General features: G+C 57.0%; 1 protein-coding gene across 2 annotated transcripts; it reads right to left on the reverse strand.

Annotated features, from left to right (window-relative positions):
• Positions 1-4,399: 4,399 nt before the first annotated feature.
• Sh3pxd2b (SH3 and PX domains 2B) lies at positions 4,400-80,407 on the reverse strand. Of its 2 annotated transcripts, XM_058571836.1 has the most exons (14): positions 80,240-80,407; positions 56,680-56,760; positions 48,761-48,836; positions 44,486-44,562; positions 36,393-36,484; positions 32,604-32,629; positions 27,142-27,276; positions 23,804-23,908; positions 20,106-20,223; positions 16,812-17,038; positions 16,116-16,165; positions 14,884-15,009; positions 12,519-12,576; positions 10,421-10,530 (listed from the first exon to the last, which is right to left on the reverse strand). In XM_058571836.1, the coding sequence occupies exons 1-13, from the start codon at positions 80,312-80,314 to the stop codon at positions 12,535-12,537; spliced, it is 1,230 nt and encodes a 409-aa protein (XP_058427819.1). In that variant the 5' UTR covers positions 80,315-80,407; the 3' UTR covers positions 10,421-10,530; positions 12,519-12,534. The 2 variants fall into 2 exon arrangements, with proteins under 2 accessions (XP_046277320.1, XP_058427819.1); XM_046421364.1 differs by lacking the exon at positions 12,519-12,576 and having other exon boundaries at positions 4,400-10,530.
• Positions 80,408-140,772: the final 60,365 nt, after the last annotated feature.

Consider the following 140,772-nt stretch of genomic DNA (forward strand, 5'->3'; position numbering starts at 1 on the left):
GAATTTCACAGAAGCCAAGAGCTCTCAGAGCCAGGATTCAAACCCAGGTCTGACCACCAGTGCCTGTCTATCTGTTCCTCGGTCAGGGTTTATAATGTGGATCCCAGGGGGCATGGAAGACAAGCCCCCCTGCATACTAGCTCACACACACACACACGTATGTGTCATTGATGTGACTGATTTTTGCAGTGCTGGGATGGAACCCAGGCCCTAGAACACGCTGAGCAAGTGCTCTATCACAGAGCCTCACCCCAGCCCCTCATTATATTTGTAATCTCTATTTCATTATTTGGTTTAGGTTTCTTCTTTAGACACATTAACTTTTGAATATTTTATCATACTCTATAATAAATCAGCTACCAATCAGAAGCTGGTGACAGTTTTGAAAGGGCTCTCTCCCTCCTTCTGCCTGGGTTCAAAACAGGGAGATCAGGGAGATGTGAACAAAAGGTCAACTTGATTCTTGAAGGGGTACAGGGAGAATCTGGACCAGGCATGGCCTGCAGCAGCCATGGGGTTCCTGAGCCTGAAATCCAGCATCAGACATGCCCATTGGCCCTCGGGGGCACCCTTTTGAGGCCCTTTTATACTAAGGCTCCTGCCGAGGACAGTGTGTGCTCCCTGGACATCTGACCCCAGACGGGAGAGGGCAAACCTGAGCCGTGCATGCCCAGCTCCCAGCTCTCTAAACATCGACCATCTAGAGAATTCCTCCTCCTCCTCCTCAGGGACACACACTGGGCTGGACAGCTACTCTAATGGAGCCCTGTTCCAGGGAGGAGACCACCGTGCCAGAGGTGCAAGTATCCCACCTAACGATATTCTCCATGTCCGTTGGTTCATGTACTTTATATGCACATTAAATACATAATTGTGCAGAGATCCTGAGATCCTCCAAGAGCTCTTACGACGAGGTCGAAGTGCAGACGTAGAAGACGGCTGCTCATCCTGCACTGCAGATGACTGTGGGAAGCCCCACCAGGGGGACGGGGGTCAGAGGACATAGTAATTGGAGGACCTTCTGGATCACTAGATGATTCATTAGCTTGGAGCACTGGACACTGTCTCTAATTTACAGGTCCCTTAAGGAAAACTGTGTGGGAGGAAGAAAAACTCCCTTCCTGGCAGGAGTGTCCCAGAGCCCCCCGCATGGGGCAGCCTCACTGTGGGAAAGTCCAGGGGCGGCTCCAGGGTAGACCAGCAGCACAAGAAGCCCTGTCCACCAGCACTCCCTGAAGTGCTAATGGTGACACTGGAGCTCACGGGCAGTGAGGGGCGTGACAGCAGGGACTGGGGTGAAGCATCAGGCCAGGCGGGGGTTGGGGTTCAGACTGAACTCAGGGCAGACTCAAGTGTGAACCTGGATACTTCCCAGGGTTTACAATAGGAGGTCTTGCTCACGGTCTTGCTCCCGTGAGAGGCTCTGTGAATGATTTGGGGGCCAGTACATTTGAGAAAGCCAATATAAATAAACCCTGTTAGAGTTTCCATCTGGAATGTTCCCCCAAGGCTCATGTGTTGAAGGCTTGGTCCCCCACGTGGCAATGTTCAGAGGTGGGGCTCCTGGGAAGGGACGGATCATAAAGGCTCCGACCTCATCAGCAGATTAATCCATGGATGGATTCCTGGCTGTGGGCTATTAGGAAGTGGTGGATGCTGTAGGAGACAGAGTGGAAGGGAGTCGGTCCTTGGGGTTGTGCCTTTGGGACTCTATCTTGTCCCTGGCCACTACCCTCTGCTACCCAGCTACTGTGAGGTGAGTAGCTTCCCTTATACCCTTCTGGCCATGATATCCTGTCTCAGTACAGGCCCAGAAAGAACAGAACCAAATGACCATGGACTGAAATCTCCACAGTTATGAGCCAAAATAAGTGTTTCCTCTTTTAAGTTGTTTTTCTCAGGTACTTTGTTACAGTGACGGCAAAGCTAACATGTAAATATAAATCACTGTAAAGAGTAACATTCACACTGCGTTTAATTACATGAGGCTGCTTATGTTTACATAAGATCTGCCATAAAGACACTGTTGAACCTTATTTAATACAGCATTTCTCATCTAATGTGTCCATGAAACGATTATTTCAGAACACTAATTGGCGTTTGTTCTGGACACACTTTGGGAAATGCTGAGTGGAAAGATTATGGATCTGGGAACTGTCAAGGTAATGGCCTTTGGATTTATAGTTCCACGTTCTTCCTCTTAGTAGCTGTGACTGTGGGTAAATTGCTTAATCTCTCAAGATACCAATTTCCTCATTCCTAAAATGGGTATGATAATTCCCAATTGGAAGAAGTGTGGTGATGTTTATAAAAGATCATCTTAAGGTATCCAACTAACATCATGTCCTCAACAAATTTAAATCTTTTTCTTTAATTACAGTTAGGGTTGGGAAGTATTTTTTTTTTTTAGTAAGGTTTTTAAGCCCAGGGAATAATTAGGTCATTCTAATCAGAGGTGTGCTTTGGTCAACAGTCTGGAGGGACTCAGTGCAGGGAGTTGGCTCTAGGATCAGAGACCCCACAGATGGGTTATGTGGATCTGGGGTCCAGTACAGGCCCCTGCTTTCGGGCGTGAGAGGTGTGGCACAACTCCCTCTCCGGGACCTCCTGCGAAGCCCACCTCCTCTCAGCACTGCCCGCTGGGGACCGAGCCTCTAGCATGGTGACCCTGCCAAGGAAGCTTGAGACGAGGTCAGTGCTCGCTCCGTGCCTCACAGGCCCAGAACACGGTGAATGCCCAGACAACAGTGGCGGTGCCAATGGTGACCGTCTTCATCACACACCGGGTCACACCAGGTCGGGGCTGCTCGATGGCTCGTCCTCTCAAGGAGTGGAGCCCTTCTTCAGAACCTGTTCCTCGGGGATGCCAATTCCTGTTGATTCTGACTTTTGGGGGGCTAAGCCTGGGAATCTGCTTTGACAAGCTCCCTGGTAGATCGTGATGGCCATGGATTCTTGGGCCACTGACCGGGCAGCCTGGGTTACGAGAGGCGGAAGAGCCACACAGGGAGAGAAAGAATGGGCATGAAAGAGGCTGTGCTGTAAGAAGAGGGTCCCGTGGCCTAGATCCTGGACCCAGAGACACCCATGGCCCTTGGCAAGGGGGACTGGCAGGTGCGAGGGTGGACGGCTGGGTCAAGAGGCCCTGGCTTTTCTGGAACAGCAGGCCTGGGCATGGTGTGTGTCTGTCCCAGGCGTCACCTGAAGGAAGGTTGGGGGTGGTGCTCACAGCCCCCCGGAGGGGAAGGAGAGCCCTCCCCCCACAGTTCCCGCTCCATTGCTCAAGGGCAGGTGGCCCCCCAGCCACCCCAGCAGTCCACGGCTCTGGCCGTCCTGTTCTTCACTCAGTCTGATCTCAGCCTGCTCCCAGGGGCTGGGCCACACGCTTCCCTCCTCCTTAAGGGAACAGAGATCAGCATTTTAATGGCCATTATTCCTCTCTAAGGTGTCTCTGTTGTTGTATGTGAAGCCCCCCGCCCCATTTTTTTGGTACAGGGGATTGAACCCAGGGGTGCTTAACCACTGAGCAACATCCCCAGCCCTTTTTATATTTTATTTAGAGACAGGGCCTCACTGAGTTGCTTAGGGCCTTGCTAAGTTGCTGAGGCTGGCTTTGAACTTTTGATCCTCCTGCCTCAGCCTTCCAGCTGCTGGGATTACAGGCGTGGGCCACTGTGCCCAGCTGTGAACCCCTTTTGCAGTCCACCATCCGGGGTCTCTGCTGGTTTTCCTCTTTTCCTTAGAAGATGGGTGGTACTGTGACCTGTGACTGGGGAGTTCCACCTTTGGGGTTGACTTTGCCATTGCAAAATTATACACATTAGCTACTACGCCTGCTTGTAATCTTGGTGGGCTTTGGGAGGCCCATGCAAGAGGATCGCGAGTTGAAAGCCAGCCTCAGAAACTGGGCAAGGCCCTGTCTCAAAATAAACAAATAATAAACAAATAAATAAATACATACATACATACATACAAATATCTGGGGTTGTGACTCAGTGGTTAAGCACCCTTGTAAAAAATAAAATAACCCACATCAGCCTGTACCCTCTATTGCTTGGGAGCAGGTGGCTTCCTCAAGCAGTCCCCGAGGCTGGGATCTGGTTACACGCCCCATCTCCCATGGCACGTGGCATTGCCCAGCAGCAGACAAGGCCAGAGAGCGGTCAAGACTCCTCCACAGGGAAGCTGTCATCTTTAGGCAGAGTTGGGAACAGCTGGGAGCCAGCAAATAAGAGGACACTTTCCCCGGGTTTGTGGACACTGTAGCTAAAAGAAGGCACCCTAGGGCCCAGAAAGGAGGCACCCCAAGTCTGGACAACACCCCAGCGCAGCCTGCACAGGGCAAGATGCCGGGGTGGGAAGCCATGCACCCTTCACCCAATAAAACCCAGACACGTCATTCTCACAGCGAGGCTTGAAACCAGTCAAGCACTTTTTATTTATTAAAAACAAAAACCAAAGAACAAGCCTACTGGTCAGGTGACAGTCTCTGCATGCTACAGCTAGGTGCCCCTCACATCAGACACTCAGTGTTTGCTTTTGTGTCAGAAGGAACCTGTCACTTTTCCACAAGGGTATGGGCGGTGTTGAGGTACCCAGGGATCCCCAGCATCGTCCCACGAGACACCAGCTGCGGCAATGCTGCCCAGAGCCCTGGAGGGATGAGAAGTGACCCAGTGACCTGAGGCTTCCTGGAGCAGAAGGCGTGGCTTGTAACTCAAGGTCCTGTCTCAGTGGGGTGCTACTAGTTACCCAGTGGGGTGCTATTAGTTACTGGGCACAAGGCACAGCCAGGCACGCTGGGGTGGACTAGAATCCTCCATTGCATTAGAATTGCTACTGCTATGTTAGCCCCGGGGCCTTTTTTTTTCAATATTGAAAGCAAAGGCCACCGGCTATGGCACGATCTGGTCCTTCCAAGGACCAAAGAGGCTGAGCCCCCTCTCTGGGGCCAAGAAGGCTTCCTTCGCAGGAGAGACAAAATCAGGAAGGCAGAATGTTGAGCCACGGGGGGCTGGAGGCCTTGCAGGCTAGCACCAGAACAGGATGGCCATGCAGCAGGGGGAGGCAGAGGGACACTCGGAGGGTGGTCCGTGGGCAGGTGAGGGGGTGGAGCCTGGCTGGACCTCTGCAGCTCTGCAGGGGACCCTACTCCAGGTGGGAGCAGTTCCTACCAGGGGAAGCAGAGCGCCCTCACCCTCAGGCCTCCCTGCAAACCCATCTCCTGCTCACTTGGGCCAGGTCCCGCTGCTGCTGGGGAATCTTTGGTCTAAGGTATGGACGGCTGTCTGCACTGCACACAAGAGCCCTGAGAGGATGGGACAAAGAGGTCACCCATGGCTAGGCTGCAAGGTGCCCATTAAGAGGTGGGCACAGTGGAAGGAGGGCAGTCAGGTTGTGGGGTTGCTGCTGCAGTGATGGGGTGGGACGCACGTGCCAGGCAGGCACTCCACACCGCGCCACGCCCAGCCCTCTTCTTAACCATGTCAGCTGCCAACTATTTGAGGGCAGGAGTGGTTTCCTCTGTAGCCCACTCAGGGATGGACACTTAGTAATAAGTACTACACTTAGTAATAAGTACTTAGTAATAAGTACTGTCCAATTCTCGGCCCAATATTCTTCCCCAGTCCTGGGCAGTTTGGCGCCTGTCCTTCAGTGTGGCACATCTATTCATTCCTCCACTTTCCACCTGGCACTGAAACCGCTGGGGGCTCAGAAACACTTTAAGGCTAAGAACTTTGCCCTAGAAACGTACTCTATGCAGCACCTTGTGACAGAGGCTCAAATGACCCCTGAAAGCCTGGTGTGGCTCTAGCAGTTTCCTAGGAGGGTGGGGGCATGAAAAGTGGTTCGAGCTGGAGCTCAGCTCTCCCCAAGTCTCAGCCTGGGACAAAGGCCAATGTCACCAAATGGTGAAGACTGATTCTCAGCAGAGAATTGGAGCAAAATCCTGTTTTAACAAGTGGTGGTTCTCAAATTCAGATTTTTCAGACTTGGTGGCACTAGGACAAGCTGCACATCTGCCCCAGCTTGTAAGATAAAGTGGCCGGCACAAGGCAGTGAGCGGAAGTGAGTAGGCAAAAACCCACCAGTGCCCACCCTTGGCTGGCACTTCTCTTGTGACCTATTGAAATGTTTGACCAAGGGGTGGTGACAGCTAACTTCAGAGACTGGCCCCCTGGGAGCCCAGTGCACATTTCACCTCTGAAGGAGCAGGAAGGTCAGGGCACGAGGAAGAGCAAGCCCCCCACCTGAGTCCCAGTGAGGCACTGATTGCATGAGGTGGGGCACGGGACTCCACCCTCCATGCATCGCTGTGCACGAGTGGCTCCTGTTCCCCTTGCAGGATTGTCTCGAGAATAAAGGAGGGGACATGGTGAAGAGCCGGTGAGTTGACCTGTTGGTATGTGGCACAGTGTCGTTGATGGCCCCAGATGTTTTCCCGGCCAAGACTCCAGGGAATTCTGCATAAGCTTCGTCAGTTGCTCCCAGACTAGTGAGCATCGTCCGGGATACCGTAAACCTAAGTCCCCAAGCAAGAACAGCGAGGAGGGTCTCTGCCATAGAGACCCAGGCAGCTTACTTGCCTGGGGGCATGTCTACCACTGCAGCAGTGAGCAGACACAGGAGTCCTCAGGCCACAGAGGTGACCCCAGCAAAGAACAGCCACCATGGAGGAAGGGGCTTCCACGGCCACAGTTCCCATCAGCGCTAGAATAGTCTAAAAGGCAAGTTCTTTGACTTGCAGGAAAATGTCCTACCCACAGGAGGGCAGAGCAGGTCTGGTCCCCCTGGCTGACCCCGGTGGGAGAGGGACGTGAGGCCACTGATAATCCTTCAGTGGACAAAGCGTGGAGCTCTTCACAGCCCGTGTTGGAGCCCCCACACCCTGGTCTACCCAGCGTCTGAGACGCAGTAGGTGCTTACAAAATGCCTGAAAATGTCACTGAAACCAGAGGCGAGTCAGAAAGAAAACCAGTCAGCTGTGTCTTTGGAAAGGTAGTCAGACCCCGTAAAGCAGCTCCACAAACAAGTTGATCAACAGGGTCCAAACCGCAGGAAAACCATGCTGGGCCTCCCACGCGGAGGGCCTCACATAGGGGTGGTCCTCTCCCACCTCCCTTTCTCCGCACTGCCACCTTCCTCCAGGTTGGGGCACAAATCAAGCCCTGCAAGAGAGAGCTCAGGCTGAGCCAAGGACGCAGGGCTGGCGTGCCACCGTGGACTGAGTGGGACGCCTGTGGAAGTGGCCAGAGCCCAGGGTACCGCCCGGGGCTGGGGTGCAGAAGAAGGCTCTCTGCACAGATCTTTGGCACGGCAGGTAGATGCAAGCATTCCCTCTAGCAGAGGGACACTGGGACGTGGCAGCAGGTGAACGCTGTGCACCGGAGGTCTCTGGGGCAGGGCAGGGCAGTGGGCTGGGTTCTAGGGCTCTCGTCACACACCAGCAGCCGGCACACAGAAGAGATCTCTCGGATGGGAGCTGGAAAGCCTGGGTCCCGATTCTTCTTCTGCAGAATGGTGCTTCTTCAGTCAAATTGGTAGAAGGCTGCCCTGGTTCTCCTGGGGTGTACACACAGGAAGATCTCCTCCATGTGCCAGAGAGAGCAGGAAGCCACGGCAGGGAGGGACAGAGAGGGACTGGCGGCCTCTGCCTGGTCCTGGGCGCCTGCCTCCTTCTTGGGCTCCTAATCACCATGCTTCGTTCTGCAGGGACCCAGCTGCTGGCCTGTGAGCCACCAGAGCCCCTCGTGGCTGGCAGGGGAGAGGCCACCTCAGCTCCCTCTGTCCCATCGGCCTCATCCCCTCAGGGGCACCAGCACAGGAGCAGGGAATAGGGTCTGTGCCAGCCAATCAGGACCCCACAGTCCCCCCAAGCTGGGGCAGCAGCTGCTCACCTCCGGGCAGCCTGCTATATATGCTGCAGGGGCCTGAGAGGGACATCAGGTGGGGGAGCAGGCGTCCCCTGCTCACACCACAAGGAAGCCACGGGGCCACCTCTCCTGGCGGCCCCCTCCATCTTACTGGTTTGCCTTTCCCTGTGGGGGAACTCAGGCAGCCTGGTCAGAAATCCTCTTTCCTCTCTTCCTGGCTAGCACGTCCTTGGCTGAATTGAGTTTCCTCATCTATGAATGGGCTTGGTGACGGAGGTCTCTGTGAGCACTAAACCATGAGTGCTAAGTGCCACCTCATATTTGGCACCTGTTGGCTACTGGGGGAGGGGGCGGTGCTCACAAGGGGTGTGGCTTGTGAATGGACCCTTACCCAGACAAACTCGAGCCTCTGGTCCTAGGAAGACAAACATGAAATGTCCCAAGCAGGGGACAGGAGTTCTCCTTGAAGAGCCCCAGGTGGCGCAGAGCCTGCAGCAGGAAGTGAAGCGTGCTGGGGCCAGGGCCAGCCTGTGGCGCTGCTCAGGTCCAAGGCAGAAGACAGGAGCAGGGTGGCTGGTGGACCTCCAGGCCCCTCCTGGGAGAGAGGCATCTGCTGGGGCCTCAGAAGCTGGAGGGCCTGGGGCTCGGGGAAGAGGCCACTTTCCTGGGGACTGGCAATGGAGCTGATGCCCACCGGTCACCACTCTTCCTGGCACCAGGCATTTGGGAGACAGTGAGCAAAGCGCCTGGACTTCTAGAAACATGGAGAATCAGAGCAAGTCATGGTGGACCGGGCAAGCTGCCCCGTCCTGTGCCTCTCCAGGCAATGGGGGAGCCAGCGTGGAACTCCTCCTGGTGACAGGAGCTGATCCTGGAGGCTTGGGAGGGTCACCGCCACTGGTCAAGAGGAGTAGGTCTGTTAAGGCAGGGTGCTGGCGAGGACCCCCATGGAGCGGGGGCTGTGGCGTGCACCTTTGGGATGCCACCACAGGGGGAGACCCGGCTCCGGGTCAGCCGCTCACTCTCCAGCCTCCCAGGGGAGGAGCTGAATTGTGGAGTTGGATAAATTAAGAGGCCATTAAATACGTGGGAAGGACGTGGGCAGCAGTGGGCCTCCGGCAGGAGGGCGCTAGGGCTTCTTCCTGAGGTAGTTAGAGGGGATCCAGCCCTCCCAGGAAGGGGCCCCGCTGACGGCCTGGCACAGCCACCAGCCACTGCTGCTCTTCTCCCGGACTTCGAACACCGTCCCTTCCTGGAAGCTGCCCGTGTCTTCGTCTCCTTCAAAGTTGGCCACGGCCACGTACAAAGAGTCCTTCAGGCCGTCGATGTCGGGCAAGGAGGCCGCAGCTGCCCTCTCTCTGTGGTCCTCTGCTTTGCCAGCTGCCCGCGGCCCCAGCCCGCCTTTGCCCCCAGAGGAATTGGAGAGGAAAGGTTTGGCCTTTGGGGGCACGAGGAGGGCACGGCCGGGGGCAGCAGCCGCCCTGCTTTCGCTGGCTTCCTGCTGTGGCCCTCTGATCTCCGGGAGGGGTCTGGAGGAAGACGAGGAGGAGCCTTTCTTGGGGGGCGGTGGTCTCCGGGGTGGGACCACAGGTCTCTGCTGGGTCGCCTCTTGGACAGGGACGGGCACATTCTTGGGCCCAGGATCGGTGGTCTTGGCTGGCCGCAGGGGGGCTCTGCAGGACAGCTCCTTTGGGCTGAGTCCGTCCTGTCTGCCAGGCCTATCCTGGGCACGGCCAGGTCCCTCCCCACCTGGAAGGAAGCTTCGGCTGAAGGCCATGTCTTGGCCCCCAGCAGCCAGGGCACTCTCCCCGTCCAGTGAGGATTTCTCCTGGGACTTGGCAGGCCTGAGCTTACTCCTAAGGTTGCAGATATCCACTTGGTCTCCGCCCTGAGGTGGCTCTGTCTTAGGGCAAGGAGCTGGTTTGGGCCTGACCTGAGGTTTGGACTTCAGGAATGGATTCTGGGGGACGGCTTCTGGCTTCTCCTCGGGCTCAGCCTTGGACTTGGAGACGGGCCGGAGGTTGGGCTTCCTCACTTCCTTGGCCAAGACCTTGTGGCCGCACTCCAGCCCCATGTCATTCTTCAGCTGGAATAACTTGCTTTTCTCAGGTTTGGGCTCTGGCTTCCTGCCGTCCCGGGCCGGGGAGTGCTTGGCCGGAATCATTGGCAGGATCATGCCAGGAGGCTTCGGCGAGGAGCCGCGGAGCTGCTCCAGCCTCTGCCGCTCCCTCTCCAGCAGCTCCCCCTCCGACTTGATCATGGACTCCTTCCGCGGAGGGAGGCTGGGCTTCTCCTCCAGGCCAGGGTCTGAGATCTCCTCGTAGCCTGCCGATGAGGATGCGTCTGTGGACGCCTTCCTCAGGGCCTCCTTCCCACCCTTCCAGTCTTTGCACCAGGACATCCCAGAGTCGAGGGCACCGTGCGGGGTATCAGGCAGGGGCCGGGAGGGGCCCATGGCTTCGCTGCCCACGTTGTTCTCCACTGCCGCTGCGTCCCCCAGCCGGAGCTGGGCCACCTCGTGGGGCAGGGGAGCCAGGAAGTTGGGTCTCGAGGCATTGCTGGTCTTCTTGTACTTGTCGATGAAGGTTGCTGGGGCCCACCCTTCCTTGTCTTCGATCTGAATGTACCACCAGCCGCTCAGATTCTTCTCGATCACCTGTAAGGGGGACAGAGGTTAGCACGGTGGCAGTGTGACATGAGGGCAGGCAGATCAGAATGGTCTGGAAGAACCCACACGCCACCCAGCACTGGCAGCTGTGCCTTTGAACTCTGCAGGTTCTCCTAAAGGCCTATGGATCCATTCCCCTGCCTTAGCACATCTTACAGAGGGCAGGTTCTCATCCAATATGATTTGTGTGTGTGTTTTTGAGACAGGGTCTCGCCTTGTTGCCCAGTCCACCTTGGGACTCTGAGCTCTAGCCGTCCTCCCATCTCAGCCTCCCCAGTAGCCGGGGTTATACTCGTGTGCCACCACACCTAGCGGGTTCTTATACAATTTTGGATTCCTCCAAAAACAGTCACTGAGATCTGGACTTGAGTGCAGGTAGTTAATTTGAGAGGGAAGCCTAGGGCCTTCAAGTAGGGAAGTGGAGCAGGGGAGAGGGGAGGTCAACTGGGGCGTGAGCCACCAAGGACCACCTGAAGGTCCTGCAGACAGTGCTCAGAAGGGTCCCTCGGGGGTGGGGCATTGATCTGTGGCCACCAGCATCTCCCAACAAGGGCATCAACTCCCCTGCCGTCTGGGAGGTGGGACGCTGCCAGCCTGCAGGGACATGTCACAAAGAGCCCAAATTACCCTGATCCCATTTCCTTGGTTGAGCACCGGATGAAGTAGTCACCCAGTGGCTCAAGGACACCCTCACGCTATACCCAGGGTGCCGAGGCTGATGGAGTCAGCAGGCTCCTCCCTGTCCAGCCTCCTTGGCACCCACACACCCACCGACTGCAGCGGTGGCTGGAATCACCCACAGCCTGAAAGATAGTGGGTTTCTTGGTTCTTTTTGGTGCAGGATCAGATGGCTGGATTCACATGGGTGAAGGTGCACAGCCCAGAGACTATGGCTAAACTGTGCTACAATATCCACACGTTGAAGCCTTAACCTACCCAGTATATCCGAACGTCACTGTACTTGGGCGGGGTCTTTAAGGAGGTAACTAAGTGACAACGGGAGGCCCAAGTCCAAAGTGACTGATGTCTTCATAGGGGGAGAGGATTCGGAAACAGAGACTGGGGGCCCACCACACAAGGACACAGGGAGCCATCCAGAGCCCAGCAGGGAGGTCTCAGGAGAAGCCAGACCTGCTGACACCTCGATCCTGGACTTCAGCCTCCAGAACTGTGAGAAGCAAACCACTGCTGTGTAACCCGCCTGCCTGTGGCGCTGTGTCCAGCAACCCCAGCAGACGAACACGCTGCCCTCCCTGGCAGAACGTGACAGGAGGTCTGACTATGCGTTCAGCTCCCTGTGATACGGGGACTGTCGTCCTATTGAGGAGGCAGGCAGGCGGGCTCCAGAGCCAGACCCTGTGGAGGAGCCAGGCCTGGGTGAGAGGCTGCCGGGGGCAGAGGACTGTGGCCATGGTTCTGCTGCTGCGGTGCGGAGGCCTAGCTGGAAAGGGATGGCACCAACAGACGGAGCCAGGAGGCTGGGCCTGCCCGTGGTCCTGAGGTCAGTTTTAGCTCATGGCCTGCTTCCCAAATGGCCTGGGCAAGCCTCGTGCCCCAGATTCCAACCCGAGCCGGGATAATGATGAAAACAGCAACATCCACCTGGGAACTCCACTCACAGCCGTACCAGCACCGCAGGCAGGCGCCCGGCAAGTGCTGGCAGCCAGTGTGGTCCGTCCTTCAGTTGGAGCGGAGGTCCTTGGGAAAAAGCAGGCGGCACTGGACAAGCACAGGATGAGCGCTGTGAGCGCTGACCACGAGGGCAGCGCTGGGCACAGGGTCCTCATCAGCACTCGCGTGAACCCACAGTGCCAAGATCAAGTCCCACACCCGAGGCAGCAGAAACAGGACCACAGACTGTGCACCAAGGAGGATCTGTTACGCTTCTGCTCTGCGCACAGGATTGTGGCACAGAGACCTGGTTCCAACCCAGGCTCCGCCACTTACTAGCTGTGTAACCTTGGGGATCCACTTACCCAGCTCCTCTGAGGCTCATCTGTAAAAGGGGCTGATGATTATGACCTCGCAGGACTTCTGTAAAGGTTCATTATCAAGTCAGTTGACAAGATACATGCACTGAAGAGGCACGTGTATCATCATCACATCGTCACCACCGTCACTGTCATGATCATCATCACTACTGCGGTCATCATCATAACCACCTCTATCACCACCACCACCACCACCACCAACATCGTCATCGCCACCATCATCACCACCACCACCATCACCATCGCCACCACTGTTATCATTGTCACCGTCACTAATATCACCACCACTGTCACCATCACCATCACCAATATCATCATCATCATCACCATCACTGACATCATCCCTACCACCACCACCACCTCATCATTGTCACCACCACCACCATGACCATCATCACTACCACCACATCACCATCACCACCATTGTTATGATCATAACCATCACTAACATCACTAGCACTATCACCACCACCACGACCATCAACATCACCACGACCACTGACATCAACCCCCATCACTGTCACCACCACCATGACCATCATCATCATCACCACCACTGACACCACCCCCCACCTGATCACTGTCACCACCACCGTGGTCACCATCATCACCGTAAACCACGCCCCCGGCAGCCTGGCCGAGGAGCCCAGCTGTTGCGGCAGCCCTACTGCTAGCAAGCTGTGGCTCCGTGAAGACATCTTGAAGACTCTGGTGATTGTGAAGTGAACCAGGAGGCAAAAATGGGAAGGGAGAACAGAGCATGTGGGATTTATCAGAAGGAAAGAGCTCTGCCTAAGCCACCATCTTCAGACCACTCCTTCCCACCACGTCCCTCAGGTCACCTCTGGCGGGGCCTGATGTCATGGGGAGTAGGGCAGAGGCTCGAGGCTGAGTTGGAGGGCGCTTGCTGGGGAGGACGGCTGTGCATGAGGCGTTCGCTGGTCAGCGCCAGTGAAGGTGGGGAGGAGAGCCAGAGGGAACAGGTGTGGTCTGCTCGGAGGCCCAACCAGCCTCAGCGAGGGCAGACGAGACGCCCGGGGCTGGGCCCTCTGTTGCTCTTGTGTGCCTGGAGCTGAGCCTCTTTCTGGGAACAGCAGCCTCGAGTTCCCTGGGCTTCTTGTCCTACCCAAGGTCCAGGAGTGGGAAGGCCAGTGGAATGGCCGGAACCCTGGCCCTAGGGACCCCTGGGCTTGCTGAGTGGGCAGGCTGGAGCTGGGGCGCTGGGGCCATCTTCCCTGCTCCTGGGAATGGTCTGGATGGACTGGGCTTGGAGGACAGTGGCGACAAGCAGAGACAAAGCCCCGCCCACACCAGGCACCTCTGCCAGCCAGGTCTGAAGCAGACCTACAGCTCCTGTGTGGTGATGGTGACCGTGTTGTGGCCATGGTGATGGTGACGGTGAGGACCCCTGCTCGGGCTGCCTGAGCACACTGGCACCTCAAAGCAGAATTCCTCCCAGTATGCTGAAAACCGAGCTTTCAGAAGCCAGTGTCAACTTGCTCACGTCCTGCCTCTGTCCCCGACTTCTCCTGCCTTTCTCCACAGCCGAGCTCCTAGAGCGTCCTGCGACCAGTGTCCCCATTCCTTCGCCTCCCGGTGCTTCCCACCCCTGTGATCAGGCTGATGCTCCCACCTCTCCACTGGGTACTTCCTTCCTGTGTCACAAACACACTGTCAATCACCTGCTCCTTCAAGTGGAAGCCACAGCTTCCGTTTGCCATCATAGGTCACTTTCCTCTTCAAACACGATGTCCAACCCCCCTGGACAGCTCCACGGGGTACCCTCAGGCTGCTCGGCTTCCTCACGCTCAGCTCCAGCCACATAATGTTCCCTCCCAGCCCCATCTCCACCGAGTCCCACGGACATGACATCTTGATGTCCCTTACATTTCACATGGAGGCACTAGGTACACATGTGCATAATTAATGATGATATCGGGGCAGATTTTCTGTTAAAACAGAACTCAGGATTCCTCCAAATTCAATCCCTCTATCTCTTGACTCAAATAAGAGCAAAGTGAAATCACAGAAGGGATCAAGAATCTTTACTTTAGCCAGGTGCGGTGGCCCACGTCTGTAATCCCAGAGGCTCGGGAGGCTGAGACAGGAGGATCTCAAGTTCAAAGCCAGCCTCAGCAACAGTGAGGCGCTAAGCAACTCAGTAAGACCCTGTCTCTAACTAAAATATGAAATAGGCTGAGGATGTGGCTCAGTGGTCCTCTGAGAGCATGTGGCACACGCATCCACCTGTGTGAAGTGTCCAGGCAGGCCACCCGCAGACGGCAGGCCAGGGCTGCAGGTGGGGGTGCCGGGTGTTCTGCAGTGACTCTGACTCTAGTGGCTGACTCACCTCGACCTTTAGGCCGGCCTGGAAGCTGATGCCGTCGGGGATGGTGGTCTGGAACTCGGCGATGGTGTAGTACTCCTCCTCCACGTGGGGCGGGACGGGCGGCTTGGGCAGGTTGAGACCCCGAGGCTGGGAGGACACACACAGGGCTCATTTCAGGGGGAACAAGCACCACAACATTACTGGGGTGAGAAGAGGGGCCTGGAACACGTGGTCACCATGGAAGGTGCTGGTGGACCGACTTAATTCTGACGGACACACGGAGGACACCACTGGCATCTCCCAGTGAGTTCTCACTGACCCTCCAACCTCGGAGATGAGTGGACACACACGGCATCTGGCTGCACCATGAAAGCGTGGGGCAGGACAAGGTCTGAGGTGAAGTGGCCGCAGGGCCCGGGAAGAACAGGCTTGCGGGCCAGGCTATCTGGGTGGGAAAAACTGGTGACAGTGTGGCCCTGGGCAGTGGTCTCCCCTCTGAGCCTCAGTTTGGCCTCAGGCAGAGGGAACATGGAAGGTCTCAGCCTGGTGGCCGGCTGCAAGGGTTACACCGGTCACCACAGTGAGTGGCCAGTGCACTGCATGGTGCTCAGTGAATGGCAGGCCTTCCAAAACAGGACAGCAGCTCACGGCACGGTGGGACAACCCCTATCCAAAACGCGTGGGCCCAGGAGAGCTTTGGGTTAGGATCACCAGCACCACATAACGGGAAGTCTTGGGGACCCAAGTCCAAGCGTGAAATTCTCTCATGCGTGTTTTGCATCCACAGAACCTGACGATGGCGTTAGACTATATTTTTAGTGTGCCTGCGTTTTGAAAGCAGCCTGGCAGGTGAGGTCAGGTGTGGAATTTTCCGTAGTGTGTCATCTTGGTGCTTAAAAAGTTTGATTTTGGATATTCAGAGAAGGGAGGCTCCACCTGTTAACAAGGCAGCTGGAGAACCCCAGACGTGGAGCAGGACATCAGAACGGCACCACAGATGCCATCCCTGAGCCTCCTCAGCCTGGGCCTGGGCAGAGGATCTGGAGAAGTGGGGCGAGAGCAGGACACAGAGGCAGAGGACACTGGGCCGATGGCTTCCCTGCCTGGACCCGTCTTTCCACCTGCAGAGGGGACAGTGATCTGCACTGCCTGCTTCACGAGGCTGTTGCGTGGACAGGAAGAGAGCTCTGGACAGGGCAAGGGCCTGGGAGACCTGCGGCATCCCTGATGACCACAGACCAGGGTCCACTTACGATGGTCATGTCCCGGCGAGGAGGGGGTCTCTGCCTCATCTTTGGTGATCCTGTGGAGAAGAGACATATTTCCATCATGGCAGAGCTCCGTGTGTGAAGTTCCTGACGTGGACACCAGGAGGGGCCAGCTGTCCTGCAGAGGGTGGGGCGCAAGCTCCGTACCAGTCAGCTTGCTGCCGAGACCCTCCCGGGAGAGAAGGGCTGTCTGCGCTCTTCCCTGGGTGGCTCAGGACCCTGTCAGTGTGGCACTGCCTGGATCTTTTCCACTCAGGAACCAAAGGAGACAGAGTATGTCCTCAAGCAACAGAGAGCTTTCCAGCAAGGGCAAGAAGTGCAGGCTTCAGAGCCACGTGGAGAAGGGTCCCGGCCTGGCTCCAAGGCTCGAGGGCCTCCAGCACAGGACAAATGGGTGACTGGACTCTCTGGACCACGAGGCTGTGTCCTGTGGAACAGGCACAGCATGCACCTCCTGGGCAGGGGACGTAAACATCGCCAAGGCTCTTGGCCAGCGGTGGGCACGCAACAGGTGTTGCTGGGCTTGACTCGTGGCCAGGGGAAGCCCAGACTGAGCGATGCCCCAGGTGAGCACAGCTGAACACACCTGCGCTTGGGGGCCTCACCCTGGAGCCAGGCTGCCCAGCTCTGGGACTCGGGGTCCACAAGAAGACCACTCTGGTCAGGGGGAAAGTCACTCACTCTGCCGGACATCGCCATCGGGCGCCATGCGGCCTTCGGTGCGGCCGTCCCTCTGGTTGTTGAGCAGTTCCTTCTCCCTGGCCACTGCGCTCTGCTGCCGGGAGACGCCGTCCAGGTCGAGGGTGCCCGAGGGGGCAGACGAGCCGGGGCCCAGCTTCGGGGGCAAGGGCTCCCCGCTGGTCTTCTTCAGGTAGGAGGCGGGGGCCCAGCCCTCTTTGCCTTGGTACCTAGGAGGAGGAGGAAGGGAATGTGGTCAGGCCCATGGGAGGTCACCAGGCTCCTGCTGAGAGTCACTCTCAGGCCCCAGTGGGTAGGAACAACAGGCCGGGCTGCCCGGGGCCAGGCCTTCCGATGACACTGAGCCCTCTGCCAGGCACTGCAGACCCTTCCAACGGGGCCTCTGATGGCCTCACACAGCAGCCTCCAGGCCACTGCTCTGCCCAGCTGCAGTCTCCTAAACGCCCCGAGCCTCTGACCCCGGTGCATACTGCCCTTGGTGATCCTTGACTGTCCCTTTCCTTCCTGGCTCTGCTCGATTCCATTCCTCACGAGAGCCTCTCCCACCCTCCTGGGGAGGAGGCCCACCTCCACGCTGCCCTCATGTCTCCGGCAGGCTCTGCCATCCCAGCGCCATGACACGCCGTGGCACCACCAGTTGGAATGAAGTGCTGGGGAGGGCACGGTAAGTTAAGTCCACACTGGTGCCTGGGTGTGTGAGCTGAGGGGGAACAGGAGGACGGCAGACATGCCAGTGGGCATGGTGCTGAGGGAACCGCCACAGACCTGTCACCACCACTGTGACGGCTTCACAGTGGTCCCCACGCAACCCTGCAGTGAGGACGACAGCGTGGCAAGGAGGCTGGCCTCGTGGGCACTCTCCTGGCAGCCTCGCCCTCGCACCACCCGGGGGCAGGGAGGCAGGCTGAGCGCACCCCCCCCCCCCCCCCCCCCCCCCGTGACATGCTCCAGAGTCTGAAGCCTAAATGTCTACACCTGCCCTCAGGTGATGGAGGAGTGCAGTGGAGATGCAGGTGCACCCAAAATACCGGACGAAATCTCACGGCTCTGTGAACAGGTGCCTCTGAGATGAGAACGAGTTCTGTGCTCAGACTCGGGTGTGTCCCTGAGTCACCTCAGTCCGCACGTGCCACTATTCCAAAACTCAAACCTCTGAAATCCTCCACACGCCCGGCGCCGAGCACTAGGATGGGGTCTGTTTACAGACGGAGGCCGAGTGCCGAGGGGAGAAGCACCCAGCCGACGTCGCGGGCAAGCCTGGCAGGTGGGCATCCAGACCCCTTAGCTGCTGCCTCTTCCCGACAGCCCTGTGCTGCTGCAGAGCTCGGCCCCACCCAGGCTGCTTCACCTTGGGTGAGATGCCTGTCCAGGGGGTGAGGAGCCGGCCTGGGACAGCTGCCACTCAACTATGGGCTGCTCGGGTCCCGGACGGAGCAGCTCACGGCCCCCAGACAGAACGCACCAAGTACAGTGGCCACTCAGTCCTCTGCGCGGCAGGGCTGAGATCAACAGCCATGACCGGAGGGGGCCTCCTGGACAGAGGTGTGCCGGGGCAGCCGCTGGGTGCACACTCCTTCTGGACTCCATGTTTAGTGACTTCACGCCGTTAGCTTGAAATTGGCCAGAGTGGAAGTAGCCACACTGTGGAAACTGTCCAGCATCACAGCTCGGAGCACGTGGGCTCGGCGTTGGCCAGCACCCACAGAGGGGGCAGCCAGCCATGCCTCTGAGAAAGCAGAACAGACCCGACAGACCAGACGGCCAGTGGGAGGCCGCCCTCCTGTCAAGAGCCACTTAGAGGGTCACAGCCCTGGGTTCAATGAGAACAGGCCTCCACGACCACAGGCCACCAGGAGGTGGCAGGCCACTGCTCAGCGTCCCTCAGCCTTTGAGTATTCTGAGAAGGAATAAAACTTGACCTAATTGGTCCACATCAGGCTGCACATGATCCACGTCCTCAGCTGCAGACAGGTCGTCACGCAGGGACAAAAGCTACGGGGAGGAAGCACGCAATCGGAAGCGGGTGGCCAAGGCCCAGGCTTACCCAGGGTCCTTTGAGCCTCAGTCACGGGCTCGGCTGCCCTGTCGGCCATCCTACCATAACCTCCTGGGAGACCAGGTGCAACCCAGTGGCTCTTGAGTGCCAGCCCCCTGGCTCCAGGATGACTGGCTTCCCAGCACGGTGACAGGAACCGGGGATGTGCCCAGCGGCCCCAGTGCTGTGCGAAGCCCACCAGGAGGTGCAGCCGCCACGCACCATGCAGCCCCCTGCTCCCAGGGCCACCAGCAAGAGAAAACGGGGACTCCAGAGATGGTGCAAACAGAGGTGCCCGGGGCTCAGCGAGCCTGGCGTGGAGGCACTGAGAGCAGCGAGCACAGGGACACGGTGGCCAGCACAACAGGTGTCTGTGACCTTTGCCAAGTACCGTGGAGGCCCACGGCCATGCTGCACTTTTACAGGAATGGCCAAGGCACAGCGCATCACTACCATGTCAGGGTCACAGCGCCACCAGGCGGCCATCAGGGTCACAGCACCACCAGAGGATGGGACCTCCACTGAAAGCTGCAGGGTGCTCCTCCTGGTGTCCCTGTGGTCTCCACTGTCCTTGCAACCCTGCTGTGTGGCTTGTGACCACACATCCTGACACTGTCCTCCTCACTCCCTCATGTCTCAGCTCTGAGGTCCCCTCCCTCAGGAAGCCCCTGAGCGGGGGAGCACCCCCTCTCTGCACCCCAGCGCCCCCCACGTCCCTCCAGCACTCTGGCAGCCTCGCCGCCCTGCTCTGTGGTGACTGTCCCCACTCGCTCTTGCTGGGGAAACAGTGGGGCTTGTTCGGCTCCACCGCAGGCTAAGGAAGTGCCCGGGTGCAGCCTCCCGCCCTGCAGCTGGATCTGGGGATAAATGAAACCAGAGGCCTGAGGAGGGTGACCATGGTGCGGGGTTTGCACCACATGGTCTCAGTGGGGCTGCAGCAGGCGACTACTCACATGGGCAGCCTCAGCTTCCGGTCACTCATCACAGAACATCTGGAGATGGAAACCAGTCTTGCTTAACAGGGCTCCCGCTGACTGGCTCCATGTGTTTGGAGAAGGCAATTTTGCTTATTAAGGGTTTTTAGGGAAGGACGTGGGTAGGGAAGGAGGCCAACGGCACCGAGAAGCGTCCTTCCACAGCCCAGGCAGAAACTTCCCTCATCTGCAATCCCTTACAGACCTGGAGGCTGGAGCCTGCATGACCCTGAAACCGCCCACGACAGCGGGAGCCAGCGGCGGTACCTGATCTTCCACCAGCCCTCCAGGTTTTTCTGGATGACTTCCACCATGGCCCCTCTCTCCAGGTTCATCTCATCCTGGTCGCGGGCTGTGTATGGGTAGATGACCGTGTACTTCTCCTCTGCAGGGAGAAAGGACATCGGGTGAGAAACAGACTAAGTGTCCCAGGACTCTGATCCCTGGGGTGACGCGGAGGCAGACTTGGCCTCACCTGCTGTGGTTCCCAAGGTGCCAGCAGCATCAGGACCCAGGACCCAGGACCCAGGGCAGGTCCAGTCCCTTGAAAGCACCAGCAGCACTTCCCCCCTCCTTTCCCAGGCCTGTCCTTCAAGGTCAGTGTCCTCAACCACCTCATGCAATATTCCAGCTCGTGGCATCCGCGTCCCCGTCCTCAGGCTGATGGCCCGTCCAGGGACGGCTTTCTAACGCGCACACACTGCGCATCCTGTCCTGCGTCTGTGAGCTCCGCTGGACTGTGAACCCAGGAGCCGAGCTGTGTCCGCCCCGGCCAGTCCCTCCCCTAGCACTGGGCATGAGCCTGGGATATCGCTGCTCAAGGGTAAAGTAGCCAGCACTCAGTAACTGGACAAGTCCCCAGGCCAGCTGGAGCCACTTTGCTCACACAAGGCTAGTTACACCCTCAGGGCTCCTCGCCTGGGAGAGGGGAGAATTCAGAGATGAGCTGGACTTGGGCAGCAGAAGTTTCAGACTGAAATACCCCCGAGGTGGGGACGGCCAGCCACGTCCATTCCCTAGCTGGCAGCAGGTCTTGACCTTTCACTAACGATGCTCGAGGCCCTGGGTCCCCAGCAGCGGGCAGCCCGGGGCCAGGCTTCAGGGCGCTGCTCACTGCTGCCCAGGCAGGGGCTCCAGAGAGCAAGGCCAGCCCTGGGGCTGAAGTGGAGAGATGTGGATGCCATCCTGGGGCCTGGCAAGGAGAGGGGAGGCTGCCTGCTCCGGTTACAGTTCAGTCACCAGGTGACGGAGCCAGGTGCCAAGGCTGTATGCTGGCGTGGCCTCGGTGACTCTGAGAAACGCTACAAGCCATCGGGGCCACCCCCTGCTGCAGAGGGAGGTGGGAGCACTGGGGTCTGTGTGAGGACCTGGCAGGTGACCTGCTTTGCGGGGGTGCACGGTTCCTCAGCAGTTAGCAGCTCCCAGGCCCACGGAAGCCGAGGCTGGGCGCTGGCCGTGGTCAGCGGAAGGGGGTGCTCAAGGCCGCACAGAGGCTCTGCCTGGTCTGGACTGCAGGGCTGCTGTGTGGGCCCGAGTGTGGGTGCAGTCAGCCCTTTGACCCTGGCCTCCCGGGTCCCCTCACCCTGTGGCTGCATGGCACGGGATTCCCCAGCACCCACGAGGCTCTCTCTGGGACCACGGAGGCCGAGCAATTCCAGACAGGTGCAGTGAAGTCCCTGAAGGAGTGTCATGGGTGCTGAAGTGGCCTGTCTGGCACCCATAGGCCCTCCCCTGGTGGTCTGCTAGCCTCTGCCCATGGGAGGCTGGGGAGGCTGGGGAGGCTGGGGAGGCCAGGCTTCCCACCTCCTGGGTCAGGGAATGGCTAGGTGAGCCCGGCCAGCCTCAGTGCTGCACCCTCCCGCCTCTGTGACTGGTTCAGGGATGCCATGGGACCCAGGTGGGTCAGCAGGACCCAATCCTGGGGCTTGAGTTGAAGGAGAAGCCCTATTTTTGGTGGATGTCCCTGAAGGTGCCTAGAACTACTGTCACCACAGAGAATGGGGCCAACAAGGCAGAGAACAGGGCAGAGAGGTGGCAAGAGTTGCAGGTCCTGAGGACATTCTCAAGCCCCTGGATAAAGCCATGCCTGAAGCTAGCCCTCCGCTGGGCTTTCCAGGGACATGCGTGAATAGACCTTGCTTCTGCCCACCCAACTCAAAAGGCCTGATGGCAGGAGCAGGCTGCGGGGTCAGTGTTACGGTTTTTAAGCTGGGAAAGTTCCGGGCCCGGGGCTGACAGGGCTCGGGCTCCCCCTCCCTGACCCCCATGCCGACACACACACAGGAGGACAGACCAGCGCTTCTCACATGCAACAGGCACGGGCAGTGCCGGGCAGAGGCTCATGCAGATGTCCAGGCACCCAACGGGCAGACAACTCCGCGGTAGGCACCTTGGCGCCAGCTGGAGGAGTACAAGTCCCCCAGCGTCCGGCGGCGGCCCACGGGCCGGGGCAAAGACCAGTACCTCCAGGAGACTGGACGGGCAGCATGTGGAGGGGAGGGCAGAGACAGAGGTGAGAAGAAGGTACCCAAGTGTCCGGGGGCCAAGGGGGCACAAGCCCCTGTTCCCCGAGAGGAATCCTGAGTCAGTGCTGAGGCCCTGGAGTCTCAGGGAGGCCGAGCACCTGCTTATCACCTTGAACTTGAGTGGAGAGGGGACCAGTGGACACGATTCTATCCCTAGCACAAGTGGAGATGGCACCAAGGGAAACCCTTGTGGGAGAGGAGGGAGAACATGGCCTCTCTGCCTCCCTCCCGCTGTGTGACCTGGGGCAAGTGCTCTACCTCCCTGAACCCTTTCCCCGTCTGTTAGGTGGGAGCAGTACTCAGTCCCTCACAGAGGCACGCACACGCTGTATCATGGACTCTCTGAGGGGTTCCAGGTCCCATGTAGTGGACCGCCTTCCTCAGCCTGAGCTGGCTGGCACCTACCACTCGGTGGGCCCCTGAGACACAGAGCAAAGCAACTCTGAGGTGTGCTGGCTGCGGTCTGACTACGTGAAAGCCACGTGCAACCCCTCTTGCTGACCTCTGAGCTGGAGGGCACCACTCCTTTTTCTTACCCTGTTTTTGGCAATACTGAGGACAGAACCCAGGGGCAGTGACCACTGAGCTATAGTCCAGTCTTTTCTATTTTGAGACATGGCCTCGCTAAGTTGCCCAGGCTGGTCTCAAACTTGTGATCCTCCTGTCGCAGGGGTCACAGGTGTGCACTGTCCCTGCCCTGCCCCCTCTTCTGATACATATAGACTTAAGATGGCTCTGTGCTTCCTCCCCGGGGTCCAGGACCAGCTGAGGCACAGGGCATCTGGTCCAGTGCCTGCCCGTGATTACTGTTCCTGCTGCTCTGCATTTAGCATTTCTTTTAATTTTTAAAAACCTCCATGTTATAGATATCACTCTGCCACTATCAGATGAGGAGGCTGAGGCTTAGAGAGGTCAAATGTCCATCTCAAGACCACTCAGTGAGCGTGTGGCACAGCTGAGATTCAGGTCCAGTCTGCCCGGCTCCATGGCACCTGTCTATTGATGCAGGTAAAGGGGGGCTTTGGCTTTAGGAAGCTACTGGGGGAGAGGGAGCCTTAGCCTTGCAGTGTGACAGGTGTCAGGACCCCCGTAGGGAAGGGTGCCGGGGAGACGGAGCATGGGCACTGCCAGGGCCATTTACACCTGCAGAGAGCTGACATCTTTAAGCAGGCGGGGTCAAAGATCTCGAATCCGAGTGTCCTGCCACCAGAACTCCAGAGGCACAGTGAAGGGTGGACCTGGATCAGGCTGGGGCCCTCCTGAGGGTCCATGAAGACGTCAGGCCCAGCTCGGCCACGCTCACCCCAGGGGCTCTCAAAGGCCCCTAGAAAGGATGGACAGCCTCCCGCCCACCCCACAGCGGGCTTCATCCACAGGCTGTCCTTGGGCCGAGCCCGTGGCCTCCTGTGATCCGGGGCAGCAGCTGCCCAGGCTCCCTACCTTCTTCAGGCTGCAGGGAAAACTCATCCTGCCCAGCGTCCTGCCCTTCCAGGCAGGTGGCGGGGACCCAGCCTTGCTCCTCAGCGGTGCTGACGAACCACCAACCTGGGGACGGAGAGCAGAGATGTCAGTGGGCTCAGAATGGGATCGTAGGCGTCCCCCAGCACCTGGGCACTGGCCACAGCACCCCAAGGGTCCAGAGGATGTCCAGTCCTATATACAAGACGGGGCAGTAACAACATGACCAATCACACCTCCTGGTCCCCTTGAGATCACCTCTGCAGGACCTACAAGACCTCTCGTGACCCAAATGCTATGTGAATAGTGGCTCCAGGAACTGTTTAGGGATAGTGACAGGAAGCGGTGTGGACGTGGTCAGTTTCGATGCCTTTTTGCCCTGAACATTGGCTGAATCTGAGGATGGGGGCCAGGGACACGGAGGCCACTGAGCCTCAGCCGCTGCGTTAGTTAAGGCTCAGGGAGGCTGAAGAGCCAGAAATCCTGGAAGGACACGACGGCCCAGATCAGCAGCTCACCGCCAAAAACAGGCCAGAGAGAAGCTTGTTCCTGAGCCTGGGACAGGGAGTGAAGGGGCAGCTCAGGGAGAATGGAGAAGGCTCACCGTGGCCGGGCCCTCACCCCACCGTCTCAGAGCCAGCACCCACCAGCCCAGCACACAGAGGGGGCGAACCCAGGTCCACATCCACAGGCGGTGGCAGGGCAGGGCTGTGTGCCGGGACGTCTGTCACTGGGGCACGGCCTAATGGCTTCTCCAGGACTTGGATTCTGCATTTGTGCATGTCAAGGGATGTCCAGCTGCCAGGGCCACTGCTGGAGAGGCCTCACACCAGAACACAGTCAGCCTCTGCACCTGCCAACTCTGCATCCACAGATTCAACCAACCACCGAACCAAAACTACACGCCTGCGTCTGTGCTGAGCCTGTAGGTGGTGTCCCCCGGCACCTGGACACTGGACCCCTAGGTCCATAAGGACCACGCCCTTCACCGTTGTTCCCTGAACAACTCAAGAGTAAGACATGCCCAGGTGACATGCCAGTCCGCACTATTCTGTCCAAGGGCCTTGGGCACCCATGGAGTGTGGAACCTGTGGGGTGCTGAACCAGTCCCCTGCCATGCTGAGGGGTGACCGTCTGCAGCCCGCTGTCTGCTTGAGGACTGAACATCCACCCCTGTGGATACACCAACCCCCCATCCCGACCCTGCTCCTGTTCCCGGCAGGCCGTCCTTCCTGACTTGACTTGAGCAGGTGGCCCAGGGCTCATGTCATGCTGAACTCCCGAGGGCGTGTCCTGGCCACCCATGTGTTCTGTGCATGTCCAGCCTCAGGAATCAGAGTCACAGGCCTGAGGGCAGCTGGAAGGGTCTGGGACCCCGGCCGGGCTGCCCGGCATCAGGCCGAGGTGAGTGACTGGTCACTTGGAGCCGTGGCTTCTTCAGCTACGATGCAGGGATGACAGGGGGTGACAGGTCCTGGTCCTCACTGTGGCTCCTGACCTGTTGCTTTGCAGGCCTTGGTACTTCCAGTGTTCAGTCCAGAAGGATGCTGGGCCGTCGGGCCCCAGGTGACCCAGAGGCCTCTCTCCACCCTCTTGCCTCCTACCACCCATGGACTGTCCACTGACCAGTCCCTCCTACTGGCCATGTGCTCTGTGACCTACGCTAATGGTAGGTGAGGACAGCTCCACTTTGGAAGGGTCCTGCCCTGTGCCAGGAGTGGGGAAGGCTACACAGGGCGGCCACGGAGACTCTGACCTGGGAGCCTGCGGGGTCCCCACAGGTCAATCAGACCCCTCCACACAGTCCCGTCCTGACAGGGCCAACCGTGTTTCATTCATGCCTGCAGTGAAGTTTCCCCAAGGCCCCAGGGGACAGGGGAGCTCCCTTAGTGAACCCCTGGAGGTTCCTGGAAGGCGGTGCCCTGGAGAGGACCTGCGAGCTCTGCCCTGCCACTGCCTCGCCTGGCCAGTCCCCTCTTCCCATTGTGGGGTCTTTATAATAGACTGGTGAAGCGGGTCCCTGAGTCTGTGAGCCACTTGAGCAGAACAGTCCAACCCCAGGAGGAGGTCTCGGGGACCCCGACTGTAGCTGTCAGTTGGATGCACAGTCGAGACAACCTGGCCCTAGACGTGGTGGGCAGTCACGGTGATGGAGCCCGCAGCCTGCGGGATCTGACACCGTCTCTGGGTGGACAGAATGAACTGGGTCAGAGGACACCCAGTGGGTGTCCACTGCAGGACCGCCTGCTTGCTTGCTGGTGGGAGAAATCCCCACACCTTCTGAGGTCACAGAAGTGACGTGCACTGTGAGCAAGTCACAGGAGAAATCGAGATGAGCTGGGAGCAGCACGTTCCTGGGTCCTGCATTCATGGCCACTTCCTGGGTTGCGTAATTCAGGAGGTCTGGCCAGCAAACGCGGTCCCATGGCTAGCGGTAACGTGATCCAGGGGATGCCAGGAACATCGCCATCCCCTGTTCTTTGGAGCAGGGACAATTCCTAGATTGAGTAGCTGAGGTCTCACACCCAACATGACTAAGGGTAACGTGACCCAGACGCTGGCCACATATGTCTTCCCTTTGCTCCTTGGACCTCAGCTGTCCACGGGGGCATCACAGAGTCTGGCCCCTGATTACATTATCAGCCCTGCCACCATCTGCCACAGCCCCCAGGGAGGACACAGGCCTCTCTGGCCCCTTCCTTCTTCCCGCTCTTTGCCGTCATGATGCAAGGCTGCCCTGAGGCCACAGACACTTTGGGAGCACCTACTGTGGGCCAGGCGCAGGCTCAGGCCCTCTGTCTGCATATCCCCTGAATCCTCACAGAGGTTCTCTGGGGGAGTTTTCTGTATTTTGCAGATGAGGAACCTGATGGCCTGATGAATGAGGCAGGCCGGATAACTGTGAGACGTGGCAGTCAGGAGGAATCATAAGCCAAGTGTCCTGCAGCCCCCTGAGGGCAGCGATGCTGAGGGACACTGAGCCCAGAGCTGTTGGACCCTTCCTGGACTCCCATGGAGGAATCAATGAGCAGATCTCCAGTGTAAGCCCAGCTGTGTCTCCCGGTGCCTGAGGACCAGGAGTGTGCAAGGAACGTGAACCTTAGGACAAATCACTGACACCTGACCCAGTGGGATGCTAGCAAGTGGTGGCCAAGTGGTTACTTGAGCCTTATGATCAATCCTAGGCCTGGGAGGCCTCAGTTGGACCTGGGGAGATGCACCAGCCTGCACTGGTGATTTGTCCCTGAGTTTCCAGGCACTTTCAGGCCAAGGGGCTCACTGACAGTGCAGGGTGGGAGGGAGCTGGCCTATGTCCCTACCTGACTCGTTCTTCTCGATGATGTCCACCACCTGCCCCACACTGAGGCTGATCTCTGAACTCTCCTGCTTCTGGTAGTTGGCCACCACCACATACTGCTCCAGGACCATGGGGTCCACCGAGGTCAGGTCTCCCCCTGTGGACAGGAAATGCAATCAGATGTCACTTCTGGCCACCACCCAAGTGTGAAGGAGCAGGAGCCAGGGGAGTCGGTGGGTCAGCAGGACATTCCAAACGGAGAAGGGAGTTGTCACAGGACTCCTCTCCAGGGCCACCCATCCACGCATCCCTTTATCCATCTGCTCACTCAGCCACCAAAGCTCACCAAGTGCCCATTCTGAACAAGCCCTGGAGGTCCCAAGGTGACTGACACATGGTACCTGCCCCCAAGAAGCTGACGGCCCAGCAGGAGCTCACTGCTAGTGGTTCAAATGTCCTCTCCAAAAGTCAAGTGGAAATGTAACGGCCACTATGACAGTGTCGGGAGGTGGATCCTTAGCAGATAATTAGAATGAACGGAGGTATTTGTCATGGCACCAGGTGAATGACGGGGGACCGGCCAACTCTCTTTTTGCCATGCGATGCCTCTGCCATGTTATGCTGCGGCGAGGCCCCCACCAGGTGCCAGACTGTGATATTGGGCTCCAGAACTTGGGAAATATATTTTCTCTATAAATTACCCAGTCTATGGTTTTGTTATAGCATCTGAACATGGACTAGGACACATTCATTCTTATCCATCCATCCATCCACCATGCCTTCAACCGCCTAGCCGCCCACTGCCATCAAGCCAACATCCGTTCATCATCACCCAACACCTGATTGCCCCAAATTATTCATCTGTTATTAGCTCGTGAAGTCCCCGTGATGTTCCAGATACTCCACTGGGCACCATGGGTACCAAAGTGGATGAGGTAGGTGTGAGTCCAGCCTCTAACCCTCAGGCTGGTTGGAGAGACAGACACACGCAGGACCCAAGGGAGAGGAATTGCTGGAAACCGCCAGGACCCAGGCAGGGGACAACTGGGAAAGGTGATGCTGTACCAAAGGTGGTCAGAGGAGCATCTGAAGGAGGTGACAGAGCGGAGGCCTGGGGAGGACCAGCCACGAGGAGAGGGAGGAGCAGCGCGGGCGAGTCTGCACCAAGTGGGTGAGCGCCAGGGGCTGGGGCCCGCGGCAGTGCTGAGGTCAGCAGGCAGCTTGGACAGGGCCTTGGAGGGCCAAGCTAAGAGGGTTTTGTTTTTTTCACTTTGAAGGAGAAAGGAGATCGAGGGTCGTAAGAAGAGAAGGACAGAAAGCACCCGCTGGCTGCCTCGTGGAGGGCGGAGCCCAGTCTGGCAAGAAAGACAGCAGGAGATTCAATGGAGACCAGGCAGAGGTCAGGCAGGAGGTGACAGTGGCTTTGGACCAGGGCAGTGGCAGTGGGAAGGGAATGGTGTGGAGGGGCCCCAGTGCCCCTGGAGTGGGCAGCCCTGCTCCACGCCAGGACAGAGCCGATAAACACAGGAAAGACACCATAGGATACAGGCGATTTAAACTGAAGGGACACCTGAGTTCAGGGACTCCAAAGAGAGGGGACAGTGGTGTGACTTAGAGCAGCAGGCTCAGCTCTGGGGGAGGACAGCAGGACATTCATGGCCACAGTTCAGATTTAAAATATTCCTATGGTGGGGGAGGGGGACTGTGGCAGTGGCTCAGCACTTGCCTCACACGTGTGAGGCGCTGGGTTCCATCCTCAGCACCACGTAAACATAAATCAACAAAATAAATCTCCACAAATCATGTAGATATCCAGGATCCCTGTTTCCTGTCCAAATGCACCCAGCAGTGGAGTGCCGTGGGAGTCGTGCACCCTGAGCTGATTTTGTGCGTCTCTTTCCAACTCTGGGGGGGGTGGGGCGACATCTTGTTGGCAGCTTGAAATTGGCTATGGCGGCAACTGGCGGAGGCTGCAGAGCTGCGGCGGGGTGTTTGCCAGCACACCACTGGCACCCAGAAGGAGCATGGAAGCCCCCTGTCAGCCCTGTGTGGTGTGAAGTCTGGTGTGGGCCTCCTCTGGCAAAGGGTGCTGCTTCTTGGATATGTGACTGTGTTCCAGCCACTGTCCCCACTGCCTGGGAAATGGAGGCAGAGAGAACCCTGCTACCTGCACCCTGGGTGGAGAAAGCAGGAGGACAGAGGAAGGAGGACAGGGAGCAGATGCAAGATGGAGGGTTAGAAGATGGGATCGGGGCAGCCCCAGAGAAGTCTCTCCCAGCTGCACCCTGCACACCGATGTCCCGACACTGCTGCTCTGGAAGATGGTGCCACCAGCCCTGTGTTTCACTCAAGAAAACAGAGGCTCAGCGTTATGATGTGACTTAGTTGGGTCATGTAGCTGGCTACTGTCAAAGCCAGACTGTGCACCTGGCTCCAAGGCTCTCCAGTGTGGGAGGGCATGGCTAAGAGGTGGGCGAGGAAAGAAAAGATGACAGGGAAGGAAGGATGGCCTGAGGCCTGCTGGCTGTCCTTCCCTGTGAGTTCCCAGGGTCCAGTCAAGCCAAGCCTTAGTTCTTTATGGCTCTCAAAGGTCATCTTCATTACTGGCAGCCCTCTCCTCATCTGCCACCTCCCCAGAGGTCAGGCTAAGGGCTGACTTCTTCTAGCCTCCAGGACAACAGTACTCCCAAGCCAACTGTGCCCCTTGCATAGGGTCCTGAGATCAGGAGTCTTACGGTCTCCACTGACCTCCAGAAGCCACTCAGGTGTTGCATGGAGACACCTCCTTGTGGAGTGTGGCATTGCAGCCAAGCTCTACAATGAATGATAATTGCAGTATCTTGAAGCTGGGATAAGCAGCTAAGTTCCAGGACATGCCAAGTGTGAAATCAGAGGATTCTCAGGTGAGAAATGTCACGTAGTCCAGCAGGAAACAGAACAGAGGGAAGAAGTCAAGAGGAAGAAGATTTGACAGTAGAAGGATGATTTTTATCATTAAGTGCTAAAAATCTTTCTCAAATGGTATAGTGCCTATTTTTTTCCTTTGTGATGACATGTGTTGAGTTTTTAAAATGACAAGTAAAGGCAAAGTGAGATTTTCCTTCCAGAAATTCGCTGTTTTGCTAGGCTTGCTGGAAAAATCCATAAACAAGAGAATACTTAATAAGTAAAGGATAGAACAATCAAGCAGAAAGACACCCCTTAAGCAATCAGAGGATCTTTTAAATGGTGGTGAGAAGATGTTTTTCCTACAGGATGAGCAGAATCCGAAACCACATTAGCCAAAGTCTGCAAGAGCCAGCCAGCCAGTCATGACTGGGAAATGCTGAGAAGATAATCCTCCTCCAATTCAGGGTGCTGGCTCAGAAATCTCAGGGAGTTAAGTCTGCTCATCTTAAATCCTTTAAAATTCAGTCAAGAAAGCAGGTTCTAAAATAAGGGCAGTGTTCAAAGGTCAGATAAAACAAAAGGCTGAGCCCAGCGTGGGCTCTTGGTGTGAATGAAGAAAGGTGCCATTTTCCACCCAGCTGGACTATAAATAAATCCACCCCCCCCCATTGCAGGTGACTGATGTCAACAGAGGTTACCACAAATTAGAGCCGTCTCTCTTTTTTCCAGACAATTCCCTTCATCAAGCCTGTTCCAACCTGCACTTTGGTTTTCACAAACCAGAGCTGTCTCTTTCCTCTCTTTCCTCCCTCCCACCAGCTCCTTCCAAGGAAAGTCTCTGCATAGTCAAAGCCAGGAACTCTGTGACCAGCCCAGGAGTGGCAGCCCCTCTTTGCCCTTTTCTAAGAAACAGGTAATTATCCCTGGGGCTCGGGAGCTATTTGCAGCTTTAGCAGGATGCCACAGCCCTGGCCAGTGCCTATTAAACCAGGAAGAAAGTGGGACACTGGTTGAGCAGATGCCAGGGTTCACTCCAGAGGCGAGGCTCCCAAACCTTCCTCCAGTGACGGCCTGGAGCCCTTGAAGCTGACCACAGGCCCCAGACCCAGGAGGAAACTGACCAGTGCCACGGAATCTGGAGCCGCTGCTGATGCTGGGTAGGGGCATCCACACGCTTTCAGTTAGAGCAGGAGTAATACAAATCCACTGGACATGATCCTACTCTAAGTACTGTATGCATATTGTAAATTTTATAAGAATCCCAGAAAACAGTATTATTATGTCCCGTAATAATACATGTGGAAACCGAGGCCCAGGAGAGAAGTCCTCCGTTTCACGCCTGAGATCTCTGCTTGTGCCAAGCCCCACCACCATCCCCACCAACCCCCTCTACCTCCCTGGAGTCCTAGGAAATTAAAGAGGTTAGAATTGTGGACGCGTTGGAGATGCACTGGCTCCAGGTCTGGCATGGGTCAGCCTCTGCAGAGGCAGGGGTGATCTTGGGCGGTGGGAAGACAAAATAGGGCTGCTGCTGATGTCGACTCTGACTCAGCCCAGGCCCGTGGGAACTCAGCGCCTGCCCTGGGCCCCTGCCTTCTCCTTTCCCATGGTTGATTCTGGTGGAAGAATTGTGTTGTCCAAGAAACGGGAAGATTGTTATGCAAGGGCAGAGGTCACTGCAGGGAAAGGGAAGTGAGCACGGGGACCACTGGATACGCGTGAGCCACAGTCCAGACGTGGCTGACTGGAGCAGAGCAGAGGCTGGGCTGGTGCTGCGGTGTCAGAGGGACCAGGTCCAGATTCGCGGCTCACTCCTGCCTGCCAGCTGGGGGCTCGCTGTCCCCTCCGACCAGAATGCCCTTTGCTGGGTGGATGCTTCTGCTCATTCCTTATAATCTAGCGTTCCTCTTTTCTGACCTTCCAGCACCTGAAGAACACTCTGAGCTTACCAAGTTGTTATATAATGGCCTCTAACCCCTGATAGTGTGGCCAGGAAGACGCCTACCCTGTACTCCATAGAGGGATCTCAGGAAAAGACATCATCCCCTTTATAATTTTTTGTAGGGTGAAATGACCCCAAATCTTTCTTTTAGGAAACATGCTGGAGTATCAACCAATCAATCAAGCATCAACCCAGCCATCCAGCCAGCCAGCCAGTCCCCTTCCATTCATATGCATACCCAGTTATTTATCCAACTATTCATCCATCCATCTACCCAGATATCCATCCATCCATCCACCCAGCTACCCCTCCATCCATCCTTCCATCCACATGGCTACATCCCCAGTGTGGAACACAGCCCTTGCACCTGGCAGGTACTTAGTAGGAGTATGCTAAACACTGATTGAAGAGAAGAAAATGAGCAGGGTACGATGGCACATGCCTGTAATCCCAGCTATTCCAGGGGGCTGAGGCAGGAAAATCACAAGTTCGAGGCCACCCTGGGAAACTTAGTGAGACTCTGTCTCAAAAGAAAATAAAAAGGGCTGGGATATAGCTCAGTAGCAGAGTGCCCTTGGTTTCAATTAAAAAGAGAGAGAGAGAGAGAGAGAGAGAGAGAGAGGAGGGGGGAGGAAAATGGAAAATATTCTTACCAGATTTCTTTTTTCCAATGTGCTCCCTGTACAGGAAAGAATGGGGGCAAGAAAGAATAATGAATAATAGTTAGTATTTGTCATGTACTGACAGGAAAATTCTGTTAGAAAATGAATTCTCCATCCCACAACACCGTCAGTGAGTGAATGAAATCCAAGCCAACCCCAGGGACCTACGATTTCTTAAAAACAGAAAGAATCCTCTTAATTATCTCCCTTTACCTGGTAAGTGCTCTGGTGCCCTGAGGACCAGTGTCCCCAAGCATTCGCAGAGTGGAGGGGCCCAGGCAGAGTTGGAGGGCCACACAGTCTGCAACAGCCCTGACACCCCACAGTGCACAGGGCCTGGCACCTGCCTCGCTGGAGGAGCAGAGGCTCTGCCCCTTAGTGGGGAGAGCAGCGCTCACAGTGCATCTCCCTGAAGGTGACCTGGGATGCTGCTGAGGCTGGAATCCACAGGGAATGAGGCTGACGGCTCTTACGTTTGTACATACAGGTCGGAGTTTGTAGGTACAACTGTACTGCAAATACTAAAAATCAGGGTTCACATATCACTTAATATCTCATTAGTGACAATGAGCAGGTTCCAGTGGCTGGGCTGGGCTGGGCGTTGTGGCACCGGTGCCATCATTCAATGATCATGAAATGCAGCCCTCTGCCAGGCCCTGAGTGGCTCGGGCCATTCATTCACTTAAAACTCAGGACAACCCTGGGAAATAAGTGTTACTTTGTCTCTATTTTACAGATCAGGAAAATGGGATCAGGAAAAGTCAGGTAACTGCCCTGAGTCACACAGCTGGTAAGGTAAGCCAGGTCTACCTAAATGTTTTAAAAATTGAGGGACAGCTGGGTGTGGTGGTGCATGCCTGTCATCCCGGCTACCTGGGAAGCTGGAACAGGAGGAGGGCAAGTTCAAGGCCAGCTGGGCAACTTAGTGAGACCCTGTTTCAAAATAAAATCCAAAAAGGGCTGGGACATAGCTCTGTGCATGAGGTCCTGGGTTCAACCTTCAGCACCAAAAATAGGATAAAATCAATATATTAAAAATAAAAAAATTTTGAGGGATAATTAACAAACCATGAAACTCAACCTTGGAAAGTACACAATTGATTTGTTTTTCATGGAGTCAGAGGGTTTTGCAACCATCACTACTATCTCATTCCAAAACACTTTCATCGCCCAAAAAGGAACCCAGACCCAGGTAGCAGTCACCTCCCGTCCCCCTCCTCCCAGCGGTGGCCACCACAGGTCTTCCTGCTGTCTCTGCGGACCTGCCTACTTAGACACTTATTTACACAGAGTCCCGTAACGGTGGCTGTTGTGTCTGGATTCATCTGCTCAGCGTGTCTGCAAGGCTCCCCCATGTCACAGTGTGAAGCAGTTTTCTCGTCCTTCTTATGGCCGGGACATCCCACGTGTGATGGGCCATGTTTGGTCCATCTGTGCTCCGGCTGTGGGCAGCTGGGCTGCTCCCACTCTTTGGCTATCATGAGTCATGCTTCTGTGAGCTTCCATGTTGGGGGAATCCCGAGGGGTGGAAATGCTGGGTCGTGTCATAAATGTAGGGCTAGTTTTTTTGGGTGCCTTCAGACTGTTTCCCATGGCACCCATTTCACCTTCGAACCAGCGACGTGTGAGAGCCCCGATTTCTCTGCATCCTTGACAACAGTGGCCTGGAGAGCAGGGGAACCTTGAGGAGGCTTGGACTGCATCCCCTCCTAACGATCTCATGTATCTTGATACGCTTACTGGCCCTTCGGGGTCTTCTTGGGGGAACGTCCACTCGAGGTCTGACTTGAAAGTCTGGTTTTTAACCACCATGGAATGAAGCTTTGAGGCATCCTCAGGAGGGCAGGGGGCTAAACCGACCCCAGGACCCTGGGCTATGTTCTTAGCATCTGGGAGCAGCCACTGGGCAGGGCCTGGAGGATGCTCTCCGTGAGGAGTAACTCCACAGCTGCGGTGCAGGGAGGGCCAGCTGACCCTCAGGTCCCCGGGTCCTGGTCAGGAAGCTGTGCTGCACTGCTCACTGAAACCTCATGATTTACACACCCATCTGGCAGGAGGAGACGCTGAGGCCCAGGGAGCTAGAGCGCGGCCTGGCCAGTCCCCTGGACGTCCTTGTGGGTAGAGTCCCCCTCGGTGGCTGCTGCAGGATGCACCACGAGGTCCTCCCTGGCTGCTTCTGCATATGCTGCCCCCAGAGCGGTGTTGGGTCCTGTGACCAGGGCCACTCCTACCCTGCTTGTGCCTCCGCTGTCCCAGCTGGAGCAGGCAGTGCGGGTAGCAGGGCCCATGGATCCATGTAGTAGCGGCAGCAGGGCCCTTGAACAGGCACATGGCCTGCTCTGTGGCCTGCCTGGGGGCTCCTGGGGGCTCCCGCGTGCTCATCCCGGCAGCAAAACCCTCCTGTAACAGCACCTTTGTGGCCCTGGTCTCCCCGCCAGACACTGCCAGAGAAGACCCCGTTTCAAGCCCAACTTGGGTCTGAGCTTCCAGCTCCTGACCAGGAGACCAAGCCCGTGTAGTCACCCGGCCACTCGTCACACCCGGAACCAGCAACCGGATCAGCGGAGATGGCCTGTGGGGCCCCAGAGCTGCCCACAACTGCGTTGCCACCTTCCTTCCGTCCCCCAGAGCCTGGCTCAGCCAGTAAGGTGCAACCAGGGTGCTGCACCGTCCTTCCCGGGGGAGGCTGCTGCACCTCACAGCTGGCCACGGGCAGGGGAGCTGCACCCTCTCAGGAGCCCAGTCACCTGCCCAAGGTCGCACAGGTGGAAGGGGTGCCAGACTCTGAATCCTTCTCTCCAGGAAGCCTCCTGGGACCAGGTGACACTCCTTCGGGAAGCCGTTGGCTGCTCTGCCGTCTTCCTCTAGCCCAGTGCTTTGTGTTTTATGTGGGTGTCTCAATGGGTTCCCCTTCCTGAGACCACTCTGAGGTCAAGCTAACCCTTTCTTCCTTCCAGCAGCGCCCACCAGACCTCAGCACAACCCGAGGCTGCGCGGCAGCTGTGGGCAACTTTGGGTAATGAACGCATCTGAATGAGCAGACGCTGTCCACGGTGGCCTCTGTCCACGCTGGTCTCTGCTCAGAGACTTGGGGGAAGGGGTCCTGTCTGGAAGGCCCAGTCAATGAGAGTCCCCTCCTTAGCCTTCCTGGAAGGGCTCCTGTGTGAGATTAGCTTCTCGGGGACCCAACTCCGCCCGGAGACTTGGAGCAAACCAGCAGATCAATCCCTTCCCCATTATGGCTCCGCAGAAGATCCCAGCACCATGGCTGACTCCAGGAGGAAGAGCCGGGGAAGCTGCACTCCTGAGCCAGGCAGTGCTGAGCCGCAGGGACCCAGCCAGCCTCCCTCCTGGCAAAGTCAGCATGGCTGCCCGCCCTGGGAAGAGGTGACGTCGCAGGATCTGAGGAAACCTGAAATCCCAACACTCCTGGTCCCAAGCACTTTGGGGAAGGGCCAGGCCTGCAGTTCCTGAGCACACCTGGCTCTTCGGTGAGGTGAGGGGACCCGACCAGAGTCACTGCCATACAGGGCCACCACCCACTGGGTCCCAACACACTTTGGCAAGTGCTGCAGAGCATTATGGGATTACAGGAACCCTGCCAGCTTCTTTCACCTGCCAAAGGGGACCAGTATGACCCTCACAGTGACTTCGAGGCCCCCTGAGGCCAGGCTTGCAGGGAAGAATCAGTGAAATCTGGCTGGACATTACTTTCCCCCAGGCTGGCTGGACCAGCAGGGCAGGCGGGGCAGGATGCAGGGGGCTCACAGACCAACTTACTCTTTGGGGGGATTCAGGTCCTCGGGTCTTGTCTCAAAGAACTGCAGCACCTCATCACACTGAGAGATGTAGGGGGGCAGCTGGATCAGGGCCTGCAGAGGAGAGAGGGGGGTCTGAAGGAAGCAGGTGTGACGGGTTGCACACCAGGGTCTTGGGATCACTTGGTGGCCCCAGCCCCAAGGTCCTGACTCAGCAGGTCGGGGGCAGGGCCTGTGCATTTTGTCAAGTGGTGATGCTGGTATTTTGGGTTAAGAAACACACACAGTGTATGTGCATATGTGCCCAGAGGTATAGTGGGAACATCTAGACAAACTGTATGGGCACATTCACACAGTATCCGACCACACCCTGCGTACCAGATTGTAAGAGATGCTGTCACTAACAGTAAGTGGTGACCTCACCACAACCGGCATCTAGACCGCGGGCACTGGATACTGGGTATTCGCTGTGCAGACACCGGGTTGCCTACAGGTGGACATCATGCAGCTTCCAATATGCGTGTGCGTGTGCTGGAACTGCCCGACTGGAGCATTACACAAGGGGCTGCTTCAGAATGTGGACAGAGGCTAGATGGAGGTGTCTAGGCCGACGGGGGGCTGCCTCATCCCGGGTCCCCCACTGGCTACCTCATGTCACTCTGCCACATGAGGACAGGAAGAAGCCTCAAGGACACCTGCCAGGGGGCTGCACGAGGAGGGCACAGCGTGGGACTGGGCATCATCATCCTGTTGTTTTCACCAACAGGTTCCATTCAGTGTGTCACCAGGCATGTCCTGTGGGCCCGGCACTGTGCAAGGTTCTCCGCCACATGGGAGAAAAGTGCAGCGTATGTCCCGTCCATGAAGGATCTGAAACTAAGACCTCCTGATAAGCTGCTCAGTCTAACCGGCACTGACTGAAGCCCCTCTGGCCCAGGTCCTGGATCGGGAAGACGGGGACACAGGTCTGTGTGCAGTGGAGCTGGGGCGTGCACATCTTATCACAGCCCGTGGGGGGGATTGCACACGCATACATGTGATTTAAATTGCACAGATAGCCGCAGGTAGCTTGGGGGTGAGGGTCTCCCAGCATGTGTGAGGCCCTGGGCCCAATTCCCAGTGCCCCTTCCCTCACACATCACAGGTGACCCAGCCAGCCCTGTCACCCTGCAAGTGGTGGCTCTGCAGTGAGGTGGCTGTCTGCTCTGCCCTAGAAGGCCTTGCTCCTTGGTTCCTTTCGTACACCCTGGCCATGATGACAGTCTGGGGTGGGGATGTGTCACTCTGCTGTCTGGGGTGGAGATGTGTCACTCTGCTGTCTGGGGTGGAGACGTGCCAGTGTTTTCTAACATCCCTTAAAAGCCCACCGTCCCACACCCAAGTGCACTACCTGCAGGGGGCCTGGGCGCAGAGGGGCCACTCGGAGAGGGGCTGGAGGTCTCCAACAGGCACCTCACACAGGGCTCGGGGATACTTTGACCCTATGTGATTTTCTCCTCCAATCAGAAATGTTTAGTTGTGCAAGACACAGGGTTGGAACCTGCCATCTTCCCCACTGTGCATTCAGGGACATTAGCACATTCTTATTGTCACACTGCCACCACCTCCTGTCCCCAGAACTCTTCTCATCTTGCAAAACAAAAACTCCAGCCATGGAACAGCAGCATCCCCTACCCCCGCCCTCTGCACCTGCTGTGAATTCCCTGAGGCCCCTCCCTGGAGGGATGCACAGAACCCGTCCTTCTCTGTCCAGTTGATTTCCTTCAGCACATCCACCATCCGGGGTCACCCCTGCTGCAGCATGTGAGATCCTGTCTCCTGGGGCTGCCGCTGCCCCGCTGTCTGTGGATGCCCCGTGCTGCTTCTCACCCATTGATGGACGCTGGGCTGCTGACCCTATGTGGTCAGAGTCACAGGCTCTAATTTTGCCAAATTCCCTTCGTGTGACCTGCCCCAGGTTTAGAGTGGAAAGATGTGAAGTGACAGTGGGCATCTGGCCTGTCACTATCCACTCTTCGTACTTCTCAAGTAGAGGACAATGACTTAAAGGGCTCGCTGATATTTTTATTGGCCATTAAGTAGCTACTCTCTGCAGCCTGTCCCCAGGGCTAACCTGTCCCAGGCTGGAGGCAGAGTCCCAGGACAGGCCCCTCCTACTTCTGAGCCTCCTCCTTGTCCTGGTGCCGGAGACCAGTGTCATTCTCCTGCCCAGGACGAGCTGCTGCCTGTGCCCCGCCCCTTGGGTCTCCCCTTCCTCTGCAGGCCCATGACGAAGGAGCTGATGACATGCTGGAGTGTGGTGTGGCCTCCACGCGCTGAGATCCCTGCTCTCCTGAGGGTGGCTCAGCACCGCTGGCTCCTGAACGCACGGTCTCCCTATGTCACCCTGGGCGGCCGGGGAAGCGGAGACTCTGAGGAGGTGATCTGGACAAGAAGGACGAGGCCTGGCCGATTCCAGCCTCTACCTCAAACCCACAGAGGGCAGACGTGGAGGCTGCATGCCTTCCCTGCGTTCCTCCATAGTGCTGGGCACACCATGACACCAGGCTGGATGAGCAGCATGAGGGGGAGGCCTGGCCCTGGCACGGGGCCTGCTGGAGGGCGGCAGGTGGGTGTGGGGTGTGAGCTCCGAGGTGGGTGTCTGGGCTTGGAGGGTCCCGGGTGCTCTTGTTGGAGAAGGCAGAAGCGCAGGGGGACCAGCGAGGGGTGGGACAGGGAGGCCCATGGAGACTTCCAGACAGCGCTGAGTCTCCTCTGGTCTTGGGCTGTCCTTGGGACGAACAGCCAAACCCAATCTGCACCAGGAAACACACCAAGGCACCAGTGAAAGACAGCGCCACATGTGCAAGGACACCCTCTGGTGTCGTGGGCTGGCTGATCCTCAGACGTGACCTCTGCGCACCGCGAGGCGTCCTGGGCTTGACAGAGCTCCGAGGTTCCAGCCAAAGTGTGCTTGCTTCCAGAAGGAACCCTGTTCCCCACGAATGCGGGGATGAGAGAGAGTCCTGTTTGCTGAGGTCACTGTGGGCAGCCCATGTCACACACATATCCTTCAGAACCGGGCCCTGGGCCTAGGACCCTGAACTGGCCTCTTATCAGCCCGGGATTAGGATTAGCTGGTCCTGTGTCTGCCTCCAGGAACCGTTCATGCCAAGTGGCATCACACAGACGGTGGGTATTTCAACGCTCCCAGGACAGCCCGAGCGGCCAGTGCGCAGGGCAGCCCGCAGCAGAGTCAGATTCTCGTTGTGACTTTTGATGAGCAGAAGTTCTTAAATGTAACGGGGTCAAATAAACCAGTCTTTAGCGGTTGGTACATTTTGCATCTTTGGAAATCCCCCTGTCCCTAGAGATGATGAAGATACTGTCCTGTGTATAAATCCTTTATGGCACTGCCTCTCACTGTCAGGACTTTATAAATGACACCACGTGGGACGCGAGGGAGGTCAGTCCTTGTCACTGCCTTTTCCCACCTGGGTGCCCCTCTACCGAGGAATCCCGTCTTTCCTCGGTGACCCAGAAAGTGGCCTTTGCTGTGTCAGAAGGTGCGTGAGGCCTGTTGCTGGTCCTCAGCTCCAGGCCAGTGTCTCCTCTGCCGGGTGCCAATGTCCTGCCGGGGGAGTGCCTGCCTGGTGGAGCAGGAAGCGCGCTGTGTGCACAAGCAGGGCGAGTTTGGGACACGTAGCCCCATCCACCTGTACCTTTGGGCGCGCCCACGTCTACCGCTGTGAAGTGAGCCCTGGGACCAGACTGGCTTCAGTTGGCTCACAGCGAGTCGCCAGCAGACACCCGAATGCCAGGACCATCCTGCGGAGCCTGGGAAGGACGGCAGATCTGGTGACAAAAGGCATATTTCCACTCCCTCTAGGCGGCCAGCTCCAATCCCTGGATATCTGCTCTCTCTTGCGATTCCTACTGGCAGGGCTGCATATTTCCATGTGGCTCCCGCGACACAAGCCGTCTCTTCTGTGGCTAATCCCCATGATCTCTGGTTCTTCCAGGTACCAGACAGCTGCACACAGCTGTTGCTTCCCCTTATTGCTTAAGGATCTCTCCAGGATGAGGGCTCAAATTTCCCTTCCAACATCCAATCCCCGGAGGCTTGGGCCCCCTGGGTAGGAAGGGAGCCTGACTCTGGAGAGACTGGGCCGGGGAAGCTAGGCTGAGGGGCGACTGCTGCTTCCTAGCTGGGCGAGGCAACCCCACAGGGCCTGAGCAAGGAGGGCTTCTCCAGAGTGGGAACTTCAGGCTTTAGAGGTTTGGAAAAGGACAAAGTGAAGACGTGAATTTTCCTCTGAAAGTTGGAAGGCAGCAAAGACATCCTTGAGGTGGATGACTGTCCCTGTCCCCACCCCCACCCCTTTTTAAGGATACACATGAGAGAGATGAATCTGAATCATCTGTGTCAGTCTTTTTCGTAGTACTATAGCAAAATACCTGAGGCTGGGTACTTTATAAGGTGAAGAGGTTCATTTGGCTCACAATTTTGGTGGCTGGAGGGTCCAAACAGCATGGTGCCAGCATCTTGGCGAGAGCCTGTTGCTGCATCAGGATGTGATAGAGAAGTGGAAAGGAGCCAGCTGTGTGCAGAAGGGGCCCAGCGGGTGGGGTAGCCTCGCTTTGTAACAAGCTGCTCTCAGAGAACTCACCTCCCTTTGAGACCAGCACTCACCCCTTCCTGGGGTCCCCAGGACCTGGTTATCTTGCACCAGGCCCCCTTCTCAAAGGCTTACCCCCTGCACACCAACACACCGGGGACCACCCTTCCAACTCTGGAGTCTCTGGGGGACACACGAACCACCCACGGCCCGACTCTGCTCCCAGCACATGCTGAACATCCCCGCCCCTGCACTTCCTCAGCCACGTGGAAGGTGACCAGCAGGATGTAGGAGTGGCTGTGACCTTCAATGACCTTTCTGATCTCCATCTCCTCTTCTGCACAGTAGTAAAATCTCATCAGCGTTGGTGGAGGGACAAGGTGAGGTCAGGCCCCGCCAAGACAGACCCTCAGGAGTGGTTGTCTGTCCTTCCTCGATGTCCCCTGCTGGGTGGAGGGGCGGTCATTGGTCCCTACCAGGCCCCTTGTTAAATGTTTAAAAAGATTTATTGCAGTATGATTTATAGACCATAAAACATACCCATTATAAATGCACAATCAACTTGGTGACATCTGGTGATGGCAGAGTTGTGCGGTCATCACCTCCACCCAGCCTTAGGGCCTCCTGTTGCCCCAGCCTCTCCTCCAGCCTAATCTGCCCTCCATCTTTACCCTGCCGCCCGGGGCCAGGAGGCCAGGTCTGTTCTGTCCTGCGGATCTGCCTTTGCTGCACATTTCACACCCATGGAACCACACGGTCCGAGTCTCGCCTCCGGCTTCTGCTCAGCCTGGTGCTTGGGTGATCCGTCGGGTTGGGGCGCCCATCACTGCTCTTTGCTGTTTGACACGCGAGCGAGCACATTCTGCGGCACGGACCCCACACTCTTCTGTCCACTCTCCTGCTGACGGGCGTGCAGGCTGCTCCCAGGGTCTGGCTACCACAAGCCGCGGTCGCTACGAGCATTCGCACCTAAGCTTTGCCATTAGGTCTTCATGCTCTGGAGCACATGCCCAGGAGGGGTGGAGGGGCTGCCAAGGGTTTTCCAAAGCGGCTTTTCCTCTCCAGGATGAGGGCTCCAGGGTCTGCGTCCCCACCCACGCCCGCTGCCCTGCTGCTGTGGCCACTGCCCAGGCTGCCCGGCACGGCCTGCTGTTGTCCGCATTGCCCTGATGACTGACCAGACTGGGCTGCGTGGTCTTACAGTCACCCCGATGTCTCTTAGGTAAGAGGAAAGTCTTCTCCCCATTTTAAAACTGGGTTGCCCTTTGCCCTTGAGTTCTTGGTGCATTCTCAGTGTCTCTTACCAGACACTGAGGGCAAGCCTTTCCATTGTCTTGTGGCATCTTTTGAAGCAAAAAAAAAGTTTTAAGTGGATTTGGTGAAGTTCAATTTGATCAATTTTTCTTTTAGGCCTGATACTCTTGCTGTCATATCAAAAAATTCTTTCCCTATCCATGGTCATGGAGGGTTCCTCCTGGGAGCTCTTAGATTTATCTGAGTTGATTTCTGCACGTGGTGGGGGCAGGGTCCAGTTTCCTTATTTCTGACCCTCTCCCCCCCAATCCCCATGGCCTGGGAGGTGACTCACCTGGAGATGGACAGGGCCTCTAAATAGGTGATCTTAGTCATTGAGGATGGCCTGCAGCCCAATGTAACTGGCATCTTTACAAGAAGAAAGATCAGGGCGTGGACAGGTGCAGAGAAAGGTTCCCTGAAGTCACAAGGAGGAGACTAGGCTGTCTGCAGGCCAAAGGGAGCAGCCCTGGGAAGCCCTGCTGCTCCGAATTCCGGCCTCCAGATCCGCGAGGACACGCATTTCTATTGTTCAAGCCACACTGTCTGGGACGCTTTGTTACGCATCCCTAGGAAACTAATGTAAACACAGCTGTCCTAACTGTGTATAAAAAGACTACCGATCCCTTCCCACCAAATCGTCTTGGCATCTTCACTGAATACGGACAGCATACTATTTTGCGTGAGCTCATTTCTGATCCTCAGTGCTGTTGCCCTGATCTATGTGCCACCCCAGTGTCAGTACCAGGCATCTCCAATACTGCAGTGTGTAGGAGCTCTGGAAATGGCCAGCACGGTTCCTCTAACTGCCCTTAAGCATCAGCTTGTCAATGCTAAAAAGAAAAAAAAAAAAAAGCAACACAAAACAAAAACAAACAAACCCTCCTAGGATTTCAAGAGGAATCACACTCGACACAGAGATGCTGAGTCTCCCAATCTATGAATATGGGATGCCTGTCCACTAGTTTGGACCTTCTTTGACTTCTCTTGGCAATGCTTTGTAGTTTCAGTGTAAAATCCTGCACTTCTTTTTGTTAAATGTTATTCCTGAGTATTTTTTTAAACTTTTATTACTTTTTTTTAGTTGTAGGTGAGCACAATACCTTTATTTTACTTCTATGTGTGTGCTGAGGATCGAACCCAGTGCCCCGGCATGCCAGGTGAGTGTTCCACCTCTGAGCCCCAGCCCCAGCCCTGTATTTTATTCTTTCATGAGGCTATTATGAGTGGAATTGTTTTCTTAATTCCATTTCTGGATTGTTCATTTGTAGATCATATAAATGCAAGCGAGTTCTATATGTTCATCTTGTATCCTGATGTCTTACCAGGCTCATTTCCTAGTTGTGTGTTTTGTGCATGGATCTCTTGATTATCTACATAGAGACTCGCACCACCTGTGGGTCATGGCAATTGTACTCCTTTCTTCCAATCCGGTTGCCTTTCCTTCCTTTCTTGTGTGCTTACACTGGCCTTCCCCTCCAGTAGGAGGTGGGGGTGGTGAGGGTGAACATACTCACTTTGTTACCCATCTAAGGTAGAAATCATTCAGCCCTCCATTTTTAAGGCATCTCTTGCTTATGTCTACTCTTAAAGCTATTTAACCTGAAGAAGTGAAAACTCAGAGAAACTACACACATGAAATATAAATATATATTATCCATTAATACATATTATCCATGTTTCATATTATATATACATACATATATATTATATGTATGTATATATATTATATGTATGTGTGTGTGTGTGTACAATATTTCTTTCCTGACCATAGCCTCTAATTAAATGAAATACAACCTAAGGCAGGCACTTGTTTCAAATACTCAAGGGACAGGAAAGCAGTTGTACTACCTGACAGCAGGGCTGGTTGAACAACTTCTCAAACATTCACACACAGTAGAATACTATGCAGTCATTAAAAGTAGGCTGAAGGGGATTTCTATTATATGAGGAAATTCTTATGTCACAAAGTAAACAGATGAAGAGCAGAAAAAAGTATACACACAGGATGGTCTCAACACCACAAAGAGTCACTCACACAAAGGAAAAATGGCACAGACGCATATAAAACCCTTGATAGATTCTTCTGGGCTGAGGGATCATGGGTGATTTTTCCCTCTAGTTACTTTACATTTTCTTCCAATTGTACAAAAATTTTCATAACAAGTATCTTGTAGCCAGAAAAGAAAAACAAACTAAACAGGCCGTGTGCTCTCAGCCTTACCTTGCAGTACTCGTCAATTGGTACCAGGCGCTTGACGGCCACATCCCGGACGTGGCTTCTCCGGAACAGGATCTTGCCTGCAGGAGGGGAGAGTGCGCTGAGCATCAGGCAGCCGTGAGGTGCCACGCAGCCTGGAGGGTGTCCTGGGTGGGCTGTGGGGGCTGCCTGCCTGTGCTGGACCCGGCTTGGTAACCCTGTCAGTGTCCCCAACGCCCCATTGGCAGCTCTGGTACGGGACTGGGGAACGGGTTAACAGGAAGTTTTGAGGAAGTTTTATAAACACATTTTTATCGACACGTGGTAACTATACATGTTTATGGGGGACGGTGTGACATTTCCACACATGCAGACTAGCTGGGGACAGAGCAGGTCCCTGGCCCACTCACCACCCCAGACACCTGCCCTAGGAGTGTGCAAGGTCCTCTCCAACAGTGTTTTTGAGACGTGCAGGTCCTTCTGTACCACAGAACGTGGGGGAAGTCATCTTTGCGGTCCCTGGCTCCCCTAGCCTCTCCCCTCTGCCTCACGGTCTTTGGCCATCTTCCTACTCTGTCCTGCGGACCAGCCTCTCAGCCTCCCTGTCCCTGAGGACACGCAGCACCTGTCTCTCGGGGCCTCACCTCAGCGAGTTTTGATGGAGGGAGGCGGGGGCAGCTGTGAAGGAGGCCCCCACCTGCGCTGACCGAGGACCGTGACCTGTGGGCGGGTTCTGGGCAAGCGGCCCAGGGGACAGCCCAGGGGACGGCCCAGGGCTGCACAACCTGACAGTCCAGCCCCTCCCCACCATCCCCCTCTGTCCTGCCTGCTGGTCCCCAAACTTCACACTCTTTCATGCTCCTGTGCCTCCCTGGCACACCCGTGCCTCCTGGTAAGAATTCAGGAGGAAATGCGTGGAAGGATCCTGAGGGCCAGCCTCCTAGGGACGGGGGGCACGGAGTTGTGGTGGCTTCCTCAGGCCCCCACCCTGCAGAATGTCCAGTACCCTAGGCTCAGACCCAGGCCCAGCCGGGGCCCTCACTGTGACCACCGAGGACCCACTCCCCATCTCACTGGTCCCCGTGGGTGGGACTCTTGCCATCCAGAACCCCTAGGAGTGTCCCCACCTTTGGGAGAAACCAGGATCGTGTGGGGAACCTGCGTGCCAAGTGCCCTCCCGTGTATCTCCAGGCAGGGGGGATACCCCGCCCCAAAGAGTGTGGCTCCATTTTGGCCCACACTGAGGCCCCAGGAGACGGAGAGGGCGGTGACCAGGCCTCTTGCTGACAGCTTGTGCACAGGCTCAGACCCTGACAACCAGCATGGGGCCACTGCTGGCCCCTGGAGAAAAACAAGCTCGTCCCCAGGTCACTGACCACTTAGGAACTCAAGGTGGGGCTGGGGCGGGGGCTCAGCGGCAGAGCGCTTGGCTCGCATGTGTGAGGCCCTGGGCTGGACCCTCAGCACCACATAAAAATGAATGAATAAAATGAAGGTACTGTGTCCATCACAGCTACAAAAAAGAAAAAAAAAAAACAATAAAAAAAACTCAGGGCTGAGGATCTACCCACGGCTCAGGACAGAAACCCCAGGCACCTCCAGGGTTCCCTGGGCGTGTGACACAGGACAAAAGCTCCACTCCAGTCCCAGCAAGGGCATGGGACAGGGCCTTCTGGGGAGGCCACAGGCCCATCCCAGCCTCTGCTGCTGAGGCCTTGAGGAGTGTGGTCCTCTCAGAGCCTCTGTCTCCTCTGTAAGATGGGAAAGCAGCCCTTGTTCTTGGAAGGACAATTGGTCTAGGACACTCCCGGCACAGGGCTGGCCCTTAGTAGGTGCACACAAAGGACTCATGACTGGTTTTTCTTTCTTTGAAGCAATCTGGAGGACGCTGCGTGGCACTTTGCAATTAAGAGCATGTGATCTTCCTCTGCCCCCGACTGCTTGAGCCCAGCCTCTGGCAGGCCAAGGGCCCTTCCCCACAGCAGAGTGGTGTGCAGGACAGGGGCAGGGCCCTGCGGCCAGAGCCTCCTGGGCCAGCACCTCCCTGGTAGAGGGCCTGAGGGGCAGCGGCCCCTGCTGCGTCCGTGTAGCTCTGGGAGGAGGGGCGCCTGCTGCCTCGCTGGCGTGGAAAGGGTGTTCTGGGGCGAGGACTCCGCTCGCTCACTTGGTGGAGGAAGCCAAACTGTACTTCTTATTTTTCAAGCGGCCTCCTCTGCCAAGTTGGCTCTGGGCTCCTGCTGGGATGGAAACCGGGGCTGGCCCCTCCCCCGGACTTTGTGCTCACATGAGACTTGCCTTTGTCCTGCTGACACGGCAGTCTGCACAGAAAGTGACCCCAAGGAGAGGGGACTGTGCTCCCCTGCCCTGGGCCCGGGCCTCTGAGAGGAGCAGGAGATGGGCTCAGAAGGGACGTGCCAGGGTTCTGGGGCCCAAGGGGACCTCTGCAAGCTACAAGGGGTGCCTTGAGCGGGGACAAAGGGGCCAAGTCGTGGAGAGCAGTGTCTTGGCTAATTCTTGGGTGGGACAGGCTTACGTAACCACCAAAGCTCTAGAGCTGGGAGAGGGCCAGCTGGGGGCCAGGCCAGTCCTCTTCTTGGGGAGCTTTTCCAGAGCTGCTTTTGCTTTTCATGCAGGAAAAAAGCGCTGACTCTTTCCTTTCCTTTCCTTTCTTGAAGAAATCCCTGTATTCAGAGCCCAGTTTAACTTGAAAGTCACTTATCCCTCAAGGTCTTGGTCACTTAAGGATAGCCCCAACACAGGCTGCCATAGAACCCCTAAGGAACGTCCCAGGACCCTGTCTACGGGGAACCTACCCCAGCCACGAGTTGAGCCTCGTGAAGCCAAGGCTCAGCCTTAAAGCAGTGGAAACTGAGGCCCAGCGGGCCTGGCCCTGCTCTAAGCCACAGGCTGGAGGCCTGTCTGTCAGATGCGCCTGCTCCGTGGGCTTCCCCAGGGTGGGGTGGGACTAGACGGTGTGAGCTTCAGGCAACGCCGCTCCCAGTAGGGGGCCGGGCAAACCGTCCAGCCCTGTCTCTACACCTGCCCAGGCTGCTGGCCTCTGAAGACCACTGGCTCCCTGGACGGAGGGTCGGGAGGACGGATGCTCATGTGACCCAGTGGCAGTTTCCTCGTCTGAAATAAGAAGGAGACCTATGCAGCCCTTTAGCTGTAACCCCTGTGACTGGGGGGTGACCGCTGCTGACCATCTGTGTGTAGAAACAATCATGAGAGTCAATGACCCCTGGCCAATGTCCCCTGGCCACCTCCATGCATTTACACCTCCTGTCCCATCACTGAAGTCCCTTTATCAGCTCTAACTTGTGAATGAAGAGATAAAACTCAACAGCTGTCACTCAGAGGAGGTGAGGCCCCACGGTGGCCTGTAGCCCTAGCCACTGGGAGGCTGAACACGGAGGAAGGTCTCCTGAGCCCAGGATTTGAGAGCAGCCTGGACAAAACAGGGAAACCTCGTGCCCTTCAAAAAAAAGAGGTAGTGAGTAGGGGGTCCTGGGAGTGGGGCCAGGTGGCCCAAGTGCAGGTGTGACCTCCGTGGCCAGCCAGGCCCACCTGCGTCTGAACCCCAGCTCTGCCCTCTTCTGAGCCTCAGTTTCCTAATCTGTGCTCTGGGCTCAGGAATGCCTGCCCTGCAGGGTGGCTGGGGACTGAAGGTGTCCAGCAACTGGCCCGTCCTGGACAGTCAATAAATGGCGCAAGCCCTCTAGGCGGACAGCGTTCTCCAACTGGCAGACGGGGACGTCGAAGGGATCTGAAGCACAGCAAAGACTTGCTGCCCTGTGGTGGGCCCAACGAGGACAGAGAGACACCGAGGGTCAGCAGACAGCCCACAGGCAAGTGGGATGTGCCACAAGGTGACCGAGGTGGGCCGTGTGTTCCCCAGACCCCAGGTCATGCCTCAGCCCAGCCGACACCTGGACGTTGGCCTCCTAAGGCCCTAAACAGAGAACCCAGGAGCCAGCCTGGACGCCACCTGCTGAGCTGTGAGGGGTGAATGGGGTCGCTCAGGGCTGCTGAGCTGCGTCTGAGATGCGGAGCAGAAAAGAGCCCGGCAGCCAAGCAGGGAGCCGCGCTCCAGGGCAGCGCCATCGGCCATTCCCGTTTGGAGGTGGACGTGAGGCCCAGTCGTGGGTCTAGGAAACGGTGTGTGGGGCCCATGTCCCAGGCACTCTGGTCAGTGGGACAGTGTTCCCTGATGACGGAGGAGGAGCTTGCGAGCCGCCCTGAGAGGCCTGGAGCTGCTCTGTGGCCCCGGCGTCCCCTCCGATGGTGCAGGTGGCCTACCTGGCAGAAAGGGGATGATGCGCTGCTTGGGGTCCTTCTGCCCTCCTTCCATGGGAAACTTGTCCAACATCTGCATCTGAGGGTAGAGAACACCAAACCTCAGACCTCTCGGAGCACAATCCGTGAGCCTCTGACCTTTCAAAGGAATTACGTGAGACCCAGAGTTTGCTCTGTCCAGCTTTTCAGACCCCACGGAGAAGGCCACTCCAGCTGGTCTGGGGCCCCCAAACCATTCTTTACATCCAAGCTGCAGAATGTGAAGGCTCGGGGCTGCAGGACCTTTCTTGGTTTCCCTGGGGCTTCCTGCCCTGGGATTTGAAGGACATGCAAACAGCACCCTCAGAGGCCCCAGAATTTTCAGGGACGGGAATCATCCCGCTTCCTAGAGCGGCCAGGTTGTGTTGAAGAACAAACCACAACAGGACTGGTTAGGTCTATGATCATGTCCGCCGGACCCAAGAGCTGCCCAGTGGCTCAGCAGACAGCATCGGGCCTGGCCGGGCTGGACGTGTGGGCACTGCAGTGAAGACACAGGGTCTGGGGGAGACTGAGCTGTACACTGGTAACTGCAGGTAGTGTTGGAGGCACCATGGGATGGGTGGGGAGAAGCAGGAATGGGGACAGACTGTGACACATGGAAGCCTTTCAGTGCCCTGAGGCGTGAATGTGGATCACCTCACCCAGTATCCCAAACCCAAGGGTCTGCCACTGATTCCCTCTGTGCAAAGGTGGAGATTAATAACTGGTACCTATTTACCATTTTCTGTTTCCCTCTGCCAGGGGGACTGGCCACACTCCTGAGAATGACTTCTCTGCCAGCTGGGGTCCTGAAGGGAGGGTCCAGAGTCCCCAACACCTCTGATGGCCATGTTGCTGGAGTAAGATCCAACAATACGCCCAGTTGTCTCGTGAGGTCACTTGTTGTAGCAGCATATCCTGAGCTATCCTGACTAGTACATGGGTCAAGAAGTCAAAGCAGACGGTGAGGGAGTCCTAAGCCTCCCAAAGTAATGTTTGGCAGGTGAAAAATGTGCCTGTCCTTGCATTTCAAGGAAAAGGTCACTCTGTCTCTCCAGATCTGTCTCTCTCTGATAGAATCAAAGAAGCTTGGAAAAGTCGGGGAGAAATGAGGTTAGTTAATTGCAGGCCTTTTGGAAGGAACAGCAGTTCCCCAGGTGGAACAGAAGGCTCCACTGAGCATTAGCCCTAGCCAGGCATGCACTAGGTCTTCAGGCCCTGGCTGGCCACATGGCTCAGTGGTAGCGTGCTTGCCTAGCATTCGTGAGGTCCTGGGTACGATCCCCAGCACCACACACACTCACACCCACCCACCCACACATACACTCACACACACACGCCCTCATGAAGTCCTCAGGGCACACCCTGAGCATGGACATTAATATCCAGGAAGAAATCTGCCCAGGCAGTGGCCAACAAGGCAGAAGGGCCAGAGATTGACACTCATGTGCCACGGTCACCGCCCCACTCTTGGTGCTATGAGACAGTTATGAAGAAGCTGGTTGGTTTTCTCAGGCTGGGTCCCTGCCCTTCTGAGCTGTTTAACTCCTGGCCCCGGAGAGGTGGCCAGCCTCGGCCTGGCAGGGCATCACAGGGCTGCCGGGAGGTACGGGCTTGGCCAGCAGCCTGGCTCGACACCTCAGCTGTGGGTTTTTCCCTGTGCCAAGGGCGGCATGCAGGGCCTCAGGGGTGCTGGGCAAACCCTCCCAGCCCTGTAGCCTGTGGTTTTACTTGTAGCTTTCAATCACTGGCCCTATTCTGTCCTGCGTGGTGACAGGTAATACTTGGTCCACTGTCCTTCAGAGACTGGTGAGGCCACTCAGGGCCCTGTCTGGAAGAGGCAGGCTTCCTCTCTGGAGTTCAAGAGCTCTTCAACACCAGCACATAGTAGGAACTCAATAAAAATTGGGAGAACCAGATACTGATAGTGGGGGCACTGTAAGGGGGCAGGGATACGGGAATGCTCTGCACTTTCCAGTGGACTTTGCTATGAACCTAAAGCAACTCTAAAACATAAAGTTGATTAATTTTTTAAAAAGGCTAATGAATGATTGCAACAGAGACAAGTTTTGGGGCAGCAGCTTCAAGAGATGTTGCCAAGTAACCCTGATGAATGATATTCAGATCACTCACACAGAATGGTGCTCAGTGACCACTGCTACACTGGGCAGCCATCGACGAGCAACTCACACACGAGTTCATCTGACCTTTGCAGCAAGCCCAGGAAACGGACCCTAGGTCCCAAGTCGCAGGTGAGGGCGAGGGGAGCAGAGAGGGCAGTGGCCTTCCCAGGGTCATGGGGTGCAGCAGGGGTGCAACCGGCCCAGCACCTCTGCCTGAGGCCCATTCACCTTCCCCGAGGTCACTCTGAGGAGGCCTCAGAGGGTCATATGACCACGAAACCCAGCGGAACTGAGGTCAGTTCCAGGCCCTAGCCTGTGGGCAGGGCACGGGGATCCGCTGGCCTCGGGGGCAGGGCCTGCAGACTGTGGGTCCTGCTGCTCTAAGTGCTTCTCCCTCCGCGGATCTGTTTGTGGAGATAGTGCGGAGACACCATCAGGGGAAACGTGTTTTTAAAGAATGCACGGCTCCCTACCCATGCATCCAGATGACCACTCCCAGATTGGGGCTCCCCTGAGTGCCCATCCAGAGTCCCCCCAGGGACTGGTCTTGGGAAGCCACCCTCGGCCTGTTCTGACTCGCTCTGGCCCAGGTGAGTGTGGCTAGGGAGCCAAGGGCTGGCCTCGTCTGCACCCTCCAGCACGTGGCCACTGGCCCCCAGAGCTTCCGAGCACTCGAAAAGCAGCTCTTGCAACAGAAGAGCAGATTTCAAAACGTGCTTCGCTGGCTTGGTCAGCCGCCGCCCAGGAGAAGAGAAGCTGCCAGGGAGCCACACCAAGGCCTGGCTGTGCGTCCAGACGCCACTGCCCAAGGCCATCAGGTCTCTTGCTGTTTCAGAAAGAAGGAATCGCACAGAGGGTGGAAAAAGACGACCATGTGTTGGCTTAGCTCTGCGCCCTCACTAAGGCAGGGACTTCCAGGGGACGAAGACTTCCCTCCAGGGAGCACCGAGGGCTGGTGGCACCTCCCATCTCAGAAGGGCTGTCTGGGAGGAGAGCGCATCTGACTCAAGGAAAGGCGGTTTGGGGACAGATGTGGCCCCAGCGCCTCAGGCTGGTGTTGGCCGGGTCTCTGGGACTCGCCCAGCAGGGCCAAGCTGCCTGCTGAGGAAGAACGGGTCCTGCCAGCCCCATGCCCGCCCCCAGAGCAACAGAAGAAAACCCTCCAAAAGGTGCACTGGGGACTGTCACACTCTTGAGAGCTTGGGACAACTAGGCTCTCAGTCCTGTTCCCAGTGAGACAGGACATGACGCTGGCTGAATGACTGGGGACAGGCCTCTCTGTGCCCAATGGGAGGAAGGCACAGACCAAGAGGCAGCTGCGCCGTGTGATGGATCTGATGCCCTCCAGACAGCTGCACCTGTGCCCTGGCCTGCCCGCTGCCCTGCGGCGTGGCATGGGGGCAGCAGGGGGCTGCAGGGCCTCTCTGGACCCCATGCAGGGACTTCCCCTAGGTGTGCTCCTGCTACAGATGCAGCTGGCGCTCTGCCCCAGAGAGCGCTCCCTGGCAAACAGAGTGACGCAGTGGCTGTGTCCCACCCGCTCTGCAGAAGCCCAGCTCAGACTCCAGCCGCCCTGCTGGGAGTGTCCTACCCACTAGGTGGAGGCCAACTCCCTATCCACTGTCAAGACTGGTTCAGGTTGCACCTCCACCAGGAGGCCAGTCCTCTAAGAAGGCCGCTGATGAGAGGTGTCAAGAGATCACCTGGGAGCACCCTGACCTGGTGAAGGTGGTCAGAGGCCCCCTGGGAGCACCCTGACCTGGCTCTACTGGGGTAATACTTCCCCACTGCACAGAGAGCTTCAGAAAGTAGAAGCTCATCAGGTCCCCGTGCCAGTCCAGGGTCTAGGTCAGCAAATTTTTAGCTGCCTTGTGTGAGGGAGGCCCTGGCTTCACCGATGGTCATGACCTGGGGGTACAACAGACCTCTGACCAACAGAGGTCAAAGGTTACATGGCAAAGGGCAAAGTGGTCCTCACATGTCTAAGGCTTGTTTGCAAAGACTCATGGTCTGGGCAGAAGCACCCTCTGCAGAGTAGACGCTGCCCGTCCTGTAGGGAGAGAGGACAATTTATGGTTTTCTGTCACCTACCGCCTATTTCCCTGATGTCCACTGGGGAATCCCTGATGTCCACCCTTGGGTCTAGGCACATCGGCAAGGCAGGAAGCTGACTCTGTTTCAGTCCCTGGCTGACCCTGATGACCTGATCATGTGACCCAAGATGAGCCAATAAGATTTGCTCCAGTTGCTGGGGAGGGGCTTCTTTGTTCCCTGACATCATTGTGCTGGTCTGTTAGCTAGAGCCCAGAGCTGTGGCTGCCACCATGCTGTCCCTCCTGGCCTGGGCATGAGAAAATCAACAGTGGAGGAAGACAAGCCCTCCTAGACATGCTGGTCCTCACCTGAAGCCAAGGACCCTTGGGTTGGGCCACACCTGAAGCCAAGGGCCCCAGGATTTCTCAGTCCACTGGGTAATGAAGGTGCTGTCTGAATAACCCACCTCGACTGGGCTCTCGTCATCTGCCCCGGGATGGTTCTGACTAAATCAGGACCTCGAGGCAGCTAGGAAGGGAGGGTCTGGATCAAAGCCTAGTCCTCCTCGTTCCAATGCCCAGGATCTTAACAACCTGCACCACCACCCACTCTGCCTGCAGCTAACTCCCAGCAGCCACCGCGCCCACCACCAGTCCCAACAGCGGACACCGCTGGTGGGAGAGCGGGAGAGCCTGTGTGTACACCGTCACCGCACAGAGAATGGGGACACTGCGTACCCTAAAGTCACCTCTAGAAGCGAGCAGTGGTCTTTAGTATATCCACATGTCCACACATGAACATTTCATTACCCCCAAGGTCCCGTAAGCAGGGTCTCCCTGTCCCCCTCATAGCCCCTGGTGACTCCTGGCTATCTGCTGTGTCTGGTCTCGGCCTCTCCTGGACACAACTGTCAATTTTAACTCATCAGAACCTTGGGATGCAGCAGTGGGGACCAACGTGGCCAAGAGGGTGGACTCTGGGGTCACCCATCCAGCCCCAAGTCTGAGTAGTTCCGACGCTCACCAGCTGCGTGACCTTGGGCAAATGAGGGCACCTTTCCGGGCTGCAGACGGAGGGGCTGCCAGGCTGTTTAGATCCCCGTCTGTGTAATGTGACAAGCTTGTCACGAGGATTAAATGAGTAGCTACATCTAGATATCGAGCAGAATGGGTCCCTCATCCAGTGCTCTGGAAATGCCAGCTGCTTCTGCTGCCATCAGGCACACAGGGGTTAAGGGGGTGCCCAAGGCCACACAGCTAGTGGGCGGCTGGGCCCGGGCCTCCTGACCGAACCCTCTGCTTTTCCATTACAACACACTGGCCAGGCTGCCCCTCGGCGAGGCCTCGCCCCCCCCCCCCACTCTCTCTGAGCCAAGTTACTTCTGGAAACACCAAGGCGCGGGGCCAGAGGGGAGGAGGGTGGCGGAATCATGAAATCATCTACGGGGCGTCGTGGCCCCTCTGGGCTGCCTCCCGCCCATCATGAGGAACAGCTGCGGCCCTGGCTGACCTCGTCTGCTTCCCTGTGGGTGGGGAAGGCTGTTCCCAGGGTGACGAGGACCCCAGAAATCCCGTGACTCTCCGCCGCGGCTGCCCATCTGGGACTCCTTAAAGCCAGCTCGGCTGGGCGCGGCCTCTGGAGGACAGTGCTGTGGTGGGGCCAGAGGGCTGGGCAGCCATTTACATGACGGCAAACCCCCAACTGCCACCAATTATGCTGAGCTGGGAAGAAACCTAACTTTCAAGTTCTGGTCGGAATAAAGTTGAGTCAGGGCTGGCGGGGAGCCGGGGGCCAGGGTCAGGAAGAGCTGCGGTCAGACCCTGGCTCAGCCCTCCCAGGCACGTCACTGGGCAAGGCGCGTCTGTGCAGGGCTGACCCTGGGCCCGGGCCTCTGGCCTTGGGGTTTGGTCCCGCCACGTCATTTTAGATGGCACCCCAGCATCACGACCACGGGTCCTCTTTGTTGTTATATTTACCTGACGCTTGCAGCAGAACAGAAGAGAATCATGATGTCTGGTCTGGTTGCTTGCTGCTGAACAAAACCGAGTTCACTCCATCTTAAATCGCTAAGCAACTGGCATCTCAACTGCTTTGTGGGATGCTGCACGTCCGGGGTCTTCTGAAGGCGGCAGGATTGCCCAGTGGTACTGGAGAAACCCATGACCAGCACATCCTTCCTCCCCTCCTGGGTAGGACACGGGCTCTGAAAGCTGTCTGTGTGACATTCTCAGGAGCAAGGATGTCTGCCATTAACATCACCTGAGCTGCCAGAGACCCACGAGGAGAAGGGACAAGATGGGGAAGGGCCGGGGCCTGTCCTCTGGTGCCCAGCTACCTAACCTCTGATCATGGCTGTGTCTAGAGCCACCTCTGTCCAGGTCTCAGTCCACACCCTGGGACTCCAGGGACTCAGGGAAGCTGGCTGTCCAACCACTCTCTCATGCTGACTGGGTGGAGATAAGCCTGGGACACATGGCGTGCTTGCTGGGCCTCTGAGATGTGACCTTTACTTCTCCCTCGTACCCAGTGTGTGCTGCAGCTGCGGGAGTCACTTCGCAGCCCCAGGGGTCTGAGCACGAGGCCTACATGGCAGAAGAGGGAGTGTGGAAGGAGGGAGAGGCAGGCGAACGCTGTGGGAGCTCCTGATGCAGCCGTGCCTGAAGCCCAGGAGCCCCGTGCTGCTAGGTCATTCAGCTACACCAGTCTAAAGCCCTCCCGCTCACTCTGGCAAATCTGAGTTGGTTCTGCCACTCAAAACAGAAGTGTCCTGAGTGACACACTGGAGGGAAGACCTCGCCTCTCTGCAGCAGACAGAAAGCTGGGCAAGCTCCCCCGGCCCTCACCCCTGAGGCAGACGCTTCTTAAAGAGCTCTGTCCCAGCCTGACCTGAGGGCCAGCGCTTCTCACACCTGCTCTGAGTTGCCTGCCTTCCTGGCTGAGATGGCGCTGCTGGCCCAGAGGTCAGGACTGCTCTGCCCTCCTGGGATGGGGGACGCTGAGACCACAGGTGCACGTGGTGTTGGTCCACTGACTCATCCGTCCATCCGTCCACCAAACACTGCCTGCTGGGCATTGAGTAGAACATCACAGAGACAGGCTGGGGCAGATGTACCTCTGCCCATGACTGTGCCTCTGCCCATGACTGCTGTCGTCTAGAGGGGAACATCACTGGGGACACTGGGCCCCCAGACAGGCAGTCAACACAGAGAAGCCCGCAGGCCCGTGGGGCGCAGGTGGCTCTTGCTGGCTGGGGAGAGTCAGACAGGCTTTCCAGAGGACGAGTGCCCTGAGGAGCTGCCCAAGTCAAGCTCAGGAGGGGCTGGGAATGTTCCAGGTGAGGCTCTGCAGGTACAAAGGCCCGGCGAGGGCGGGTCAGGGAACACGGGGCATTTCAGGAGCTGAGTGTGGAGGGAGAGGCTGAGGTGGGCCAGAGATGGGGCTGGACTCAGAGCCCAGTGGCCCCAAGAGCCCAGCTGCACCCAACAAGCTGAGCTCACCAGCAAATGAATTGGCATTCAAAACCCAGGTCAAGATGGCGCTGCAGAGCCACATGGGGAGGCCCCGGTCCTCCTGCAACAGACCACAGCGCTGCCTCTCAGAGCACAGAGCATGAGGCACGGTGCCGACGGGGGAAGTGACGCATGTCTAAGTCTAGGAAGCAGAGAGTCCAGACCCTCCAGCCACAGTGCACAGTGACCAAGGAACCCCTGCCCACTCGCAGCCCAGCAGGACCCGAGTCCTCACCTGCAGGTCGAAGAACTTGCTGTAGCGCCGGTAAATGGCCTCGGTGGAGCCGCTGGACCACGTGACGCGGATGATGTAGACCTGCGGGGAGGGACAGACAGTGTCAACACCAGGCGTATTAAGACGGAGTTTGGTGGCTCTCCGACTCTCCTGCCCTCGTCCTCCTGCCAGGGGTGTCCAGACGCCAGCTCCTCCACCTCGGACTCCTGGGATTCCAGAATCTGCCCTGTGACAATGACCCACCCACAAAACGAAGGGAGCCAGGGTCCTTGGTCCTGGGAACCCAGGGAGCTCAAGGCCCAGGGCAGACCCAGGCTCCACGGCAGCCCTGCCGAGGTGGGCTGGAGGCTCCTGGCCCTCTCCGAGCCCAGCTGCCCCCTCAGAAGGAGGGTACCAACTGCAGGGTCAGACTGGTGCCAAGGATGAAGTGGCGTCAAGTGTGGGGGGTGGCAGCCCAGGGGTGGCACCTGGCCGCCTTAGAGTCCCCGCGGGCAGAGCCATGCTGCCCTGCCCATCAGTGAGGACGCGGCCATGTCACTGTCCCCCTCCCGTCCCAGTGTCTTTGTGAACTGGGCTGACAAAACCGGCTTCTTCCCCTTCCGCGGACAGACCCGGGATCTGACAGAATCAAGGATGGGGATCGTGTGTCACCCAAGCTTGTGGCTTCTATGGTGCATGACAAGGGCCTGGGCTTTCTGCCTCATTCCCCTTTTGGTGCATTGAGGGCTTTTGTGCAACTAAGACAATTCTGACCTACGAGGAAAGTTCACCAGGGACACAATGGACTCTCCACCTCAAACGCATCACGGCTGGCCCTGTGTGTCCGCAGGGTCCACCTCTGCAGACGGAAAATACTGTCCTTACTCTCTTGACACAAGATGGCAAGAACTGACACAGCACCGACACTGACCTTAGGGACCACAAGCGGGGGTGGGTCAAAGCATGAAGATTGTGTGTAAATACTACATTCTTTCATCTGAGCATTGAGGACTTTGATAGCTTCGAGGCTCATGGACCCAATCCCAACAGAGACCGAGGAACAGCGGCATATAATTAAACTCACCCTACACAAACATCTAGGCACATGCACACACACACACTCACACCCCTACCTCTCATGATTCCCAGCACCCACTTTCTACAGTGTCACCAAGAATACTGATTGACAGATGCTCCATCATTACCCCTGGAGAGATGCAGGGTCGCGGTCCTACGATTCCTGCTCATTTGCATCATGTGATCCTACGCGGCTTTCTTGCATATGTGTTTCTGTGCAAGGAGCCCTATTTAATACGCACTGTGCATCCTCAAACTCTGAGCTCACAGCCGTGGCTCCAGGACTCATGCCTGAACCAGGCTTCTCTCTCACACACATGTGGGGCCCATCAGGAACCCAGATGGCACCTGAGCACTGTGCAGGGGCCATCGTAAATCACAAACCACCAACAAAAAGCCCAAAAGTGCAAAAAATAATGGCACAGTAGATCTGATAAATTTAGCAAATTAGTATAGCAGACCACAGAATCAACACAGGGAAACCAGTGGCTTTTCTGTACACCAACAATGAACTTCCTAAGAAAGAAATCAGGAACTTAAAAAAACACAGAGGGTTAACCCTGACCAAGGAGGTGGAAGACCTCGACTATGAGAATCACAAAGCTGAAGATGGAACGAGAGCCACCTGGAGGACGGCAGCCCCACCCACCCTGTGGTGGGCTGGCGGGGTGCTGAAAAATGGCATGCTACCGAAAGCAACCTATGGATTCAGTGCGAGCCCCACTGAAGGACCAAGGACACCACTCACAGATCTAGAAAAGTAATCCTGAAATTCACGGGGAAGATCAAAGGCCCTGAGTAGCTAAAGCAATCAATCCCGAGCAAAAAGGGCAATGCTAAGGCCATCACAGGGCCTGACTGCAAAACCCACCATAGAGCAACGGGCACGTGACCTACGGAACAGACACGGAGATAGGCCCACTCAGCCACAGCCATCGACTTGGGGCCAAGGTGCCAGAAACAGGCTGGAGCAAGAGCCTCCCGGCCAAGAGTGCTGCAGCTCCTTAGGCAGAAGGAAGCCAGGTCCCAATCTCTCCAGAGGAGTCAAAGACCTAGAGATTAAGACCTGAAACTCCAAAACTGCTGGAGAACACAGGGAAGCACTTCAGGACACGGGCCAGACAAGGACTTCCTGAAGAGGACTCAACAGCTCGGGACACAACAGCAAGGACTGAGATGGACAAGTGGGGCCGGCCAGCTGAGGAGCGTCTGCCAGCCCAGGAGGCCATCAGCAGAGTGGAGGGACGGCCTGCAGGGGGCCGTCCCTGCTCAGTTCTTCCAGAAGAGGCTCAATGTCCAGAACACGTGAAGAACTCAGGAAACTGAAAACCAAAACACAGACGATTCGATCAGTGGGCAGATGAACTGAACAGGTGATTCCCCAAAGAGGAAGTAGGGACGGCCAACAAATACATGAAAAATGCCCAACCTCTTTCACCATCTGGGAAACACAAATCAAAACTGCACCGAGGCTCTGACTCACTCCAGTCAGAACGGCTGGCAGTCACCAAAAACAGAACAAAACAGAAAACCACCACACGACACTGTTGGGGGGTGTGAACCAGTACAGCGCAAGGGAAGAAGCATGGGAGTCAAACAAACCTGATCCCGATAGACCGGCCTGGGGGTGTGCTTCAGGGAATTACAGCCAGGGCACCCCAGAGACACCTGCACAGCCACGTCCCTCACAGCGCGCTCAATGGCCAGGTTACGGCATGAGCCAAGGCACCATCAGCACATCATGGATAAAGGAAACATGTGCGTGAAGAGCATCATCAGACATAAAGAAGAATGAGCTAGGCTGGGTGCCCTGGCTGTGATCCCAGGAGCTCGGGGGCTGAGGCAGGAGGATTATGACTTCACAGCAGCCTCAGCAACTCAGTGAGACCCTGCCTCAAAATGAAAAATAAAAAGGGCAGGGGATGCGGCTCAGTAGTTGAGCACCCTGGGTTCAATCCCTGGTACCAAGGGAAAAGGAGGAGGAGGAGGAGGAGCTGGCAGAGTCACACTGCAATCTCAGCTACTCGGGGCTGAGGCGGAAGGACTGCAGGTTCAAGGCCAGTCAAGGGAACTCAGCAAGACCCTGCCTCAGATGAGATTCTAACCAGGGCTGCAGAGGGAGCTTGGTGGAGAGAAGAGCACTTGCCCAGCATGTGGGGGCCCTGGGGTCAACCCCAGGCCTGGAAAGAAAATCGGGAAGGCGCATGCAGGAGATAAGACCAGTCATCTGCAGGGAAGTGGGGGAGCCGGAGAGCCCCATGTTGAGCAAAGGAGCCAGACTCAGGAAGAAAAGTGTCGCAAGTGTCTCCTCACGTGCGAATCTAGGAGGACAAAGATGATCTGAGAGTGGCAGGGATGGGGGGAGGGCCGGGCTGTGGTGTAAGCCGTATGCATGTTCCCACGGCTGCCGTGACACCTGCGAGTCTGTGTCATTAGAGTGCACTGGTGACAATGGCCCTGAAGGGACCAGGAGGAGGACACTTGTTTAGAGCCAGTGAGCACTCATGAGAGTGTCACAAGTGCTCACTTGGGGCTATAAATGAACCCGAGCAGATACGTGTCTTCCCACACAGGTCGCCGACCGTGCCGTGTCCGGATGTGTGTGCAGGCCCGAGGTTCATGGCAGGGCGGCAGGCTACGCAGGACCTCGAGAACTCTGACCTCGATGCCTTCTGTACTTCTAGAGTTGTGGCGGGTACAGCTGCTCCTCCACCTGCAATGGGGCCGTGCCCAGGGAACCCACCCCCTTGCCGGATGTCACACTGATAGGAGCACCAGGAATATGACGGGACCAATCAGTGTGCGATGGGTAGAAGGCTGCGAGCAACACAAGGATGTGACTGCAGAGCTCAGGCCTAAGGGAGTGGTGTGCAAGTCCACCCCAGGGCGTCCACCCCGGACCCCACCCAGTTATCAGTTGCAAGCACAATTGAACTCGGACTTGAAAACCCAGACTTCTGGGGGGCGGCAGGGAACCGGACAGAGAGACTGAGACCTCTGCCACTTTTGTCCCTCCCCCCGCCACCCCGCACCAGACTCCCCTGGCCCGGGTGGTATTCCAGGGACCTGGACTTAAGACACGTCACAGGTGAGCGTCTGGGCCCCTTGGGTGTAGACTCAGTTGGGACTTAGAATTAAGATGTGTATCTGGAGTGTGATGGACATTAATAAAATAGGCTTGATTGCATCTAACTGCGCCTCAGAGAGTCAATAATGATCGCTCGTGACACACACTGCGTGACTTTGTCATTCCCCTCATGACTGTGGGGCTGACTGGGCCGTGGCTCTCTGGACCGCCTAGCGTCACGAGGGTGTTGGACGGCACAGCTAGCCTGGGAAAAGGTCCAAATTTGGAATTTTTAGTGTGATTTACAGTCGAATGGCAAGTCAACCCGTCCTAAGTCAGGAACAGTCTATTTCTAACCAGAGAAAAGAACATCACCTCCTAGGACCAGAAGAACCAGTCTGGGGACGATGTCTTAGGAGCCCCAGCCGTGTCTTCACTGGGCCCTGGCTCAGGCCCGGGGCCTGGTTCAGCTGAGGGCAGAGGGCTCTCCAGGGTGGGGTAGGAGGACATTCACAGGCTGGGGACACGGTGGGGTGCAGGAAGACAGGCCCCTGAGCTCATGGAGCTAGGGTGAGACCTCAGCCTCTTCACGCCCCCGTGTTGGACGCCGGTCCTTCCCACCCACAGGCCACCGACAGGACTGAATGAGAACTTTTGTAAAGCTCCAGAAATGGAAGAAATGTTGGTCAGAATCTCTGCTCACACTGGGACTTGAAGGGAAATGCTCTGTGACTCGTCCCGTCCTTCACCCTCACCTCCCGTGGCAGGTCCAACCCCAGGCCAGCGCACCGAGGCCCCACTAAGCACCAGGAATTTGGGCTCCATTTCCAAGCGCCAGTCAGTGGGGTCAGTTCTGCCAGGAGTAAAGACTGAAGCCAGAATCAAGCTGAGCAGCCCCTGAGAGGCAGGAGGGGCCAGGCCTGGGCAAAGCCAAAGGCAGCAAGAGGCCTCAGCAAGATCCCCAAAGCCCCAGGGGGTCAGACAGCCTTGCTCCTGCCACCCACTAACCCAGATCCCGGCTGTGGCTGCAGCTCTTGCAAAGGCCCAGGGCCCCCAGACAGGCCGCCCCTGCCAGGACGATGTGAAACAGCTGTGCCTGGCCCCGGAGCACAGTGACCTCACAGGTTTCCTCCGTGTGGACTCGGAGCATGAGAAGGGGCTTCTGCCCTGCTGATAAAATCCCTGAGGGCAAACCTGTCCGGTGGGTTCCCAGAGTGTCTAGGTCTGGCTGAATCTCCCCACGATGCCAACTAGAAGGCTGCTGAGGGGTGGCGTGATAGGTATCCCACTCGGGGTGCACTGGCAGTGTTTGATTTTGGTGGGGACAGTGCCTCCTACACTCGCTTGGCTCCTTCCGTAAGGGGGAGAGGATCCCTGGGCGGCCGAGCTCCTCAGGAGGAGATCGGCGCGGGCTGTCTCCTGCCTTGGAATGCCACTTCCCTCGGGCCTAGCTGGGGCACTGCTTTGCCATTTATGGTGGACGGCTGGAGCTTCCCTTCAAGAGCAGCTGAGTCGAAAGTGAGTCAGGCTCAAGAACAGTGCTGTGTCAGGTGGAGGGAACCGAGGAGCCCTAAAACCTGTGACAGTGGCCTCAGGGCCAAGAGCACAGGAGGCATGCGCGGCCTTGCTGGCCACCTCCCTCTTCCTGGAGCCTGTGGCCACGGTGCCATGGACACCTCTGTTCGGGCAGAAGCCCCCTGGCTCTACGGAGCTGGTGGGAATGATCTGGGTGGCAGCAGAGAACCCTGAAGAGAGGGCACAGGTGGGCAGGGTGCCTCCCGCAGGGCCGAGGGGACCACGGGCATGGCTCAGTGTCTGCTGTGGGGGGCCAGTGCTAAGTGGCCGTGCGCCCACCACATTCCTGATCTGGTCAACCCCTCGTAGTGACTTGCTTAGGGCTAGGCTCTTAGCTGCGGACACTTTCGACTTTTGCAAGTGTCTGGATTTTCTTGCAAGTTCCCCGTGCCCCTCTGGCCTCCTATGCGAGGACCCACCCAAAGAACACTGAATCTGGACAGCTCTGGAGTTGACTGAGGCCAGCTGGCCTCTGAGAAGCTCCAGAATCCCGCACAGGCTAAGTGGGCAGGCGTTTGGGTGTCCACCCTGGTTTCCACAGCACTTTTAGAGCTCCGCTTTTAGCTCCTCTGCATATGGCAGAGGTGGACCCTGCAGCCGGCAGGCCATCATCGGACACCAGGGGACCATTTAACGGAGACCGAGTCAGGGCCTGGGCTCCACTGCCCACAGGCCTGCCCTGCGTGCCTCAGGCGAGACGGGAATGTGTGAATGTCTGGTCTTTCTTTTATAGTTAGGGATTTGAGGCCAGAGACCTCTGAGCCTCCCAGCCACTAGGGAGGAGGTCAAACCAGAAGCTGAGGCTCCCCTTGGGAGGGGAAGGCTTGTGGCCCTCCCTCGGGTATTGCTGTTCATTCTGGAGACAAGACATGGCCCTTTCCTGATGGAGGGAGGAGGACCCCAGTCTCTAAGTACAGTAGGGGGCTGGCTTCTGTGTGGGCCGAACAGGTCCGTGGTGGTCACTGGCCTGGGCCCCCCAGGGCATCCTGCTTGGCAACTTCAACATCAGCACCCATGGCCACCATGTTCGGTGAAAAGGCCGGGCAGGCAGGAGGCTGGGGCCACCAGAGGCTGGGGTGAGGCAGGAGGCTGGAGAGGGGTGCCATGTCCTTCAGGGAGGAGTTGCTCTGGTGTTGTAGGGCACAGCAGAGGGATGCTGCAGATTTCAAGATAGCCAGGAGGTTCTGAAGGTTCTCACCACAAAGCAGTGGCCAGTGCTAAAGGCCACGGCCAGGCTCATTACCCAATGTGACCCTACACCATGGGCACAGGCGTCACCCAGGACTGAACAGCACGCTGTTCTCCCTGGGCACACACCTTACGTTTGTCAATCAGAAAAGTTATCTAAAAGCAAAAAGATGCAGATGGACCCATTTCCTGCGGAGAGTCTTGGGGAACACATCCAGGGGTGTCCGGGGCCCGACAGACCCCGGCATCAGACACCATCTTTAATAGACGGTTGGGACCCCCACCCTCGAAGCTCCCACCTGGCTGTTTCCGGGCTGGCAGGTCCCAGGCAGAGCCTGCTAATGCAGCAGTGCGCTGACCTGGCCACGGGCCGAGGTGGACGTGCAGGCCCAGGTGGGGGAGAAGCAAGCGAGAAGGGGGAGCAGCGGCCGCAGCCCAGGAGGGAGGAGGGCAAGGCCCTGGCTAACGGGAAGCAGGCGCAGCTCCTCCCGGGCCCGGGCCTGGTCCCCTCGGTCTGCCCAGCATCTGCCTGTGTAGGTCAGACTGCCACCTCTGCTGGAGCTGCAACACCCTGCGATTTGTCTGATTCCCAACAGCCCACAGCAGCCCGGCCACCGGAAGTGCTGAGAATCGCGGATTCCTCTTTTAAATGGAAGCACATTGAATTTCCTCCTGGAGAGACCGCTGCCCAGCTCGGGCCTTTGGGAAGGAACCCGGGATTGGGGAGGTGGCCGGGGGTGGGGGTTGCTACGATGTCCCTGTGCAGTGGCCTTGCCCGCAGCGTGCTGGTCTGTGCTGGGGGCTTTCCCCAACACCCGGCGCCCCTCCAGCTGCAGGAAGGCGGAGGCCTCAGGCGGGGGAGGAGGACATGACGCGAGGAGCAGAGCAGCTGGGGGTGGGCGCCCAAGGCCAGACCCCGGTCCACAGGCCTGGGACACCCCCACCCCCAGCCAGGCTGCAGCTCTCCTGCCCACATCAGCGGCAGGAATCACCAGGCTCAGGCGCGACGGCAAGTGACCCGCTGGGATGGCCGGCTGCCCAGTTCTCTCTTTTTCCAGTTTTTTTTTTTCAATTAAGTGAATGCTTGGATCGGGGCCCAGACTCGAGTGTGTGGTGCTCGGATCAGGCAGGCCCCTGGGAGCCAGGGCTGTGTCCGGCCGTTCTTGGTCCACGTGGCACATGGCAAGGTGGGGCAGGCGGGGCTGGGGATGCTGGTCCACTGTGCACAGGTGCAGTGGGCAGGCCAGGGGGCAGCAGCCAGGAGAGGGGCGAGCTCCCCATGCCACGCTCTCCCGTCATTTGCCCACGTGGCACATGCATCAGGAGACCCACTGCGTACCGGCTCCTTACCATGGGATGGGTGATGCCCATGGCCAAGGAGGACAGCGAGCAGCACGTGGGGCCTGGGGGCCCATCAGGGCCAGCTGCCCTTGCCTAGACCCAGCACGCGCCCTGCCTCTGGTGGGCACCTTCTCTCCCTCCTGCGCTTAGATCCACTCCTCTGTGCTGGTCAGGAGTCCCCTCCCCCTGCCTGCGAGGCCCCTGCGTGTGGGTCTGGTCAGCCCAGAGTCCGTGGCTACTCTGCTGCCACCCACTCTGCTGGTGACCTCCCAGGACAGGGCCAGGTCTGCCTCCTTCACCCCCTGCCCCTCGGTGCCTCCTGACCATGATAGAGGAGATGACTGGGGTGGGCAAACAGACAGGCAGACAGACAGACAGGCAGTCAGACAGGCAAAAAGCCCATACAAATAGACAGGCAAATAGTCCCACATGGTCCACCGTCACAGGACCTGGCTCAAGGGCTCTCTGCCTGGACAGCGACACCACTCCTGAAATGGCCGAATGCAGAGCTCAGCTGCCAAGGGGCCCAGCATCAGAGTTGGCCTGGTCACAGGGAAAGGCAGGCCTGGCCCGACCTGGAGGAGTCCCCGTCCCTCCGGCTGCTCTGAGCCAGCGACGGAGCAGCGGAGAAGACACAGGAGCCGCTCCGCTCCTCCAGGAGGCCCATCCCACCCCAGGGGGGCAGGAGGGCGGGCGTTCCCCTGAGGCGGGCACTGTCCACAGCAGTCCCCATGGAACCTGGCGTCAGGGAACACAACACCAGGAGCAGGGCCACTCTGCTCGGAAGGTAAAGAACCAAACCAGCCCTCACTGCTACAGCCATCGACAGGAACCTGACAGCAGGGCGCTCTGGAGCCCGGACACGGAGGGGCTCTGTGGCCGGACGCGGCGGGGACAGTCCCCCAGGCTCCGACCTTGCTCTCTCCATCTGAGCAACGGGGAGAACAGCAGCAGGGCTGGCAGGGGACCGAGGACACAGGCCTGACAGCTGCCCCGGCACACTGCCCGCCAAAAGCTCCAGAGCCACCAGGAATCGGCTTTGTGGAGATGAGACCCAGGCTCTGCCTGACTCAGCCACTGTCCCCGCGGGCGACTCACACCTCGTGACACGGGGCGAGTTAAGAGGAGTCAGGAGTGTCACCCTGGGACTCCGTGACACGGCCTCGAACACAGGTCTATGCCCACGGCGGCTGGTGGCCGAGCGCCCGCACTCAGATGCAGCCGGGTGGCCACACTGGCGAGCACCGCAGCTGGGCGCCGCGGCCAGCTCACACCTCTCCACACATCTGGCCCGGGCAGCACCGGGAGCTTCCAATGGCAAGCAGAGGTGCTGGCAGCGGCGCCCGGGCCGGCTTTCTAGGAAAGCCTCCAGGGCAGGCACTCGGGCCTCGCTGAGATCCTGGGGGTGCCAGCCTCGGAGGAGCCCGGCAAGGCGGGCAGGAGCCGGGCCAGACCTCAGGTGGCCGCCTCCCCTGTTTAGCCACAGCGACCACAGCCCCGACCGTACCCAGGGCACACGGGTCAAGATGGCCCAGGAGCCCGTACCCAGGGTGCACGGGTCAAGATGGCCCAGGAGCCCGCTCCAGGCAACCAGGAAGGACCAAAATGAGCCCATGTGTCAGTCTTACTGTGCAGGACACTAAGTGCTTCCCTTAGGGTATATTACTGGAGAGTCAGAGAGGGCGACTGGCTTGCCTGAGGTCACACAGCAGCAAGTGACAGGGCCAGGAATTGGACTCAGGCTGGGAGACGTGGGAGGAAAAGCCCAGGAGGGGTCTTGGTTCACACCCAAAGGCCCAGCATGAGCCTGGTATGTGGTAGGCACTGGACAGAGACAGGATTCTGTCACAGGCCGCAGCCCCTCAGCCCTCTGCGGGGCAAGGGGTGGTAAGGGTCCTGTTCCTTGTGTGCGGAGGCTTTCTGCACAAGGAGACAACAGCTCGGTATCTGGAGGGAGGAGCTGTTCCCCAGCTGGGGACCAGCACCTCGTGACCACTGGCTGCATCCCCAGCGCTCTGCTTCTAGGAAACCCTACGGAGCGCAGCCTGTTTTCCACCCCATGTTACCAGCAGATGTTCAGAGAGGTCAGCCCACTTGCCCAAAGTCACACAGCGGTTAGGGAGGGTGGCAGAACTGGAACTCAGGCTTGCCTGAGTCCAGAAGGCCCCTTTCTAACTGAGGGCACCAGGCGAGAAAGGGTCACGTGGACCATCAGCAATTGCACTGGTTTCCTCCCAGACAGCAGAGCAGACCTCAAAACCACAATGGAACAGCATCTCGCTCCAGTTAGAATGGGAATCAAGAAAAAGACAAAAAACAGCACACGCTGGCAAGGCCCAGAGAAAGGGGAGCTGCCACGCGCCGTCAGCCGGACGCAGATTAGTGCAGCCGCCATGGAGAGCCTGGGAGGAGCCCCAGAAACCTAGGAACAGCACCAGCACCTAGGAATAGTACCACCGTGTGACCCAGAGCCACCACCTAGGAACAGCACCACCGTGTGACCCAGCACCAGGACCTAGGAATAGTACCACCGTGTGACCCAGCACCAGGACCTAGGAACAGCACCACCGTGTGACCCAGCACTTGCACCTAGGAACAGCACTGCTGTGTGACCCAGAGCCACCACTTAGGAACAGCACCACCATGTGACCCAGCACCAGGACCTAGGAACAGCACCACCATGTGACCCAGCACCAGGACCTAGGAACAGCACCCTGTGTGACCCAGCGCCAGCACCTCAGGCAGGTATACAGAGGAACTGAAGTCAGCAGGCCGAAGTGGGGCCGGGAGGACCACCGAGGGATGAGTGGACGAAGGACACGAGAGCATTCACAACGTCCGTGGGCTAGCCGTAAGGATGAACCCTGCCACCCAGCAAGGTGGCACCTGGGATGCCCTGGGAGGGGGCGTGGAGGGCCGGGGGACGGTCAGCTGGGCAGGAGGACGAGCTCCTAGTCCTGGCCACACAGTAGGGCAACCCTGGTGGACAACCAGCTGCAGATTCAAACCTCAACTCAAGGGTTCTGAACGTCCCCAACACAAAGCCATGATGAACGCTGAGGTGACGGCATGCGGGTCACGACCTGGTCACGCTGTACTGAAATATCCCAGGGCGCACCCCATACGAACGGACACTCGTCACGTGTCAACTGAGAAACCTCAGAAACAGCCACCACCACCCAGCAGCAGGGGGCCTCGGTGGTGGGAGCAGCCGGCCAGGGCGGGTGGGCAGCAGGGACCCGAGTGAGTGCCCGGGCCAGGGCGGGTGGGCAGCAGGGGCCAAGTGAGTGCCCAGCCATGGTGGGCAGCAGGGTCCGAGTGCCAGGACCAGGGGGGGCAGCAGGGGCTGAGGGCCTGAGCCGGGGGGGGGGGGGCAGCAGGGGCTGAGGGCCTGAGCCAGGGTGGGCGGGCAGCAGGGACCAGAGTGCCCGGGCCACATGGCACCAGCCACGCCAGCGCCCCACCTGCGCTTTCCAACCTGGCTGCTCGGGACGGGGGGGGGGAGCTGACCCCAACCGTGACCTTGCCCTGGACTTCCAGCTGTGAGGGAGGCAAGTCCCACCCAGCCCAACTCCCGCTGTACAAGGGACCAGCTGGCGGGGTGGCAGCCAGGACCAGACCAGGGGACTCTGGATGTGCAGGGCCCCAGCACAGTGCCAGGCGTGTGCAGCAGGTGTCAGCACAGGGTGGCTGCTGTCCTCCTCCCACACCCTTCTCTGCAGAGCCAGGTGACACAGGTGCACAGAGGCCACACACCCCCCAGCCAGCAGGGGAGACCCCAGAGCCTGGCACTAGGAGGTAAAGGAGCTGGCGGGATCCCCCGGTGGCAGGGGCCCAGGGAGGAGCCAGGGGTCAGGGGTGGGAAGGGTCAGAGCGAGGAGCCTCGCACCCTGCTCCTTGCCGTCTCCCTCCCTGCACCCAGCACCTCGGCTCAGACTGGCCTTTGGTGGGCAGCAGACTCCTCCCACCTCAGCCCCTCTGCTCACCTGGCACAGGTGCTCTGCCACAGGGCTATGGTTTGGATGTAGTTTGCCCTAAGGGCTCGTGTTGGGAGCAGGGTCCAGGCTGGACTGCTGCAGGGGGACTGAGTCCTCCTTGCCCTCAGGAGGGACCTGGCCAGGTCTACAAGAATGAGTGGTTATCCGAAGGGCAAGCTGACCCCTCCCCACTTCCCGGCTTCCTTCCTCAGGTGATCTCTCCCTCTCTAAGCTGCTCCCAACATTATAGTGCCAGCCATCAGGACATGATACAGCCGGGTGGACCTTACCAGAGCTGGTGCCAGGCTATTTGGACTTTTTTAGCCTCCAAAACTGAGCTAAACAAACTTCTTTTCTTTGTAAATTACCAAACCTCAGGTATTTTGTTGTAGCAATGGAAAACTGATTACTACCAACAGTACGTAGCCTGAGTCCTCTCAGTGCCCCCATTAAAGAAAACGTGGATTCGTATTTAACAAGCACTTCCTTACGACTAAACAGGCTCCAGTACTGGGTAAAGGGGAGCGGCTGCCTGTGTGGGTTGCCAACTCTGTAAAGACAAGGAGCCCCTTTTTCTGCATGAAATGTATGTGGCTCCTGAGGTCAGATTCTGTGGGCACCTGGGCCGCCCCTGGGTTGCACCTTGCTGAGCTCCCAACCAGGCAGAGCATCATCTCTCCATCCAGGGAGGGCCCTAGTGGACTCTGATGTCATTTCACACTGTCCTCTCCTCCCCGGAGAAGGCTTGGACAGTGATAAACATACGTAGAATTTAATGTGCTCTCCAGCATTTGAGGGTCTAGGAGGAGCTCGACGCGCCCCATCTTAGCACCCTCCAATCCTGCATCACTGTTCTGTACCACAGGGAACAGAGAAGGCCCAGGAGGTCAGGGGACCTGTCCAGTTTGGCCGTAGCGAGTGGTCTGTGGGGACCGAGGTCCTCCACGCCTCATTTCTCGCTTGGGTGCTGGGGGCTCCCTCGCAGACCTTCTCAGGCACAGAAACATTTTCACAGCTGAGGTGGCCCAGAGGTCATTCCTCCGTGCCCTGAGACTAGCTCCAGGAGCCCCTCCACCCCGTCCCTGAGACACCCCAACCCTGGGTGCTCAGGCCCCTCTATAAATGACAGACACCTGCACGCGCGGCCCTGCTGCTTTAACTGTCTCCAGACGACTTACAACTCTGCCCTGTGGACGCCATGTCCGCGGTCACTGTGCCCTGCCCTGCCCAGGACTCACGGCCATGGAGGTGTGCGCAGAGGGCAGCAGCGGGTGGGCGGCTTTATCCGAGACCTTTGCTCTGCCTGCAGTCAGGGGCGGCTGAGCGGCCTCTCAGGGACACTCCGGACACCGCCATCAGGGGTCCTCAGTGCCCGCTCAGGCCGCCACGACAGACGTCCACCTGGAACACTGTTTCCATCACCACCCGCGACTCCAGACACGCCCACCTGTGAGGAGAGCCCCTTCACGTCCGGGGGGCGCCTCTGGACCGCTCATGGAGGGTCTTTCTCAGCGCGCTCCACACCGCCTGCGTCGGGTCCTTTGAGGCCACTGGCTAAGCAGGCATCCTTAGTCAGATGATGATAAGAATGACGACTACAGGCCACCGTCTGTCAACGCTTCTCTTTCCCAAGCCAGGTCGGGGCTCAGCCCTCTCCAGGGCCAGTTCACAGTTACTCTTGCCTCAACTTACAGAAAAGCACAGAGAGGCAGACCACTCACTCAAGGCTGCACAGCCAGGAGCCGGCAGAGCCAGGCGAGAGGCACTCCGTGGGGCATCCAAGCCCAACCTCTGAAACCTCTTTGCAGGGGCCTGTCAGCTTTTGGGGAGCCAAGGACCCCTTTGGAAATCTGATATAGCCTCAGAATGATTTCAAATGAGTGAAACACACAGGACTTCAAATGAAATGAATTTAACAGAACCACAGTCATTAAAATGTCTCAAAAACAAAACCAGGACGATATTAAAACAATAAAGTCACAAAAAAATCCAGTGGGGGGGAGGTCACAGGACACCGTAACTAGTAGCAGCGCGATGCACAAATGACCTGTGAGGATCCAGGGAGCCACTATGATTTCTTCAGGTGGCAAAGTCCCACGCGTCACTACTGTCACCATGGGCAGTAGCCTTCGTTAATAACAGAAGGCAAGCCAAGTTTCAGCTGGAGGTTGGTGAGAATTCAGATCAAGCCTCCCCCTTCCAAGTTCAAGGGCCATGCTGAGAACGCTTTGCAGGCCGGCCTTCCCGACCCCAACCACGGGTCTCCGGTTGACACCCAGGACACCCCAGCAGTGGGCAGGCAGCCCAGCCTCTGGCCCTCCCTTCCCGCAGCCAGCTGCAGGCCCTGTGGGCCAAGGCCTGCTGAACAGAGGGCCACCCTCTGAGGACAGGATGGAGCCTGGTCACCTCAGCCTCTCAGGCCCCGGGCCAAAGTGCTGACAATAAACCACATTTGTGGAACTGTCCGGAAGCCAAGGGCGGCCCCAAGCCTGGGCTGCTGATTCACACCTTGGCCCGGGAGGCGGAAACGGTGATGCCCCTGGTGGGTCCCGCTCCAGGGCCTAGTGGGAGGGCCACAGCTTGGCTCTGCTGGGTCTGCAGGGTAGCTCCCATCCTCCTGTGCGTCAGGCAACCCCAGGGTGTGCAGTGGGGGTGGCCGGCGGGCTGTGCCCCTCTTCAGACAGTGACGGGAGCAGGGCCAGCGTGATCCCCAGAAAACTGGGCTCCCTTCTCGGCCTCAGTTTCCACGTTTGTGAGATGGGCTTCTGACGGCACCCACAGAGTGCGCGCTGTCTCCGCCTCCCCAGGCCCCCTCCTCCCAGTGGCAGACCCCCAACTCTACGTCCCTTACTAGCAACGTCGGTGACGCTGTCAATCATGACACCCACCCACTGGAGAGTCTGACCTGGCTGGGCCAATCAGAATCTCTCTTCCTGGAACTGGACCCAGTGGCTGGCCCAAAGGTGGCCTCTGGGCAGCCTCATGCCCACTCCAGGGGCTCCAGCTGCCCGCCGTTTTTCCACAGCTGGGTGCCCAGCTCTCTGCTGCCTCTGCCAGCCTCATCTCCCAGCACATCGGTGGCTTCTGTCACTGGATCCAGAACCTGCACACTGGCTCTTGCCTCGCAGAGGTGCAGCGACATAAAGCAATAAGACCCTCGGGCACGGAAGACGCCCTCCAACAGTGGCTGTCCACCAGCGGGGGACACTATCATTAAACATGGAGAGGCGGGTCTGTGTGGGGGGGGCCCTGCCCGCCCATCAAGCTGGGGAGGCCTGGGCGCCGGCTCTTCCAGGGCCTCCCATCCAGCATCTGCCTCTGTTCCTGAGCCCCAGGCCAGGGCTCCCCAGGGCGGCCCTGCCTCCATCCCCTGGGGTTCTCGGCCAGTCAGGAGCCCAGGCCCCCCTCCAGTCTCTCCTGTCCTGCCCTCCTGCCCTCCGTGCCTGCCATTGCGCTGCCCTTGTCCCTCGATAACACCCCTCCCATGCTTGACATCAGCTTTCAAGGTGCTGCTGTCCCCAAGTCTCCCCAGAAGCCGAGGCCACAGGTGTGAGGCTCACCCCAGGTCCTACTTGGGGGTCTCCTGGCCATCACCTACCCAGCACCCGAGCTGCGCAACGCCTGGCCCGGAGCGCCGTGTGTTTGTGCCCCACATTCTCAAGAAAGGACTGCGATCGTACAATGCAGGGAGTTTTTTTTGGTGGTGGTTTTGGGAGCACAGTGCGGAGCCCGGGATGCCCAGGAAAATCTGAATTTCAGAGACATGATGAAGCAGCCAAACGGCATTTAGCATAAATGTGTCCCAGATACTGTGTGTTTATCTGAAATTCAAGTTGTGCTGGGTGCCCTGGGTTTCCATCTGCTAATCTGGCACCCTGGACCTTCTGGTGGCTAGAGATGGAGTGGCAGACCCAGAGCCCCGCCCGCCTCCGGCCATCACTGGAAGGAGGCCACAGGCCAGGAACTCAGGCACATGGGAGTGATGGGGGAGAGTGCCCCAAGAGGGAGCCAAGAGGGAGTACGCAGGTTCCGAGGGAGAGTCCCAAGGGGACGGCCACCCCTGAGCCTGGTGCCCCTGCTGCAGGCTCCAAGCCTCTGGGTCTCTCCTGCCAGACGGTTCCCATGACACACCCAGGGGGCAAGGGATGCCAGCTCCACATGGCTTTGGGGCATGACCCCAGGCTGGGAAACTCCAGGGACAGCTGACCAGCAGTGCGTGTCCCCAGGCATTCTGCACAGAAGCTCCTGAATCTCCCAATGTGCCGCCCACTTCCTCAAGGAGACTCAGGGCCAGCGCCTGGAACGAGGTTGAGCCCACTTCCCAGCCAGAGCCGCAGCCTCTGAGCAGGCCTCCCCAGCCCCTCAGCTCCCACTGGGCCTGGGGACAGAGAGGCTGCAGAGACTCATAGCTGGCCCCGTCTCCAGAGGATGGGAGCACAGAGTCGTTCTCCCTACAGCAGCTTCCAGAGGAAGGAACCCGTCACCTGCAACCAGGGCACACGTGGCGGGGAGAAGTCCCCTGAGGGAGCCTTGTCCTCGAGGGGAAGAAGTCCCCTAAAGGGAGCTCATCCTCTAGGGGAAGCCTCGTCCTCTTGCTCCTGCGGGCACCCCTTGTGGTGACAGTGGCTGAGTGCAAAGCCCAGGGAACGGGTGTGGGACACACTCTAACTTGCAGGGTCTTTCCAGTGCTCCTGTGACCTCAGGGTGTGGCCAGGCCAGGCTGCAGGCCTCAGCTGAGGGGCAGGGGCCTGGCGAGGTGCATGGTAAGGAGGGCGCCTGCCGCCCCTGGGGACTGACACTCGCACTTTCTGCTTCTTCAGCTCCAGACAGGGAAGCCACATCCTGAGCCCTCCCTCAGGCGGGGCTGGGGGAGCAGAGCGGGTGGCCTGGGAGGACTGGCCAGCCAACCGGGCAGCCTGCAGGGGGGGCGGGCGGCAGGATGTGGGCTGGGGGCGCGCGGCTTGGCACTGCTCCTTTTTGACACGAGCATTCCTATTTTCTTATTTTTACTAAAAACAGGACGGTGTGCCCACTGCAGAACGTTTGGAAAACAGAAAAAAGCACAGACACGCGAAAAACAGCAAGAGCGTCCATTCTGAGAGCTCTCTTCCTGGGCCGAGACGCCCGTTCCCAGCCTCCTCGGCCACCAGGTGGGACTCGGCCACACGCCGCTCTCACCAGCTGCTGCGCGCACTGTTCCAGAGACAGAGAGGGAAGGCGTCTGGGCCACCTTGGTGGCACTCTGGCATGGGAAGACGGCCACCTCCCTCAGCTGGCTCTCTCCTGATGGGGTTTAAGGAGTTACCAACCCCCACGGTGGGTGACGGGCGGCGGTGCTCCTGAGACAGTCGCCCCCAGTGCCACAATAGCCCGACGGAATTGGAGCTATTGCCATCCCCATCTCACCAAGGACAACAAGGCACAGACAGGCCACGGGTGGAAGGTGGCACGGCAGGGCTGGACCCTGAGCTGTCACCCGAGGCCCGGATCCAAAGTCTGAACTCAACTGACAGCCCAAATAATTTGAGGATGTGGCAGCTCCACAACCTTTGGCCTTGGGACACCTGCAGGAAGCCAGCGTGTAGGAGAGGTGACACTGTGGACAGGGGAGGGGACCAGAGGGCCAGAGGGGGATCAGGACGTGGAGCACAGCTGTCAGGCCCGCGGGCATCCTGGAAGGCCAGCGCCAATTAGGGTCCTCCGCCCGCCTCCGCCCGCCTCCACTGGCCTCTCGGGAGGCACACCCTGCCATTTAAACGTCACACCCAAGGGCCCCAAGATATAAGAGCCCAGGGCTGAGCCTTGCTCACGGTCTGTCCAGCTACAGCTTGGTGCCCAGCAGGCAGGGAGGGACATGGCTCAGGTTGTGGCTGTCAGTACCCTTAACAGTGTGTTCATGGCCACCACTCACTGCAGGAGCTACCAGGCTCGGGCCCGTGTCATGAGCCGGACCTGCTGACCACCCTACTTGCAGGCAGGGGCCACCGCCCACTTACAGACGCCCAGGCATGCTGGAGGCGGACGCAGGTCTTTCCAGGGACAAGTTACCCCCTGGCCTCCAGCCCGCAGGGGCAGACTGAGCGTGGGCACCCTCGGGCCCTTGACCAGCAACAGCTGCGAGGGCACTGGCTGTGCCTGGTCTCCAGACGTGGACACCAGGTTGGGGCTATGGCCACGCAGAATTCCCCAGTGTGCCACCTCCAACATCCAAGTTCTTCCCCGTGTCTGCCGCGGCCCCCGGGTTTCCACCGCGGGGTGCCAGGGAAAGGGGGGGTGCTGGAAACACACAGGGACTCTGGGCAGCAGAGCCACAGCTGGCTCCAGACCTCTGAGCCAACCAGCCAGGGGCCTCCGCAGGGCGGGGACGGGTCGGGGACGGGGACGGGAAAGCCGAACACTCAGATCTGCCTGGGACGCCACTGTGTGGCACGGTGACTGCAGCCTCCCAGAGCCTGGTTAACCAAGGAGGGAGCTTTCACAGGCCGGGCCCACCTGGCACCCCAGGCCACCACCCACCCAGAGCTCCCCGGGTGAGGGTGACTGAGGTTGGCAGTGACGCTCACTGTGTCTCTCTAGGCTGGAGGGACTGGGGGATCAGGGAAGGGCCCAGGGTGGCTCTGACATCTCACATAAGGGAGAACTGGGGCCAAGGAGCAAAAGTGAGCCATCCACGGTCACTTGGCTGGGTGGTGGGATGGCAGGGCTGCTCTGTCTCCACCAACACAAAGCCATCTAGCTCAGTTCCCTTGCAGCCACTCCTTGCTGTGTGACCTCAGACATGTGCCTCTACCTCTGAGCCCCCAGCTCCGTAGGGGAAAGAAAGAACCCTAAGGAAACTACCTGAGAGATTAGAATCCTGATATATAAATAGATCCTTCAAAACTAGAGAAGAAAGTAACAAACCACACTGGCAAAGGGGAGAAGGGTGACATTGGGCAATTCACAGAAGAGGACTGACATGACTGATGCAGGCGTGAGGACGGAGCAGACTGGTGTGACTGAGACATCTGACAGCTCAGGGTGAAGCAAGGCCACAGATCTGCACACAGACACACACAGAGCCCAGGCCCCAGCAGGTCCCTGAACAGGCTCGAGGAAGCCCCAGGCTGGCTGCTAGGGCATGGGGGCCGAGGAGGGGACAGCTCTGGAGCCGCTGAGGACAGGGGGGCTAACACAGCTCTTAAAGCCAGCTGCTCTCGCACGGTTTGAAACTTTCGGGACAATCTGAGGTGGCTGGTCGGCAGGTGGGAGGCAAAGACACTGATGCAGGCTGGGCAGAGGGGCTCCTGAAGGGGCAGGAGGCACCTGGGGAGGCTGGTGATGGGAATGTCCTAAAACCAGATTGTGGTGATGGCTACTGAGCTCTAGAAACCCACGAAAAAGATCAGTGAGTTCTTCTTGTGGCACGTAAATGAGACCTCAATAAAGCTGTTAAAGAAAAATCCTGTCTGTTGGTCTCTACCTGTGTATATTTTGGGGTACGGAGGATTAAACCCAGGGGCGTTTAACCACTGAGCCCCAGCCCCTGCCCTTTATATTTCTTATTTTGATCCAGGGCCTCACTAAGTTGCTGACACTGGCCTTGAACTTGCAATCCTCCGGCCTCAGCCTCCTGAGTAGCTGGGATTACAGATGTGCACCACCATGTCCAGTTTAATGATTTATTTCTTAAAAAGTAAAACGGATCTGCAGCGTACATGGGAGACGTCGTGCTTTGGCCAAGAGGAGGAGTGAAGGCTATTGACCTGTGTTTACTTTGGTCTCTGTTCTATGTATTTGAAGCACTGGATTCATATAATACAACATGCCCAGTTTAAAGGGCCATGGTGACCACTGAGCACAGAGACAGCTTCATCGGTGCCTGGCCACAGCAGTGGGTGCACTTCAGCTGTCCTCGGATGGCTCCAGGAGGATGACCCGTCCTGCTCCCCGTGACCTGAAGGCTCCCGTGCAGAGCAGGCAGCCTCTTCCGGCCCCGCAGACCAGACTCTGCTAAACCAAATGCCCCCAGGTACCCGCCAGTGCCGGAGACCGGCAACCCAGACAACCCAGTCCCACAGTCCTCCTCCTCCCTGAGCTGGAAGGGCACAATCAGGGACTCCAGAGGATGCCACACTCAGATGCCCCTTCCCATTCACTCCCAGACCCTGGGGCTCTGGGGTGGGCAGGGTGGGTGTGGGCAGAGAAGCAGCAGGCCACAGCTCCAGGGGAGCCCTCCTCAAACAAAATCGTCGTCAATTCAGCCTCACTGCTGGGGTCTCAGAGGCCCCCCGGGAGTGTCAGCCCCTGCATTTCCCACACCTGGCCTGTAGCCCTGGGCACACTGAGGCAGCCTCTGCCCACAAGTGAGGCAGGCCGGGCTGGGGCTGGAGAGGACGCCATCCCGACATGGGGAAGATGCCACTTGGGGCGGAACAGGTGGCTAGCCCTTGTGGCCAGACCTGAGCTCCAGGCATGCTCTCTAAAGACATCTGCAGCACCATGACCTGTCCCTCCGAGGTGACTGCTGATGAGCAGATGGTGGCTGAGGTAGCTGCAAATGGGGGGACAGGAAGGGGGACTGGGTATGTGGTGACTGGACACTCTGAAGCTGCTCTGCATATTCTGTTGACAGACGCTCCTTACTGAGGTTTGGAGGTAGAGTGTCCCCCAGGGGTTCCTGTGGTGGAAGTTCATACCACATGGGGCGGGTGGAAGTTTGAAGAAGTGGGGCCTGGTGAGCGGTGGTAAGGTCAGGGCTTCTGCTAAACACCCTTCATGCCAGGGACAGCCCCACAACAAAGAACAACCTGGACCAAAGGTCAGCAGTGCTAAGGTCGAGAAACTTGGTCCCAGAGGAAACCAGCAGTGTTCACAATCTGCAGATCATGAAAGCCAGGGCTCAGAGAGGCAAACCGACCTGTGCAAAGTCACACAGCAGAAAGTGGTGGAGACCAGGACTGCCCAGCCCCCAGCTCACGCTCTCTTCACGGTGGCTTCCTAAAGGGACACTAAATGGGAGCCCAAGTCCAAGCCTTCTAACAGCTGTTCCCTCACCGGCTCCTTTCAGGGTGGGGATGGGGGCAGGCTTCGGGAACCAGGGTGGTGGTACTCCAGTCCCTCCAGGTCTGAACCCCTTGCTCTCATGGCACCAAACTCTCTGTCCCTGCAGATGCCTCAGCTTCAGCTCAGCCACGTCGCCCCCACACGCTGGCCAGAAGGGAGATGGCCCCTTGAATCACACCAGTGACTAAAACCACATGCAGAGAAACAAGTCCCTGGTGGACTCCCCTCCCCCATGTGACTTCGGCATGCTCCCAAGCACAGTGACGTGGCCGCCATGCGGCAGGCAGGCTGCAGGGAGCTAAGGAACTCCATTCCTGCCAGTCACAGGGTGGCTACCCTGGAAGAGGGCACCATCGTCCCCATCTTACAGATGAGGAAACCGAGGCGCAGAGCACACACAGCAAGCTGGGAGACCAAGATCTGAGCCAATAAACGTGGGAACACAGACTTGCTTCAAGGGACCCCTAAAGAGTGGCTGAGAGCTTAGCAAGATGTCCCCAAACCTGCAAACCCTTCAAAAAACGTGTAGCAAGAAGGCATCTGCTGGAGCAGAGAATGAGGACTTCTGGCTTATCTCAAATGACATGGCCGATTTCCCAGTTTTCAAGTGGACTTTGCCCAGGGAAAGTGTGGGGATTTGGGATCTGGGAGGCTGTGTGATCTGATAGGACAGCAAATTGGGAGCCCAACAGACCTGGATTGACATACTTGCTCTGCTCCTGACTGTGACCTCAGGCACAGAACCTCAACTTTGTGAACCTTGGTTTCCTCATCTGTCAAGGGGGCATGAGAACGGTCTCTTGATGCATGTGAAAGGCGAGGACAGGAGGGAGGACGATGATGCCCAGTCCTCAGTGGCTGTATCTATTCCCTTCGACTAGCTCACAGATCTGGGGGGGAGGCAGCATGGAGAATTCCAGACTTCTTCTGTTGCCATGTTGGTGAAAACTATCTTCATACCAAAAAGGCAACTCAGTTAACACACTCAACAGGCTCCAACAAGAAACCAAGATTTGGCAGCACTTGAAGCAGTTAAAAAAAAAAAAAAAGGTTGGTGTGAGGGGGGAGACAATTTAGCTCAGCTTGGATCGAGGGAAACTTCACTCTATTTAAAGATGCCACAGGTCCAGGAAATAGCTTCCCACCGCCCAGCTGAGGGCTGAATAGCTGGCTGCCCAGCCAATAACAATACAGACCCGCACAGCACGCCCTTTCTTGTAGACTGCACAGTGGATTCCCCACTATCTCCAGAATTTTATAGGCTATTCATGGAAGGCATGTAGCTCTGCTTTGTAAGGATGAGTCTCTTTAAAAAATAGATGCAAAGAGGGCTTCCAGGGAGGCCCAGGAGCCGAATTTAGACAGCCAACGCCCTTTTCTAGTCATTGTTCTCCACTTCTTTGTTAGGATTCTTTTCCTCCCTCTTGCTTTTTTTCCCCTTCCTGGTTAACTTCTCTGCTGCCCACTTTTCATCCCCTGAGACACCACAGCCCCTTCCTCCTGGAGGGAGGCCTTCCCCAAGACCTCCTCTCCACCTATCATCTCTCCACCCAGAAGCTCTGAGGTGGTCTCAGGGCTACCTGGACCCAGGCATGGCCTCTTTCCACCTGCAGGTCACCAGGAGCCCCAAGCTCACCTTCCAGAAGGAGGGAAGGCCTGAACACAGCTCTGTGATTTGGAACCCGCAGCCTCAGAGCCTCACCCTTCCCATCTGCAAAAGGACACTACTGGCCCATTTTCTCTAGTCCTCGCCAGCTCCAAACACGACTCTCATTTCACAGAGGGAGATTCCCAGAGAAAACTTTCCTATAGTTTTACACGGAAGTTATGGGGGGGGGGGGTGACTCCAATGAGCCATTTCCAGAGATCTAGCTCGCTCAGGCTGGGTGTCCCAAAAGGATGGGGCCAAACGCGGCAATGCTCAGAGGGGCTACCTGTTGGCTGGGCACTGCGGGTCAGGTACCTCTGGACAATGAGGGGCGACCCGCGAGCAGGCGCTTCTGTCTCTCTCCCTTTTCCTCTCTGTCCCCTACACCGGCTGGGGCCGGACTTTTTCACGGATGGGCAGCACCGGAGCTGCAGGGCTGGGGGAGACGGAAAGGGAAGGGGAGCGGCAGAGGGGAGCAGGGGACCAGGCGGGAGGAAGGGAGGAGGAGGGGACGGGGCCAGCAGGCGAGGGGGAGGGGAGCGGGGTCGGGCTGACGGCGCGGAACCAGGCACGAGGCGGGCGGGCGGGCGTCCCCGGGCCGGGGCTCTCGCTGGCCCTGGGCGCCAGGGGCTCGAGGGGGCGTGGGGGCCGCGCCGCACTCACATAATGCTTGTTGGGCACCCGCCGCTTCTGCACGTCCAGCACTTTCACCTCGACGATGCTGCGCCGCGGCGGCATGGCCGCTGATCCGCGGGGCCGGGGCGGGCTGAGGGACCGGAGCCGGGAGCCGGGAGCGGGGACGAGCGCGATCCGGAGCCCGCGCCGAGCACGAGCCGCCGCCGCCCTTCGTTCCGCGCGCTCTCCAGCCGCCCGCAGTCCAGGCCCCGCCCCCGGAAGGCCCCGCCCCTAGAGAGGCCCCGCCCTGTACCCGCCCCTTAAAGGTCCCCGCGCCCGCCCGGCGCGCGGCCCCCGCGGGCCACGTCCTGCCCCCGTCCGGCCCCCGCCCGGCCTTTGTCCCGGCGCGCCGCACTCGCGCCCCGGGCGGTGGGGACTGGCCTCCGCCGTCCGTTTTTGGAGTGCCCCGGGACGCGTTCTCGCACTTGCTTGCTCCGGGAGCCGCAGTGCTGGGCCGGCTCGGAGAGCCCGACTGCCGGGTTCCATCCCCGCGCCGGCTCTTTGCCTCCTGGGCTGGGTTTCTCATCCGTAAAATGGGCCCAGCATTGCGTTTACCAGTCGGGCTGTTCTCGAGCTCGAGTGCATGCAAGCCAGCCATGGGCAGGATCCAGCCACCGTATGAATGTTGGTCACTGTGAGCCCCCTCCAAGCCCTGGGGTGGCAGGGAGGAGTTAGAGGCTCCTGACCGGGTCTTCCAGGTCTGGGAGGTGGGGAGAGAGGAAGAGGAAAACGGAAACAAACTCACTACAACATCATCCCAAAGAAAGCAGCTCAGAAGGGCAGATGGGTGAACATGAGCCAACCAGGGGATGCTTAACAAGGCGCTGCATCCCCCCTGACGAGTTCTGACTCTGCATCAGGAGCTCTGCACCCAGTGCTTTTCAGAGAATTTTACTCAGCATCCTTAAGACAACTAGTGGGGAGGGGGAGGTAATTGATCCGATTTCTCAGAGGGTGCAACCCACAGCCTGGGAGCTGGCAGGCGAAGCCCAGGGCTGCCCGACTCCAAGCACAACTGCCAGGGTGAGGGCTGCTGCTGCTGGTAGGCTGCTCCATGCTTCTTTTTCTAGTGGCTCCCAACTCGTCCCGAGTGAGTGAATGAGAACACAGTGCATGGGTGGGAAGCGCAGGCCCAGCCACTGCTCTCTGTCAGTAAGTGGAGGCTCTTCAACAAAACAGCACCTCTCCCTTCATGCCTGAAAGAGCCCAAGGCTCCTTCCCCAGCACCTCTAAGATCAGCCATTGAAAAAGGGTGGGGACTAGCCAAGGGGACATTTCCTGGCCACCCTTTCAGGCCAAGTGCAGAGTGGTGGTGATTCACTTGGATTCACCACCACCCCCGACCCCCACCCATTTGCTCCTGGGACTTCCCTGTCAGCCTTTGCCACACTGCTCTGGCTGCAGTGGCCTGAATGCACCTTACCACGCTCCCTGTCCTCTGGCTTCCTGTTGGACTTGGCTACTGGGAGGCCCTGGCATGGAGACAGAGGTCTGGGTACCCCTCCCCCCTCCCCGGCTCCCTTCCTGCAGGACTGTCCTTACCTAAGGTGACCTTCTCTACACAGACTCTCTCAGGGTTCCTGTAAGCACTGTGGCACTAAGGGTCTTGCTGTTGCAAGCCGCTGTACAACCCTGTCCTTTGGTTCCCTTGTCCTTGTCCATCTCTTTGTAAGTGGACTCTTTACTGCACTGTCCTCACTGACCCAGTTTGAGGGCAGGATCTGCAACGAGGACCCTCACTGATGTCATGATTCCTGTGAGGCCGATTCTTTGCCAAGTCAAAGGGTCCTGTGGCCTCCCTGGAATGTCCAGGGTGGTGAAGGTCTGGTTTTCTGTTCCCTTTACCTCCTCCTCTGCACCATCCAAGCCTTCCTAATAAGGCAGAGCCCACAAGGCAGAGCTGGAGGAAATCTGTGAGCCAGACAGCTTCCGGATTTTCTAGCGAGGCAGACCTGCCCCAGGCCCACCCTGAGGGTGGAGCTGGAGCTCAGGCCTCTGGGTGTGTCCACTCCTGCAGTCACAGGGGCAAGCCTGGCCCCGGGAGACCAAGCTATCTCCCCCCCCGACCTGCTGTGCCTGCATCTTCCCACATGGTCTGTCTTTTTAAAACAATTGTAGTAATATATACATAACATGAATTTTTAACATTTCCACCATTGAAGTCAACAGTGATGGGGTTTGAATAGGTTCACATCATGGTTCAGCCCTCACCAACTTCATCTCATTTGCTCTTCTTAAACTGAAACTCTGTCTGGATCCATTAAATAATAATCCCAATATCCCTCCCCCAGCCCCTGGCAAAGACCCTGCCACTTCCGGTCTCCGGGAGTTTGACTACTCCAGGCGCTGCTCAAACAGGGTTCCAGAGGGCATTTGTCCTTCTGTGTCTGTTTAATTCACTTCGTGTGCCAGAATTCCCTTCCTCTTCATGGTTGAATAATATTCCATTGTCTGTTCTTTATACATTCACTGGCTGATGGTTTCCATCTTTTGACTGTTAGGCAAAAGATGCTGTGAACATGGGGGTGCAGGCATCTGCTCCAATTTCTGCTTTCAATCCTTTGGGGTCTGTACCTGGAGGAGGAGTTGCTGGGTCACATGGTAAATCTATGCCTAATTGTTTTCTGCCATCTTCCCCGGCAGCATTGCTGCCATCAGGGACGCACAGGGGTCCATTTCATACCTCCTCACCAAGGCTTGTGATATTCTGTTCCTTTGTTTTTGAAACAGTCATGCCAATGGGCTCAGAGAGGGATTTCTCTGTGGTTTTGATTTGCACTTCCCTGATAATGAGCAACAGTCGTTGGTCAAGTTCTTGTTAGTAATTTGCATTTTGTGTCTTCTTGGGAAAAGTGTCTAGTGGAGTCCTCTGCCTGTTTTGAAACAGTTGTTTCTTCCCCTTGGTTTCTATACCTGCCGTTAACCTCCCACCTGAGCTTTTCTGAGTAGGCAGCATCTTTTGGGCGGGGGGACTGAGTGGTGGACAGTGGTGTAGTTTAGGCTGGTTGTTCAGACTGAAATGCTCCTGTAGGCTGTGCCTGGGAGAACTGAGGATTATCTGCAAAGATAAATCTCAAGCCCGTGGTCACTAGAGTCCACAGGGACTAGACCATTGTTGTTCCTTGTTAGAAGCACAAACCCCTTCTGCAAATTCAAGTCCACCAGGGAGCCCAAGTGTGAGGGTGAACTCAGAAAGAAGGACATTCCCGCCTGGAACCTGAGTCCTGTGTTTAACCCTACCTCAAACTGGTCATCATCCTAATATCATCTGTGGCTCTAGCCAACGGGCCTGGACCAGGGCAGGGGCTTCCCACAGAGCGTCTTGCTTGTGGCTGCAGGAGCCTCCCGAGTCACATACTGTCCTTTGCACTTGCTGACGGAAATGGAAGCTACGTGAGGAGTCGGGGCTCTCTGAGACGGCAGAGCCAGGGTGCAGCAGGCATCTAAGGCCAGTCTGACTCTCACAGTTGAACTTGGCCGTCCATCTGTGCCATCTCTTGCTGGGCCCCTCTCCTGGTGTGCGAGCTGGGGCACTCACTTCTGCCCTCTGAGCCTCAGGTTCCTCCGCCCCTCGCAGGCCTGGTCTGGGCCCCAGGGAGATAAGGCAGCACTGCCCACGGGCTCCTCAGGGTGCTGCCTAGACTGACAACAGCTAAACATCCCTGTCACCTGCTTCCAAATCCAAAGCTAAGTCTAATCTCCATGCTGCTCTGATCCACATCTACCCTTTCCTCTTCCTGACCTCTTTCCCGTGACTCTACGTCTAGACTGGTTGCCCATGTCCCAACAGGGAAGTGCCTTGTCCCCTCCAGCAGAAGACACTGTGACTTTCCTAAGTATGTCTTGACTTGAGCTGGTGCTTCCCCATGCTGAATGCTTGTGACCTCTTACTCAGCCTTCAAAGCCCAGCGGGCCCGTCCTTTCTCCAGGGAGCTGTGTCTCCCAGACACACAGTTGCCTTCCCCTGATTCAGGGATGTAATCATTTCTTAGTATCTGGCTCCCCCTCACCAGACCCCAAGCTCTCAAGTAGCCAGAATGGCCTTATTTGCCCCAAAGCGCTGCTGTGTTGGACGAACCCCATGCAGCTCCTTTGCTCCCGGTCCTTGCGAACACTAATGGAGCCTCCAGGGTGGGCTTGCTGTGGCGGTCCATTTCCAGAGAGCAGCCCACTATCCCTTCCGCTTCTGGGGGCCGTGGTCTCTCCCTTGAAGCAGGAGTGCTGGGGATGGGGAAGAGCAGCTGGGTCTTTGCCTTAGCCGACTTTATTCTCCTGAGTTTCCATTCTAGAAGTGCGGTCTGCAAGCTCGAGGGCTGTGGACCACAGAACATCAATGCTGGGGCTGGTGGGCTGCAGAATTCCATGTGGCGGGATTGTTGGGAGGAGGGCTACAGAATCCAAGAGCACCAAGTCCGTCCACTTGAGCTAGACCTTGGTCTCTGTGATTTGGGTGTCTGCCTGGCTGGAAGCCTGTACTGCTCCTGTACTCCCAGTCCCCAGGACGACAGCCAGGCCGGGAGGCCAGCACCGGCCCCTTGGCTGCCTCTCCCCCTTACCTGTCTCTGAACCAAGTTGGGCTTCTTTCCAGGACACGAGCAGCTGGGTTGAGGAAGTTCTCTCCCAGCCTGGTTGGCTGGTATGGCAGGATGCTGCTCATTAACACAGCCAGGCCCCAAATGCTTAGCAACCTGGTACCCATGGGCCTGGGGAAGAGATCAGGGCCATAGGGAAGCAGGACCTCAAGCAAAATTCCAGGAGTCCAGGCAAAGCCTCAGGGATAAGGGGAGGCCCGGATCTCACCTCCCAGCTGGAGGGAAAGCACCAGCTGTTTCCTCCATCTTCTCCCTCTTTCCTGGCTGCCAAGATTATCTTCCCAAAGGGGAACCCGGTTCACCATCCTCCTCCACTCAGAAGCCCTGATCGTGGCTTAGCTTGGCACTCAAGGCCTGCTTGACTCACCCTTTAGCTCCGGATCACGTCCTCCTGCTTGGTGTTTATCAACTGTGATATGCAGTATCTCTCTGCTTCCTGCTCTGTAAAGGGATGTGTGTGTGTGTTGCCCTGTGATTTTTATTGAGCACCGACTAGACCCTGTCTAGGTACCACACACTTCATCTCCCTTTGTCTAGCTAATGTGCTGTATTAGTCCATTTTCTGTTGCTTTAACAAAATACCAAGATCAAGTGTTTTTTGAAGAAAAGAAGCTTATTTAGCTCACAGTTCTGGAAGGTGGAAGCCCTGGGTCGGTGGCCCCTTCTGTTCAGGCTCTGGTGAGGACCTCATGGTGGATCACAGGGCAACACAGGAAGCCAGACAGGCTCAGGCTCAGGCTCACAACTCACCTTGGTGGGAACTAATCAAGGTCCTATGAAAACTCTGCTAATCCTGGGGGTGCCCCCCCATGGCCTAACCACATTCCATTAGACCCCACTCTTAGAGACCCCCCACCCCAACACCGCCTTGCTGGGGACCAGGCACCTGGGGCACACACCAAGACATATCCAGACCATGGCAATACCCCAGAAATCCTCAGTGTGAGCATTTGTCTCATTTCAATGAAAAACGGAAGCTCAGAGCAGTTGCCTACGGTCACAACACAGGAAAATTGTGGAGCTGGGACTTGAACTCAGAATGCCTGGCTGGACGCCTTATGTTCCTTGCATTAAAGCAAGCTCCCCAGGGACAGAACTGCAGTCGTCCCAATTTTGTGTGCACTCCACCGATCAGGGGCTCTTCTATTCTCCATCCTCAGCCAGATGGGCCTTCAGCAGAAGAGAGTCAGAAGGCATCTCCCAGGCCCCGCCCCGTCAGGCCCCGCCCCACCACGCCCCGCTCCGCCCCACCACGCCCCGCTCCGCCCCTCTCAGCTCCACTGGGCACTTCTCATTGCAAAGATCTCACCAGGACCCTAAGGCCCTGCGGAATCTGGCCTCTTCCAGCTTCCCGCAGGCCCTTCCAGCCACTCTCCGCACATCTCTTCCCTCCTCTTGGAATGCCGTTCCCTCCGCTTTTCTTTCTCTTTCAGGCTTTGGTTTAACTGTCGCCCTCCCGAGGGCTTCCCTCAGTGGCCCGGTGTCCTCGCCTTACAGCTGTATCCTTGCCATTCCGTTGCGCTCTGTCTCTGCACGTCAACTTGACAGACCAGCCCCTCATTAGCGCCTGTCCAGGGCCAGCAGGCTCTCAGCGAATAGTTGCTGAATAAGTGGAGGGCTGTATTCTGCACAGAAAGAGCAAGGACAGTGTCTGGCCCCTGGTAGCCCCTGGCTGGCTGGATGGATGGCTGAACCCATGCTGTGTGCGTGTGCAAAAGATCATGCTCATCACAAGTAAGTTTGGGGTTGCGGTTCAGGTCGACGGGCACGTGCTCCAGAGGCCCCTGAGACCACCAAGCCTGGGATTCCCAACTTGTTCCCAGAAGCTTCTGACGCTTGCACAGAGACTAAGTGTGTTTCAAAATTGTGGCTCAGTGGTAGAGCGCTCGCCTAGCATGTGTGAGGCACTGGGTTCGATCCTCAGCACCACATAATAAAATAAAGCTATTGTGTCCATCTACAACTGATAAAACATTCTTAAAGAAAAAAAAAAAGTGGACATCTCCTGCCATTGAGCAGCTTCTCAGGCCGACTAGCTGCACTTCCTCACTCAGCCGCAAGGTGGCAGCCTGTCACCAAGGAGCAACAAGTACTGAGCGACAATGGTTCCCAGCGCTTCCCATCCCCACAGTCAGCCCCAGGTGAATCTGCTTGGTTGCTGTAAGATGGTTCCAGAGACCAGGAAGATGATGGCTCCGCCTTGTTGTGCTCAGATAAAGTGTTTCAGAGCATGACCCTAAAGTGCCAGCCAGTTGGGCAGCCCAGAGCTGCCTTCACTAGTTAGAAGTATTTACTGGGCACCTACTCCGTGCCAGGCACTGTACCTGGTGCTGGGGAGACATCAGCCAGCTCAACAGCTGATTGCATTCCTGTGGTACCTGCGGGGCTTGCTCCTGGGAGAGGCCAACAGAAGGAGGGAGCAGGCTGTGTCAAGGGGGGAGGTGGCAGCCTTTCAGGGATCGTAGGAATTCTGGCTTTGACCAGGGAATGGCTCAGGGATCTGCAGCAGCATGACCTGGCTTCTGTTTAAGGAGCTCACTCTGTCTGCTAGGTGAGCACAGAGGCCTCCTGAGCTCATGCCCAAATTGCACGCCTGCCTCTCTACCCCATCCCCACCTGTGCCCAGAATTCACAGTCGGTCACGTGACACACATGGTCACTGAATGTAAACAGAGGCAGAGGGTATCACCTCCAAGCAGAGGAGCCCACAGAGAACTTGGCCTCTGCTCTGCACCTGGCAGGCTGCTTTGTGGGCCAGGGTCCTGGAAGGACCATGAATCATTGAATGTGAGTGTGAGAAAATCTTTGGTGGTTGAGTGATTGGGCTTTTTGGTGCTGTTTGTTGCTGCAGCGTGAGCTAGCCTACCCTGACTGCTACAAGCTAGGTGGCTGTGGCAGTAGTCCAGAGGAGAGCCGAAGTGTTCCAGGCTAGGATATCCACAGTGGAGATGCGCAGATGTGGCTGGATTCTGGATACGGTGAGTTCTACCTTATTGGATTGGATATTTATAGTCAAGCAAATATTCTTGAACTTTATTTTAGGATACAGTTAGGTTGTCTGGAAATGGTTTGATCCTTTCAGATCTTGCCTTTATACTTTATTAGGCAGCATCAGAGCTGCGTTTAATCTAGGATTCATTTGTCCTCATTCCTGAGGCTAGATCCTTCTTAGAAGTCCAACTGATGCCCAGTGAGTTTTGAGATTTTCCACCCTTATTGTTGAGAGTGGGCAGTACCCTGGCCTGGGGGGTTCGTGCGTGTTTCCCCGAGATCTTTACGGTGGCTCTTTCCCCGGGGGGTGTTCTCCTATGCATGTGCTAAATACTCTGCCGTCTCCCTTCTCCTTTCCAATGACGTGGGCGCTCTCTCGGCTTCTCGGTGCTCACAGCCTGTTGTCCGTGGCTCAGGGATCTGCTGTGGTGCCTCCCACGTGCTGTAGTGGGCGTCACAAGATCCACCTCTTTATTCTTGCCCGGTAGGCTCGGTCCGTGGTTGTCTGTAGTCCGATATCCTGGCCGTCATCGCTCCTATATTTCCTCCTATTTTTTAGTTCAGGAGGGAGGGTGAATCTGGTCCCTGTTCTTCCCCCAGGCCTGGAAATCTGTGTGACATTTTGATACTGAACTCATGCAAAGGAATGCCCATCCCTCACCTCCGATGCAGCTGGAGGTGAGAGAAATGGCAAGTCTCTTGACATGAATGAGTAAGACACATTTCAAAAAAGCAGAGGCTGGGTAACTGGAAACTTATTTTTGTTTTTAGTGGAACATACAATAGTGCTTTCCCTGATAACTAACAGCATTTTTGGAGTTGATAAAACATGCGATTGCACAGTCTCTCTAACAATCCCAACGTCGGGGATTCTTCAGGTCTGTTTCTATCATCTGTTGTTTCTGCTGCACCTAATTCATTTTTGCTTGTTCTCCTATCTTTCTTTCTTTCTTTTTTTTTCCTGGTCATTTTATTTGAGAAGGTATTTGTAGAGATAGTTTTAGGTCCAAGGTGACATTATCTTCCTTTAGAAAGGATTTGGGGACCTCTGAGCCTAGGTTTCAGGCTTGATGTTGCAAAGCCAAACTGCAGCCCTGCTCCGGTTGCCTTCTTTCTTAGTGACCCTTGTTTCTCAGATCCCCAAACACGGTCGGGGCTTACCAAGATCTCAGCCCTTGGCAGCCCCAATTTCAAACTGTGCCCACCTAGCATTCTGAGGTGGAAAAGGAGCAATTCAGCCTATCCGCTGGTCAGACTGACCATGCCTCCAGGGGAAGACCGGCCCTGAGCCCTTGGCCATGTGGCAGGTCCCTGGCCTGGTGTCACGGGTTGAATTGTCCCTCAATTCATACATGGAACCTTCATTCCTCAACAGAGCAGCATTGAGCTGGGGCCTGGGGAAGTCTTAGTGTCCTGGGGTGCAGCCTGTGAATGGATGGGTATCTCTCTGGTGGGCGCCTCTCCTAAGGTGCTGGATTAGTCACTGAAAGTGCAACTGAGTCAAAGCAGATTCAGAAAGGAGCCCAAGACAAACGACACCTTCATGGAATATTTTTTAAAAATTCAAAGTAAATGAAAAAAAAAACCTACAATGAGCAAATCTCAGCATCTTCAAGGCAGGGTGAGCAGGGTCACAGATCATGGGGGGCAGAGTCAGGCTGCCTGGCCACAGAGACCCCAGCATGACCAGGGGGTGGTGCTGCCTTCTCCTCCCCCAGCCCCAGCACACAGTAGGTCTGCTGCAGGTGATGATGGTGGGAAGGCTGTGGGATGCAGACATGGCCCTGCTCCGGCAGGCGGCTGCCCTAGGGCTTGCTCAGGTGCACAGGGCTTGCTCCTGCTCGGCCCCCAGACGCCACAGCAGCCCCAGTTACCATCACACGCTAGCGAGCTGCTGGGGTGTGGCTAGGGCTGTGCCCCCAAACTCATGTTAAAGGTTGATCGATGGCCATTGTGGTTGTGTGGGAAGGAGGGGACTCTGCAATACAACTATGTCATCAGGAGTGATTGATACCTTCCCTGGGGAGGGGGTCGGGGAGTGGGTTGGTTATGGCCAGAGGGGGTCGTTATAGAGCAAGCCCAGGTCCCTGTGTCTCCTCCCCACACACAGGCTTCCCTGTCTGCTTTTCTACCACGTTATGACGCAGCACCAGCCCTCACCAGGTGCAACCACCTGACCTTGGACTTCTCAGGCTCCAGAACAGTGAGCTAAATAAACTTATTTCCCTTATAAAGTCCCAGTCTCAGGTATTCTGTTACAGCAACAGAAAAGCCATGTGCATCGGGAGCCCAGAGGCGGGGAGGACGACTTCAGTCTTACAAGACGAAGACAGGCTTGAAGGGGGTCACAACTGAGCTGGGCCTTAAAGAATGTGAAGGGCTTCTGCAGAGAGGGTGGGGGAGATGCTGAATCCTCACCTGTTGTTGAGTCAAGAAAGCTTGTCGAAGGAATGGTTTCCTAACGTGTTCGGACTCCAGGTGGGCACAAGGTAATGTCTGCACCTAAGCAAAGCTCTGGACACTGAGTTAGCTGGCTCCCCACCGCGGTTACGCCCGTAAGCCAACTGAACAAGAAAAGGGTGAACTGGGCCCGTGTTTAGAGGTCCCAGTGCTTTGGGACAGTGCTTTGGCAGTGCTTCCTGTGGGAGAGCCTGCTGCAGGGAGCTCACCTCCAGGCTGCTACAAAGTGGGGGCAGAGGGCGGGTGAGGCCAGGGTCCACGGTGACCTGAAGACCTCCCCCAGGCTCCCTGCAGCAGGCTCTCCCAATGTCCCTCCAGTGGATGATACAAATGTCCCTCCAGTGGATGATACAAATGTCCCTCCAGTGGATGATGACCACGCAGGGCCATGACTGCCGGCTCTCTGGGGGCACATTTTACAGATGAAAAGAACCTGAATCATGAACGGGCTTAGAGGAGGGCTCGGGGCTCCAGCCGGTTGTGGCAGTGGTATGTCATTCATGTGCCCGTGATGGGAGTTGGTGTCCTGAACACAACTCCCTGTGGGAAGAGCCCGGATGTGGCCTTAGGGAAAGGGTGTCGGGTTCAGGTGGCCCAGACATGCAGCAGGGTGGGGTGGGGACCGGCAGCCTGGGGAGGGGCTGTGTTGGTCCCTCGGCCAGTCCTGACCCCGGCCATGCGAATCCCCCCTTTAGTCCATGCCCCTCCCTGGTCCACCCTGTCCCGGGGTGAGAGACTGAGTATACAGAGGACGGTGGCCAGATCCCCTACGAAGGCCCAACTCAGAGCTGCAGCCTGGAATCGGCAGCCCAGGAGGCAAAATGGAGGGGAGGAAGATGGGTTGGCTCAGGCACAGGGCAGGAGCCTCTGGAACGCAGGACCCCAAGGGCCAGGGCTTCATCAGTACCCAGCAGAGTCTCACCAGGTCCCTGCTTCCGATTTAAGACCCACCATAACAATCAAAATATGCCTCAGCCAAGCATGCAGGATACCCCACTGATGGCCAGCCCGCCCAGCCTCCCCAGCCTCCCAGCCTCCCAGCCTCCCAGCCTCCCAGCCTCCCCAGCCAGGCCCAGCAGAAGTCCCCTTCTCACCCGACAGCCTTCCCCCTCCCTGCCTGCCCAGCCTGTCACTCGAAGGTGGTGACAGCTGTCTCCCCCCTGCAGGAGGTGGGGTGACACCGGCTCTGCTTGGTGGTCTCTGTTCTGTCCACCGCAGGGGCCCCGCAGACTCCTGGGGACTCCCTGCGAGGTGCGGTGCCGTCTCTGGGCACCGCGCTGGACTCTCTCACCACCCGTCTTTAAGCACCACCGAGCCTCCTGTGTCCACCTCTATTGTGAGGACAGGGGGGGATCAGGGCAGGAAATGCTCACTAGGCTGTGCCTTCCTGGGGCAGAGAGATACAGGGAACAAAGGGGACCCTTGGTGAGCACTGCTGCCTCACAGGCAGGTGGAGCTGCATCTAAGGAAAAATGGAAACTGACTAGAGGAAACATCTCGCGAGGCTGCCATTGTTCACTCTAACTTAAAGACAAGCACAGGGGGCCCAGAGAGGGTCAGCGACCGGGCGTGGTCACCCGGCTGGTAAGTGGCAGAGCTGCGACCTGCACCCAGGACTCCTAGCTCAGAACATGCAGTCCTTACTCTAGCGCCCCCTGGCTTCAAGGTCAGGCCAGTGACTGACGGGGATGTGTTGGGCGTGGGTGAGGGCAAGGGCCACAGAGGGGCTAGGCTGGAGGGCAGGCGGGCAGCACTGTGCCAGGATGGGCCTCCACCCTGTGCAGGGGGCCACCGGCTCTGTCTTTGGTTCCCAATCTCTCAGGGTCGGCTGGGTGGGGGTGCTGGAGTGGGGGGGGCAGAGGGCTGGGGACAGACACGTGCAGTTGCTCTGGCCAAGGTCACTGAGCCTCTGCAGGACATGGCCTGTGGGGACAGGAGGAAGGTGAGGCCACAGGACTGGCCACCTCGTTTACAGTCCCTAACACACAGCTGTCACCTGCTGCCACCCTTGAAATGGACCTCACTCCAGAGGCGGAGCCGGGTGGCAGGAGCTTGGGCGTGGCCAGGCGGGCAGGGGTTCAGGACTTCGCCCGGAGACTTAAGGGTCAGGATGAGGCTTCCGCTGAGGGCTCTGCTCAGGGGCGGCCTCCTTCTCCCTGTGTCCTTGCATCCCGGCGACTCTTCCTACAAGGGCACTAAGCCGCCCCAGGGTCCCACTCTCAAGGTCCCAGTCATGGGCCAGAGGCCCATCTGCAAATACATCACCCTGGGCTCAGGGACGTTTCGTGGGGTCGCCATTCAGCCACCGCAGTAGGACGCAGATCGGTCTCTCCTTCATTCCTCCCCCTCCTCCTCCACCTGGCAGGTGGGCTGTGGGCTTTGGGACCCTGGTTTTGTTCCTGAGCAGCGGGGATGACTGGAGCAGCCAGCCTCTCGGAACCTCGGTTTCCTCTTCTGTGGTCTGGGGTCTCGCGGAGTGATTCAGAGGACAGAGGACGGAACAGACGCTATCTGAGAGGAGCCTGGGCGCAGTAGGTGGCCATCAGACCTGCTGTTTAACGGAGAGGGGCGAGGCCACCTCTGGGCTGCTGACTCCGTCCAGAGGGGGGCAGTCACGGCTTTCCCATTCCTCACGTGCCCTTGGCCGTCTCACCACCAGGGGGCTCGCCCGTCTGCCAAGGCACCTCCGGGAACGGACGGTCGGATGCAGGTGCGGACGCCTGGATGCCTGGCCGCCTGGCCGCCTGGCCAGCCCTGGCCAGCTCATTTCTCAGGGTTGCTCCCCCCCTGTGACGCTAGGGGCCCGACAGCTGGTCTCTCCAAGGCCTCGCGCTGGGGTCCCCTTCCCGCGGACATGACTCAGGGTGGACGACGCAGCAGGGCGGGTGCGCAGGTCGCCGGCTGCAGGCTCGGGCTCAAGGCGCCTGGGGCGCGGTCAGCGCAGCCTGAGGTCGGCTCGCTGGTCGCAGTGCACCTCGGCCTCGGCCTCCCCTGGCTGGACGAGGCCCTGTGGGCCAGGCATGGCGAGTGGAGGCCCAGCTGCGGGGCGTCCCTGCCTGGGACCGGGAGGAGTGCGGGTGGGCGCAGGAGTGGCGCGGGCACCGCACCCAGCCAAGAAGGGGCAGGCTGGGCTGAGCCCAGGCTCTAGGGAATCATGGTGGGCCTTTATGGGGTGTCCATGCTGTGCCCAGGCCCCGAGGGGCGTCTCTGGGGGACTCAGGAGAGCAGCCGCCTCGGTGGCAAGCCAGGGCACACGTCTAAGCTCTGACACCCGGGACTTAGCCACTAGCCTCAGACCCGATCTGGGAAGGAGGAGCATGAACTCGCCTGTCCTGAGGGACAGGGGAGGATGAGGCAGGAGGATCAAAACCAGCCTCAGCAACTTAGCCAGACCCTGTCTCGAAAATAAAAAATTAAAAGGACGGCGGGTGTAACCCGCGTGTTCAATCCCCAGTACCACCCCCAATAACAATAGGTGTTCCTTTCCCCCCAAGAACTGATGACGGCAGAAACTCTGTTCTTCAAATTCTATGTCAGTTTGGGCCTCTTCAGACTCTTACTCAGTTATTTGACTAAATACATCTTTCTGTGAAAATCTGTACGTATTTTTCATTATCTTGTAATTTTGTTTCTTTTTAAGTTGCTGGTGTCACCAACAAGTCTGGGTTCAGGCTTCACCATGACCTGGGTTTGAATTACACTCTGCTGCCAAACACTCTGTGTGACCCTGGACCAATGACCTAACCTCTCTGAGTTCCGTCTTCGTCCTCTGTGAAATGGGGAAATTAGAGTGTGTTTCTTGGAAGGTTCTTTGGGGACCTTTTAAAACATACTTTTCCTTATGAAAAATTCCAAACACCAGTGAAAATACAGAGAATCGCACAACTCGAAGCCCAGGCCCTCACCCTGCATCTCGGCCCGTCTCTAGCTTCCCGGCCATTTTCTCTCCACCAGTTCTTTTCCCATGGTGCCCTCTGCACACGGGATTATTTTAAAACAAACCCTGCTCATTGTGACATTTTATCTGTGAGTATTATAATGTCTACCTCTCAAAGGTAAGCGTTCTCTGCTAAGACACAGTCTGGAGAGCTCTCTCGGGCCAGGACCCGGGGCGGGGATTTTTAGTGAAGTCCATGGCTGAGATAAGAGCTGCCGAGTCCTGTTGCCAGGGCTTTTGAAGATGATTTCTATACATTTTCCAAACTCTTCAGCTTGTCGCTCCTTGCCGGGCAGTTGGAAGGCAGCCACAGGCAGGACTGGCCTCTGAGCCTGCGGTGCCGTAAGCCCGATGGTCACTCATGGAGGACCTACTGTATGCTACGCTGTGTTTTTACAACCCTTTGAAGTATGAATGACTATATTCATCTGTAAGCAAGGAAAAAAGAGGCACAGAGAGGTTGAGGATTTTCCCCGATCACACAGCAGCAAGCGGCAAAGCTGAGGTTTGGAATGAAAGCCCGTCTGACCACAGGCCAGGCCCCTTCTCCTGCCCTGGGTGCCGTCATCTCTGGTGTCCGGGTCGCCTTCTCTGTTTAAATGATAAAGTCTTCTAGGGAAGGGCCTGACTTTGGATATCGGAGTTTCCACAGTCTCTGGCTGTTTGATGGTGGCCATCCTGAGGGGTCCCCAGGTCATCTCTGCAGATAGAAAGCCCATGGCCACCTCGTCTCCATCCCCCTGGGCCCCGGCCGGGGCTGGCTGGGTGTCTGCGTGGGCTCAGACCCTGAGGGACTTAGGAGACACAGGCTCTGCCCTCGAGGTCTCTTCTGCAGTTGGCCAGGGGTCAGTTTGGATGTGTGGGCACCGAGCTGGGGGATGCAGGGGCATCTTACTGCCCACAGACTGGGGGGCCGTCGGGGTGGCCCTGTGCTGCCCAGGAGCACAGGAGGCCGGCACTCGGGGGATGAGCACCGGCCGTGTTCGCCGCTGTGCCCGAGCCATCTGGGATCTGGGGACTTGGTGGGTGACATGGCTGCAGGTGGACAGACAGACAAGGTACAGCAAGAGAAGAAAGAGCAAGGGATTCTGAGATAGCGGCACGGCCAGATGGAGACAAGTACGACGGGCAACGCAGGGGACGTGGACCCAGCCTTGGATGGGGTGGTCAGAGATGTCACTGAGAAAGTGATGGCAGAGTGGCAGGCAGCCAAACAGGAGGTCCAACATAAAGGCAGCTGGTTTATCAGGAAGCCTGCCCTGCCCTCCCAATGCTTGGCAAGGTGCCCATCTGCTGGTGCCTTTTGGTGGCACACAGTGCCACACTGAACCAAGAGTTGCAAGCCGTGAAACTTTTCTCATTTCATGTGACAAGCAGTCTGGAGGTTGGGCAGGCCCAGGATTACTTGATTCAGGCATGACCAGGTCTTTCCTCTTTGCCCTTAATTATTGGTGATGAATCTCCTCATGGTTGCAAAACGGCTGCCACAGCTCCAGACTATGAGCTTTCTACTCTATTGTGTGCTGTTCCCTTCTCTGGGATCACTTGCTCTGGGGGAAGCCATGACCTGAGCATCCCCACAGAGCAGCCTGGTGGCCAGGAGCTGAGGCCTCAAGCCAACAGCCACATGAGTGTGCCTGGAGGAGGTCCTCTGCCCCTTGGCCACCACAGCCCTGGCTGGCCTCTCTGCCCGGTGGCCAGGAGCTGCAGCTCTTGGGCCCTGACCTAGGACCACATGAGACAGGGATGTGGATCGAGGCTGCTGGGTTTGGGGTTGTCTGTTACATGGCAGGAGCTGCAGATGTCATAGTGCCTGGTGCACGCCCCACCCCGAGATGCTGCGTGCCTGATTGACAGGCTCTGGAGAGCGTGTGCGCATGCGCGCACATGAGGGTGTGCAGGCCAGTCCTGGGGACCTGGGGGACCTCCCAGCAGGGGGAGAGCTCTCCTTTCCTCTGCATCTCGGGCCCGGCTCGGGGTGCGCAGAGTGGCCTGGGAGAATTCAGGGGGATCACGGGATGAAGGGAACAGGATGCGGTCGGGCGGAACTCACTCGGCTACCATGGAAACCGCATCCGGGAGGACGCATGCAGCCTGGTTCCCCTGAGAAGCCGGGAGGTTGGGCAGCGACGTCTCTGTGCAATGTCTCGGAGGCGGAGGAGGAGGCGCCCAGAGGATGGGGCCTCCCAGGTACAGAGCCTTCACCTCCAGTGCCTCCGAAACTCATCCAAATACGCCTTGTCTAGTGAAGACCTACTGTGTGCCCGGCTCTTGGCCAAGAGCTTTCTGCCAGCTCTGGGTCTTAACCGCAGCAGGGCAGGGCTGCCTCTGTCTTGTCAGTAGCACAAGGCCCAGCACATAGTAGGGGCTTAAAACCTATCTGTGAGTGAGTGAATGAATGGATAAGAGGAGGGAGGGAGGGCGGGCCTCCCCCGACTCCTCACATAAAAGATAAAAGGAGCCATCCACGAGTGCAGAGTGGGAAGAATGCCCTGGGCATCAGACACTGCATGTGCAAAAGTCCTGGGGTGAAGAAAGCCTGCCATTGGAGCTATGCCTCCCAGTCCCTAGGTGGCTCTTGCAGTGTCCTCTGGGGTAAGCCCTCTTATCTCCAAGGCTCTCAGCATGAAGAGAGCCTTCATGCCCCCTGAAGAGGTGGGTCCTGGGGAGTGTGGTTAAGGACTTGGGGTGCAGGCTGCTGGGCCTGGGCGTGGCTCTGCTGGTAAGCAGCCGTGTCTGGGTCTCCCCATCTGCCAGGGAGGATGAAAGTGGAACCTGCCCCCTGGGGTGCTGTGATTCGAATGTGTCCCCTGAAGCTCCCGAGTTGGAAACACCAAGTCGTGCTCCTGCTCGCAGAGTTTGCAGGGTTGAGCATTGACGGACGGCCTCTGGGGGGTGATTGTGTTAGATGAGGTCCTGGGAATGGGGCCCTTGGGATGGCATTCGTGGCTTCATAAGAAGAGGAAGACAGACTTGGGAGTTTGCTTGCCCTGCCTCCCCAGTGCTGCCTTTGCCATGACAGGAGGCAACAGGAGGGTCCCACCAGAGGCCAAGCAGGCTTCCTGGCCTCCAGAACTGAGACCCAAATAAATTAAATGAATTTTTTTTTTATCCCTTATCTGGCCTCAGGTATTCTGTTACAGCAACAGAAAGCAGACTGTGACATGGGTTTTTTGTGTTGCTCATTGCGTTCATGTATAAAAAGTACTCAAAACTCTGACTAGTGTCATTATCTCCTGGGGAGCAGGGCTGTGCAGAGGCAAACCAAGCTGGGTGCCTTGGGAAGGCAACCCTTCTTTGGGGGAGCAGGGACGAGGGAAGGGCTGGTCACCCCTGCTGGAGACGGGGCTCTGCAGTTGGGTCCATCGAGCTTCTCTTCTGCCCGCGCCCCCTGCTCGGCTGGATTGGAAGGAACATTTGGTGCAAGGATTTGTCCTTTTTGGGAGGCCCCTGGGCCCTGGGAGCTGCCAGGCAGCCTGTTGTCTCCATTTCCAGACAGAACCGGGCACCGCTGCCTCAGAGGAACCTGAGAGTGAGATGAGCTGCTATTTTAAGGCAGGCGCAGAGCTGGGGTGCCACCATGCTCTTCTGTCACAAGCCTGAGGAGTTGGCAGCCAGGGCAGGCTGGGGGGACAGGAGCAGGAGGGGCCCTCTCGGCTGGTCACAAACCAACCAGGAGAGCCAGGGTCTGAGGAGCGGGAGAGCAGGGACCCCCACTGGACACCTGCGGCCCAGCGTGTCACTTGGGTGTGTGTGTGTCCTAAGCAGGTCCACACATATTCTATTTTTAAAAATCCACCCTTAGGAGTCCCAGGTAAACACCGGCTAGTCCCCGGGGGGTGGGGGGCTGTGGGGAAGGAAGGAAAGCCACTTGTAGATGAAGCTCAAGTCCCTGTGAGCCGCCCCGGTCACTTCTCCAGAGGCCCTCGGCACTGCAGGATATAGACCCAGCCCTGCCCCTGCCCCGTGGATGAAGTCCCCAAGGCCACCCTGGCCGTAGCTAGGAGACTTGCCTCGCCTGGCCGGAGGCGAAGGCTGTGGGCTTCCCACTTCTGCAACTGACGCCTGAGATGATCAACTATGGAGAGGGGTCTATCTGGGCGCGGCTCTGGTGTGTCAGCCTGCGACAGGCCTCCGGTGGCTTTGAGGCAGACGGTGAGGCAGCCATTTGCGGCAGGAGCAGGTGCGGCAGGAGCAGGTGCCGAGCAGGATGCGCACATCATGGAGGGAAAGGAAAGGAGCCGGTGGGTGCAGGGGCCATGCCTGCCATCCCAGCGGCTGGGAGGCTGAGGCAGGAGCACGGCAAGGTCGAGGCCAGCCTCAGCAACTTAGCGAGGCCCCAAGCAACTTAGGGAGACCCTGCCTCTAAATATAGAAGTGCTGGGGAGGTGGCTCTGGGTTCCAGCACCAGGGCCACGCCCCCCAGTGGCCACCAGGCCCCACCCCTGAAAGGTTCCTGCTCCTCCCCTCAGCGCTGCGCTGGGGACCTGGACTTGAACACCCGGCCTTTGGGGGACATCCGGGTCCAAACAGCAGCGCTGTGTAGACAGGGTCAGCTATCTGGTTTCAGCGCCGCAGAAGTCTGCGTGTTAGACACAGACACATTTAGTTCTTCCAGACATTTTGGATCCAAGCTGGGTCCCTGAGTGTGGTTCCTGCTCGTCCCCAGGGCCACCATAGCTCTGGTGTCCCCATTGCTGCGCTCACAGCTGCATGTGTTGTGCTGGGGGACGTGTGGACAGGGCTGGGGGCCGTACAGGCTGGGAAGCTCCAGTGTGGGGCTGTGCGAGTGCCCAGTGCCCCGTGGTGCCGCCTGTGTCGCCCGGGTGGCTCCCCGCCACTGGCACATAGTAGGCCTCCTTCAGCTCCTTCCCCCTGTGTCTGGCTTCCAGCTGCAGGATGCGCCTCCTGTCTGGGCACTTGGTGGCCACATCAGGTGCTGGGTTCCCAGGGGTGCCTCCAAAGGGGGACCCATGGGTGTTGCCAGGGGCATGGCCCCTTGGAGCCACCTGGGGGAGAGGGGACATCCCAGGAGACACTAGCCAATCCGTCATTTCGCTCCTCTCCTGTCTCCCTGTTGGCCCCTTCCAAGGAAGACAACTTTGCAGTTCCCAGTCCACTCTGTTCTGCGCCTGCCCCCCTCAGCCTTTCCTGTGGGTAGAACGGCCTCCTCTGCACCGCCCGAGGGGACACTCGACCTGCCTCATGGAATAACCCAGGCCCAGGCCACAGTGAAAACCAAAGCCAAGGAGGGTCCTTAAAGGACACTGTGATCTGCTTTCCTCTGGTGGGTGGGGCTCACGATCAGATGGACCTGGGCTTGGCCTCTGCGGCCATTCTCCTGCTGTCCTCCTTGAGGGTGCTGCGCAGGGCCCCTGGCCTCCGGCACCACCTCTGCCGCCCACAGTGGGGTGCTGCGCTCTAAGCTAGGTGACACCACTCCTTGGTCACCTGCTGTGTGCCGGGCTCTGTCGGGAATTCCTTGGTTGCAAGTAGCAACGGAAAAGCTCCCACTGCTCCGCGGAGCTCGGGGGCTGCCTGGACTCTGGTCCCCTCCATGCTCCCTGTGAGTTGGCTTCTTTCAATAACAAGGCCACCAGCCACAACGCCTGTTATTGGACGGCCGTTCCCTCGGTGGCCCTGGCAGCCTCTGGCAGCGCCCAGGTAGCGGTCTCTTCATTCCCACAGAACGCAGGGAGCCCACACCCGCCTCTGGCCTCGACAGTGAGGCTTCCAGCTCCATGCTGACCCCCCAACTTGGGCCATAGCCCTCCCTGGATGGATCAGGGCAGGTCAGCGGGGCCACGGGCACGTTCAGCGGCCAGGCGGGTCCCAGGTCAGCCCCAGAGCGGGGGTCAGCCAACTACCGACTCTGCACGGACTGAGGCTGGGGAGGGTCGGGGGCTGCGGGGGTCCTCGGGGCAAGAGGAATGCGGCAGGGCAGAGGCCCCACACAGTCACCTGTCCTGAAGAACGTGCGTTCCCCGGGGTTGCAGCCTCTGGGCCCTGGTTCCCCAAGGGAGACCTGATCCCTCAGGGTGAAATGATGAGGTCGTGAGAGCTGTGACCCACTGGTATGAATTCACTGGGTCCACTCAGCCACGCAGGCCTGGGGTGGGAGAGCCGGGTCCCTGAGTCCCAGGGGAGCCTCGGCGTGAGGAAAGAGGGACCCTTGTGAGACTGAGGGCCGTGGAGGCCACAGCTGCAGGGGTGGCCTGTTGATGCTGGGAGGCCAGCAGAGCGCGGGCCCTGGTGTCCCCCTGAAATGACCCTTCTGTCCTGGGGCTGGGGAAGGTGCTGGGGAGGACGGGCCCTCTAGCTGGAGGTGGCCCCAGGCCTCAGCCGACGTCGGGCGGGACATCCTAGAGTTCTCCTGCTTTCTTGGGGTTGCCTCTGGTGCCACAGAAAGAAGGTGGACGCAGAGCTAGAGAGGTGTCACTGGCTAGCTGTGTGGCCTCGGAAGACACTCGCCAGTCCTGGAACAACTTTGCCCATTGCCTCCGTGGGGCTGGGAGGCAGCAGAGGGGATGTGGAAGTGTCCCACGGGGAGCCTGTTCCTGGTCAGTGCAGACAGACGGTCTGTCCCTGGGCAGGGGCTCCACCTGGGGTGGCCCCAGCCAGCAGGGCTGGGCCTGGGGAGTGGGGCTGCCTGGCCTCTGCAGGTGAGCTGACCCAAGCCAGCCTGGGCTTGCCACTGCAGGGCCAGGCCTGCCCACTGGCACCCACGCTCTTCTCTGGGGCTCCGAGGGGCCCACTGAGCTCAGCAGCAGGGTGAAGCTGTGGTGACGGGTGAGTCACTCAGAGAGAGGGACCACGTCAGGGGAGGGCAAGACAGAGAGCCTTTGTTTCCCCGGCGACTGCGATGCTCTGGAAGGGACCCTGCGTCATCAGCTACTCATGGCCTGAAGAGACCTCAGCAGGGACCCCGCTGGGGCAAGCAGTGGAGATGCCACCCGAGTGGCAGCCCTGGGCACTGTTGTGTTGTCCCAGGTCTACCCGTCCTCTACTTATCCTCTATCTGCCACCATCTATCATCATCATCTATCTATCTATCACCTGCCTATCATCGTGATCTATTATCTGTCCTTGGTGGATCTATCTTCCATGATTCGTCTTCTACTTGTCTATCACCTGTCATGGTCATCTGTCTATCTTAGTCTTAGGCTTTTGTCGCTGTGACAAGAGGAAGAAAAGTTGATTTGGGCTCCTGGTCTCAGAGGCTCAGCTCACAGACAGCCGACCCTGTTGCTTTGGCCCCAGGTGAAGAAAGGGGGGCAGAGGACAGCAGCTGGGACATGGTCACCAGGAAGCAAAGAGAGCCCTGCTCACCAGGGACAAGACTTATATACCCCCAAGCCACGCCCCCTGGTCCTGCCTCTGGCCACGCCCTCCCTGCCTACTGTGGCCACCCAGTGAATTCATACCAGTGGGTCACAGCTCTCACGACCTCATCATTTCACCTTGGAAAGTCCTTGCATTTTGTCACACACGAGCTTTTGGGGAACGTCTCATTTCCGGATCATGGTAGCAGGTCCCTCATCTGTGCCTGTAAGTGTCCACTGGCCTCTCATCTCTCTCTATCTATCATCTCCTGTGTACCCATCTGTCACCTACCAGTCACCTGTCATCTGTCTGGGTTCAGAGAGAGACCACAGTAAGAAGGGCACTGCTTTTGTCCTTTAGAACACCCAAGGTTGGACACCAGCGCTCCGTGTCCCAGGGCCATGCAGTATTCTGGGTGGGGGGTGAGGGGCCTCCTTTCATTTGGGCCTCTCTGGGCAGTGAACTGCACTTCTCCAGAAAGTTGCGTTAATAAACAGAGACTTTGGGAACTAGTGGCCACTTCACGGTGCTTTTTGAGGACTCTAGTTTATTCAGGAAAAATAAAAAATAAAAAAATAAAAAATCAAGCAGTCCAATTACTGTGCAAAATGTGGACATGAACAAAAAACAAGGCCGGAAAGGGGAAGGCTGGGCTCTGCACCATCCAGAGACTGGAGTGGGCTCGGTTCCGACAGGCGGGTGGCTCCGCTGGGCCAGGCAGGAGAGTGTCCCGAGTGTGAGCCCAGGGCCGAGCCTGCAGGGTCTCACCCTCAGCGGGAGGCACAGGGCATGGGCCACTGGGTTTGATAAACACTGCAACTGTTCACGCTGGGCACGGAGGAATGTTCTGGAAGATTCTGGAAGAGCACCAGATCCCCGGGAGAGGTCTCAGAAAAGCAGATCTGGGCTCGCAGGCTGCAGGACCAGGAGGTGCAAACTGCCACCACCTCCCCGGAAACCGCGCCAGGGGACGCAAGGCACTTTCGCGCATGCCCAGAGTGGCCATGGTGGCTCTGCGGTGGCGCTGGCTTGTGCCGTGATCTGAACCAGGCTTTGTCTGGCGGGAACCGCGTGGCAGGTGCAGGGGTCCCCAGCCCTGGGGCTCCCGGGAAGAGCAATCAGGTGGAAGAGGAGTCAGCGCTGACCTTCACCCAGGGGTCCGGGGACCACCTGCCTCGAGGCCCGGCTGCTTCTGGACTTCGGGAGCCAGCATCAGTTTGTCTGCAGAAAACGGGGTGACCATGGGCCCTGCTTGCCCCCGGACTGATGTGGGGACTGTGTCAGGAGAGAGAAAGGGACCGGTGCGCCTCGCAGGAGCAAAGCGGCGGAGGGGGACATCCGGCCACCTCCCAGCAGAGGGTTACGACTGGGAAAGAGCAACACTCTCTTCTTGAACTCGGATCCTGTGCCAGGCTCTGTAGGAGGAGCTGTGGCCACAGGGCGGCAGAAGGACCACAGTGCCAGTGGCAGAGTGGGGTGGGGTAGGAGGGACTGGAGCTCAAATAACTGGACAGGGCTTCGAAGTGGGCACATGTCTCTGGAGCAGTAACTGGGCTCTGAGCCGGACTGCAATGGAGGAGGGTGCTTCCTGAAGGAGGTGGCTCTTGCTGAGAGCTGAGCATGAGAGTCCCTGGACCAGGAGTTGGAGGAAGAGCTCTCAAAGCAGCGGGGACAGCAGTGCAAAGGCCCTGTGGCAAGAAGATGAGACTGGCACATTGGAGACACTGGTTCAGGCTGGAAGAGCACATGCTGAGGTTGCCAGAGGGGGCACAACCTCACCAGGGTCTGCTGGCCGGGCAGCAGGGCCCAGGACCAGCCAATGGAATAAGGTTCTTGCCCTCCTGGGGCTCTGGGACTCAGACGGGTGGCTGTCTTGCCTAAGAGCATTCAGCCTACAGGACAGCCAGGGGAGGGTTGGATTTAGAGGAAAGTGGCTGAGAATACATCCTGGGAATTCCAGGAGAACGTGGCTGCCAAGCTGGGGTGGAGGTGCCCGCTGGGCCGTCGGGAGCCACAGGGGTTCTAGAGCACTGGGTTCCTGGTACAGCAGTGGTTCAGCCCCTGTGTCAGAGGCTCAGGACGGTGGCCAGGGACAATGTGCCTGGCCTATGCCACATGCCACATTTAGTTATGGTCAGCCCCAAACCTCAGCCTCCTCCAAGGCAGGGCTGGTAGTGGGGCCGGCATCTGAGTTTAATATGAGCGTGCTGTGGCCACTGTGCCCTTTGGGGGAAGAAGTCCAGCTCCTGTCCTGAGGCATTGGCTCCTGGGGAAATGGTGGGGGATGGTGGTAGCATAACTTGTCCCACATGACCAGGAGTGCAGAGGGGAAGGGCACTGAGGCAGTCCCCTGTGCCCTAACCCTCCCTGACACCTGCAGAACCTCACGTGTGACTGATTTTGTCCACCTTCATGGTCACCTTCAGCTATGGCAAATCTGCCTGGCTTTCTTTTGGGGTCATGAAATTCCTTCAGATCAATTTTTACTATATATATTTGAATAATTAATCATGACCCATTGGAAGAAGGAAGATCCTTAGTCACTGAGGCAGGCTCGATATGGGGTTCTACCCTGTGGCCTCACCAGAAGGCAGAGGCCAGCCAGGGCTATCTCCTGGAATCTTGAGGAGTCACCCCCATCTTACAGCCAGAAATGCTGAGTCCCTAAGGAATTAACTTGCCCTTTGCCCCAGGCCGGGCCTGGAACCCCAGGTCCCCCCATGTCTCCCACCCCTTCCTGCCCCCAGTGCAACAGCATCTGGGCCCCCAGGGCCCTTGGCAGCCCAGCCCTCTGCATGTTGGGGTTCCAGCCCGGGCCTGGGGCCACCCCTCCTGGGTGGCTGGGTGGCCTTGGGCAAGGGCCTCACCCTTTCTGTGCTGCTCACTCATCTCAAAAAGGGAACCGTGCTTGAGACCTGCTTGAGGGACTTAATGAGATGCTGTTACTGTTCCCAAGTGAAAGGTGAGACAGGAGGGTCGCAGCACCATGAAGCCATCACCCAAGGTCTCCTGGGAGGACAGGGAGATCCTGGGCACAGAGGAGGGCATGGGCCCCACATGCTGGCTCCCGGGAGTGGGGACAGGGAAGGTGCCTTGCGGTGTGCCCGTGGGGAGAGCTCGGTTTTCTTTAGGCAGGAACCTGCGGACGCTGCCAAGATCCCCAGACGCGCGGGGTCGGCCGGGAGGGAACTTTCCTGTGGGAAAGTGTGGGGTGTTTCCACTTATAGCCTGATAATTGGGCCCGCGAGGTCCAGGGCTGGTGACGCCATCCGAGTCTGCGGCCTGTGGGGCTCCGGGAGCCTCTGGGGGAACAAGGGTGGGGGGGAAGGGCTAGAGGACAGGGAATCCAAAAGAATGACAGATCCAAACAGGAGTCAGGGTTTGGGTGGGTGTGGCCGCGGCCAGAGGCCAGCGGCAGAAGAGGGACAGCACAGCAGGAAACGCTCCTCCAGGCCAAGACAGGGGGACTGGACACGGCTGGGGGGGCTCCAGGGCGTGAATGATCGAATGGGTGAGGGAATGGAAGGGTCACCACAGTGCGGCTGGGGGAGGGGTGCCCTGCGACATGGGCTAGGGCTCAAAGCCCAGTTGTCATTTGTCAGCTGTGCTACTTTGGGCTAATATCTTGACCTCTCTGAGTCTCCATACAGCAGAGATGATCAACTTCTACTTGATGGTCATTTCCTGAGTCATCCTTGCTAACCGAACCTTGAATTTCTCAGGGTGACAGTACATCAGGCCTGGGGCCTCTGTGTTCCCAGGCTTCTTTACAGCTGGGAGTGGCCTCGCGGACAGCCTCAGTCTCCTCATTTACTTGAAATGAAAATGACAGCAGGCCACGCAGGGACCAGGGGAGGGTTAAGCCCGGCTCCTGCTCCTGCTCCTCGGGTGTCACTGAGAACGGCTTCTGTCCTTGCTCTCGGGTCTGAGCTTCTGTCTCTGGCATTCCCACCTCAGTGACTCCTGACCCACCCTGTGCTGCCACACCACCTCTGCGGTGTCCCCAGCTTCCCTGAGGTCACTCAGGGCCCCCCGCCTCCCTCGCAGGCCCTGGTGACTGCTGTTCAGATTCAGGCCTCCGCCTCCACTTCCAGCTCCGTGTGATTGCAATTGCAGTGACCCCGAGGTGTGCACAGAGACTGGGTCCTGGGGCCCAGGGACCCTGAAGTGCCCTGTGCCCGCGCTCCCTGAGTAAGCAGCTGCAGTGACTCCTAGCATCAAGGCGGTGTGGGTGCCCAGGGGAGCCTGGGTGCCAGGGGAGCCGGCCTGCTGAGCTGCTCAGGGAGATGACCCTGGCTAAGAGTCTGCGCTCAGCTCAGAGCAAAATGGAAAGAAGAAAATATTTTCTGGGTGCAGCTGGTAGAATCTGCAGGTGAGGAGCCTGCAGGCGCCCAGGCCCCGTGGCCCCTGACCAGGCTGCCCACAGAGCCACCTCCCACGGCAGCGCAGGCCCAACTCCAGCAAGTCTCCTGCGTCCCCAGGACCTGTAGTGGTGTCACAGCGCTGTCACTCTGCAAAGAGGATGGCCAGCTCCTTGGTGGCCTCCATGCTGCAGCCAGTCTCGCCTCCCTTTCCGGCCACTCTTGGTGGCCCCGCCTCACCCAGTTCCCTGCCCCTCCACACCTCTGGGGCTCATGTTGCTGGGCCTCTGCCTGGAAAGTTCTGCCCTGAAGCCTTCTCTTCATCTGATCTCGCTTTAACCTTGAAAAGATTCATCTCTGTCACCTCCTCCAAGAAGCCACCCCAACAGCCTTCTCTTGCCCAGTTCTGGCAGGTGCGTTACTGCCACATGGCGTCCTCTGTGTCTGGGTCCCGCAGCCCCTGGTCTCACTCCTCAGGGCTCCCTCTCCCCCTCCTCCCTCTCCTCCTCCTCCTCCCCCTTCCTCTCCTCTTCCTCCCCCTCCTCCCTCTCCTCCTCCTCCCTCTCCTCCTCTCTCCTTTTTTTGGGGGGGGTACCGGGATTGAATTCAGGGGCCCTCAACCACTGAGCCACACCCCCAGCCCTATTTTATATTTTCTTTAGAGACAGGGTCTCTCTGAGTTGCCTAATGCCTCTCTTTTGCTGAGGCTGGCTTTGAACTTGCGATCCTCCTGCCTCAGCCTCCCAAGCCGCTGGGATGACAGGCATGCACCACCGCTCCAGGCTGCGTCTCTTCTTGACATGCCCTTTGTATTGAGATAATTCCCAATTCATACACGACCATAGGAAACAATTCAGGGACACACATTGTGTCCACTTATCTCCTGGTAACATTTTCTAAAAAAATATTTTTGTAGTTGTAGACAGACAGCATGCCTTTGTTTTATTTGTTTATTTTTGTGCAGTGCTGAGGATTGGACCCAGTGCCTCTCGCGTGCTGGGCAGGCGCTCTGCCGCTGAGCCCAGCCCCAGCCCGTTCCTGCTGACATTCTGCGAAGTCACCCTTGCACTTTTCCTGGGGATCTAGTGTGGTGCTGGGTTCCCTGTGCTCAAGGGCGGCTGCCAGGGAGCTGCCTGAGCGCCTCCTCCCCCATCATCCGCTTTCTCTCCAGGAGCCAGCTGCGTTTCACAGGCACGTCCTGGACCAAGTCTGGAAGCTGTCCCAGTGATGCACGAATTCATCCTTGTCAACTCCTTTCCTACTTGTCCCAGAGGACCGGCCGAGCCCTTGGGTGTCTCTCTTGAGCTCATGCAACATGCAGGGATACAGCCGAGATGATCAGCGGACCAGCAAGGGCTCATGCTCTCCTTCCTTTGCACAAAGGTGGCTGGAAAGGATCTCCCAGCATCCCCTGCAGGTCCTCACCAGCTCGAAAAGGGACCCTTGGCCCATGATCAAGCTGACATATTAAGTAATGTGTGGGCCATCTTCCCTTCTCCTGTCAGTCTATTTGGTGGACACCACCATGACCCTGAGGTCACAAGATGGTGTAGGAGCCTCACAATAGAAAGGCTCCTGTCCCCAAGCCATCACTGGAGGACAGCCACCCAGGGCAGCCACGGGCCAGGAACATGATCTTGGGCTGTATGGGGGTGAAATAAAGAAGTGTCCACGTCTCAGACATACAGAAAGCTCAGAGCAGGGCACAAGGGCCACCAGCCACCCAGCTCAGCTTCCAACACCATCCACATTGCCCCAGCTGCCCCTTGGCCACTCCCTGGCCACTTTTGGAACTGTTTGCTGGAGTGTTTTACAGTAGATCCTGGACATCACACAGCAAAAATAAGCAAACATCTAGACGCAACAGGACGAGGGGCCAATTGTCAAAGCAGGTACCGTACCTGGCTGATGCCGTGGGCACCCATGTCCAGCAGTGGGCTCCAGCACAGCTGGCCTGCTTTCCTGGGCTGACCAGTATGCAGAGGGAGGTGTCCAGGCTCAAGGCAGTGAGCAGGCCAAGCCTTCCTGCCCCCAAGCTTCTCCCTTGTGCTTCTGGCCCAGCTGCCTGCAGCTGCCCCCGCCCAACCCCGTAGCCCCGACTCCTTCCTCTTTCCAGGCCCTGGGCTGCCCAGGGGAGAAGCCCAAGGTGGGATCAGGAACAGGGTGTTTTTCAGGCCATGTCCTTGGCCCGGGCTGGGCTGGGCTGGGCTGGGTGCAGCAGGGTGAGGCTGTGCTGGACCGAGGGAGCAGACAGAGGGATGGATGCTGGAAACCCAGAGCTGTGGGGTGGGGGTGGGGGAGCTGGAGCCGGGGGTGCGCACCCTGTGTGCCTCCCAGCCTGGCCGTGGTCACGATTCTGAAGCTCAGGGCTGGGATGAAGCTCTGGGGTTAGGACCTCCAGGGGACTGAGTCACTAGGCCACTACCAGGGCTGTGCTGGGTCCTGGCTTAGCCACTGCATAGCTCTGGGCTCAGAAGATGGGGACGGGGGAATCACCTTCGCTGGGCCCGGGAGTCGGGCTTGGTGTGGAGAACCCAGGCTCCCAGGAGGCTCTCCATGACACTGGCCACTGCCAGGGACTCTGTCAACAGCCCAGCTGCCCAGGAGGGGAACCAAAAAGGCCCCGGATGCTGAGCCCCCCTCCTGGGGCCTGATTCCAGAGCCTAGGAGGGGAGATCATAGGGCGACTCAGGGCTCTCTGTGGAAACGCCAGGTCTCCTTTTGCAGTCGGAGCAGTGGGGTGGGTGGAATCCTGTAATTCAGGGCTCCTTCCTGGAAGGGGCTGGGTTGGCAACAAAGTCCTCCTCCCTCTCCCTCCCTTGGAGAGTATTCTTGCAGCTGTCAGGAAAAAACAGCTGTGTGGCTTCCCTTCAAAGAGGTGAGCCCTCAGTCCTGTGGGAGGCAGAGGGGGACAACAGGACAGCAGCCCCTAGGCGGGCTCTCCAACTGGGATGGGGTGGGTTCCAACCTGCTCTGCCACTGGCTGGCTGGCTGTGTGGCCTGGGGCAAGTCACTTCGCCTCTGTGAGCCTTGGTTCCACTGTGCTTTAAAGTGGGATAAAGATGTGCATTTCACGGCTGGGGCTGGGGCTCAATGGTGGAGCGCTTGCCTGGCATGTGTGAGGCCCTGGGTTCCATCCTCGGCACCATGTATAAGTAAAAAATATTAAAAAATAAAAAAGATGCGCATCTCATAGGCCGTGGTGCCTAGTGGCCAGGAAGCCCAGTGGGTGGCCATTATGAAAGCTCTGTCCCTGCATGAAACTCCCTTTCTGCTCTCAGCAGCCTCTAAACACCGCCTCTTCCCTTCTCCATGCAGCCCCATGCCCACCCGACCATGCCCACCTGACCATGCCCACCTGACCATGCCCACTGACAGCCGACAGCATCAACTACACCTCTGGCAGGGGCTCTGTGGGTGGCGTTTGAGGCTGGGTCCTGTTGCTGCTGCGGCCACAGATTCCTGCTGTCACCTCTGAGCCGCTCTGACGCCTCCCACAGCCTTTCCCGTGGACCATTTGTCCCCTGGCCAGGGCAGTGCCTCAGGAGGGCCCCTCCACCGTCAGAATGCACAGTGCCCCTTGGTGTCCCAGGGGCCTGGTCCCAGGACCCCTCCCCTGTGGACATGGGACATCTGCACAGCCCCTGGAGCACCTTCTGCCGTCTCTAGATGGCTTGAAATGTCTAATATCATGTAGAATTCTTACACCGCCTTGTTTTCCCTTGTTGGATGCTTTATTGTTGTGTTTTATTTTTTCATGTCTTGGATCTATAGTGGGTTGGGAGGGACACAGAGCCCATGGGTGGAGGGTACCCAGAAGGCCAGTCCCCACAACCCCGTTCGCCTCTGGGTTCCCACGGCCCTCCCTGTCCTGCTGTCCCCAGCCTCTCCCTGCGTGTCCCTCCCCTCCTGCCCTCCAGCTTTAGAGCCAGACCATCAGGACATGCAGCACAGCCAGCACTGTCCCTGGCCCTCCCCAGCCCCTCCCCCGTCTTCCCTGGTCTCCCTCCACAGCCAGTCTCTCCGGCAACAGGGTCTACTCAGGGTTCCACCAGCAGCGGATCCCAAACACCCAGAACACAACTGCGTCTGTGCTGAACACACACAGAGTTTTTTCCTGGTCGTTTCCCCTGAACAACCCGTGGGACACCCCTGACTCGGTTTGCAGTGTTACCAGCCTGCTGCCCCCTCTGTTTGGGCATCTGTTCTCCAGAACCGTGAGAGCAGACTTTTGTTATTTTAAGCCACTGGAGTTTGTCCAGCAGCCACAAGAAACTTGTGTGGGATGCACTCTGGCGGGACAGCACGTGGAAGGTCCTTGCCCACCTGGGACCCTTTCTGGATGACCCTTTTTGCAGGGTCTCAGTGCTGTCCACTGTGGGTGGGGAGAGAGGGCAGGCGCTGGTCTCCTGGTGGGCAACGGGGCTGAGGACCAGGACCGGGAAATAGCTCAGCCTGAAGCCTGGGGCCTTAGGGGGCCTCCCAAACCCCTGGGGGTTCCCCTTGCAGGGCGGCATGGGTGACGGGTCAGGTCAGTGGAGGGTCATGGCACAGTGCCAGCTGCCAGTGTTCAGGGACCTTGGGGACAGGGGCTGCTACAGCTCCCCTGTGGAGGTGGGGGAGGGAGGGGGCTGCCCGCCGCTGATGGCCCGGACAGCACGGAGTAAGACCCTGGTCCCCTCTCGGACCACGCTGATCTCGCACCAGCTGCATCGACCACCGTCCCCACAGCACCGCGTGTTTCCAAAAGCGGGTCCCATCCTGAAGGCGGTGCTGGGACAGTTCCCGCTCGCAGTCATTTCCTTGGTTTGCCCCGGAGCTTCTCTCCTGGGACAGCGCCTCCCGCTTGGTGCCCGCCGGCTGGGCTGGGGGCAGGTAGGGGACCCGCCAGCCGCAGCCCCTGCCCTCCACTCGGAGGCCGTGGCTCCCCCGCCCTCCCCGTGCGCTCCCCGGGGGCAGGGACAGCTAGGGCTGCGTGGGAGGCCGCGGGGCGAGCTCCCAGCCTGTCACCACCGAGGCAGCAATTTCCTTCTGGGGACTGAAAATGTGGCCTACTTCCTTGGAGCAGGGAAGCTGCTGCCGCACCTGGTGGAGGGCAGGTGAAGGACGCGCCCAGCAGAGGCCGGTGGAGCTGTGCCTGAGCCCCGCTCAGCCCCGCGGACCCTCCCCCTCCCCCTCCAGCCCCGCCCACGCCCCTCGCTCAGCTCCAGGCACCTGGACAGCCCCGCCCCCTCGTTGGCGGAGGCCAGCTGGAGGGACTCCGCCCAGTGGCCTCAGGTGGCTCCTTGCTGCGCTGACCGAGCTGGGGGCATAGTCACAGCCTGAGGGTTGGATACTGTGCTGTTGGCTCCAAGTGCGGCTGCAGCTCTGGCTCCTGGCAGGGTGATGGGCACCCAGTGGGGGCTCGGGAGTGTCCACTTTCCAGCGGCGGCCTGTGGGCAGGTGAGATCGGGGCTCACCTGAGTGTCTTCCTCTGACAAGGGGCTGGTGTACAGTACCAAGTCTCCCTGTACTTTTGAGGATCCAGTGTGTGTGTGTGTGTGTGTGTGTGTGTGTACACATGGATATCACCTCAGAGTATCAATCTCAGCTCCCAGAACCAAAGATGCAGCCCTCAGGGAACCTGCAAGCCACTGCTAAGAAAAGCCATTATTGCTGGTGAGGAACATGTCATCATTATCATTCCTGCAAGGCACAGAAGACCTCCCCCTTAGAAACCCTTGGACACCGGGAATTCCAGCTGTTCACCCAGGTGACTTGTGCAGAGGGTCCTCGTGCCTCCTTGGTAGACCTCCTTGGCCCCTGTTTTGTGCAGGAGGGCATAGGAAGCGACTTTGGCTTTTTGATGCCCAAACCATGCTGTACCCCCTCAGCCTATGAGGTCTGGGCGAAGCCCTCTCCACCCTGAGCCTCAGTTTCCACATCAACAAAATGCAAATAGTCTTGTGAACCCCGCAGACCCACCTGGAGCTCGCAAGAGACACCATACAGCAGGAGGGAAAATCGGGACCCACCCTGGGCCATAACACTCACCTCAACACATTTAAAGGAATAGAAACCATAATGTCATGGCTATTCTCAGACCACAGTGGAATTAAACTAGAAATCTTAGCAGAAGGATAGCTAGACAACTCCCACCCCCCCAAAAACAGGGACATTAAACAACATACTTCTAAATAACATGTGGGTCAAAGAAGAAGTCTCAAAACTATTTTTAATTAGGCCGGGTGCAGAGCACACGCCTATCATTCCAGCAGCAGGGAGGCTGAGGCAGGAGGATCCCAAGTTCACAAGTAACTCAGTGAGGTCCTGTGTCTAAATGGAATACAAGAGGGCTGGGATGTGGCTCCGTGGTTGAGTGAGGCCCTCTGCCTCAGCAAGTGCCCCTGGGTTCAAATCCTGGTACAAAAAAAGAAAAAAAGAAAAACTAAATCAAATGAATACACAACTATCAAATTATGTGGGATGCGGGGAAAACAGAGCTCGGAGACAAATGACACTGAATGCGTGTACCAGGAGACAAGGGTCTAAGATCAACAAACTTCGACCCTGGAAAGCTTTAGGGGGAAGAGAAAATTACATCCAAAGTAAGAAGAAGGTATAATAGAAATCAGAATAGGAATTTAAAAATTCAAAATAGAAAATCAACAGAAAAAATAAAACTCAAAGCTGTTCTTTGACAGATCAGTAAAATTGATAGGCCTCTAACCAGGCAGAGAGAGGGGCATGGGGAGAGAATGAATCACTGATATCAGAAATGAAAGTGGGGACATCACTGGTCACTACTGACCCTGGGTACACTAGAGGATGCTAAGGATGTTGTGAAAAGCCATGCCCACACACTCCATAACCTGGGTTAACGAACCAATTCCTTTAAAGACACAGCCTTCCAAACCCACCTGAGAAGAAGGTGTATAGGCCTATATCTGCTAAAGAAATTGAATCAATGATTAATAATCTTGCAAAAACAAAAAGCATCAGTTCCAGATGGGTTCACTGGTCAATTCTGCCAAACATTTAAGGACGGGATTAAACTAATTCTCTATTAATCTCTTCCAGAAGAGAGAAATAAAGGGAACCTTCCTAATTCCATAACTCACCCTACGAGGCCAGCATTACCTTAATACTAAAACCAGATCAGAACAGGGGAAGAAAAAAGGAAATTGCAGACCAAACCTCTCAGGAACACCAATGCAAAACTCCTGAACAAGATATTAACAATTTAAATCCAATGAAGTATAAGAAGATTATCAACCTCAACCGAATAAAATTGTCCTAGATACACAAGGCAGGTTCTCATTTGCAGATCAATTAATATGATGCATTGCCTCAATTGATTAGAGAGAAAAAAATCACAGGACCATAATACATGCAGAAAAAAATCTGGAAAAAAACACAAATCATTTAAAAATGAGCAAAAGACCTGAACAAACACCTTATCAAAGAAGATATACAGCAAATGCAGAAAGACACAAATTAAAAGGATATCGATGAGACACCAATCTACAACTGTCAGAATGACCAAAATGCAAAATACCAACGATACCAGATGGCAAGATGTCGAGAACAGGAACTCCTGCTCATTGCTGGTTGTTACAGCCACACTTAGAAGACGGCGTCACAATTTCTTAGTATACTCATGTAATTCAACAATCTGTGCCTTTGGGATTTACCAAATGAATTGAAAGCTTATGTCTGCCCCTAAACCTGCACACAAATATTTGGTGCAGCTTTATTTATAATTGCCAAGGCTAAGAAGCAACCAAGACGTCCTTTGGTGGGTGGGTGGATATTTAAACTGCTGTACATACAGACAGTGGAATATTATCCAGCACTAAAAAATAGTTGAACTATCAAGCCATGAAAAGACGTGGAGGAAACACAAATGCATATTCCTAAGCGAAGGAGTCCTATCTAGGAAGGAAGCCCAACTATATGACATTATGGAAAAGGCACAGCTACAGGGAGAGCAAGATTAGTGACTGCCAGGGCCGTTGGATAATTAGAGAGTGGTTGGATCACTAGAACATAGAGGAGATTTTAGGTCGGTTGAAATAAAATATAAAATTATACCACATTGGCGGACATGGGCAAGTTGTGCACCTGGGGGACCAGGGAGTGGGAAGCTGTACACTTCCTGTTTCACTTTGGTATGAACCCAACACTTCTCTAAAAAATTAAGTCTTTTTTTTTTTTTTTAAGGAAAAAAAAATGGGACAAGTACTACAACAGGGATAAAGCCTGAAGTGGTCACACCATGCTGATTCCACTCACGGGCTGGTGCAGAGAGGGAGCGCCTACGGGAGCCTGCAGGAAGTGTCCTTGGCTTGTTTAAGGGAAGTAGTGGGGGTGGGGGACTAAAGGCTAATGGTTATGGGGTTTCTTTCCAGCATGAGAAAAATGAGAATTGGCTGGGGTGATGTTTGCACACTTAAAATCCATTGAATTGTATACTGTAAGTTGATGAATTGTGTGATAGGTAAATTACAACTCCATCAAGATAGTTCAATGACATAATCTCAGCACTAGCAAAATAAAAGAAAAAGTCAGAATGAAGAGCAAAGACAGTGGCAATTCTAAATGGACACCAACCCTATAAAACAGTGCAAAGAGTGTACTACAAAACCTTAAACATAGGTAGAACTAAATACACAGCAACTGTGATATAAAAGTCCAAAGGGGGACACATTGTATTAACATGTCCTGAAGCCTTTCTACTAGTGGTGAGAAAGAGAAAAACACTAATCAATTAGACTTTAATGAGTCAGGTGTATGGGTCAGCACTGAGAGGTACATGACAGCCGGGGTGGATGCCTGGAGTCCTCGCTACCGGGGAGGCAGGGGCAGTGGTTGAGGTCAGCCTGGGCAACAGTAAGACCCCATCTCAAAAAAATGCACACATACAGGGAGGCAGCCAGCCCTCACTAGGGGGTCCTTCTTCCTTCCCCGGGAGGGTGTAAGCCACCAGAGAAAATAAATCAGAAATATATTAGTGAAAAACAAAAGAAAAATAATCAGAATTATAGTTTTAAAGTAGGGTGCTTGATAGGTCCAGGTCGCATAGGACCTGGAGCTGGACAATTAGAAAATGGCTCCTGTGGTTTATTTAAGGGGGTACATCAAAGGCAGGGATAAGGTTTCCGGGGTGGGGTCTTGTTTCATGTGTCTTGTAGTCAGCAGGTGGATTGGCATCTGGGAAGGTCACACTCATCTCTAAGAGGCTGTGTGGCTGCAGCAGGTCACCCGATCTCTGGTGCTGTGTGGGACCAGGCAGAGCTGAACAGGGCCCACAAGGTGTCTGGGTGGTCTTGGCCAGAGGAAATTTCCCCTGGAAGTTCCCAGATACTCCTGTTCACAAGGCTGCCATGCCGATATAGTCCACACACAGCCCACAGATGGCTCTACACACACACACACACACACACAAACACACACACAACTTCCAATTTGAAAAGAAAAAGTAATTCTAGAAAGTTAATACATGGGCTAGGGCTGTAGCTCAGTGGAAGAGCACTTGCCTTGCCTATGTGAAGCACTGGGTTTCATACTCAGAACCACATGAAAATAAATAAAATAAAGATACTGTGTCCATCTACAACTAAAAATTTTTTTTAAAAAAAATAAAAATTTAAAAAGTCAATACATAAAAGAAAAACAGTTCAATCAGAGACAAAATTTTAAAAATCATCAATGATTACATTAACATAAATGGATTAAATAATTCTCTCAAAAGGCTATTAAAAGTGTCAGACTAGGGTAAAAATACAAATCCAAATCATGTGTTATATGCAAGGGTCACATCTCAAATAAGAATACAGGATGGTTGAAAAGAAAAAAAATAGAAAAAAGAAATGCCAACCAAGAGAAAACTGGTATTGCCCCATTAAATTCCTACAAAATAGACTTGAAGAACCACAGGTGTTGGTGGCATAGTCATCTCGAATGCTGTAATCTGAAATTACCCACCCACCCATCAAGAGTCGTTGGATAGACCGCGGTGTACTCACCCAATGGGAGTGAATGAACTACAGCTGCCCACACCTGCACAAATGGCCTGAACCCCAGGCTGCAAGCTGAGGCCTCCTTGCCTCTCCCTGCCCAGGGCAGGGGAGGTCTCAGAGCAGGAGTGATGGGTGGACCCAGGGAGAGAGAAGTAGGTCCTCCTCACCTCCCTGATCTGGACCATCTGGCCCTACTGTGCCAGTCCTGGGGACCTTCTGGGGCCATTTGGGCTGGGGTGACCGTATTTTATATCACATGACCCTTATTCCCAGTCTGGGATCATGGAATTGAGGTGTTTAGGCCAACTCCCCCTCGAGTGCATGCCAAGGAGCCCCATTCACATCGGAGGTGCAGGAGCAGTGGGACGGGGAGCTGAGGCTATTTCTGTACTTTGATAGGATCAGAGCAGGGTCTCAGCAGAAACAGGACTTCCTAATGACAGCTTCAGGCCAGTGCCCCAAGACCTCTCTCTAGTGGATAGAGGAGCTGGGTAGGGGAGTTTGCATGAGTCAGCACCTCTACTTAGACCATCTGCAGGCTTCTTGATGCTCCCTGTGGCAAGAGTGGAAGTTGCTGGAAGCATCTTACTGGCCGGGGATTCTTGCTGGTGAAGGTGATGAGTGGCTACCTTCTCCCGCCCGCCTTCCTTCCCTCCTATTCTCTCTCCCGTGTTGTGCAATCGTAATCCTAGGAAATGTCAGTAGTTTTTATTTTTCAGAGGCCAATTGTGGGCACAAGGCCCTGACAAACTCCAGACTTCCCTATTCTGGATGGAGACCGGCCACTGTGATAACTGCGGGCAGTGCGGCTGAGAGCTAGTCAGGCTCTGTGTAGGCAGAACCAGCTTGGCAGGATAAAAACCTCAAGCTCGCAGGCTGGGTGAGTCCAGGGCCTCCTGTTGTTGCCAGCTCCTCCCGCCACCCTGAGTTTCTGCTGACCCTTCCAGTGCCTGGTGCTCACCCATGCCCGCCATCTTGGTTTGGCCTCACCACGCTTTCCCACAGTACATCCAGTCTTGCTCAGGATAAGAGAATTCTGGAGGGATAATAGACTGGAGTCTCTTCTTGCCCTCCAGCAGCTGTCCTTCCCTTGAAACCCTTGGGTTGTTCCCGTCAACACCTGCAGTGCCACCTGAGCTTACTGGCCAGCTCTTCTCCTGGGAGTAGCCCGGCTGTCTAGCTTGCTCTGCCCTCTGTCATTGGTCCTCAACCAGGAGTGGTCATGACCTCAGGCCCCCCTTGGCAAGGTCTGGAGACATTTTTGATGTACAGTGGGGGTGAGGGAGGGAAGGTGTGCTAGTGACATTTGGAGGTCAAATCAGGGAAGTTGCTAAATTTCCCACAGTGCACAGGCCTGTCCCTCACAGTAAAGAGTCTTCAAGCTCAATGAAAAGTTTTCCAAGGCCAAGTCAGAGAAATGCTGCTATAAGATTTCCACTGGATAAAATGGTCTATATCTTGTTTCAGAACATCAAGAGTATAACCAAAGCAAACTCCCCAAAATCCCAGTTCCAGAGATAACCACGGTCTACATTTTGGTGCCATCCCTCCATCTCCTCTCTGCATACTTACCCGTGGGCTTAGAGATGTGTGTGACCAACAGACACACGTTTCTCCTCTATGTACTGCTTTGTAGCCTGTTGCTTTTCTTCCACTTGACAACACACCACGGGCATCTTTCCACTGTCAACAAATGTAGATTTGTGACATCCTTTCTAGAAGCCTGCACACATTCCATAGTAGGGACGTAACACTTTATTTAGACAACCCTTAATGATGGATATTTGGATCACTTGCAGTATTTTGCTGTTATAAACAATACTGTGATAAATACCCTTGTATATACATCTTAGTGCACTTGTCTGAGTTAATCCTTAAGATAAATTCGGAGACTGGAACTGTTGGCCTAAGAACAACACGTCCTTTTAGGACTCCGGACGCTCAGTGCCGGTTGCTGCTTGAACAGGCCTGTGGATTTGTAGACCGTCCACCAGGGCATGAGCTGCCGTCTCCACTCCTCCCCACAGTGGACGTTTCCAGGGGCCTTAATCTGCAAAAGCAGCTTTTCCAGCCCCAGGGGAGATGCCCAGCAGAGCTCAGGGCTCAGTATCCGAGTTTCTCTTTGGTGGTTGACTCCTGGGGCTTGATGGAAACTTCTGGAGCCTGGATTTCCACCTTTCTGCCCTTGAGCTCTTCTTTCTTTGTGTACATCTCGGCCAGGCCAGGGCAGACCAGGGGGACTTGGGCAGCCCTGGGGTCCCCGCTTTGGGGCTGCTGCCTGCACATCCGGTGGTTCTCCCTGTCCAGCTGGCTGTGCACCTTGGTGTCCCTTTCACTAGGGCTGCCCTGCTCCCTGGCTTTTAAGGGACCAGAGTGTGTTCCGACTGGGGCAATCTCTACCCATGGCCTTGGCCCGAAGTCACCTGTGGCTCTTTATGCTCTAGTTGGTCAACTTTGTGTTCCCAGTGAAGCCCACGAAACAGCCGTCCCCTCAACCTAAGCACCTGTTCCAGGACCTGGGTGGGTGCTGGAGGAGAGCACCGAGCCCTGGGGAGGAGTATACTTGTGTATAAATTAGGCACAGTAAGAGTAACACTAGTAACTGAGAATAAAACAGGATGATTATGATAATGCACACAGCCAGAACTTGTGGGTGTAGTGTCTGCCTCTCCCAAACCATCTCCTTTGGGTGCTTGCCCTTCCTACGGTGCTGTGGGATGACGGGTGCCTGCGTGGCGAGTTGAATGACATAGGTCACTACATAGGTTGACTTAAACACAGGCTGACACCAGGGCAGTGGCCCTGATGACCAAGATTGTCACAGGAGCCGAGTTCCTCTGCTCACCACACGTCAGACCAACCAAGTCAGGAGACCAGATGTTGAGGCGAGGAAGAGGATTTGATGTGAAGAGCTATCGATCAAGGAGACAGAAGACGGTCATCCAAAGTCCGTCCAGCTCCTCGGGGCCAGGGAGGGTTTTCAAGAAGAGGCTTAAAAAAGTGGGAAAAGGGTACACCCCTCAAGGAGTTGTTATGAATTGCAGTTCCCAGACACCAGGAGAGCTGCTGTCTCTGGTGGATGCACTCCAGCCCTCCCAATTTTTGTAACTCAGACACTTTCTTGTTAGTATAGATGGCCAGCTTAGGCTGTATTTGACAGACTCCATGCTTCCTGTCACTGTGTGCAAGAGTGCAGGTTGCTTAGAGGCTGTGGTTGTGTCCACACTGTGTTCCATGACATTACGGTGAGAGTTAGCAAGCCTTATCTTCTAGGGCTAACGAGTGGTTATCAAGTGACCAACAGGTGAGTAGCACATACAGCTTGGATACACTGGACAGAGGAATGGTTCCCCTCCCAGGTGAGATGACATGGGATGTTACCACACTACTCAGAATAGCTCACAATTTAAAACCCAAGAAGTTTATTTCTGGAATTTCTCATTTAATAATTGTGTTAGTCAACTTCAAATCACGGTGACCCACGTACCTAACAAGAGCAGCTTAGGGGAGGAAAGATTCATTTGGGCTCACTGTTTTAAAGGTTTCAGTCCATGGTCAGTTGGTTCTATTGGTCACCTGGGTCTGAGACGAGGCTGGGTGTCACGGCAGAAGGGTGTGGCAGAGGGAAGTTGCTCAGCTCGTGACAGCCACGAAGCAGAGAGAGAGAAAGGGACTGGGGACCTCCAGTGACCTACTTCCTCCAGCCATGCCCACCTGCCTAGTCTGTGTCACCTCTCCATAGTCCATTCATCTCTCAGAGCCCCTCTTCCCAAAAGCCCCACCTCTGGACTCTGCACTGGGAATCAGGTCTTCAACACATGAGCTTTTGGAGTGCATTCCAGATCTAAACTATAACACTAATTTTGGACCTTGAGTGTTAGACTGCTTTTTGTTGCTGTGACAAAATACTGAGAAATTATATACAGGAGGAAAGATTTATTTTGGTTCATAGTTTTAGAGGTTTCTCTCCATACTCAGCTGGTTCCATTATTTCTGAACCTCATGGCAGAGCGGAAGTCCTCACCTCATGGTTGCCAGGAAGTAGAGAGAGAGGAGGGAAGGAGTCCAGGACAGACAGACCCCTCCAAGGTGTGCCCCTAGAGCCCCATTTCCTCCAACCAGGACTCACCTCCTGCAGTTCCCACCACCTCCCAATGGTCCATTCAGTTATGACTGCTGGTCCGTGCACCAAGGGGTTAACCCACTGCGGAGGTCATGGTCCGGATCACTTCCCATCTCTGAGCACGGCTGCACTGCGGAACAAGCCTTCAACACATGAGCCTTTGGGGGGGCACTCTGAATGCCAGCCATAACAACATGGTTGGATGTGGGTAACTGGGGGGAACAGCCATGGATCAGGAATGACAGCTCACAGGGACAGAAGGGTTTAGGTCTGGAGTGTGAGGTGTCTTGGTTTGGATTTCCCATGAGTCCTCCCAATAGCCACATGAAACATTATAGCTACTCTCATGCTGATGACTATTTCCTTGATGTAGCGATGTGGGCTCCGAGAGAGGAAATGGTGAACTGAGGTCCCATGGCAGGCCATCAGTAAGGCAGGCAGGATGTGAACCTGGGCCTTATGCTTTAAAACATGTGTGGGATTTGTTCTAACCAGGGCTGGCAAGACACACAGACACAGAGACGACTTCACGAAGACAGCAGTTCTCACGGATCCCAGAATAGGAAGCCCAACATGCCTTGCGGGACCATGTGGGATGCACGGGACCAGGAAGGAAGCAGAAGGGGTGAGCAGAGGCCTGTGCTTGGGGCCTTGAGTGTGGCTCTGTGGAGGAGGTGGTGAGGCCAGTGAGCAGGTGCAGGGTTGGCCAGTGTGAAATTTCAGCGGACTCCGTGGTGCAGGAGGCTGATCCCTGGGTGGGGGCCATGCAGGCACCCCACCTAAGAGTTCCGTACAAGAGGTGGTAACTGTGAGCTCTGACCAGCTTGGTTTGCATGTGAGAGGCCAACTGCTCCCTCTCTAAACTGACTAGCCTGGCAGGGGCAGTCTCTCCCCACTCAGTGAGGTCCCTGGTGCTCTGGAACCCCGAAAAACCAATAGCCTGATACAGTGAAGGCGTCTTCTGACTCCACAGTGCAGAGCTCAGCCATCGCAGCTCCACCCAGCTCAGCCTGTGCCTCTTGCTGCTCTTCTACCCCAGTTCTGTGTATCTGGGACAGTGTTCCAGAGAAACCCTTCTCTCCAAATAGCTACCACATACCAAGAGTCTACTGGGGTGTCTTGCACCCCATGTGCTATCTCATGTCATCCTAGAGATGAATCCTGAGCAGGGCAAGAGGCAGGGTCCAGGCCATGCAGCTGAGCCAGAAGCAGGACCCAGGTGACTTGATTCCAGAGCGTGTGCTCCAAGAGAAGGAGCCTGCAACCAATGCCTGTTTCACGAGCAAAAGGAAAGACAGGACGGCAGCGACTCGCCTGCTGGTACCAACCTGCTCTCGGCCGAGGAAGCATCTTCTTGCTGTTTGGCTTCACAACTTTCACAGACAAAAGCATGTGGGAGAGGTTGATTCATCTGTCCCTTGTTGTCCCCTCCCCTCTCCTGTGGGTCACTGCTATGTGACTCCCCAAAATTCACGTGTTGGAAACTTAATCGGCAAGTTCAAATGGTGGTAGTGCTTGGAGACGGAGTCTGGGGGGAGGTGAGAGGGTTGGGGGAGGGGGGTCTTGAGGTGCGGCCCCATGATGGCAGGACAGGAAGGGAGGATCCTGGGTTCACTGGGCCCTGGTCACATGATGCCCATTGCCACATCAGACACATCAAGAAGGCCCTCACCAGACACCAGCACCTTGATATTGGACTTCCCAGCCTCCAGAGCTCTGAGGAGTAAATTCTTTCTCTGTGTCTAGCACCCGGGCTGTGGTGTTCTGGAGGAGCAGAAAACAGGCCACGATGGGCACCTCTACCCGCTGCTCAAGCCCATGCCTGGCCTGCCCTCTCCCTCCACGTCCAAACCTATCTGTCTAGTGTCCTGTCACCTCAGGGGTCTGCTCCTTATCCATTAATGACCCTGCAATACGGGGCCCACCTAAGACTATTTACAAGGGACAGAAAACAAACTCAAATGGGACGAATCCAAAGAGGGATTGTTCACTCCTCACAGCCAATCAAAGGAAAGGCCAGGGACGGCGCTGGCGGGGCCTCGGGTGCCACCCTCTGCTCATCTCTTTGACCATCTCTCAACCCTGCCTTCCGTCGACCCACCACCTTGCAGCTCCAGGTCCCAGGGACCAAGGAGAGCTTCTTCAGCAAACCCTGCCAGAAAAATCCCAGAGAAGAGCGCTGATTGGTGTGTCTGGGATCACGTGTCCTCCTGTGGCCCAATCAGTGGCCAGGGGGCTCGAATTCGATGATTGGTCAAGATCAGGTCGCGGGGCCCACCCTCTAGGGAGCAGGGGTCGGACCTGTTACCAAGAGAAGCTCTCAGGGGATTTTTTTGAACAAGCAAAAGCCAACATCCATTATACCTTTTATCAAGTGACATGTCCTCCAGGGACTTCTGGGGATAGAATAACCTAACAGGGGAATGGAGCGGTGGGAATTTCAGGCAGTGTAACTGGAATGTAGGGAGATATTCTTGGCTTGGGAGGAACTTGGTTTCTAGGCTTTGGAAGGACCCCATCTTTTATGCCGTGGTCCCTCACCAGCAGGTTCCCAGTGTGAACGGTTTCAGTACAGTGTACTTGTCGCACAGCGGCGTGGGAGTCTGTCTCTGAAGGTCGAGCGCAGCCTGGAATCACGGTGCATGTCTAATGTGTCACCAGGCAACCGACTGCGGTAGGTTAAAGCCAGAGCTTCCCCATTGGACGGCTTCAGTTCAAACCCCGGTTCCACTGGTTCCTAGTTGTGGGATCCGATGACTTAACTCTGCCGCACCCTCCACTCCCGGCATGCAAAAAAATGGTTCTAGCAACTTCTATTCCACTTGGTGGTTGTGAGGAAAAAACAAGAGAGTGGATATGATGGGGCATCGTGCCAGACACACAGAAAAGTCTCAATAAATATTGGCTATTTTTATTTGTAAACCCCAAATGAATGGTTTTCGAGTCTGGATTTTTAATGAGAAGACGCAGATACTGACTTTGGAAAAGAAAGGGGACTTTGAAGAGGAGATATCTGGGCTCATAGAATTGAGGTTGGAAACTCAGAATTGATGAAAGGGCAGAACGCCAAACAGATTTGGGGGAACGCGAATCAGGAAGTGCAGTGACCTCGGAATCAGAAGGCATGCTGTCCCAACCGCTCGATTCCCTCAGACAAGCCTCTTGGCTACCAAGCTCTGCCCCCGGTGCTGGGTGCTGCAAGTGGGTCACGGTCAACAGTGAAAGAAGGGCAGTGTGGCAGGCTGGTCCACGGAGGCCCGTGCTCCGGGTAAGAGACAGGCATTGAAGAGAGCATTGGAAGATGATGGGGTGCACATGGCAGTCACACTGCACCCCAACTGCCAGGTGCTGTGTCTGAATCACCTCGGTCACTTCAGCCTGGCCAGGTGCACACTGATCTGCTCATTTCACAAAGGAGGCAAACTGCATCCAAAAGGGATTAAGTGGATTCGAACTCAGTCCTCTCAGACTCCATGTGTGTCTTAGCCGCTCTGCTGTTCAGAGTGCACAGCGGAGGCGGCCACTTGGGTGGGGTGAGGAGGAACGGGTGGAAGAGGATGTGCCTGTCACAAGTAAGCTACCACGAACACCCACAACATGCTCTGTGTCTTTCACCACAGCAGAGTTTATGAAATGACAGTCAACTCACAGGCTACACCACTGTCACCAGTGACGGTTCACTGAACACGTGTGGGTCACCTGGGAGTCAGAAGCTGGGCAAACTCAGGCTCTTTTATTCCAATCTTAATTTCTAATACCCCTAACACTCGAGTCACACACCACACTTTGCACAGTGACATATGAAGGTGACAGAAAGGCTAAGAAAGGGTCAATGTGGCCACAGGGTTCAGGAGGTTGAACTAAGAGCAGGGAGGAGATAGGGGAACAAAGCGTCCTGGCAGGGATCGGGTAAGTCCAAGAACCAGCTAAAGAGGGCACAGAGCTGTCAGAGAGCAGCAGTTACTCCAGGCCAAGGTCCCAAGGATGGCAGTGTCAGTGTCATCCTGAGATGCCACAGTGTCATCCTGAGATGCCAGTTTGGACTGTGCCCTGTGGAGTCGTTGGGGGCAGGAGACACACTGCTTAAGCCTACGGACAGAATTTCAGGGGTTCTTCATGATTTTCCTGGGCAACACTTGTGATGAGTGACCAGGTGAAGAGATCAGGGTGCTGCTGCGCCCACCCTCAGGTGCGCATCCTTTTATGGACCTCAAGCAGAGGGCACTGTTTACCTGTACAAACCAGGTGTGGAGTCCTCGCACCTCTGCCCTTGGAGTGGAGCAGGTACAGCAAGCTGCTGCTTCTAACACAGAGTGGCTCTGGGCTGGGCACGGCCTGGAACCTGTGGTTCCTCGCTCATGGGCAGCCCAGCAGGGCCCAGTCTGCTCTGCACGCGCCCATGAGCGAGAAAAGTGCCTTCCCCAAAAGGGAGTCAGCATTTTCAAAGCCTGTGTTGGTGGGGGTGCAAGACACCTATTGGGAGCCAGTGTCTAGGGAGCTGATTGCACCCCAGACACCCACGGGTCCTGGGCTCGCTGTGCACCTCTTTCTGTGTTTTTACAGAGGCCCTGGGGCCCAAGGGGGTGCGCCCCAGCCTCACTACAAAGGAGTGAAGCCAGCATTAGAATCCAGGTCTGTCCCAATCCAGAAAGGTGTTTTACCCTGCACAGCCATAGGGGGAGAAGTGAGGGTCAATAGGGCACTCCAGCAGTGCAGTGTGGAACTTTGGGGGTGCTCTGGGTTCCTGCCCACCCTCAGTTTCCTCTTAGGAAACAGTAGCTCCCCAGGCTCCTTTTGCTTCCTACCCATAGGTCCTACAGACTTCCCCTGGCCACGGTGATTGGCTCAGAGAAGGGCATGTGACCCACGCCTGTCCAATCAGAGTGAGTTCTGAGGTTTGAAGAGGAATTCTGGGCAGGACGTCCCTTCTGGACTTAGAGGACCCGGGCAGAAGTTCTCTTTTCTGGTTTACGTGCATTAACCTTATTCTGCTCCCGTGTGCAAATTGTCGGATAAACTACACAGAGCGCGAAGGCCCGCTGCATTTTCCAGCACCACATCAGAGCCAAGTGGCCAAAAAAATGAAGACAGTACAGCGACTTACAAGAAGAGCTCAGGTGTCCCCAACAAGCTACACTGTCTGTCACATGATGGCTTTAGAGCTGTAAAGATGGTCACAGGAGACTCCCTTTCAGTGACCCGATGGTTCCTGTCTGTGTGGCCTCCCTAGATGGAAGGAGCAGGCTGAGGGCTGTGGGGCTGGAGAAGAGCGGGTCCTGGCTAATGCCAGGGTGGGGAGCCTGGGGCTGGGAGGCAGGGGTGAGGGCAGCACCTGGGGCGTCCCTCGGGCACCTGGTGGCCTGCGTGTTCCTGACTGAATGGGCTGGCAGAGCCGTTGTCCAGGAGACCAAGTGCTATAATCAATGCAACTGGGGAGGACCAGGGATGACTTGTCCCTTCACAGATAATCGCCCACCATGGACTCGCAGACACAGTGTGTCCCAGGTGGGTCATCGGGCAACTGTCTCCATGTCACTACATTAACTAGGAGGTTGAGGGTACAGCAAGACTCTGGCTTGGACTTCTCTGAGGGATAGTGCGGTGCCTGTCACTGTGAGTGATGAGGGTCCTCCCAGAACCTCCCATGGGCGGTGCTTTGACACACCCACCTTCTGCCTTAGGCTCCTCGCACCATCTCTGCCCTGGGCCACCTCCTGGGGGCTCAGCCTGAGTGCTGCCTTTCCCAGATCCCCGAGGCTGGCTTGCAGCCACTGCCCCTGGGAGCCTTTATTCCTGTGCTGAGCAGAGGTCACCGAATCTGGAGAGTAGGACACCTTCTCGTGAGGTCTCTCCTTTGTTCCCTAACACAGCACCTTGTTGCCCAGATTCATGAGTAAATGGATGACTTGTGTCTGATTCCTCCCTGGGTGGACTCCTCCAGGGCTGGCTTGTTCCTGTTCTTGGGAAAAAGAACCCCGGCCTTGGTCACCACAAGCACCATCACCACCATCATCTCCAATTTCTTAATGATTTCCTGTCTGAACTGTGTTTTGTAGGTGAAGTCTGCCAGGGCAAGGGAGCATGCGCTGGGGACTTGGAGCCTCAGCTCACACTCAGTCTGCCCTCCTGGCCCCCCTGGGACGGTCCTTAGATACCCCCTCCTCCACACTGGCCCGTCTCTCCCCACCCCTGCCCCGACCTCCGCTGCCCTCACCCAGCAGTCAGGCACACTCGGGGGCATTTCAAAGCAGGGCCTGGTGCCCACCCAGAGATAAGTACAGTAGTGTATTTGGTGAGTGGCCAGCCGGAGGCCACATCCTCACAAGCTCTAGGCCTTCCCACAGCCCTGCTCCAGGTCCCCAGCACAGCTCAGCTGGGAAGTTGCAGACCCTCCATGAGGTGGTCAGCAGGTGGGGGAAGAGGGGTGACTGGGGGCCTACCCAGGCCCCACCCAAGCCAGGGCAGGGGGTGTCAGTCCAGTGACTGGTATGAAGGGGAACCCAGCACCCTTACATCCAAATGAATGTGAGGTCCCCGTCGCTGTGCTAGGTCCCGACATCTGTGAGCTTTTTCACTCTCTCTGCTGGTGTCCCTGTCCCTGTGGAAGCGCCTGCTGCGGGCTCTGCCTGGGGTGTGTCTCCTCCCCCACCCCCTGCCTGCACCTGTCTCTATGGCCACTTGGGGCTCCCCCTGGGTGAGCTCTGTAGATGGGTGCTGTGATTTCAGTGATCTGGCTTCGCATCAGGTGCCCGGGCATTTGCACTTAACCCAGTGTAGCCCAGCTGACAGGTGAGGAGCAGGGTTCCCTCAGCAGATCGTGTCAAGGAGCGAACCTAGAGCAGCACAGAAAAGGTGCCGAGACCAACGAGGGGTGGAGAGGGGACGTCCAGGCCCCTCCCAGCCCTCCTCCCCTCTCTTTGGACAGGAACTGCGAGTTCTCATTTTCTAGTGGCCCTGCCTAAGCTTGCATTGGTGAGTGAAAGAACAAACAAGTATGTCTATTTTAAAACGGAAGACGTTCATTGTTTTCTATTCCTGACCACACTATGTGACCAGTATGCAGGTGTGTTGTGAAGGGTGACAATACCCGAATAATAAAATGGCTCTGGGACCCCATATAACCTTCCTCATTGAATGCTGGGGACGTGTCCTGAGAAACCCATGGGTGGGCTGTGTCATTGGGCCGCGCCCAGCAAACCTAAATGGTCTAGGGCCATGGCTCTGTGTGCACTTGTGACAGAGGGACGTAGAGACGGACATGATGGGCTGCCCCCGGCATGCTCCCGGGCAGGTTCGCAGTAAGTAGAAGACACACATTTCCAAGAGAGCAACGAGTGTTGAACTGCGATTTATAAACAGGGGTGGGGGAATGGGGGGTGCTGCTCCAGGACGCTCTGCACCGAAGGACAGCTGACCCCACACCCATAGATGCAGAGTGGGAGCAAAGCGCTAAGATGTCCCAGCAGCGTGACGCCCTGAGGCGTGGGCTGATGGGATGCTGGGGGTCCCTGGATGGCTATTGGCCGCTGTGACTATGCTCCTGGGTCATCTGCACATCTGCTCCCACGGTCCAGTCCTGCCCTGGCCTTGCTGGAGTAGCTTGAGGCAGACAGCGACTAGCTCTGGACCAAACCTAAAGCAGCTCTTGGTGGCTGCCAGAAAGCAGACCCATTAGAGGGACTTCACCCCTCCCCACCCGCCACCAGGCTGTGCACAGTGGCTGAGACCCAACCCACAGGCCACTGCATCTATGGGGGACATGACTGGGTGGGAGAAGGACCCTGTCCATCTTGTTGACAGAAGGGCAAGGCTCAGTGATTTTGTTATCAAATGAATGTGTTGTGTGGTGACGTCACTTATCGCCATTGCTTTTCCTCCCTCCCTCCCTCCCTTCCTCCTCCTTTCTTTTTTTAAGTTCAGGTTCCATGAAGCACAATGGACCTGTAAAACTCACACTTTTTGATGCATCGTCATGAGACACACACCGTTGTGTAACCGTCACCTCCACAGAGAGATGGAACATTTTCATCCCCATGAATAGATCCTCTCTGCCTTGTAGGCACCGCTCCCCCCACGTCCCCCCCCCACCCCGCGCTAGATGAAGTGGTTTCTGTCACCCAGCGCTGGCTTCTCAGAATGTCAAATAAATGGACTCACTGAATGTAGCCTTTTGTGTCTGGCTTCTCTCACTTGCAAAAGGCTTTTGAGATTCACCCACATTGTCGGTGGATTAATAGCTGTTTCTGTTATGGCTCTGTGGTATGGATGATCTCAGGTTGGGGACATCTGGCTGTTTCCGGTTTGGCCAGCGGGGTTTGTGCAGACACGCTTCCGCTCCCCGGGGTCTGTGGGTGCTTGTCTGTCTGACTAGCAAGACACGGTCAACCCCTCTCCATCGCTGTGACAGCAGCGGGGGGCCCCCGTGGGCCCACACCTTCGCGGACACTTGGTACCATCGGCGTAAGCAGACATCTGTCATCATTCTGATGGGCGCACAGTATTCTCCTGTGTGGCTCCAATGTGCGGTGGTGACGTGGTGATCAACGATGCTGAGCATTTTGCCAGGTCCTTATTTACAACCCTTCTTTGTGAAAGTGAATAAGAGTAGAGAGTAACTGGTCGGCAGCCAGGCAATGGCCCCAGGGAAGGGCGTGTCCAGCTGTAAGGACACCCCACGAGGCCAACCCGGGAACATGCCAGCGAACTCCTTTGACCCAGAGCCACGGGGAAATGGGGGGTGAGGGTGAACCCTGATGGAAGTGACAGAAAGATCCGAATTTAGGGGCTCAGGGAACAGCCGATCCCTGGGCGCCTTTTCAGTACCCGTTTAACATAGACTCTGACCGATGATCACACCCCAAATTCCGCACATCCCTCGGCCGGTGCTGCGTGGTCTCTTTCTGCGTCACTGGAGTTCTCTTTCCTCACTACAATAGACCCCATCTGTTTACTCCTGCCCTCCATGACTGTGTGTGGGTTTTATTCTTCAAATCTGCAAGAAAAGAACCCAGAAGGAGTTTGGCGAGGACTGCAGCGGGCACAACCCTCCGCCAACAGAAGAGGGGAGTCTAGTTCCATCTCTGACTCGGATGGCAGAAGGAAGTGCTTCTACCTGTTAACCAAAAACCTGGGTTATTTATATGCTCATTATTGCATGGTGAGAGATTTGGGATGTCAGTCTGTTATCAAATCTGTGCTTTGAAAGTATGTCCTCCAGTCTGTGACTGGTCTTTTCATTGTATTAATAATGTCTTTTGAAGAGCTGAGTTTTGAAATTCAATGAAGTCCAGTTTGTCATTTTTTTTTTCTTTTATGCCTTGTGCTTTCTGAGTCCTAAGAATCCTTTGCCTAACCCAGAGCACAAAACAGTCTGCCTGTGTTTCCTCCTCCTCCTCTGGTTTCAGAGTTTACACAGTCAGGTCTGTGCACAGCTTCCTGAGTGGGTTTATAGAGGGAGGACAGGGCTAAGGCTCATAGGCTGCACTTCCGTGTCTAATTGTTCCAATTGGAATGACCTTGGTCATTTTGACCTCTGTCAAAATTCAATTGGCCTGTACCTGGGAGTCTACTTCTGGACTCTGTTCTCTGCTGCTGACCTGTGGACTACTCTCTGGCCAGGACCATACCATCTCAATTACTGTTGCTTTGTGAGACATCCTCAAATTAGTGCACACGAGTTCTTCAATTTTGTTCTTTCCCAAAATCCTTTAGGCTATTTTAATTCTTTTTGCATAAATCTTAATTTTCTGTTTTCTATTTAAGACAAGGCGGTTGGATTTCAGTTGATATGCGTGAATCTATGTATGAGTTCAACTCAAACTGATCTCTCAACTGCGTGGAGTCCTGCAGTCTGTGAACACAGCCTATCTGCCCCCTGTGTAGGCCCCTGGAGATGCCTCCCCGCTTCCTCCTTGAGAGGGTGTGAGAAAAGAGGCCATCTGTGAGCTAAGAGTAGACTTCACCAGACACTGAATCTGCCAGCACACTGCTTTCGAACTTCCCAAACTGCAGAATTGTGAGAAATCAATTTTTGTTGTTCATAAGCCACCTGGGTTTTGACATTTTGTTACAGCAGCCTGAATGTACTGATACCCATTCACACTTCCCTGTGCCTTAAGAGATTGGAGAACAGGGCATGTGCCTATCTGGGTATCATGCTGCAACTTTCATCTGTCAACTGAAAAATAAAACTTATTCACTTAACGGAGGCAGGGGCTTGGGGAGAGCGGTGGCCATCTGACCTCTTTTGCAATCCTTCTGCCTTTGTTCAGAATTGTCTCCTCTTGATCTTTTCTATGTCCCATTGCTTCCGGCCCCGTCTGCCTTCACTGCCAGCTGATAGACCTTATTCGTCTGATCTTTGGAATTGTTTTTCTTTTCCACCTGAGAATGTGGTGATCACAATGACAGCGAGCATGACCTTCATTGGACGTTGCCGGGGCTCCAGCCTTGGTGCTTCAGGGTACTAACAATCCCTGGGCGGCCCTGAGGCCGGGCTCAGCTTCACTTTGCAGGTGAGAACCTCGAAGCGATAGGTTAACTCCTTGCCACGCGGCTGCCTTGCACAGCTCGGGAGGGGCAGGGTTGGCCCTTGGTCCTGGGAAATCACCTCTGTCACGCAGTCACCCAGGGTCTAAGCAACCTGAAAGGGGCCCCAGCCCAATCCCAGCCCTTATGAGCTGGGTTCCCTTGGGCTGATCTTTCAGCCCCTCTGATCCAGTCCACAAGGTTTTGACGAGACCTCGGTCGGTGTCGGTTCTGTGCATGCTGCACTCCCACTTCCTCGTCTAGAGAGTGGCCACATAGTTCCACTGTGGCACCCCCGCCAGCTGGGAAGTCGGGGGAGCTGCTGGGAGGGGGGTGGGGCCCGCGGCACTTCCTGGCCAATGGAGGCCTTCGACCTTGGTCTGTGCCCGGCTTGGCCTCCTCCCTGTTCCTCAGGGGTGTGAAGCACCCATGGTGCCTCTTTCAGTCCCCTCCCTTGAGGAGAAAAGGGGAACAGAGGAAGCTTCCCCCTGTCCTGAGCTGGCAGGGAGGACGAGGGGCTGGAGGACCTTGAAAATCCACCTGGTCTTGACCAAGCGACCACCTTGCTTTGGACTTCTGCTCCTCTGCTGCTCGGAGGGAGGATCTGCTGACCCCTGTGCCAGGGCTAAATGAGTTAACTGAGTCCCCAACAGGACACTCGGTATAAACCATAAGGCCACTGCGTTCCTCTCCAGGGGCCCTGTGTACCAGAGGCTTTGTGCAGGTGACAGAGGGAGGGCACCCGCATGGTTTGGAACTTGCTCTGCTACTCACCAGCTGTGACCTTGACTTTCCTCTCTGTAGGACAGGGACACTGCTGGGGTGTCTGATGGTGGTCTCTCTGCTATGTCTCTTCCTACATGGTGGGATTGCACTTGCTGGCCTTCCTGTGAGGGGGTGGGGACATGGGATTAGCTGTGAGTGATGAGCTGTGAGCAGAAGTGCCGCAGTCTGGCTGGGCACAAAATCACGAGCCACCACACCCTTGTAGATTCAAACAGCAATTCTTTATTCCCGAACTCACACCGGCACTCTACAAACACGTTCTGGGGGAATTCACGTTCTGGGCCTAAATCACGTTCTGGGCAAAATCCCAAATACTCTCTGAATCCCACGAGAACTCAACGGGAACTCAAGCAGGCGCGCAGGATACGCCCTATTCCCAGCAGGATACACCTTAAACCTGGAACCGCCCTAAACCCGGATTGTTCTAAACCCCGATCCACCCTAAACCCGGATCCGCCCTGGTCCTTGAGCAAGGTCACCTTACATGCAATGACACTGCAAATGACCTGGGTCATGCCATGCGTCATTCGTCATTCTTACTTAGCAATGGCCCTCAGCACAGAAGGGACATGTGTCACTTTCAGGTTGGTACATTTAATCCCTTGATTCTAATCCTTTTCAGTATCTTGGCAAATTTGTACAAAGATGGGGCTTTGATCTGGGTCTCTCAGTGAAGCCCCCTTAGTAACAAATGTGTTGTGAGAAGAAGAAAAAAAGCTTTATTAACTTAAGTCATTGAAATTGTGTGTGGGAGTTATTTGTTATGGCAGCTTAACCTTGCCTATTCTGATTAATACAAACCGCCCCTTCCCTAGGAGGTTGTGCCTATTTGATGTGGGGATCCTGTAATCCTCTTGGTCAAGAACCTGGCAGGCAGTAAACGCGCATTGAATGCTAGTTGTGATTATCATGGTGGTGTGTTTATCAGCTTTCCATGACTGTTACAAAATACCTGAGAAGGTCAAATTAAAAGAGAGAAGGTTTATTTTGGCTCACAGTTTCAGAGGCATCACAATGGCAGGAGCATGAGCAAGAATGATCACACGGCAAGGAAGGAAGCAGGAGCCTTGGAGGGCCGGGCTGGTCCTTAGGACTCACTCTTGCCAGAAGCCGACTTACGCCTCGACCCAGCATTGACCCCCCCACAGTGTGGAGTCCCTGTGGTCCCTGTCACTGGGCTCCACATCGCTCCCTGGGGACCCGGCTTCCACCATCCGACCCACCTAAGCTGTGACTGCTCTCCATCAGCGTGTCCCTTTGCCGCCCCCCTCATCTCCAGCCATCTCTCCTTGCTGCTGCGGAGGCGCCCTTTGAGGTTCGGGACACTGTCCCTGGGCTGGGACCAGCGCAAGGCTGGGGGCTGCAGACCGTGCTCCCCGCAGCTGGGCGAGGTGCCCTCTGGGGACCCGTGTGGCTGGTGACTGCCTGGGTAGGACCCACTCCTTGCTCTTCCGCCTCCCACAGTCGGAGCGGCCTCGGTCCTGCCGGCCGCCTGTGCTTTGGGGCGGGATGGCCAGCGTGGCAGCTGGCCTCCGTGGGCCAGGTGGCCGTGGGCGGGTCTGTCCCCTGAGCATTGTCAGCCACTCTGGTTACCTCTTGGGTTTCCTCACTCACCGGCCAGGCAGCAGGCTGGGTGGTCGCGAGGGCTGGGCCAGCTCTGAGCCTGCACCTCGCCCTGTGGCTCCAGGGCCACCATGCAGAGAGCAGGTCCCCAGAGAACCTGCCCCCGGAGGCTACCTGGGAGTTTCGAGACCTTGTCCCTGAGGAGTGAGCTGAAGGCCCCAAGCGGCCAGCGGCTGCAAGGTAGGAACGGCCTCCCAGCCCCACAGGCCAGCAGCTGCCCCAGCGCACGCCTGGGCTGGCCTGGGGGCCTCTGGGAGGCAGGAGGGGGGACAGCCACACACCTGGTCAGGAGCTGAGGTTCCAGCCCAGAGCAGGGCAGCCAGCCCCGGCCTGGATGCTGGGGAGGAGGAGGTGCTTTGAGGACATTCTGAGTCCTCTCTTTTAAAAAGGAGCCCCAATCAGCTCTGAGCACCTGCCTAGGACTGCTGAGCGCCGTGTCCCCTGTATTCGGCCAGCAGGGCCCATCTCCAGGAGCTCGGGGATTAAACCACCAACTCGTGTTTTCCCACCGCGGCTCAGGGCCCCACAGGCTTGGGCTCGGGTGAGGACGCTCTTCCTGCCACCTTCTCCCTGTGCCCTCAGGGGTCTCTTGTCTGTGAGTGTCCGGCGAGAGAGCAGGTCCTCTGGTGTCTCTTGGTGTATGAACACTAATTCTCTTGGGTCAGGACCCAGCCCTTGACCTCATTGGACCCCAGTTACTTCCAATACAGCTGTGGTGGGGTTTGGGCTCCAGGGGCAAAGGGCAAACCCCCCACCCATGAACAAGTGCTTGCCTGAGTCCCACGTGGACGGCACAGGACACACAGAGTCCCGGGACCAGGGCTCCTGCTCCTGAGGGAGGGGCACAGGAAGCTCTCAGTGGGTCCTGAGTACAATGCTACCAGAACAGCTTAGGAGCTGGAAGGACCTGGGCCAGGCCCTGCCTTTGCCCTGCCTACTGCGTGTCTGAGAAATGTGGCTCTGCCTCTCTAGTCCAGCTCTATCATCTGTGACATGTGTACCATACCTGCCACAGAGGACAGCTGGCATGATGGGGAACACTAGCCGGGATAGGCAAAACAGGAGGCGGTGTGATCATTATGGCTTGTGAACAGGGAGATATGGTCACTGGCGGAGTCTTGAGTTGGAGGCACCAACTTGTGAAGTCAGATGTTGAAAGGTCTAAGTCATGGAGATGAATACACCAAGGAGAATAGCTACTATTGGGGTTGGGTACATGATGCTTTTCTCTTTGTGCATCTGTCAATCATTCTTTCGCTCATCATATCTTTATGGACTTTACCCACGACCTTCCATGGCTCCCAAATCAGCTGGGACCTTGTAGCCTCTCCTTTGTCACACTGACCCAGACCTATCATGTGGGGACAGGGCTGGGACTGAGAAGCTGTATCAGTGGGGCTCGCTGAGCACCAGGAGCAGGAAGATGGAGCCTATTCCATAGCCTTGGAACTGTCTGTGTCCCACTGGGGGCCTGGCAGGGTGACAGCACCCACCGAGAAGGCCGGGCTCCGGGTGCTGCCGGGGAGAGAGGATGCACCCCCAGACGCTCACCCTTCACATCTCCTCCAGGCTACCTCAGAGGACCCCAGCCACAGAGCCCCCTGGTCACCTGTACCCCCAGGCCACCCTGCTCTTGAGGACACAGGTCCTGAGGCCCAGGGCGGGGTGGGCTCTGACCTCCCCGGAGAAGCTTTCGGAGGACCTGGCTCTTCCGGCCCTGCCTGAGAAGGCCGAGCCAGGCCCCATCTCCCGCCTCCTCGGGCTGCCCGCGCCCCCCTGCCCTTCCTCCTTGGCACCCACAGGGCGCCCTGGACCTCGAGAGCCGGCTCCGTGGCCCGCGGGTGCCCTGCTCCCCACAGTTTCTAGTTCTGAGCACCCGCCGTTGCCCATCCAGCTTCTTGGTGGGCATTCGGGAGGGAGTGGACCTCACTTGCCGGGGAAGCCGGCGTCGGGTACAGACTGGCCCACAGGGGACTCACAGTACAGCAGGGTGATCAGAGAACACCCCGAGCCGGGCCGAGGGCTCCGAGTGTGAGTTCATGACAGGCCTGTCCTGGCCCGTGGGGACCCTCAGCTCCACACAGCGGCTGGTGGCAGGCAGGGTGGAGCCCCACCAGGACCCTCCTCCTCTGCCAGAGTGCTGGAGGACCTGGGAGACCCAGAGATCACATGGCGGCTGAGCGCCATCACTTCACAGGAGCTCCGGGAACTGGCTGGGAGGGACGCAGGCCCACAGGTATTTCCGGGCACCCCGCTGTGTGCCGGGGTTGGCCATGGCCACAGTTCCTGCTCTGGAAACCCAGTGTCCTCTGCTGCCTCGGGGAGCAGAGAGCAAAGCCAGAAACCAAGAAGTACCTCTGCTGGAGAGAGGGGAGAGCCAAGGGAGGGCAAGGGAGGGACACCAGGGACGTATACACAGGACATCCAGGGAGTCCTCTCTATGGTGATGTCTCCGAGGATGGACCCATGTGATGTGAGGGGCAGAGGCAGCAGGGAATCTGGGAGAAGAGCATTCTGGCAGAGGAAGAGCCATACAAAGGCCCTGAGGTGGGAGAACATGAGGCGTTTATGAGGCGCAGCAAGGCAGCCAGCAGGACCCGCCCGGGAGGGGAAGCAGGTGGGATCTGAAGCCAGAGGCGTGGGCTTTGCATTGCGGAGGCCTCCCGGGCTGCTGTGCGGCTTTTACTCTGAGAGCTTCCAGGATGTGGGGTAAGGGCGGGAGAGACAGGCTCCGGTTTAGCTTTTAAAAAGATTCAGTGGTGGGCTGGGAAATAGGTCCCCAAGATGTCCACACTGAGTCTCCAGACCCGGCAGTATGTGGTGTTTTATGGCTCAAGGAATTCTGAAGATTGTTCTTGAGAGGACGAGGGTGTTCTGGATCTTCCAGGTGGCCACTGGGGCACTCACAGGGTCTGGGCAAGAGGGAGGCAAAGAGAGCCAGGCACGAGAGGAGAGGGACCTGAGGCCAGAAGCAAGGCTGGGGTGATGAACGCCAAGCAAAGCAGGTGGCCACCAGGACCCGGAAAACACAGAGACAGGTCCTCCCTGCAGTCTCTGGAAGGGCCTGGTCCTACACCTTGACTTCAAGTTCAGCAAAACGGATGTGGGTCTTGCGGTCTCCAGAACTGGAGGAGAATGGGTTGGTGTTGTTTTAAGCAACAAGGTGATTTGTTACAGCAGCAACAGGATACTCATACGAACCCCTCCAGCAATTCTGCAGGGAATGAGCTATGGGTGGTCTCAGGAGGGAGAGGAGAGACTGACCAGAGGCTTTTTCAGTTCAACAACCACCCCCCCCCCCGCCGCGAAAGACCAGGGGGCCACAGGACCAAGTCACAATGTGAAAAGATGGTGAAAAGCTGCTGGATCCTGGATGCATTTTGAAGGCAGGGCCAAAAGGAACCCGCACAGGGGGGAGTCCAGGATGGCCTCAAGGGTCTGACCCGAGTAGCTGGCAGAGAGCAGGTGCCGCTCACTGAGCTGGGAAAGGCACAGGCAGAGCAGGTCTGGAGGGAAGGGGGGGCAGACGGAGGTCCAAGCTTCTGAGACACCATTACCGTGGTTCCCACTCTGCAAATGGGGACAAGGGGTCTCAGCCGAAGAAAGTGAGCTGCCCAGGGTCACCAGGAGGAAGGGGTGCAGCTGGGGATTGACCCAGGTCTGTGGTGACACCATGGGATCTGAGGGTTAAGCTGAATACTGGCCAGCTAATCCCTCCCCTGGGGCCCAGGAAGCTGTTACCTCAAGCCACGCTGAGCGCTGAGAGCGAGATGGGATGTCCCTTTCAGAGGAAGCCAGGCTGCCCCGAACCACAGGTGGGAGGCGGCAGGTGGCTGGAAACTAGAACAGGGCCTGCTGCCTTGGCATCCCAAGGGCTGAGCACTCAGGAGAAACCGAGGCAGCCTGCAACCCTGGGCCTTTGCCGGGCTCAGGGCCATCTGGTTGTCCCTCACAGCGCTCTGTGCACAGTCCCTTTCCCACCAGAGGCAGGGCCGCCCGCACTGTGTCAGGGCAGGTGACCCAGCCTCTCTCTGCTCTCTTTGTCATATTCTCTGTCCCCTGGTGCCTCCACTCTCAGACCTTGCCAGCTAGCCGCTGAAGCCCCCCCCCGACCTGAGCAAGATAAGCCGGGAGTATGTGTGTATGTGTGTGTGTGTGTGCGTGGGTGTGTGTGCGCGCGTGCAAGGGCACAGCCTGGGATGACAATGTCCCTGTCTGATCCTGAGTCTGGAACAGACGCCGATCGCCTGCTATGCACCGAGAACGCCTGTCTTCTCCCAGCCTCTGTGGGCAGGAGAGGACCTTTTGTCCCCTGGTGCCGGACGAAGGTCTGGTGCTGTCTGTCTGTGGGGCTGAGGCCCTGCCTGCCCCTGGCCCTTTATCAAGTGCGTCTGCTTGGACCTCACAAGTGCCTTTCAATTCCCAAGTTTTACAAGACACGCTGGGAAGCCCGCAGGGTCAAGGCCTCCGGGACCAACACACAGCAGGACAGAGGAGGATGACCACAGTGGGCAGGGCAGCACCTGGCAGGGAGCAAGGACCCAGTGTGTGCCGGGGGAGGTGGAGAGCCCTGCTGTGGAATCAGAGGGATGGGGACTCTAAACCTCTATCTGTTGCTGACCAGCTGTGTGACTCTGGGGAGAGACTGGTCATCCTGGGCCTCTCTCTCTCCCTTGCTGCGTGGGCCGTGTGGTGCCACCTGTCAGGGCTGACTCTGGTTGTGTGTTCCTTGCAAGGCAGGTAGGAGCTGTCCCCCTCTGTCGACGGGGACACAAGGCTCAGAGGGAAGGTCAGTTCTGCTGGACGCTGTGGTCAAGGCCTTGCATCTCAGCAGTTGGCCGTGCAGCTGGCATAAACCTGCTGGGGGGCTGGAGCTAGGGGAGTGGGACTGGCCCCAGGCCTTCCTGTCACTGGACAGTGGACCGAGCATGTGGCCCTCCCCATGGACCCCAGGCCTCTCCTAAGGGCCAGGGTGGGGCCTGTGGCAGCTGGCCCATGGTTTCCACATGGCCTGGCCACTCTGGGCTGGCCACCGTCTGAATCACGGGTTCCTCTGACACTCAGGGCCTGGTGGGGCTCTTGCCCCCCGGGAGGCCTGTCCCAGGGCCATGGATCTCCATGTATGGAGTGCTGCTCATCCCAGGCCCCGGGTCGACTTCGCACACAGTGTCTTCCCCGCTCCCCGCAGCTTCCTGGAAGATGGCCCGTTTGATTTTTATAGGAGCCGTCACTGTTCTGAGCCCTGGGTTGAGTTCAGAGCAGGGCAGCCTGGGCTCCGCGGGGAGCAGGGAAGCCGCAGACCTCCGCCTGGGCCTCGGCAGCCACATGGTGCACAGGACCTGGGGGCGCATCCGTGAGCGCGTCAGGTTCTCACGGCACTGCCCGGGACACCGAGACTCCTGGCCCTGCGGGGTCACAGTGGTTACCGCTGTCGCCTCTGGGGGTGCTGCCTGGAGCTCTTGGCCTCCAGAGAGGCCCAAGGGAAAGGAGACAGCAGAGCTGCCTCGAGGAGGGCAGCTTTAATTAAACCAGCTGCTGGCCAGGGGGTCCTCGGGAACCAAGGAGCACTGTGCCCACGGGGCGGCAGGGGCCTGGTGACCGGGGCTCTTGCAGGAGGAGCTGAGTTTGCGGCAGATCCTCTCAAACATCCATCCCATTAGGCATCTGCTACCTCGCAGATGAGGACATGGGGCTCAGGAAGGGAAGTGACTTTTCCAAGGTCACACACGAAGGACCAGGGAGTGGACAAAGGCCCTGGATAGCGTGTCTTGCTGCTTCTGTCCACTACACCTCCGCTTGGTCCTCTGTGACAGAATTCCCATTTTTTCCTTGGGGAAATCATCTCTCCCCCTCTGCTCATGTGACCTGGGCTTGGCGGTCCTGATGCCACCCCCTGGTGACAGGTGGAAAGCATCCCAGGTCAGAGGGCAGCTTGAGCTGGCTAGCTGGGGTCTTACCCTATGGAGGCCAGCTCCAGAGCGGAGGCTGAGCTGGGGGCCAGCCCCCTCTGGCTTCTCAGCCTGGAGCCAATAAATGCTCCTTTGGGGCCAAAGCCAGGAGAGTTGGGTTTCTGCCACTTGGAACCCAAACGGTCCTGGCTTGTGTCGTTTAGTGTAGAAGACAGACAAACCCTGAGAAATGACAAGCCACCAGGGGTGAGGGCTGCAGAGAGGGCTTCTCCATGGGAGAGGAGGTGACTCAGAGAGTCGGGGTCCAACCACAGGGACGCCAGTGGCCTTGCGCCCAGCTCTCCCTCGGGGTGGGGCTGATCCCCAGGGCTGGCAGGACAAGGGTCTGCCCTGTGGCCGAGTGTGCAGCCCAAGATAACACGCTGGGCCTTGGTTGGCACTTTGGGGGGAACTAGTCCTGCTTCCCCTTGGGCAGAGCTCCCTGTCCCAGGGAAGGGCCCTGAGGGCTGGGCTGAGGGTGCCAGGGGAGGGTGAGACGGGGCAGCCAGCCTGTGGGAGACCCGTGGACCTGGGGTGCTGGTCGAGAGCCTTGGTTCTCAGAGCTGGAGAACTTGGGCACCCTCTCGGCCTCTTTCCTCAACCCCCGGGGCCCCCACCTCTGCGTCTGAGCCGTGGTGTAAGATGGTACCCATGGCCTGGGGCTCGAGCGAGGGCAGGATTGGCAGAGGAATCAACTGGGGTCGTAGGCATCTGAGCTAAGCCATGGGAACCAGCACCTCGCCAAGTCCCTGAGCCAGGCCCCCACCCTGAACTGCCCGCTGAGGGCACCGGGTTGTGGAGCCCCGCTGCTCCCCTCTCCGGCCCTGAAGCTGTGGGTAACTTGGTTAATCTCTCTGGGCCTCGGTTTCCACATCCACAAAGGGGGTCTCTACTTGTCTCCTGGTGGGTATAAGGCGGAAGTGACCTTGAGTCTCACGGGGTAAACTCACAGGAAGAGTCACGACTGATTATCTTCTTTGTTCAAACTGAACATCATCATGACAAGGAAACACATTCCTGTGACCAGAGAAGGGTCACGGTCCTTGGAAATGGTCTTATTCATGGATCCTCCTCTAGAGGAAGGGAGCGGAGCCCCCTGGGCCTGGGCCAGGTTGGCTGGGCCCTCCAGCACCACTGGCTTCCCGCCTCCCCCTGCCTGGTCCAGCTCGCACACAGAGGGCTGGGCAGAGCGTGCCTTCCTGCCCTCCCAGCTGGGGGTCTGAGGTGTAGCAGGAGAGCCCGGCCGCAACCATCCCTTCCCAGTGTCCCCAGCCAGTGCAGGGACAGCGGTGCCTACTCAGGACATCCAGGCCTGTTCCAGGGTTCCCACCCACCTGTGGGGGAGCCAGCTCCCTGGGGCCCTAGAGACGCCGGGTGGCACTCTTGGCTGCCGTCCCCCGATGTCCTCACCTCCAGCCACCTCTCCTTGTCATTCAGGGCCCAGCGCAGCCATCCTCAGTGTGGACCTGCTTGGAGGTGGCAGGCTGGCCGGGGTGCTTGTCAGAGATGCCAGACTCCAGAGTGGCCGTGTTAATCTTCCAGGGCTGTCATAACAAAGTGCCACAGCTGGTGGCCTAAGCAACAGAGATTTGTTTTCCCTGGGTCCTGGAGGCTGAGCTCAAGGTTGACACAAGGCTGGCCTGTGAGCTTGGCTTGGGACGGCTGCCCTCCTGCTGTGTCTCCACGTGCTCATGTCCCTGTGTCCTCATCTCCTCTTCTGAGTAGGGACATCAGTCATCCCGGACTCCACCCACCCCAGCCACTTCCCTTTACCCAGGCCCTCTGCTCTGTCTCCGAGGCTGTCCGGGAGTGAGGCACCACACGCACTTAGGACTTAATGATGTTTTGA

This window comes from Marmota monax, unplaced genomic scaffold (genome assembly GCF_021218885.2).
Source record: "Marmota monax isolate L192 unplaced genomic scaffold, Marmota_monax_Labrador192_F-V1.1 WCK01_AAM20220418_F8-fsc00084, whole genome shotgun sequence".
In the NCBI taxonomy this organism is placed as follows: Eukaryota; Metazoa; Chordata; class Mammalia; order Rodentia; family Sciuridae; genus Marmota; species Marmota monax.

What these genes read in the sequence shown, in the direction of transcription:
- Sh3pxd2b (XM_046421364.1), bottom strand. Translation starts at nt 80,314, where the DNA reads ATGCCGCCGCGGCGCAGCATCGTCGAGGTGAAAGTGCTGGACGTGCAG. An exon ending in GGGTGCCCAACAAGCATTAT is followed by an intron (nt 56,761 to 80,239) that starts GTGAGTGCGGCG and finishes CCCTCCCCGCAG; the next exon opens with GTCTACATCATCCGCGTCAC. An exon ending in GCAAGTTCTTCGACCTGCAG is followed by an intron (nt 48,837 to 56,679) that starts GTGAGGACTCGG and finishes CTCTACCCTCAG; the next exon opens with ATGCAGATGTTGGACAAGTT.